General features: G+C 46.1%; 1 protein-coding gene across 1 annotated transcript; it reads left to right on the top strand.

The window, feature by feature from the left end:
• Positions 1-57,815: 57,815 nt before the first annotated feature.
• Positions 57,816-116,650, top strand: GUF1 (GTP binding elongation factor GUF1). Its single transcript, XM_069744517.1, has 18 exons — positions 57,816-57,871; positions 61,431-61,735; positions 62,837-62,948; positions 65,364-65,512; positions 71,768-71,848; positions 79,757-79,834; positions 80,445-80,528; positions 81,372-81,436; positions 82,115-82,318; positions 87,569-87,708; positions 92,369-92,492; positions 94,857-94,989; positions 95,399-95,542; positions 97,095-97,228; positions 100,761-100,862; positions 102,042-102,161; positions 114,390-114,426; positions 116,218-116,650. Exons 2-18 carry the CDS (start codon positions 61,553-61,555, stop codon positions 116,353-116,355), a joined length of 2,028 nt encoding a protein of 675 aa, XP_069600618.1. The 5' UTR covers positions 57,816-57,871; positions 61,431-61,552; the 3' UTR covers positions 116,356-116,650.
• Positions 116,651-136,347: the final 19,697 nt, after the last annotated feature.

The raw sequence follows: 136,347 nt of genomic DNA on the forward strand, positions 1-136,347 counted from the left end.
GCCATAAAAAAAAAAAAAATCCCATACTCACCTCTCTTCTCAGGACGCCGGCGCTTTCAATAATTACCTGCTCCTCTGCGGCTCCGTCTCCAGCACTGACTACGTCACCGCGCCCTCTAACCTGAGCGTCATTGCTAGAGGACGCTGCAGACGGAGCCGGAGCGAGGAGCAGGTAATTATAGCGCTGCGCTCCCCTTACCTGCTCCCAGCGCGGTCCCTGCAGTCCCTGGCTTCTCCGGCGCTGCAGCTTCTTCCTGTAATTGAGCGGTCACATGGCACCGATCATTTACAGCAATGAATATGCGGCTCCTCCCCTATGGGGGTGGAGCTGCCTATTCATTTCTGTAATGAGCGGTGCCATGTGACCGCTCAGTGCAGGAAGAATCTGCAGCGCCGGAGAAGCCAGGGACTGCAGGGACCGCGCTGGGAGCAGGTAAGTATGATTACACAGCCCCCGCTCCCCCTCCCCTGCCGACACCCGGGTATATGACTCGAGTATAAGCCGAGAGGGGGACTTTCAGCCCAAAAAAGTGGGCTGAAAATCTCGGCTTATACTCGAGTATATACGGTAATTAGATTGCAGTGAATGAGTTTTCGACCAACGGATAGCTCATGTGTAGGGTCAGCAATAGTGCTCACGTAGTTGTCAGTGCAAATCAGTCTAAGCACGACCAAAATGCATGGAGTGACCGTGGGTCTACCCACCCGTGCACCACAGCTTCATATATGTCTATAACACGGTGACATTGTGGGGTTGAGAGAAACGCGGACGGTCCATGAATTGCAGTCTGTGCTCTGGCCGATTTGCACAGACGTATACATGAGCTCTAATGCTGACTCTACACATGAGCTAGCCGAAAACTCATTCACTGACAACTACCAGCCCCAACCTACCCATATAAATGCACATTAAGTTCAGCTGAACATACATGTCTTTTCAGAGGGGAAAGCAGAGCAAAGCCATTACCAAGTACCGCTGGTATCAGTTTGTGATCTTAACAGCTTATTTACATATAACAAAAACACAGATTTCTCTGGAATAAGACATTGGATCTCAGATATCGAAGTATCATTTTATTCAGCTTCCTTACATACCCATATAGATAGCTTAGGAGGGTTGATCCCACTGATAGACTCCCTTTGACAGAACATATAAAAAAGTGTAATCCTGGTGATAAAACAATTTTATTATTAAAAAAAATTCTCCTTAGGCTGCATTCAGACATCCGTCGTGTATGTTTACCTGCCTCCCTACTTTGTGAACAGACAAGAGATGGATCCATTGATTCATGGATCCATATGTAAGATGCCCAAGTGAGGTAGTCATAGGCGAGGTTCTGTTCTCTCTCGCATTGGCATCCTACAGACAACTTGTGTGCCAGTCCTAGTGTGCTGCTGTGTGTGAGGTTCATCACACTTACTTTAGGGTTGCAGGCCTCTTCTTCTCTTGAGTTCAGGAATCCCTCTTCTGGAACCAGAGCAGCAATTAATACAGGAAACACAAGGTTCATAAAAAAACAATCAAACTTGTACTTGGTGAATGGCAGTATTTACAGTATATACAGGCAGATATAGAGGATATGGCCCAGCGGGTTGTCATCTTTCCCACGGGTGCCGGATACAACTTCAGCCCTGGTTCTCGGTATAGGTAGAATGTCCCTCTCACTGGCTTCTCCATCACTAGCAGTATATTCGGATTGTAATACCTTCCACCCAATGTAGTCCGAGTCCATCTTTCCCAGTAGATTAACAGGATGAGTGCACCCCAGGCCCCCGACGTCCATATTGAGTATTAGACCTACGCTGTCCCTAGCAGCCTCTGACTTAGGCCTGCTGCTTTACATACTGCTCTCCACACACTAACTGGCTCTGTCACTTCTTGGACTTGCCACTAACTCTCAGCTCCCCCCCAAAGTGGGACAGCCATTACAATTAACCCTGTCTAAGGTAATTGCAGTCCCAGTGGGTATTAATCTTTTATAACATTTATTAACATCAAATACATTTAACCCATTAGACTGGCAGGGATCAAACCATCAGCGCCACCACTGTTACACATATAGTCATGGCCAAAAGTATTGACACCCTTGCAATTCTGTCAGATAATACTCAGTTTCTTCCTGAAAGTGATTGCAAAGACAAATTATTTGGTATTATTATCTTCATTTAATTTGTCTTAAATGAAAAAACACAAAAGAGAATGAAGCAAAACATTGATCATTTCACACAAAACTCCAAAAATGGGCCAGACAAAAGTATTGACACCCTCAGCCTAATACTTGGTTGCACAACCTTTAGCCAAAATAACTGCGACCAACCGCTTCCGGTAACCATCAATGAGTTTCTTACAATGCTCTGCTGGAATTTTAGACAATTCTTCTTTGGCAAACTGCTCCAGATCCCTGATTGTTATGAACTGGCGGTTTAGGAGCAACATGGGACGAGCTCTGAAGGAGGTGGTACCTGTACTGACCGCAGTCCCTAAGCTCAACACAACACTAGAAGTAGCCGTGGGATGCTCCTGTCACTCCCTAGGCACCTCGTCACAGCCTGAGAACTAACTACCCCTAAAGATAGAAACAGGAAAACTATCTTGCCTCAGAGAAAATCCCCAAAGGATAGATGGCCCCTAAAAAGTAATGACTGTGAGTGGAGAGGGAAAAGACATACACAGAATGAAGCCAGGATGTAGCACAGGAGACCAGTCTAGCTAGATAGATAGGACAGGATAGAATACTGTGCGGTCAGTATCAAAAACTACAAAAATCCACACAGAGTTTACAAAAATCTCCACACCTGACTAAAGGTGTGGAGGGTAAATCTGCTTCCCAGAGCTTCCAGCTTAACTGAATTAATCCATACTGACAAGCTGGACAAAACATAGAATGCACAGAACGAATAAGTCCACAACATGTGGACAGTAAAGAGCAAAGCAAGGACTTAACTTTGCTGAACTGGTCAGGATATCAGGGAAATCCAAGAGAGATGTGAATCCAACCAGGAACCATAGACAAGTGGCACTGGCTGAAGGGAAGATCCAGGCATAAATAGCCGAGCAGAAAGACAATCAGTGGAAGCAGCTGCAGACTGCTAAATCCAAGGAGCAGCCATACCACTTAAAACCACCGGAGGGAGCCCAAGAGCGGAATTCACAACACCTGATATTTGAAGGGTGCCTTCTCCAAACTGCCATTTTTAGATCTCTCCACAGGTGATCTATGGGATTCAGGTCTGGACTCATTGCTGGCTACCTTAGAAGTCTCCAGTGCTTTCTCTCAAACCATTTTCTAGTGCTTTTTGAAGTGTGTTTTGGGTCATTGTCCTGCTGGAAGACCCATGACCAGGGAGGCCCAGCTTTCTCACACTGGGCCCTACATTATGCTGCAAAATTTGTTGGTAGTCTTCAGACTTCATAATGCCATGCACATGGTCAAGCAATCCAGTGCCAGAGGCAGCAAAACAACCCCAAAACATCAGGGAACCTCCGCCATGTTTGACTGTAGGGACCATGTTCTTTTCTTTGAATGCCTCTTTTTTCTCCTGTAAACTCTATGTTGATGCCTTTGCCCAAAAAGGTCTACTTTTGTCTCATCTGACCAGAGAACATTCTTCCAAAACATTTTAGGCTTTTTCAGGTAAGTTTTGGCAAACTCCAGCCTGGCTTTTTTATGTCTCGGGGTAAGAAGTGGGGTCTTCCTGGGTCTCCTACCATACAGTCCCTTTTCATTCAGATGCTGACGGATAGTACGGGTTGACACTGTTGTACCCTCGGACTGCAGGGCAGCTTGAATTTGTTTGGATGTTAGTCGAGGTTCTTTATCCAAAATCCGCACAATCTTGCGTTGAAATCTCTTGTCAATTTTTCTTTTCCATCCACATCTAGGGAGGTTAGCCACAGTGCCATGGGCTTTAAACTTCTTGATGACACTGCGCACGGTAGACACAGGAACATTCAGGTCTTTGGAGATGGACTTGTAGCCTTGAGATTGCTCATGCTTCCTCACAATTTGGTTTCTCAAGTCCTCAGACAGTTCTTTGGTCTTCTTTCTTTTCTCCATGCTCAATGTGGTACACACAAGGACACAGGACAGAGGTTGAGTCAAATTTAATCCATGTCAACTGGCTGCAAGTGTAATTTAGTTATTGCCAACACCTGTTAGGTGCCACAGGTAAGTTACAGGTGCTGTTAATTACACAAATTAGAGAAGCATCACATGATTTTTCGAACAGTGCCAATACTTTTGTCCACCCCCTTTTTATGTTTGGTGTGGAATTATATCCAATTTGGCTTTAGGACAATTCTTTTTGTGTTTTTTCATTTAAGACAAATTAAATGAAGATAATACACCAAGGTTACTTACTGGTAGCCGGTTTTTCCAGAACCCATGACGGCACACTTGAGAGAGCGGATCCGCCCAGCCAGGACAGGAAACCCTACTGAAAATAAAAGGGCGGTACCTCTCGGTCGCTTCAGTTGGTTTTCAGAGCATGAGAGGCCCCCCTGGTTAGTACACATGGCAATCTAACACCACATCATATTAACTAAAAAAGCACCCAAAACAATAGTGCACACCGAAAAGGTGATAAAGGGGGGGAATATACGGGTGCCGTCATGGGTTCCGGAAAAACCGGCTACCAGTAAGTAACCTTGGTGTTTTCCCTTCCCCCATGACGGCACACCTGAGAGACTTTTGTAGAATGAAACCTTAGGGAGGGACCACCGCTTGTAGTACTCTTCTACCAAAGGTTAGGTCAGCAGAGGAGGAAAGGTCTAGCCGGTAGTGCTTGAAAAAAGTTGAGGGTGAGGACCAGGTAGCAGCCTTGCAAATTTGATCAATTGATACCTCAGCCTTTTCTGCCCAGGAGGTAGCCACGGCTCTGGTAGAGTGAGCCTTGATGCCTTCAGGAACCGGAGTGCCACCTGCAGAGTAGGATAAACTAATGGCCTCCCTAATCCATCTAGCAATAGTTCTTTTAGCTACCCCACACCCTCTTTTGCTACCCTGAAAGGCTATGAATAGGGTTTGGTCTTTCCTCCACTGACTAGTCATAGATATGTATTGTAACATAGATCTTCTCACATCTAGCATGTGGAACTTTTGTTCCCCTGGATTTTTGGGATTACTACAGAAAGATGGTAAGGTAATCTCTTGACTCCTATGGAACTTTTGAACCACCTTGGGGAGATAAGCCGGGTCTGGTCTTAGAACGATCCTGTCATCAAAAACCTGAGTATAAGGAGGGCATATTGACAGGGCTTGCAAATCACTTACCCTACGTGCCGATGTTAAGGCTACTAGAAGAACTGTTTTAAGGGTAAGAAACTTAGGTGATAACTCCTGTAAGGGCTCAAAAGGGTGTTTAGTTAGAGCTTCTAAGACCAAATTTAGATCCCAAGAAGGGATTTTTGGGATAACGACCGGCCGAGATCTACTGCAAGATTTTATAAATCGTGAAACCCATCTATTTGAGGCAAGATTACAATTATATAGTGCCCCCAAGGCTGAAACCTGAACTTTAAGGGTGCTGGTTGCTAACCCAAGATGTAATCCTGCTTGCAGAAATTCCAGGATAGGACCCACTGGAGCCACCTCCCCCAATGGTTCACCCAGGAAGTCAAGAAATGTTTTCCATGTCATACCATAGATTCTAGAAGTTATGGGTTTTCTGCTTTTCAACAGGGTGGAGATTAAACCTGGTGAGAATCCTTGGCGACTTAGTAACGCCCTCTCAAATTCCAGGCTGCCAGATGGAAGCCCTTCACCTGAGAGTGGGTTACTGGGCCCTGGGTTAGTAGGTCCGGAATTTCTGGCAAAATCCATGTATCTGTTACCGACATCTGCCTTAGAAGGGAGAACCATGGTCTCCTTGGCCAAAATGGAGCTATGAGGATAATTTTTGCCTGATCCTCTCTGCTCTTCCGGATCACAGCTGGGATCATCACTATCGGGGGGAATGCGTAGGCCAGAGAAAACTTCCAAGGTATTAGTAGGGCATCTACTGCGAAGGGATGTTCTCTTGGATTCAAGGAGCAGAATTTTCTGACTTTTTTGTTGTGTGAGTTGGCAAACAAGTCTATTTCTGGTGAGCCCCAGGCTTGGACTATTTGTTGAAATATCTGGGGGTTTAAGGACCATTCCCCCTGTCTTAAGCCTCTGCGACTCAGGAAGTCTGCTTGAGTGTTTTTTATGCCCCTGATGTGTAGTGCCGACAGAGATAACAGGTGTTGTCCTGCTAATTGGAAGAGTGGTTTTGATGCATTCATGAGGCCTTTGGACATCGTCCCCCCTGATGATTGACATACGCCACCACTGCTCGATTGTCTGTCAGGATTCGAGTATGGCGACCCTGGAGTAAAGGAAGAAAATGTCTTAGGGCTTTCTCCACTGCCCATAGCTCTTTTTCGTTTGACCCATAGTTTTTCTCTCGTATGGACCAGGTACCTTGTACAGAGTGAGACCTCAGATGAGCTCCCCAGCCTGTACCGCTTGCGTTGGTCGTGATGATGTCTTTGACCGGATTTTTCCACCGGACCCCCATTGTCAGGTGGTGTTCTACAGTCCACCAAACTAGGGAATCCCTTACGCCCAGGGAGAGACATAGATTTCCTTCTAAATGCCCTCTTAATAGTCTTTGAGCTGAGAGAACTTCCCACTGTAGTTGTCTTAGGTGGAATTGTGCCCATTCTACTGCCGGAATACACGATGTTAACGAGCCTAGAAGGGACATCGCCTTTCTGAGAGTCATTGTGGGTTGACGTATTGCTGTACTGGCCAGGTTTATTATCTTGTCCACTTTGTTTTCTGGAAGGAGGCAGAGCTGATGCTCGGAGTCCAGTATTAACCCCAGGAAGGACTGTATTTTTACTGGCAGTAGTCTGGACTTGGGGATGTTTATTATCCAACCCAGCTCCATTAGAGTTGATGTCACCACTGAAACTTGATGAGTGCAGTGGGACTCTGACCTCCCTATTACCAGGAAATCGTCCAGATATGGGACAATTACTACATCCCGGGAAAGGAGGTATGACATTACTTCCACCATCACTTTGGTGAAAACTCTGGGGGCTGTAGACAAGCCGAATGGAAGGGCTGTATATTGATAATGCTTTACCTGATTCTGAATATAGAGAGCTACTCTCAAGTATTTCTGATATTCCTGATGTATTGGTATATGGTAGTATGCATCCTTTAAGTCTATTACTGCCATGAAGCAGTGTTGGAAGAGAAGTTTTATGGTCGTGTTTATAGACTCCATCTTGAAAGTGTAGTTCTCTATAGATTGGTTGAGCTTCCTTAGATTTATAATAGTTCTCCAAGAACCATCCGGTTTTTGGATCAAGAAGAGGGGGGAGTAAAACCCGTCTCCCTCTTCCTGAACCGGGACTTCCTGAAGAACCTTTTTGTGGATAAGTCCCAAGATCTCGGTTTCTAGGGCAGATTGTTCCTGCTGGGACTTCCGTCGGGGAGTTATTATAAAGTTTTGTCTGGGTGGACAGACGAATTTTATTTTTAGGCCGTTTTTGATGATGTTCATGACCCAGATACTGGGGGAGATATTTACCCAGGCTGGAAAGAAGAGGGAGAGTCTTCCTCCCACTTCTGGCGTAATGTCATTGGGGGGATTTTTTTGCCGATGTGGAGGGCCCTTTAAACATATAGCCCGATCCTCTCTTATCTCTAAAGTCCCAATTTTTTCTTTCCCCTGGGGGGCGACCTGTATTATATCTTCTCCTCCGAAAAAAAGGTTTTTTAGAATCTTTAGGGATGTTGGGAAAAACCTTCTTTTTATCTCCTGCATGTTCCAGGATGTCTTCAAGTTTTTTCCCGAAGAGAAGTTGGCCGTCACATGGAATAGAACACAGTTTGTGTTTAGATGGCAAATCCCCCGGGCAACCTTTGAGCCAAAGGGCTCTTCTTGCCGCGTTGGACAAGCCCGCTGCTCTTGCCGTTAGTCTTGCGGAATCCGCAGAAAAGTCTGCCAAAAAAGCTGCTGCTCCTTGCACTAAAGATATATTTGCAAGGATGTCAGTTCTGGGTACTTTGTTTCTTAGCTGATCCTCTATCTGTTGTAGCCAGACTATTAGAGCACGGGCCGTACATGTTCCAGCAATTGCCGGCTTTAGGCCCCCCGCTGAGGCTTCCCAGATGTGTCTCAGAAAACTATCTGCTTTTTTGTCAAGCGGGTCTTTGAGAACACCAGAGTCTTCTAACGGAAGGGATGATCTTTTTAAACATTTGGCTACTGCCCCGTCAATCTTAGGGATCTTCTCCCAGGACTCAGTCTTTATCCTCAAAAGGACATCTCCTTTTGGATGAAGAGGGCAAAAGAACCCATTTTTTCAGGCTTTTTCCACTCTTTCTCAATTGACGCTTTTATTTTTGCATTAACCGGAAACGTGCGTTTCCTTTTCTCTTCTAGGCCACCAAACATGACATCTTCTAGTGACCTAGGTGTCTTCTCCTCTTTAAGCCCGATTGCAGATCTAACTGCTTTAACCAATTTATCTACATCCTCAGTTGGGAAACATGGACGACCTCCTGAATCACTGTCCGAGGAGGAATCTGAAGACTGGACTGAGGCCGAGGAGGTAGAGGGAGACCGGGATGTTTTATGACTCCCCTGTCTCTGAGAGGCATCTGACTCTGTGGACGCCTTACGGCTTCTCCTTCTTGGTTCGCTAAGGGCCAATTTCAAGGAGTCTTTTATTTCAGCCTGTATTATGGCTTTTAGGCTAGTGGCAAAATTAGGGGTCTCGTCTTGTATAGTTTTACTAATGCAGTCAGCACAGAGATCCTTCTGCCACTGAACTGCAAGCGGGTTTTTACAAAGGGCACACTCTCGGTTCTTTGTTTTAACACCAGCTTTCCTGGACCCCTAGTGATCAAAACAGACAAAAATGGACCCTGTTACCATAAGGGTGACATTCACGTAGATCACTCACCACCTCCGACAATCAAGGGTACCGATTTTGGAGGCTGGACAGATGCACGTGAAGCGTCCCTCCTGGACACCGACGAATCTTGCCGGGCAGAACGACTGCTGTTTCTACCACTTGAGCGGCTGTTCTTGGTATGCTGGTGGCTCGGCAAGGCATCTGGTGAGAGCTCCATTTGCTGCTGCTGCTGCTGCTGTGAAGGCGGCTGCTGCTGCTGCTGCTGTCCTACTTCCATGGTGAAGTTTTTGGACATGAGCGCGTCTTCTGTGGTCCAACCCCCTTTTATGGGGAAACCACTGCACTCCCCGCCTCCTTCGGTGCCCAATAATGACCCCTCCCACTCTCTGCCGCGCCGCCGGGGTTCCCTCTCACCGGCCGGCGTTTTCTTCATGGGCGCCGCCATCTTGGATCCGGCGCCCGCCCCCGACGTCACGCGGGCACGCCCATTCCCAGCGTGCCTTGCGTGTGATGTCAGACGAGCGACCCGGAAGCAGCCACCGCACCTGGACGCCGGCAGAGAGGGGAGGGCGGCGTGGCAGCCATGGAAGGGAACCCGGCCCTCTGACCATGCTGCCCAACGCCCGCTCGGACGCAGAGATCTGGAGGACCCGCGGACGGCGCCTCCAGGACACGAACTCCGACGCACAGGCGCTGCCTGTTCTTCCACGCCGGGACGGGACCTGGGTAAGTGAAACCACCGTGTTCAGCACAAGGGTCCCTGTCAGGACAGGAAACCCAACTGAAGCGACTGAGAGGTACCGCCCTTTTATTTTCAGTAGGGTTTCCTGTCCTGGCTGGGCGGATCCCCTCTCTTAGGTGTGCCGTCATGGGGGAAGGGAAAAATACCAAATAATTTGTGTTTGCAACCATTTTCAGGAAGAAAATGAGCATTATCTGACAGAATTGCAGGGGTGTCAATACTTTTGGCCATGTCTGTACACACGAGTTTTAAAAATAGGTCCACGTTTCCAATCCTTGAGATTGATCATATTGTATTCTGATCTGTTTGTGGCCTTCATAGACCATAGAGTTAGTGTCAAAAACAGATAATATAAAACTGAAGATATAGGCCTCAATTCATCAAGATTATCAGTTTTCTTGCCATTCTTGATGAGCGCGCTCCATGTCACAAATTTTACTCCAGTGATGCTGCCACCATGCACCTGTCCCTCTTTGGCTTTGTCTATATTAACGGAGAAGGGAGAAATTTGCATGAAATCTCCAAAAGTGTCAACATTTTTTAACAACTCAATGTTACACAAAAGATCTGAGACTTTTCAAAGCAATTTATATCAGAAGTCTGGCTCAATTGTTTTGCTGAATAGGGGTCATAGTTTTCAATTCTGCTTTCCATCTGTATTTCATCCATTTTTAATTGATCCATTGCTAAGAATCAATAGGCAAGAGAGTTCAGACAGTCTCTTTGCTTCACATTTTAAAAAAGGATGAGAATACCAGATGCAAAACATATGACACATGAGAGAAAAACAATCCATCCTTGATGGATGTAAAAATGGAAATCAGAGCAGAAAAAAAGAAGTCAGATGACTAATATAACGTTAAGGGGGTTGTTTTGGTTAGTAGAGACTCATGGGTAATAAAAAGCTAGGAATAATCTTCCTGTCTGCTGAGATACACATACACCTTTAGCTGTATTTTTTTGTAGATTGTATTGGTATACACATGTCCAAGAATGTTTGTTACACATACATGGCACAATTAGGACGGCTTCACACACCTGCACTTCACAGACTTACGGACCAGCCCGAGTCTCCTGACCCAAGTAATAACATATGCATAGTTCAGATCAGGAAAGCTGCTACAAGTCCAGAAATCTGTGAAGAATGGACTTGTGAAGCTGGCCTAAATCTGCATCTCTCCAACAGCACTCCACACCCATACACAAGCAAAATTGTTTGAATGCATCACACAATATTACAGGAAAAATTTATCTCTGCACCGTGTAAGGCATTAGATAGAGAAAAGTTGAGAGGGCTCAATACTTTTTACTGTATCTATCTCCTCTGTAGAGTGTAAGCTTTAATGGTCATCGGAGACCTCTCTCTTCCTTGACAGTAAAGAATAAACTTTAATGGTCAGCAGAGTCCTCCCACTTCCTGAACTGTAAAGTGTAAGCTCTTATGGTCAGCAGAGTCCTCGCTCTTCCTAGACTGTAAAGTGTAAGCTTTTATGGTCAGCAGAGTCCTTACTCTCTTCCTCAACTGAAAAGTGTAAGCTCTCATGGTCAGCAGAGTCCTCCTTCTTCCTAGACTGTAAAGTGTAAGCTCTCATGGTCAGCAGAGTCCTCCCTCTTCCTCAACTGTAAAGTGTAAGCTCTTATGGTCAGCAGAGTCCTTGCTCTTCCTAGACTGTAAAGTGTAAGCTTTTATGGTAAGCAGAGTCCTTTCTCTTTTCCTCAACTGTAAAGTGTAAGCTCTCATGGTCAGCAGAGTCCTCCTTCTTCCTAGACTGTAAAGTGTAAGCTCTTATGGTCATTAGAGTCCTCGCTCTTCCTAGATTGTAAAGTGTAAGCTCTCATGGTCAGCAGAGTCCTCCTTCTTCCTAGATTGTAAAGTGTAAGCTTTTATGGTCAGCAGAGTCCTTTCTCTCTTCCTCAACTGTAAAGTGTAAGCTCTCATGGTCAGCAGAGTCCCCCTTCTTCCTAGACTGTAAATTGTAAGCTCTTATGGTCAGCAGAGTCCTCGCTCTTCCTAGACTGTAAAGTGTAAGCTTTTATGGTCAGCAGAGTCCTTTCTCTCTTCCTCAACTGTAAAGTGTAAGCTCTCATGGTCAGCAGAGTCCTCCTTCTTCCTAGAATGTAAAGTGTAAGCTCTTATGGTCAGCAGAGTCCTCCTTCTTCCTAGACTGTAAAGTGTAAGCTCTCATGGTCAGCAGAGTCCTCGCTCTTCCTAGACTATAAATTGTAAGCTCTTATGGTCAGCAGAGTGCTCACTCTTCCTAGACTGTAAAGTGTAAGCTTTTATGGTCAGCAGAGTCCTTTCTCTCTTCATCAACTGTAAAGTGTAAGCTCTCATGGTCAGCAGAGTCCTCCTTCTTCCTAGACTGTAAATTGTAAGCTCTTATGGTCAGCAGAGTCCTTTCTCTCTTCCTGAACTGTAAAGTGTAAGCTCTCATGGTCAGCAGAGTCCTCGCTCTTCCTAGACTGTAAAATGTAAGCTTTTATGGTCAGCAGAGTCCTCGCTCTTCCTAGACTGTAAAGTGTAAGCTTTTATGGTCAGCAGAGTCCTTTCTCTCTTCCTCAACTGTAAAGTGTAAGCTCTCATGGTCAGCAGAGTCCTCCTTCTTCCTAGACTGTAAAGTGTAGGCTCTCATGGTCAGCAGAGTCCTCCTTCTTCCTAGACTGTAAAGTGTAAGCTTTTATGGTCAGCAGAGTCATCGCTTTTCCTAGACTGTAAAGTGTAAGCTTTTATGGTCAGCAGAGTTCTTTCTCTCTTCCTAGACTGTAAAGTGTAAGCTCTCATGGTCAGCAGAGTCCTCCTTCTTCCTCAACTGTAAAGTGTAAGCTCTTATGGTCAGCAGAGTCCTCCTTCTTCCTAGATTGTAAAGTGTAAGCTCTCATGGTCAGCAGAGTCCTCGCTCTTCCTAGACTGTAAAGTGTAAGCTCTTATGGTCAGCAGAGTCCTCGCTCTTCCTAGACTGTAAAGTGTAAGCTTTGATGGTCAGCAGAGTCCATTCTCTCTTCCTCAACTGTAAAGTGTAAGCTCTCATGGTCAGCAGAGTTCGCCTTCTTCCTAGATTGTAAAGTGTAAGCTCTCATGGTCAGCAGAGTCCTCCTTCTTCCTAGACTGTAAATTGTAAGCTCTTATGGTCAGCAGAGTCCTCACTCTTCCTAGACTGTAAAGTGTAAGCTTTTATGGTCAGCAGAGTCCTTTCTCTCTTCCTCAACTGTTAAGTGTAAGCTCTCATGGTCAGCAGAGTCCTCGCTCTTCCTAGACTGTAAAGTGTAAGCTTTTATAGTCAGCAGAGTCCTCGCTTTTCCTAGACTGTAAAGTGTAAGCTTTTATGGTCAGCAGAGTCCTTTCGCTCTTCCTCAACTGTAAAGTGTAGGCTCTCATGGTCAGCAGAGTCCTCCTTCTTCCTAGACTGTAAAGTGTAAGCTCTTATGGTCAGCAGAGTCCTCGCTCTTCCTAGACTGTAAAGTGTAAGCTTTTATGGTCAGCAGAGTCCTTTCTCTCTTCCTCAACTGTAAAGTGTAAGCTCTCATGGTCAGCAGAGTCCTCCTTCTTCCTAGACTGTAAAGTGTAAGCTCTTATGGTCAGCAGAGTCCTCGCTCTTCCTAGACTGTAAAGTGTAAGCTGTTATGGTCAACAGAGTCCTCGCTTTTCCTAGACTGTAAAGTGTAAGCTCTCATGGTCAGCAGAGTCCTCCTTCTTCCTAGACTGTAAAGTGTAAGCTCTCATGGTCAGCAGAGTCCTCCTTCTTCCTAGACTGGAAAGTGTAAGCTCTCATGGTCAGCAGAGTCCTCGCTCTTCCTCAACTGTAAAGTGTAAGCTCTCATCGTCAGCAGAGTCATCTCTCTTCCTTGACAGTAAATTGTAAGTTCTTATAGTCAGCAGAGTTCTATCTCTTCCTCAGCTGTAAATTGTAAGCACTCATGGTCAGCAGAGTTGTTATGAAAGGCAATTCAGTACCACAATGGACATAGCGGTCAGAGCACATACAGTGATCTGACAATAACCCAAAATAATAGAACAAGCTCTGAGACGTGGGAACTCTGCAGACCGCAATCCCTAATCCTCTCCAAACAACACTAGAGGCAGCCGTGGATTGCGCCTAACTCTACCTATGCAACTCGGCACAACCTGAGAAACTAACTAGCCTGAAGATAGAAAATAAGCCTACCTTGCCTCAGAGAAATACCCCAAAGGAAAAGGCAGCCCCCCACATATAATGACTGTGAGTTAAGATGAAAAGACAAACGTAGGGATGAAATAGATTCAGCAAAGTGAGGCCCGACTTTCTTAACAGAGCAAGGATAGGAAAGATAACTTTGCGGTCTACACAAAACCCTAAAGAAAACCACGCAAAGGGGGCAAAAAGACCCTCCGTACCGAACTAATGGCACGGAGGTACACCCTTTGCGTCCCAGAGCTACCAGCAAAACAATTAAACAAGCTGGACAGAAAAAATAGCAAACAAATAGCAATGAAGAACTTAGCTATGCAGAGCAGCAGGCCACAGGAATGATCCAGGGAAAAACAAGTCCAACACTGGAACATTGACAGGAAGCATAGATCAAAGCATCAGGTGGAGTTAAGTAGAGAAGAAGCTAACGAGCTCACCAGATCACCTGAGGGAGGAAACTCAGAAGCTGCAGTACCACTTTCCTCCACAAACGGAAGATCCCAGAGAGAATCAGCCGAAGTACCACTTGTGACCACAGGAGTGAACTCTGCCACAGAATTCACAACAGTACCCCCCCCTTGAGGAGGGGTCACCGAACCCTCACCAGAGCCCCCAGGCCGACCAGGATGAGCCACATGAAAGGCACGAACAAGATCGGGAGCATGGACATCAGAGGCAAAAACCCAGGAATTATCCTCCTGAGCATAACCCTTCCATTTAACCAGATACTGGAGTTTCCGTCTTGAAACACGAGAATCCAAAATCTTCTCCACAATATACTCCAATTCCCCCTCCACCAAAACCGGGGCAGGAGGCTCAACAGATGGAACCATAGGTGCACCTAACGACCTCACCAGATCACCTGAGGGAGGAAACTCAGAAGCCGCAGTACCACTTTCCTCCACAAACGGAAGCTCCCAGAGAGAATCAGCCGAAGTACCACTTGTGACCACAGGAGGGAGCTCTGCCACAGAATTCACAACACAGAGTCCTCAGCCTTCTTTGACTGTAAAGTGTAAGCTCTCAAGGTCAGAAGAGTTCTCTCTTTTACTTGACTGTACAGTGTAAGCTCTCATGGTCAGCAGAGTCCTCTCTCTTCCTTGACTGTAAAGTGTAAGCTCACACGGTCAGCAGAGTTATTTTTCTTCCTTGACTGTAAAGTGTAAGCTCTCATGGTCAGCAGAGTCCTCTCTCTTCCTCAACTGTAAAGTGTAAGCTCTAATGGTCAGCAGAGACCTCTGTCTTCATTGACTGTAAAGTGTAAGATCTCATGGTCAGCAGAGTCCTCTCTCTTCCACAACTGTAAAGTGTAAGCTCACACGGTCAGCACAGTCCTCTCTCTTCCTTGACTATAAAGTGTAAGCTCTCATGGTCAGCAGAGTCTTTCGTCTTTCTTGACTGTAAAGGGCACGCTCTCATGGTCAGCAGAGTCCTCTCTCTTCCTCGACTGTAAAGTGAAAGCTCTCATGGTCAGCAGAGTCTTTTCTCCTCCTTGGCTGTAAAGTGTAAGCTATAATGGTCAGCAAAGTCCTCCTTCTTCCAGGACTGTAAAGTCTAAGCTTTTATGGTCAGCGAAGTCCTCTTTCTTGACTTTAAAGTGTAAGCTCTCAAGGTCAGCAGAGTTATTTCTCTTCCTTGACTGTAAAGTGTAAGCTCTCATGGTCAGCAGAGTCCTCTCTCTTCCTCAAGTGTAAAGTGTAAGATCTAATGGTCAGCACAGTCCTCTCTAATCCTTGACTGTAAAGTGTAAACTCTCATGGTCAGCAGAGTCCTCTCTCTTCCTCAACTGTAAAGTGTAAGTTCTCATGCTCAGCAGAGTCCTACTTCTTCCACAACTGTAAAGTGTAAGCTCACACGGTCAGCAGAGTCCTCTCTCTTCCTTGACTGTAAAGTGTAAGCTCTCATGGCCAGCCGAGTCCTCCTTCTTCCTCGACTGTAAAATCTAAGCTCTTGTGGTCAGCAGAGTCCTCTCTCTTCCTTGACTGTAAAGTGTAAGCTCTAATGTCAGCAGAGTCTCCTCTCTTCCTTGACTGTAATGTGCAAGCTCTCATGGTCAGTAGAGTCCTCCTTCTTCCTCGACTGTAAAGTCTAAACTCTTATGATCCTCAGAGTCTTCTCTATTCCTTGAATGTAAAGTGTAAGCTCTATTGGTCAGCAGAGTCCTCTGTCTTCCATGACTGTAAAGTGTACGCTCTCATGGTCAGCAGTGTCCTCTCTCTTCCTAGACTGTAAAGTGTAAGCTCTCATTTTCAGCAGAGTCCTACTTCTACCACAACTGTAAAGTGAAGGCTCTTATCAGCAGAGTTCTCTCTTCCTTGACTGTAAAGTGTAAGCTCATATGGTCAGCAGAGTTCTCTCTCTTCCTCAACTGTAAAGTATAAGCTCTTAAGGTCAGGAGAGTCCTCTCTATTCTTTGACTGTAAAGTGTTAGCTCTCATGGTCAGCATAGTCCTCTCTCTTCCTCGACTGTAAAGTCTAAACTCCTATGAATTTATACTTCCAAATATATTAAAACTCCCAAAAAACATCAATTGATGTATACACATTTTACCTATCACCACATAATCCTAGATTTGCCATAACATAATAATGTTGCTTAGTGCATCCCTGACTATATAAATTGAAAAAGGAGGCCAAATAATGGTCTATACATATGATATAGAAGGGTTAATAGTTTGCCTTTAAGTGCCTTTTGCCTTTAATTGCTAGAATTACTAGAATTTGTTGATGCAGTAGTCTGATGGTCTCCACTTCAAGGAGACTACCCTTCTTATCATGTATGTTCTCAGTAGTCAGTCACAACATGTTATTTGGCACGTGAGAGAATAAAGGTCAGTATGACCCTGGGTGATGGTGGGGGCTACATGAATTGCATTGAAAGTAACATTTGTTGTAAGGCTACTTTCACACTAGCGTTAACTGCAATCTGTCACAATGCGTCGTTTTGCAGAAAAAACGCATCCTGCAAAAGTGTTTGCAGGATGCGTTTTTTCTCCATTGACTAACATTACGCGACGCATTGCGACGGATTGCCACACGTAACCGTCGCGCGACGGTTGCGCCGTGTTTCGGCCGACCGTCGGCCGCAAAAAACGTTCCATGTAACATTTTTTGCAGCCGACGGACCATCTTTTCCGACCGCGAATGCGCGGCCGGAACTCCTCCCCCACCTCCCCGCACCTCACAATGGGGCAGCGGATGCGCTGAAAAGCAGCATCCGCTGCACCCGTTGTGCGGCGGAGGCAACGCTAGCGTCGGTAACCTCGGCCCGACGCACTGCGACGGGCCGGGCCCGACGCTAGTGTGAAAGAAGCCTAAATGGTATAAAATATTGCTTCTTGCTCTATTACTTCAGATAAAAGTGACTTGCTCACAGAATGTGTGAGGTGTCTTTTTGTCTCCAAGCGCGCTTGTAAAATGACGGGCGTAATGCACAAATTGGTCTCACTGGTGATCTGTCAGCTGACATTGGGTCAGAACGAAAACAGCTACGACACATATATAACGAAATATAGTAAATCTAATATATAAAGCTGAGTGTGTGTGTGTGTGTGTGTGTGTGTGTGTGTGTGTGTGTGTGTGTGTGTGTGTGTGTGTGTGTGTGTGTGTGTGTGTGTGTGTGTGTATGTCCGGGATTGGCATCTGCACCGTCGCAGCTACAGCCACAAAATTTTGCACAGTCATACGTCTGGACCCCGAGAGCGTCATAGGCTATGCTGTGAGGTGAAATTTTAACCCCGCGCTTTCCAATTCACCAAACAATTTTGCTCCTATCTACATAATGCGAAAAAATGAAAGGAAAAGTGTAGGAGGCAAATTGACAGCTGCCAAGGGGGACTTAAAGAGTGAGAGCGATGGCGCCAAAGAGTATATACCGTACAGTTGCTAAGGTGGGGCTCCGACATGGGATACTCACCACACACGGGGATATGAACACACACACAAAATGCGCCACACACTACCACATGCTTGAACACATATTACCCTCAGCACACATTTCACCACAAATACACCAACCTCGTCACATAAAAGTCGAAACACAAAAGTCGCCACTCAAAACTCGCCACGCGCAGAACTCGCCACATGCAAAAAATTGGCTCTTGCAAAACTCGCCACAAGTGCAAATCTCACCTCATGGAAAACTCGCCACACGCAAAACTTGCACACGCGGAAAAATTGTCACATGCACAAAAGTTGCAACACATGCAAAAGTTGCCTCACACAAAACTTTCACATACTCAAAAGGCACCACACAAAACTCGCCACGCGCAAAACTCGCCATGCGCAAAACTTGCTGCACACAACTTGCTACACTAACCTGTCACATGCAACTCGACACACAAAAAGTTGCTACACGCATGTTGCCACACAAAACTCATCTCACAAAAGTCGCTACATGCACGTCGCCATACGCAACTCAACACACACAACTTGACAAACGAAACTCGCCCTAAAACACACACAAGTCTGGTATTATCCTTCAAAAATAAAAATCTAATTAATAAGCAGACAAACTACAACAAATGTACCATATAGGAAATACGGCAGCTGTCAGTCACATGACCGGTCTATTATGTGTATGTGTGAGCTAATATATACTGCCAGGGGGAGGGCTTCCTGTTGGCTGGGGATTTATCAGGCTGCCAATTTAGCTTACAAATACTGAGGTAAAAATACTGAGCAAATAACGTGTGAACGAGGTCTAATACAGGAGGAGATGACACACAGGTATATACTATATACAGGGGAGATGACACACAGATATATACTATATACAGGAGAGATGACACACAGGTATATACTATATAGAGGAGGAGATGACATACAGGTACATATATATATATATACAGGAGGAGATGACATACAGGTATATACTATATACAGGAGGAGATGACATACAGGTATATGCTATATATAGAAGATGACATGCAGGTATATACTATATATAGGAGGAGATGACACACAGATATATACTATATACAGGGGAGATGACACACAGGTATATACTATATACAGGAAGAGATGACATACAGGTATATACTATATATAGAAGGAGATGACATTCAGGTATATACTATATATAGGGGAGATGACACACAGCAGGTATATACTATATACAGGGGAGATGACATACAGGTATATACTATATACAGGAGATGACATACAGATGTATACTATATATAAGGGAGATGAAAAACATGTATATACTGAGGTGATGAGGTGAAAATGAGAGGTGTGAGGTGAAAATGAAAAGGTGTGAGTGCAAAATGAGAGGAGTGAGGAAAAATAGTGGAGTGATCAGAAAATGACAGATGTGAGGTTGAAATGACAAGTGTTAGGGGGGAATGAGAGGTGTGAGGGGGAAAATGAAAGATGTGATTGGGAAAATGAGAGGCGTGATGGGAAAATAAAGACAAGTGAGGTGCTATAACTAACCACAGATATTTACTATGCCCAGGCAACGCCGGGCTCTTCAGCTAGTTTTATTATATATATCAAAATAATGCATAAAATCACGTGGACAAGTCAAATACTGTGAGCAAGTACAAAGAGGGCAATCCAAGACAAAACAACAACATCCACCATAGTGGGACTACTGGGGGTGCTGTTGTGAATTCTGTGGCTGAGTTCACTTCTGTGGTCACAAGTGGTATTGCAGTCTCTGGGCTTCCTCCCTCAGGTGTTTTGGTGAGCTCGTTGGCTGCCTTGCTATTTAGCTCCACCTGAGTCTGTCTTCCTTGCTCCTTGTCAATGTTCCAGTGTTGGATCTGAGCTACTGCATCTTTCCTTGGGCCTGCTGCTCTGCTAGATAAGTGCTTCTAGTTTGTTTTCTGTTTTTTCTGTCCAGCTTGCTATTAACTTTTGCTGGAAGCTCTGAGAAGCAAAGGGGTGCACCGCCGTGCTGTTAGTTCGGCACGGTGGGTCTTTTTGCCCCTTTGCGTGGTTTTCGTTTTAGGGTTTTTTGTAGACTGCATAGTTCTCTTTGCTATCCTCGCTCTGTCTAGAATATCGGGCCTCACTTTGCTGAATCTATTTCATTCCTACGTTTGTCTTTTCATCTTGCTAACAGTCATTATATGTGGGGGGCTGCCTATTCCTTTGGGGTATTTCTCTGAGGTAAGTCAGGCTTGTATTTCTATCTTCAGGCTAGTCAGCTCCTCAGGCAGTGCCGAGTTGCATAGGTAGTGATAGGCGCAATCCACTGCTGCTTATAGTTGTGTGAGGATAGATCAGGTACTGCAGTCTACAGAGATTCCACGTCTCAGAGCTCGTCCTATTGTTTTTGGTTATTGCCAGATCTCTGTATGTGCGCTGATTACTGCACGCTGTGTTGCCTGATTGCCAGCCATAACAGTACAAGGAGCCTCACCAATGATTCCCAATAGAGGGAAAAAAGAAATCCTGACATCATTTTTTTTTCTTAGCTCTGTCTTCAGTCTTTTTTTTCCCCTAGACATTAGAGTGCTTCAGGACACAGCTGTGGACATGGATATTCAGGCTCTGTGCTCCTCAATGGATAATCTCGTTGTAAATGTACAAAAGATTCAAGATGCTATTGATCAGAAATCGATGCTAGAACCAAGAATTCCGATTCCTGATTTGTTTTTTGGTGACAGAACTAAGTTCCTGAGCTTCAGAAATAATTGTAAGCTATTTTTGGCCTTGAAACCTCATTCTTCTGGTAATCCTATTCAACAGGTTTTGATTATTATTTCTTTTTTGCGCGGCGACCCACAGGACTGGGCGTTTTCTCTTGCACCAGGAGATTCTGCATTGAGTAATGTTGATGCATTTTTCCAGGCGCTGGGATTGCTTTACGATGAGACTAATTCAGTGGATCAGGCTGAGAAAAATCTGCTGGCTTTATGCCAGGGTCAGGATGATGTAGAAGTATATTGTCAGAAATTTAGGAAGTGGTCAGTACTCACTCTGTGGAATGAATCTGCACTAGAGGCTTTGTTCAGAAAGGGTCTCTCTGAAGCTCTTAAGGATGTAATGGTGGGATTTCCTATGCCTGCTGGTTTGAATGAGTCTATGTCCTTGGCCATTCAGATCGGTCGTCGCTTGCGCGAGCGTAAATCTGTGCACCATCTGGCGGTATTGTCTGAGAGTAAACCTAAGCCTATGCAGTGCGACAGGACTATGACTAAAGTAGAACGGCAAGAACACAGACGTCTGAACAGACTGTGTTTCTATTGTGGTGATTCTACTCATGCTATTTCTAATTGTCCTAAACGCACTAGGCGGTTCGATAGCTCTGCCGTTATTGGTACTGTACAGTCCAAATTCCTTTTGTCCATTACCTTAATGTGCTCTTTGTCATCGTATTCTGTCATGGCGTTTGTGGATTCAGGCGCTGCCCTGAATCTGATGGATTTGGATTATGCTAAACGTTGTGGATTTTTCTTGGAGCCTTTGCGGTGTCCTATTCCGTTGAGAGGAATTGATGCTACACCTTTGGCCAAGAATAAGCCTCAGTACTGGGCCCAGCTGACCATGTGCATGGCTCCTGCACATCAGGAAGTTATTCGCTTTCTGGTACTGCATAATTTGCATGATGTGGTCGTGTTGGGGTTGCCATGGCTACAAACCCATAATCCAGTATTGGATTGGAACTCTATGTCGGTAACCAGCTGGGATTGTCAGGGAGTACATGGTGATGTTCCATTTTTGTCTATTTCGTCATCCATTCCTTCTGACATCCCAGAGTTCTTGTCTGACTTTCAGGATGTATTTGAAGAGTCCAAGTCTGATGCCCTACCTCCGCATAGGAATTGTGATTGTGCTATCGATTTGATTCCTGGTAGTAATTTCCCTAAGGGTCGTTTATTTAATTTGTCCGTACCTGAACACACCGCTATGCGCAGTTATGTGAAGGAGTCCCTGGAGAAGGGACATATTCGCCCATCGTCGTCACCATTGGGAGCAGGGTTCTTTTTTGTAGCCAAGAAGGATGGTTCGCTAAGACCGTGTATTGATTACCGCCTTCTTAATAAGATCACTGTTAAGTTTCAGTATCCCTTGCCATTGATTTCTGACTTGTTTGCTCGGATTAAGGGGGCTAGTTGGTTTACTAAGATTGATCTTCGTGGTGCGTATAATCTGGTGAGAATCAGGCAGGGAGATGAATGGAAAACGGCATTTAATACGCCCGAGGGTCATTTTGAGTATCTGGTGATGCCGTTCGGACTTGCCAATGCTCCATCTGTTTTTCAGTCTTTTATGCATGACATTTTCCGTGAGTATCTGGATAAATTCTTGATTGTTTACTTGGATGACATTTTGATCTTCTCAGATGATTGGGAGTCTCATGTGAAGCAAGTCAGAATGGTTTTCCAGGTACTGCGTGCTAATTCCTTGTTCGTGAAGGGATCAAAGTGTCTCTTCGGTGTGCAGAAAGTTTCATTTTTGGGGTTCATCTTTTCCCCTTCTACTATCGAGATGGATCCGGTTAAGGTTCAGGCCATCCAGGATTGGACTCAGCCGACATCTCTAAAAAGTCTGCAGAAATTCCTGGGCTTTGCTAATTTTTATCGTCGCTTCATCTGTAATTTTTCTAGCATTGCCAGACCATTGACCGATTTGACCAAGAAGGGTGCTGATTTGGTTAATTGGTCTTCTGCTGCTGTGGAAGCTTTTCAGGAGTTGAAGCGTCGTTTTTGCTGTGCCCCTGTGTTGTGTCAACCTGATGTTTCTCTTCCGTTCCAGGTCGAGGTTGATGCTTCTGAGATTGGTGCAGGGGCGGTTTTGTCACAGAGAGGTTCTGGTTGCTCAGTGTTCAAACCATGTGCTTTCTTTTCCAGGAAATTTTCTGCTGCTGAGCGTAATTATGATGTGGGCAACCGAGAGTTGCTGGCCATGAAGTGGGCATTCGAGGAGTGGCGTCATTGGCTTGAGGGTGCTAAGCATCGCGTGGTGGTATTGACTGATCATAAGAACCTTACTTATCTTGAGTCTGCCAAGCGCTTGAATCCTAGACAGGCCCGTTGGTCGTTATTTTTTGCTCGTTTTGATTTTGTGATTTCATACCTTCCGGGCTCTAAAAATGTGAAGGCGGATGCTCTGTCTAGGAGTTTTGTGCCCGACTCTCCGGGGTTATCTGAGCCGGCGAGTATCCTCAAGGAAGGAGTCATTGTGTCTGCCATCTCCCCTGATTTGCGGAGAGTGTTGCAGAAATTTCAGGCTAATAAACCTGATCGTTGTCCGGCCGAGAAACTGTTCGTCCCTGATAGGTGGACTAGTAAAGTTATCTCTGAAATTCATTGTTCGGTGCTGGCCGGTCATCCAGGAATCTTTGGTACCAGGGAGTTGGTTGCTAGATCCTTCTGGTGGCCATCTCTGTCACGGGATGTGCGTGCTTTTGTGCAGTCCTGTGGAATTTGTGCTAGGGCTAAGCCCTGCTGTTCACGTGCCAGTGGGTTGCTTTTGCCCTTGCCGGTCCCGAAGAGGCCTTGGACACATATTTCGATGGATTTCATTTCTGACCTTCCCGTTTCTCAAAAAATGTCGGTCATTTGGGTGGTCTGTGATCGCTTTTCTAAAATGGTCCATCTGGTGCCCTTGGTTAAATTGCCTTCCTCCTCTGATTTGGTGCCTTTGTTCTTCCAGCATGTGGTTCGTTTACATGGCATTCCTGAGAATATTGTTTCTGACAGAGGTTCCCAGTTTGTCTCGAGGTTCTGGCGAGCCTTTTGTGGTAGGATGGGCATTGACCTATCTTTCTCCTCGGCCTTCCATCCTCAGACTAATGGCCAGACCGAACGAACCAATCAGACCTTGGAAACATATCTGAGATGTTTTGTTTCCGCTGACCAGGATGATTGGGTGTCATTTTTGCCGTTGGCTGAGTTCGCCCTTAATAATCGGGCCAGCTCGGCTACCTTGGTCTCTCCATTTTTCTGCAATTCTGGGTTCCATCCTCGTTTCTCTTCAGGACAGGTTGAGTCTTCGGACTGTCCTGGTGTGGATTCTGTGGTGGACAGGTTGCAGCAGATCTGGACTCAGGTAGTGGACAATTTGACCTTGTCCCAGGAGAAGGCTCAGCTTTTCGCTAATCGCAGACGCCGTGTGGGACCCCGACTTCGTGTTGGGGATCTGGTTTGGTTATCTTCTCGTCATATTCCTATGAAGGTTTCCTCTCCTAAATTTAAACCTCGTTTTATTGGTCCGTATAGGATTTCTGAGATTCTCAATCCGGTGTCTTTTCGTCTGACCCTCCCAGACTCCTTTTCCATACATAATGTATTCCACAGGTCGTTGTTGAGGAGATACGTGGCACCTATGGTTCCATCTGTGGAGCCTCCTGCCCCTGTTTTGGTGGAGGGGGAATTGGAGTATATTGTGGAGAAGATTTTGGATTCTCGTGTCTCTAGACGGAAACTCCAGTATCTGGTCAAATGGAAGGGTTATGCTCAGGAAGATAATTCCTGGGTTTTTGCCTCTGATGTCCATGCCCCAGATCTTGTTCGTGCCTTTCATGTGGCTCATCCTGGTCGGCCTGGGGGTTCTGGTGAGGGTTCGGTGACCCCTCCTCAAGGGGGGGGTACTGTTGTGAATTCTGTGGCTGAGTTCACTTCTGTGGTCACAAGTGGTATTGCAGTCTCTGGGCTTCCTCCCTCAGGTGTTTTGGTGAGCTCGTTGGCTGCCTTGCTATTTAGCTCCACCTGTGTCTGTCTTCCTTGCTCCTTGTCAATGTTCCAGTGTTGGATCTGAGCTACTGCATCTTTCCTTGGGCCTGCTGCTCTGCTAGATAAGTGCTTCTAGTTTATTTTCTGTTTTTTCTGTCCAGCTTGCTATTAACTTTTGCTGGAAGCTCTGAGAAGCAAAGGGGTGCACCGCCGTGCTGTTAGTTCGGCACGGTGGGTCTTTTTGCCCCTTTGCGTGGTTTTCGTTTTAGGGTTTTTTGTAGACTGCATAGTTCTCTTTGCTATCCTCGCTCTGTCTAGAATATCGGGCCTCACTTTGCTGAATCTATTTCATTCCTACGTTTGTCTTTTCATCTTGCTAACAGTCATTATATGTGGGGGGCTGCCTATTCCTTTGGGGTATTTCTCTGAGGTAAGTCAGGCTTGTATTTCTATCTTCAGGCTAGTCAGCTCCTCAGGCAGTGCCGAGTTGCATAGGTAGTGATAGGCGCAATCCACTGCTGCTTATAGTTGTGTGAGGATAGATCAGGTACTGCAGTCTACAGAGATTCCACGTCTCAGAGCTCGTCCTATTGTTTTTGGTTATTGCCAGATCTCTGTATGTGCGCTGATTACTGCACGCTGTGTTGCCTGATTGCCAGCCATAACAGGGTGCCATTAAGTCAATAGTACTAGAGATGGAACACATGAAAAGACCTCAATAAGAGGGAACATAAATAAACCTATGGTAAAGTATATAGATTGCTGAGACCGTGGATATCAAATTATATCTACACAAGTGGAGAAACTGTACCAATATGTACCATCATTAATATAGCATAAGTCCCTTTCATAATGCACAAATAGTGGAGCTTGTATGAGCCTATACCTATGTACAGTCACCAACTTGTGAGAAAAATCTGGTCATAGCATCAACAAATATTCATGTAGCACCTGTGGCCATAGCTAAAGCTGGTGTATCTCCCCTGCTGTCACGCTGGTGGACTCCTCGACGCACGTTTCGCCACTAAGGCTTCGTCAGGAGGCGTAGCTAACATGAAGGAAGGGAGTTCCCTATATAGTGCTGTCTATTACAGTGTATATGGAGCTGGTGTGTAATTAGGGAGTTAGTATGGCTATTGGCCACAGGATCAGCATATTCAAGGCCATAAATTTCCTTAGGATTTACTAAACTTCACTAATTACAAGGCCTTCTAAGATCTCCACCAATAGGAGATCTCAGAAAAGTCACATGATCAGGTCACATGTCCCAATAGAAGTAAATGAGTGCATGAAGGACCTTTGAAAGCTCAACCAATGGCCGTTCTGGATGTGACCACATGTTGGCTGTTTACCAAAATACTGTAGTAAAATAGTGCACCAATCGGCGCGCTTCCTCATGATACCCCGCTCTCATATTCAGAGCCGTAAATTTCCCCAGGATTTACTAAGCTTCACTGGTTGTAAGGACCTTCTAAGATTTCCAACAATAGGAGATCTCAAAAAGGTCACATGATCAGGTCACATGCACCAGAAAGAAGTAAATGAGTGCATGAAGGACCTTTGAAAGCTAAGCCAATGGCTGTTCTGGATATAATCACATGTTGACTATTTACCAAAATAGTATAGTAAAGTAAAATAGTGCACCAATCGGCGCGCCTCCTCATGATTCCCTGCTCTCAAACGGCCAGCTCAGATAACCAGCACGCCGCAGGAATGGAGAGAGGAAGAATATCATCTCCCCAATCCCCAGGGCTGCAGATCACCGGGCTGGACGCTGGACCGCGGCAGTGCACGCTCACGGCGCGTTTGGGTGCAATAGAGTAATTAAAACAAGCCTAATAGTACAAAGAAAAACATTAGATAAACAAATAACATCATAATAGTGATTAACAGATCTGAGGGAATAGTAGTGCTAAATGCTGTACTATACATATTCAAAGAAGGCGTAAATATAACACTATGTATAACGAATAGAGTAATAGTCCTTCTTTGTTTTCTTTTCTTCATTTATCCATGTCCCTCTCGTTGGATTATTCATAGTATATCGCCAAACAGTGCACCGAAAGAATCCACACCACAGAACTTCAAAACAGATACCACACAGGTAAGGAAATTATTAAAGGTGATAACTCCTCTCTTGCTTGACTGTAATGTGTAAGTTCTCATGGTCAGTAGAGTCCTCTCTATTCCTCGACTGTAAAGTGTAAGCTCTTATGGTCAGCAGAGTCCTCTCTCTTCCTCGACTGTAAAGTGTAAGCTCACACGGTCAGCAGAGTCCTCTCTCTTCCTTGACTATAAAGTGCAAGCTCTCATGGTCAGCAGAGTCTTCTCTCTTCCTTGACTGTAAAGTGTAAGCTCTCAAGGTCAGCAGAGTAATTTCTCTTTCTTGACTGTAATGTGAAAGCTGTTATAGTCAGCAGAGTCCTCTCTGTTCTTCTACTGTAATGTCTAAGCCGCTATGGTCAGCAGAGTCCTCTTTTTTCTTGAGTGTAAAGTGTAAGCTGCTATGGTCAGCAGAGTCCTCTCTCTCCCTCCACTGTAAAGTCTAAGCTCTCATGGTCAGCAGAGTCCTTTCTCTTTCTTGACTGTAAAGTGTAAGCTGTTATGGTCAGCATCATTCTCTCTGTTCCTCCACTGTAAAGACTAAGCTGTTATGGTCAGCAGAGTCCTCTCTGTTGCTCCACTATATAGTCTAAGCTATTGTGGTCAGCAGATTCCTCTTTCTTGACTGTAAAGTGTAAGCTGTTATTGTCAGCAGAGTCCTCTCTCTCCTTCCTTTGTAAAGTCTAAGTTCTCATGGTCAGCAGAGTCCTTTCTCTTCATTGACTGTAAAGTTAAAGCTCTTATGATCAGCAGAGTCCTCTCTCTTCCTTGACTGTAAAGTGCAAGCTCTCATGGTCAGCAGAATCCTCCTTCTTGCTTGACTGTAAAGCGTAAGCTCCGATGGTCAGCAGAGTACTCCCTCTTCTTCGACTGTAAAGTTTAAGCTCTTATTGTCAGGAGAGTCCAGATTCTTCCTCAACTGTAAAGTGTAAGCTCTCATGATCAGCAAAGTCCTCCTTCCTCGTCGACTGTAAAGTGTAAGCTCTTATGGTCAGCAGAGTCCTCTCTCTTGCTCGACTGTAAAGTATAAGCTGTTATGGTCAGCAGAGTCCTCTCTCTTCCTTAACTGTAAAGTGTAAGCTCTCATGGTCAGCAGAGCCCTTTCTCTTCCTTGACTGTAAAGTGTAAGCTGTTATGGTCAGCAGAGTCTTCTCACTGTAGAGTCTAAGCTGTTATGGTCAGCAGAGTCCTCTCTCTCACTGTAAAGTCTAAGCTGTTATGGTCAGCAGAGTCCTCTCTCTCACTGTAAAGTCTAAGCTGTTATGGTCAGCAGAGTCCTCTCTCTTCCTTTACTGTAATGTTTAAGCTCTTATAGTCAGCAGAGTCCTCTCTCTTTCTTGACTGTAAAGTGTAAGCTTTTATAGTCAGCAGAGTCCTCTCTCTTCCTCCACTGTAAAGTTTAACCCCTCTGTGACCTTGGACGTACTATCCCGTCGAGGTGCCCTGGGCCTATCTGACCCTTGACGGGATAGTACGTCCTGCCCTTTAATGCGATACCGCGACTTAAGTCGCGGTGATCGCATTAAAATTCCGACGCCATCTCACCTGGGGGGAGATGGCCTCGGCATCCAGGGCATTGTCGCCGCCCACCCACCCTCTCGATCGCTGTGATTGGCTGTTCAATTCTGAACAGCCAATCACAGCCATTCTCATTGTTTCAGCCAATCGGAGCGGCTGAAACAATGAGGTCACAGGCTAGGATCGAGTACCGATGTACTCGATCCTAGGTCCGGTGCCTGGCAACGCCAGGCACCGGCAAGAACACCCCGGATTGGCGCGATCGCCGATCGCATCGATCGCGCCAATCGCAGGGCACCGCGCGGTATTACCGCGCAGTGCCCTGCCGGAACCTGCGTGGATCGGTGCTCTAATAGCACCGATCCTAGGATAGGACACAGTGCAGGCCCAGCAGGGCCTGCAGGAGCCGATTGGCACGATCGATGTCATCGTCGATCGCGCCAATCACAGGGCGCAGCGGCGATCACGCTGTGACCGCTCTGTGCCCTGCAGGTGACCTGGCTGTGACCTGCCTAGGATGGCGCGAACAGATCCGATCCTAGGCAGGTCACAGCCAGGTCACCAGGAAAGCTCTGATTGGTGGGATCGATGTTATGGTCGATCCCACCAATGACAGGTCACAGCAGCAGCATGACCGCTCTGTGACCTGTCTGTGTCACCTGCCTGACCTGTGTATGACCGCTCTGCAGGGTCCTCATTCTAGCTGAGGATTCCTACAGAGCGGTCATACTGCTGGATCTCCTGGCTTGATCTCTCTGCTGAATCTACCTTCTGTGCTGGGTATTGTGGTGCCACAGCAGCCTGTAGCACCACAATCCCTGCTAAAGAAAGAAGACAACTAAACGTAAGTTTTATCCCTGATCCCTGCCCAATCCCCGTTCATCCGTGCCCAATCCCCGTTCATCCACCCCAATCCCCGTTCATCCACCCCAATCCCCGTTCATCCACCCCAATCCCCCCTTCCCCCTCTTTTTACCCCCTCCACCCCCATTTGTGCCGCCTCCGTGCGCACATTTAGTAGCCGCCGAGCGTTGATTGGTGACGCAGTTCACCGATCAACGCTCGCGCTCGCTTTTTTTCCCTCGCCCCCGTTGCGCCAACTCCGTACACACATTCCGCAGCCGCCAAAGTTTGATAAGTGACGCAGTTCACTTATCAGAGTTTGTGCCTGCCGTTTTCCTTTTTTTTTTTTTCACCCCCCTTTTGCGCCACCTGACTACAACCGTACGTTTTGATCACTGATCCCTGCCCAATCCCCACTTCCACCCCCATCTCCCTTCCCCCTCTTTTTACCCCCCTTTGCACCTCCTCCCGTGCGCCCATTTAACAGCCGCCGAACGTTGATTGGTGACGCAGTTCACCGATCAACTCTCGCGCTCGCTTTTTTCCCTTCAGCCTTTTTGCGCAACCTCCGTACACACATCCCGCAGCCGCCAAACTTTGATAAGTGACGCAGTTCTCTTATCAGAGTTTGTGCCTGCCTTTTTTTTTTTTACAGGTTTTTCTTCTCCTTTTAGCATTTTCTTTTCAGATAAGTTTGCACAAATCACTATCCCCCACACATACACATACAGTTATCAATAAAGTGCACCCAATCACCATATTCACACAAAAATGTCCCGCTCGTCCCGTTCGTCCCAACAGCGCTATTCATTGGAGGAGGCATATGCTTTCCTTGCCTCCGACACTGATAGCGAGGGAGAGGATCCCACTTTTCTTCACTTTTCTGATTCTTCATCCTCTTCCTCCTCCTCCTCCTCTTCCTCCTCATCTTCCTCCTCGGGTCCTGCGGAACCACCACGCAGATGCCCCAGGACAGAAGATGAGGCAGCCCCCACCACTCCTGAACCAGCGCTCCCCACTGCGGAACCCACATGGACCTCGCCCCCCGAAAATTACGAGCCACTGATTCCTGATTTTGTGGCAGAATCAGGAATCAAGTTTGACACCACGGGCCTCACAGAAACAGACTTTTTCAAAGTATTTTTCTCTGAGGATTTTATTAACCTCATGGTGGAGCAAACTAATTTGTATGCTCGTCAATTTTTGGAGCAAAACCCCGGTACATCATTTTCCAACTGGTCTCCTGTAGACGCAGTTGAAATGATGCAGTTTTGGGGCCTGGTCCTCCACATGGGGATCGTGAAGAAGCCAGAAATGCGGCAATATTGGAGTGTAGATGTTTTATATAACACTCCAGTATTCCGAATGGCCATGGTTCGGAGACGTTTTGAGGCCATCCATAAATTCCTGCATTATTCCGATAATGCACAGTGTCCCGCACGAGATGACCCCAACTTTGACCGTCTGTTCAAAGTTCGGCCGGTCATCGAACACTTCAACAAAAAGTTTTCTGAAGTGTACGTGCCCAAAAGGGACATCTGCGTGGATGAGTCCTTGGTCCATTTTAAGGCGCGGCTCGGATTCCGTCAATACCTGCCCAACAAAAGGGCCAGGTACGGAATCAAACTCTACAAGCTGTGTGAGAGTGCCTCAGGGTACATCCACAGGTTTAGAGTGTATGAAGGGAAGGACAGCAGGATTGAACCCCCTGAGTGTCCTCCTGTCCTGGGAGTGAGTGGGAAGATCGTGTGGGATTTGGTGCACCCACTGCTGGATAAAGGTTATCACCTCTATACTGATAACTTTTATACCAGCATCCCACTCTACAAATCCCTCTCTGCGCGAGGTACCGCAGCCTGCGGTACTGTGCGCAAAAATCAGAGAGGCCTCCCAAAGACGCTACTTCGGCAGATGCTCAGAAAAGGTGAGAGCAAGGCCCAATGTAGCGACCACCTGCTGGTGGTCAAGTACAAGGACAAGAGGGATGTCCTTCTCTTGACCACCATACATGGTGATGGCAGAGCCCTCAGCACTGTACGGGGTACCTCTACACAGGTCTGCAAACCGGACTGTGTACTGGGCTACAACAAAAGCATGGGGGGGGTTGATCTCTCTGATCAACTCCTCCAACCATACAGTGCTTTGAGAAAGGCCAAGGTGTGGTACAAAAAGTTGGCCGTCCACATCGTACAAATGGCAATGCTCAACGCTTTCCTGCTGTTACGATGTGCACGCCACACCGATACGTCGTACCTTCAGTTCCAGGAGGTAGTGGTTAAGGCCCTGATATTTGGTACTCCGGAAGGAGAGGGCCCCAGTACTTCCGGAACTGAAGGTGCTCGTATCGTACCAGGCCAGCATTTTCCGGGGGTGGTCCCGCCAACCGGCAGAAAAGGTAAGCCGCAAAAAAGGTGCCGAGTGTGTTACAAAAGGGGAATACGCAAGGACACCATTTATCAATGCGACACCTGCCCCGAAAAACCTGGCCTGTGTATGAAGGATTGCTTCAGATTGTACCACACCTCCATGCACTACTAATTTACTTTACAAGAAAGCGTACATTAGTTCCAAAAAGGGGGCACATCTAGATAAGTTCCTTGGGGGGGGGGTCTAGGTTCCAAAATGATGTCACTTGTGGGTTTTTTTTACTGTTTAGGCACATCAGGGGCTCTGCAAACGGAACATGACGACCACAGACAATTTCTGCATTCCAAAACGTCACAACTTCCCTTTCGAGCCCCAACGTGTGCCTAAACAGTTTTTTCCCACATATGGCGTACCAGCGTAATCAGGACAATTTGGACAACAACTTTTGATGTCCAATTTCTCCTGTTACCTTTGGGAAAATTAAAAATTGCGGACTAAAATATCATTTTTGTGGGAAAAAATAGGATTTTTTGTTTTCACGCCTGGGCATTATAAACTTTAGTGAAGCACGTGGGGGTTCAAATTTCTCACCAAACACCTAGATAAGTTCCTTAGGGGGTACAGTTTCCAAAATGGGGTCACTTGTGGGGGGTTTCTACTGTTTAGTCACATCAGGGGCTCTGCAAATGGAACATGATGCCAGCAGAACATTCCATCAAAGTCTGCATTCCAAAACGTCACTACTTCCCTTTCGAGCCCCAACGTGTGCCCAAACAGTAGTTCCTCCCCACATATGGGGTATCAGCGTACTCAGGACAAATTGGACAACAACTTTTGGGGTCCAATTTCTCCTGGTACCCTTGGGAAAATTAAAAATTGGGGACTAAAATATCATTTTTGTAGGAAAAAATAGGATTTTTTATTTTCACGCCTGGGCATTATAAACTTTAGTGAAGCACGTGGGGGTTCAAAATTCTCACCACACAACTAGATAAGTTCCTTAGAGGGTCTAGTTTCCAAAATGGGGTCACTTGTGGGGGGTTTCCACTGTTTAGGCACATCATGGGCTCTCCAAACGCGACATGGCGTCTGATCTCAATTCCAGCCAAATTTAGCTTGAAAAAGTCAAACGGCGCTCCTTTCCTTCTGAGCCCTGCCATGCGCCCAAACAGTGGTTCCCCCCAAATATGGGGTATCAGCGTACTCAGGACAAATTGGACAACAACTTTTGGCGTCCAATTTCTCCTTTTACCCTTGAGAAAATAAAAAATTGGGGACTAAACAATCATGTTTGTGGAAAAAAATAGGAATTTTTTTTTTCACGCCCGGGCGTTATAAACTTTCGTGAAGCACTTGGGGGATAAAAGTGCTCATGACACATCTAGATAAGTTCCTTAGGGGGTCTAGTTTCCAAAATGGGGTCATTTGTGGGGGGTTTCCACTGTTTAGGCACATCAGGGGGTCGCCAAACGCGACATGGCGTCCGATCTCAATTCCAGCCAAATTTAGCTTGAAAAAGTCAAACGGCGCTCCTTTCCTTCTGAGCCCTGCCATGCGCCCAAACAGTGGTTCCCCCCAAATATGGGGTATTAGCGTACTCAGGACAAATTGGACAACAACTTTTGGGGTCCAATTTCTCCTTTTACCCTTGAGAAAATAAAAAATTGGGGACTAAACGATCATGTTTGTGGAAAAAAATAGGAATTTTTTTTTTCACGCCCGGGCGTTATAAACTTTCGTGAAGCACTTGAGGGATAAAAGTGCTCATGACACATCTAGATAAGTTCCTTAGGGGGTCTAGTTTCCAAAATGGGGTCACTTGTGGGGGGTTTCCACTGTTTAGGCACATCAGGGGGTCGCCAAACGCGACATGGCGTCCGATCTCAATTCCAGCCAAAGTTAGCTTGAAAAAGTCAAACGGCGCTCCTTTCCTTCTGAGCCCTGCCATGCGCCCAAACAGTGGTCCCCCCCACATATGGGGTATCAGCGTACTCAGGACAAATTGGACAACAACTTTTGGGGTCCAATTTCTCCTTTTACCCTTGAGAAAATAAAAAATTGGGGACTAAACGATCATGTTTGTGGAAAAAATAGGATTTTTTTTTTTCACGCCCGGGCGTTATAAACTTTCGTGAAGCACTTGGGGGATAAAAGTGCTCATGACACATCTAGATAAGTTCCTTAGGGGGTCTAGTTTCCAAAATGGGGTCATTTGTGGGGGGTTTCCACTGTTTAGGCACATCAGGGGGTCGCCAAACGCGACATGGCGTCCGATCTCAATTCCAGCCAAATTTAGCTTGAAAAAGTCAAACGGCGCTCCTTTCCTTCTGAGCCCTGCCATGCGCCCAAACAGTGGTCCCCCCCACATATGGGGTATCAGCGTACTCAGGACAAATTGGACAACAACTTTTGGGGTCCAATTTCTCCTTTTACCCTTGAGAAAATAAAAAATTGGGGTCCCTAAAAAAAATGGTTTTGTAAATTTGGTTGTAAAAATGAGAAACTGCTGGTCAAATTTTAACCCTTATAACTTCCTTGAAAAAAAAAAGTTTGTTTCAAAACTTGTGCTGATGTAAAGTAGACATGTAGGAAATGTTATTTATTAACTATATTGTGTCACATAACTCTCTGGTTTAACAGAATAAAAATTCAAAGTTGGAAAATTGTGAAATTTTCAAAATTTTCGCCAAATTTCCGTTTTTTTCACAAATAAACGCAAGTTATATCGAAGAAATTTTAGCACTATCATGAAGTACAATATGTTACAAGAAAACAATCTCAGAATCGCTAAGATCCGTTGAAGCGTTTCGGAGTTATAACCTCATAAAGGGACAGTGGTCAGAATTGTAAAAATTGGCCTGGTCATTGACGTGCAAACCACCCTTGGGGGTAAAGGGGTTAAGCTTTTATGGTTTAGGTTCTCTCTCTTTCTCCTCTCCACCACATGTATTTTCAGAGAAATTACAAGCTTTGCAGTTCTGAGATTCACACCAATGTATTTGCCACTAATCAAATGTATTTTTTTTAATTTGGTGGTCGGCGAATTCCAATTTCTTTCTTCTTTTTATGTGGAAAGATATGAACTCTATTTTTCCTGAAACTCATGCCAACCAGGATGTCACATTTACAATAATGGGGACAATTTGTTGGTACTGGTTATGCAGACATCACAGAATATTTACCAAAATTTGTGTGAAAAATACTCATCGCAAACTTACTCTTAGGGCTTTTTTCCATTTGTGAGAAACACGTCCGTGTCTCGCATGTGAAAATCAAGCTCTGGCGCCAACACTCCAGAGCGGAGCGTGCGGCCGCATAGCAACACATGGAGCCGCACGCTCCGCTCCCAAGTGCTGGCGCCAGAGCTGGGTTTTCACATTCGAGACACGGACGTTTATCTCGCAAGTGGAAAGGAGCCCTTAGAGCTTGCCTGCGGTTAAAATAAATGGAACTGAAAGCTGCTGCACTGCGAGAAAATGGTACAGTTCAAGACAATAAGTCCTAGCTTACAGCAGGAATACAACACACATTTACAACATGTGCCATAATGCAGTATACTTTAGAAAGAGTAAATACTGAATCTGAGCAAGACTTTTACTTAAGGCTACGTGGTTGTGTGATATTCTCTGCCTTATTTCTTTCTATTAAGTTTCAGTGATCTAAGACATTACCTAACACCTCGATTTTACTATTTATTTGGTAATTTGCTCAGATTTTAGTTTAGAGTAGAGCAACATTGACATCTACTGGTCCATATCTGCAATCACGTGTGTACTAACATTTCTCTACCCTTCTATGGACAGTATTTTATTTGCATTGCTTTTTCATATGTCTGATACATATGACATAGCCCAGAAGGGCTCACAATCCACAAGGGATGGGTGAAGATGCAGCAGACGAGGGTAGAGCTTGTTGCAGTAGGATGACTTTTAGGCTATGTGCACACGTTGCAGATTATTTGCGGTTTTCTAGCGTTTTTGCGCTATAAAAACGCTATAAAACCGCAAATAATCTGCATACATTAAGCATCCTATCATTTTTAATGAAATCCGCAATTTCTGTGCACATGATGTGCGTTTTTCCGCATGAAAAACGCATTGCGGAAAAATAATGAACCTGCTCATTAATTTTGCGTTTTTTTCGCGGTTTTCCAACTGTCTAATGCATTGGGAAATGTCTGGAAAAAAACGCGCAAAAAACGCGTCAAAAACGCGCAAAAAACGCATGCGGATTTCATGCGGAAATCTGCCAGAAATGTCCGGATTTTCACAGGAATTTTCTGCATGAATTCCTGAACGTGTGCACATAGCCTTACATTTTTTTATCAGAAAAATGTCAGCTAAGTACCCTATGTTATTTACATGTTTTATTACTGTTTACTTACTGTTTTTAGTAAAATATTGAGGGGAGGCATGGCAAGTTGCTGCTTCCACTGGTCTTCATGCAACTGCTCAGTTCAGACAGAAACTTGGCCTTTTACATGGCGATCTTTCTGGTTACTAGTATAGTTGGAGAATACAAGGGAAATCAGAGGGGGACAAACCAAAATGCTGAACAATTAATCTAAATGCTGAAAATAAATACATAAGACATTGTACTTTTTATTATTTTTGGTGCATATGTGACCAAGTGTCCCTCTGAGCTAAGGCTAGTTTGACACTAGCGTTTTGAGGAGCTGCAAAGGGCTGCGGACTTCCTCCATGAAGCCCCGCCCTCGGCCGCACCTCCGCCGCTAGCTCCGCCTACTTCTGCATGCGGCCTGCGTACCATATTAGCAAAAAAGTGAGAGCAGCACCGAAAAGAAAAACAAAAATCAGGGTGCAGGGCCCCTCAAGCATGTACCAAACCTTGTCATAGAAGTCCAAAAATCAGAGGCAGCACACCATTCTGGATAAGGTTATGAAGGTATTCAAATTTAATAGCCCATCATGGCAACGTTTCGGCCCGTGGAGAACCTTGCCCGTGGAGAACCTTTCTCAAGCCTTGAGAAAGGCTCTCCACGGGCCGAAACGTTGCCATGATGGGCTATTAAATTTGAATACCTTCATAACCTTATCCAGAATGGTGTGCTGCCTCTGATTTTTGGACTTCTATCTTTAACATTAGGTACTCAGGTCGTGCGGCTGTATGCAGATGCTTCCGCATGCGTGGTTTTGACGATGTGGGGAAAAATAGAAATCGCAACCAGCTGCGTCCTACGCTGGTCGCCGCATCGTCAAAACGACGCATGCGGAAGCATCTGCATACAGCGGCACGACCTGCGTACCTAATGTTAAAGATAGGTACGCAGGCCGCATGCAGAAGTAGGCGGAGCTAGCGGCAGAGGTGCAGCCGAGGGCGGGGCTTCACGGAGGAAGTCCGCAGCCCTCCGCAGGTCCTCAAAACGCTAATGTGAAACCGGCCTAAGATGCTCTGTGGGCCCCTGACAGGGATATACTCCTCACTGTGTCACCAGATGCTTCTCATCACCCTAAAACGGCTTCTCACAAATTTACTGGCTGCTCCTCGATTATCCGACCAACTATTCTCCCTTCTCTCACCACACCATTACGACTGAGCACAAGCAAGAACGCATTGATAAGTATGGAAACAAACTGAGGGGACACAGACCATTGTCTACACAGATAGCAAGAACACAGAGACATTGTGATTGGCATGGCGAATGCCGCCTTACACTTCCGTCCAGTTATTGAGTGCAGTGTCCTGCATTTACAGTTTGTGAATAAATTCCAGCCCAAGTGCCCATTAGTTTGGTCATTGGTGGTGGAATCGCCAGTTCATGCTCCTGTTGAGACAACTAATGCAAGGACAGTGAGAATGTTTTGATTCCATTTTTCCACTTCATAGTCCTTTTGATGCCAACCATTTGTAGATCTGCTAGTCCTAATGCAAAATCCTGTTTTCTGGCTGAGATACAATACTAAGCTGTATCACTCTTCATTGCATGGCTAACAGCTAAGGAAGGAAACGTCGGTGGCTGCTGAATGATGTCTGGCCCAGCTACCGTACACTCTCAAGCAAAATGTCCTAGCCAGAAGTGTAGTTGGGGTTCATCTGAGTGGGCCTCTAACCTAAGTAACCATGTTTAAAACTATTGTGGCACATCCCAATAATACTAGGCATATGGAAAACCTCAGCAGATGACCATACTGATTCTGGGGAGAAAAACTATACAAAGACCAAGATCGATATTACTGCCATACGGTGACCATATAGTGGCAGATACCAGTACAGTACAGTTATAGATACTGACTTACAGGTGACGATCACTTTTCCATCTGGCTCTCGCCATCATAACAACTTCTTCCAGACATGACTTTTTTACAACACAGGCATATTTGACTTCTCACATTTCTAGCACCATCCCCATCTATTTCTAACCTGCACAGACTCCTTACCCTGCTGATACCCCAATACTGAGCCGCTGCTGCCGTATGTTCCCCTATTACTGAACCTGCTGTGTGGCATGGTAACAATGCTCCTCTTAGTTCCACACATAATAGCCAACAACAGTGTCCATTAAAAAGTCAAATGCACCATTTGTGCCCTCTAGATAATACAATTACCCCCTACAAAATATGAATGCCTTCTCTGAGTGCCCCAGAAAGTAATAATGCCTCCTGTGTGCCCCTTGAATGGTTACAATACACCTATAAAGTCATATGACTCTTAAGTAGTGATGAGCGAATATACTCGTTACTTGAGATTTCTCAAGCACGCTCGGGGGTCCTCCGAGTATTTTTTTGTGCTCGGAGATTTAGTTTTTTTTGCAGTAGCTGAATGATTTACATCTGTTAGCCAGCATAAATATATGTGGGGGTTCCCTAGCAACCAGGCAACCCCCACATGTGCTTATGCTGGCTAACAGATGTAAATCATTCAGCTACTGCAAGAAAAACTAAATCTCCGAGCACAAAAAAATACTCGGAGGACCCCCGAGCGTGCTCGAGAAATCTCAAGTAACGAGTATATTCGCTCATCACTACTCTTAAGTGCCCACTTATCATTAATGTCGCTTGAGCTGTCACTGGGTTACCTCAACAGACTGGAGCCAGAGGACCACAGCGTCTGATTGCATACACTAATATGAGCCCAAATCCTCCCACATACAGTAATAATGGTCCCTGAGTCCCCCCATAGTCATAAAGGCTCCTGAGTTCCTCCACAAAAACAAAGTAATACTATGACAAAATTAAAGAAAGTACACCTCCCACACAGTATTATCCCCCACAGACCCAGTATGAACCCCTAGAGTATGATCAGCACACACACTATTATCTCAGTCCGCCACACATATTATAAAGCCCCCACAGCTCCCCACACAGGATAATCCCACATAGCTCCTGGAATATACTATGACATCCCACAACTCCCATGGTGTAATGCCCCCCACAGCTCCCCACACAATATGATCCTCCACACGCAGTATAATCCCCCACAGACCCCCACACATAGTATAAGGCTATGTAATCTGAGAGCAGGATGACATATATCACTTACTGGGCTGTGTCTTGTTATTTCACTGGAGGAGGAGGAGGTATAAACCTGTAGTCCTGAATTCATGAGCTCTGTGCAACCCCGCCCCCACCACTGATTGGCAGCTTTCTGCCTATGCACCGTGTACACAGAAAGCTGCCAATCAATGTTTTGGGTGGGATTATGCACAGCTGAACATTCTGAAAACTGGCAGATCTGCAGCAAATCAAACAAAATGGATCAAAAGGGCAGCACGAAGCCCAGTAAGTGACACATTGATGGAATCCGGGTCTATGCCCCTATATTATGCTGCTTTCAGATAAAAATAATCTGTTTGAAGATTTTAGCTGTTAAGACAGACAGAAGACACACAAGAACAATGACAGACAGGGAAACTGATGAGGCACCAACCATTGACCTGTATCACCCCAGACAGCAGGTTTACAAGGGGAAATTGGGGACTACCCCCTTACAGGCGCACTTTAATTATAATGGGAACCTCAGCAAATGCCAATACTGTTACTGAATAAAAATCACTATACAAAGACCAAGACCAATATTACTGCCTTATGATGACCCTACAGGGTGTGAGGCAGTGACCGGTGTCATATGCGAGGGTCGCTATGTGTCCCCCAGGATGTGCTTAGAAGCATATTAGATCCGCTGGAGTGCCCTGTGCTCACAGCAGGTTGCCTGTGAGACACAGGGAAGAATAAAAGTAAGTGTGAACTGGGTCAAGTTATTTGTCCCAGAATTTATTCAGGAAAACCTGGTATGGGCTTTTATTTTGAAACGGACTGCAGGATGGTAGTGGGGCCGGTCCGTTTCCTCCAGCCCAGATCTTATAGTGGCCCATGGCCATAGAATCTGGAGGATAGAAAAAAAAAACCCCAGCAAGAGAGTTTGGGTGTGTCAGTCTGGTCTGGGATTCAGACCTAGGAGGAGGCTTGTGCAGAGCTCCTTCCGTGTGGAGAAACACGGGCCAGGCAGAGCCTGAAAAGCCAGACACCCCAGCGTACACGGGGGGTGTAATACGCTCACGGCAGCAGACTGTGGACTGTTGTTATTTTTCCCGGCTGCATACCGCAGAACTTGTTTGCTGTCTTTTCCGGTTTGTGAGTATGCTGTGAAATAAACAAAACTTTGAACTTTATATGGGTCACTGCCTATTCACTGCACAGCAAGGACATCGCTACATCACAATTGGTTGGAGAATGCGGGCAGTGTGAATTAAGGCATACCCCAACGCCATTTGCATGTCTGTTATTAAGCCTGCTACATTGCAATTCAGGCCTACAGATAAAATGGAGGAGATCCTGAGGCAGCTAGTCCTCACACAGCAACAACAGCAACAAACGAATAACCTGTTGCTGCAGCAAATTACAGCCCTGCGAGAGGCACCTCCAGCACCGACCCCGGAACGTCGCGATGCCCGTGACAAGGTCCGCTCCGCTTTGAGGAAATTGAGTCCGGAAGATGACGTGGAAGCTTTCCTCACCGTCTATGAGCGCACGGCAGAACGGGAGAATCTGCCAGCAGCACAGTGGGCTGAAGTTGTGGCTCCGTTCTTGAGGGGTGATGCGCTAAATGCCTACTTTGACCTCAGTCGGGAGGATGCCCAGGACTATTCCAAGTTAAAAGGTGAGATCCTTGCCCGACTGGGGGTTAATACTTATGTGAGAGCTCAACGGTGTTTTCTTGGACTTTTGTGGAAGCCCAGCCTGCCCGGTCTCAGATTTTTGACTTATTGCAGCTTGTGAAATGGTGGCTCCAACCTGAGACTTTAACCACAAGTCAGATAGTGGAGAGGGTGGTGGTCGACCGACTGGTGAGGGCTCTGCCAGCGGCCATTCAGCGTTGGGTGGGTCAAGGGGACCCGGGTACCCTAGACCAGGTTGTAAGCCTGGTAGAGCGATATAAGGCCACCCAGGACTTTATACGGGACACTGCTCCGCTTCGGCTGTCACGTAAGGCTCCGCCAGCTCAGGAGTCTGAGAAAAGTCCACGGCCCTCCACTGGGACAAGACCGGACCGAGTCCGTGCTGAGGGGTTGTCTCGGAAAGAGAGTGACCACAGACCTGTGTCCCCTAAACTGGCTCCAAGGTTACCTCGTGCCACAGTCGTTACGTGTTGGCGGTGCCAAGAACCTGGACATGTGGTTGCTAATTGTCCCCTAACAACAGAACCCATGGACTGCGGGTATACCCGCCGCTTGTCTATGTATGCCCAGCCAGTCTGCATTGCCACTACAGACCCTGCCGGTACCGAACCTCAGCTATGCAGAGTGCTCGTTAACGGGTACCAAACGGATGCTCTCTTGGACTCGGGGAGCTTGGTGACCCTGGTACAGGGGTCCTTGGTTGCTGGGGACAGTCCTATTGGACGAAAGGTGGGGGTAGTGTGCATACATGGGGACCTCCGAGAGTACCCGACTGCGGAGGTCACGTTCTCCACCCCATGTGGAGAGATAAAACATGTGGTGGGAGTGGTAAAAACTCTTCCGTATGGGACTGTGTTGGGTAGAGACTTACCGTTGTTCTGGTCCCTCTGGGAGACCAGAGTTAACCCTCTCAGGGTAAAAAGCATTCCGGGTGCAGAACCCGAAGATCCCGAGTCAGGGATACCTGCCATAGGGGTCGCCACGATAGGGACAGTGTGTAATCCCGATAGGTTTCCCCTAGAGGTATTGGCAGGGGAAGTGGAAGAGAATCCACCAATTCATGAGCTGGAGGTGTCACCTGGTAAGTTTGGGACTGCCCAGCTCCAGGATCCCACTCTGACCCGGGCAAGGGAAAGAGTAATCGAGGTAAATGGGGTGGCACAACAACCTGGTGCAGAAAAGGAGTTTCCCCGGATGGCGGTCATCCAGGAGTTACTGTACAGGGTTGATAAAATCCGGGATGAGGTGGTGGAACAACTGGTAGTGCCCCAACCCTATCGTCGGGCGGTGCTCGACATGGCTCACACTCACATGTTGGGGGGGCACTTGGGGGCCAAAAAGACGTTAGAGCGCATATTACAGAGGTTCTTTTGGCCTGGTGTCTACGCTGAGGTTACAAAGTACTGTGACACTTGTCCTGAGTGTCAACTAACCTCACCCACAACAAACTACCGGAGTCCGTTAGTACCTCTGCCCATCATAGAAGTATCCTTTGAGCGGATAGCGATGGATCTGGTGGGACCAATAGTAAAATCCGCCCGGGGCCATCAGCACATATTAGTAGTCGTAGACTACGCCACCTGGTATCCAGAGGCGATACCGCTCCGGCACACTTCGGCTAAACTAATAGCCCGTGAACTGTTTGCCATGTTTTGTCGTCTTGGGCTCCCCAAGGAGATCCTTACAGATTAGGGAACCCCTTTTATGTCTAAAGTGACTAGGGAGCTATGTAAATTGCTCCAAATTAAACAGTTGCGTACGTCAGTGTACCATCCACAAACCGATGGGTTGGTCGAGAGGTTTAATAAGACCCTCAAGGCCATGCTCAAAAAGGTGGTCGCCAAGGATGGGAAGGATTGGGATATGTTATTGCCATATTTAATGTTCGCCATACGCGAGGTACCGCAGGCGTCCACGGGGTTCTCCCCATTTGAGCTATTGTATGGCAGGCACCCGAGGGGGCTGCTGGATGTAGCCAAAGAGACATGGGAACAGGAGCCCACTCCACATAAGAGTGTTATCGAGTATGTGGCAAGTATGCAGGATCGGATTGCAGTCGTGCAACCCATCGTAAAGGAGCATCTGTTGGATGCCCAGGCCGCTCAGAGCCGTACCTATAATAAAAGGGCCACGGTCAGGTCCTTTAAAGAAGGAGACCGGGTGTTGGTACTAGTGCCCACCCCAGAGAGTAAACTCATGGCCAAGTGGCAAGGGCCGTATGAGATACGGGGAAAGGTGGGGGAAGTGAATTACAAAGTGTACCAACCCGGGAAAAGAAAACCCGAGCAGTTGTACCATGTAAACCTGCTAAAGGCCTGGAAGGACCGAGAATGTTTGGTCACAGATGCAACTACGGTCATACAATCGGAGGTCCCTCTGGCCCTGGCCAAGGACACAGCCAGGTGTGAGGTAAAAGTCAATGATGCCCTCACAAAACAGCAGCAGCGGGAGGCTCGAGCTTTGGTACAGCAGAATATGGATGTATTCTCAGAGCTGCCGGGGCGAACCTCAGTGATTCAGCATGACATTGTCACTGAGCCCCGGGTAAAGGTGCGGATGAAACCGTACCGAGTGCCAGAAGCCCGAAGGCAAGCCATCGCGGCCGAGGTAAAGCAAATGCTTCAGTTGGGAGTCATTGAGGAGTCCCGAAGTGAGTGGGCTAGCCCCATTGTACTTATACCAAAACCTGATGGGTCATTACGCTTCTGTAATGACCTTAGGAAGTTAAATGAAGTGTCAAAATTTGACCTGTATCCCATGCCACGGGTGGACGAGCTAATTGAGAGACTGGGGAAGGCCCAGTACTTCACCACGCTGGATCTCACGAAAGGTTACTGGCAGGTTCCCTTAACAGAGTCAGCGAAGGAAAAGACTGCTTTTATAACCCCAGAGGGTCTCTTTCAATACATTGTCTTACCTTTTGGGTTACATGGGGCTCCGGCCACATTCCAGAGGCTGATGGACATTGTGTTAGCACCACATAGAGATTACGCATCGGCCTATTTGGATGACATAGTCATCTTTAGTACCGACTGGGATACCCATCTGTCCCAGGTACAAGCAGTGCTAGAGTCTCTTAGAGCCGCAGGGTTAACAGCAAACCCAAAGAAATGTGCGATAGGTCTCACGGAAGCCCGGTACTTGGGATACGTGATCGGCCGGGGGGTTATCAAACCTCAAGTGAACAAAATTGAGGCCATTCAAAACTGGCCCAAGCCCTTAAGTTCCAAACAAGTGAGGGCATTCCTTGGCATCATTGGGTATTACCGTCGGTTTATACCCAATTTTGCTGGTAAATCGGCTTCCCTAACGGACCTGTTAAAAGGGAAGAAAACGGTGATGGTCAAGTGGAATCCTCAAGCAGAGGAAGCGTTCCAGTCTCTGAAGTCGGCGTTGTGTGGACAGCCGGTCCTCATCAGCCCCGACTTCAAGAAAACCTTTATTGTGCAAACCGATGCCTCAGAGGTAGGCTTAGGAGCGGTGCTGTCGCAAGAGGTGAACGGGGATGAGCATCCAGTCACCTATTTAAGCAGGAAACTGACCCCGGCAGAGAAAAATTATAGCATAGTGGAGAAGGAGTGCTTGGCGATTAAATGGGCCTTGGAGTCCCTACGCTACTATTTGCTCGGGCGTCAATTTCGGTTGGTAACAGATCATTCACCCCTTGTCTGGATGAGAAATGCAAAGGAAAGGAATGCCTGAGTCACCAGATGGTTCTTGTCCCTACAAAATTTCAGCTTCTCTGTGGAACATCGGGCTGGGAAATCACAGGGAAATGCAGATGCCCTGTCACGGGCACCATGTATGCTGACAAATGTTCAACCCCACAAGTCTGAACAGAGGGGGGGGGGTATGTGAGGCATTGACCGGTGTCATATGCGAGGGTCGCTATGTGTCCCCCAGGATGTGCTTAGAAGCATATTAGATCCGCTGGAGTGCCCTGTGCTCACAGCAGGTTGCCTGTGAGACACAGGGAAGAATAAAAGTAAGTGTGAACTGGGTCAAGTTATTTGTCCCAGAATTTATTCAGGAAAACCTGGTATGGGCTTTTATTTTGAAACGGACTGCAGGATGGTAGTGGGGCCGGTCCGTTTCCTCCAGCCCAGATCTTATAGTGGCCCATGGCCATAGAATCTGGAGGATAGAAAAAAAAAACCCCAGCAAGAGAGTTTGGGTGTGTCAGTCTGGTCTGGGATTCAGACCTAGCAGGAGGCTTGTGCAGAGCTCCTTCCGTGTGGAGAAACACGGGCCAGGCAGAGCCTGAAAAGCCAGACACCCCAGCGTACACTGGGGTGTAATACGCTCACGGCAGCGGACTGTGGACTGTTGTTATTTTTCCCGGCTGCATACCGCAGGACTTGTTTGCTTTCTTTTCCGGTTTGTGAGTATGCTGTGAAATAAACAAAACTTTGAACTTTATATGGGTCACTGCCTATTCACTGCACAGCAAGGACATCGCTACATCACAATGGGAAGATACCAGATGTATACATGCCCCATAAAAATACAACAGCAGCTTTCATGCCAAAATAAACCCCATTTATTATGAAATACATTCTGGAATGCTGAAATACAAAATTCTAAAGGGGTCTTGAAGCCCCCAAATAGTTTGTTTTTATACAAGTATCCTACATGCACTATAATAGGTGCAGGGGTTGGACTCGTACCCGGGTCCTGTTAACTAAAGGGGGCCCCAAATGTCCCTTTGCCCCATATGAAAAGACTATTACTATTAAAGAACTGTGCTAGTTGACGGCCCTATGGAAGATTTTTCATCAGTGCCCACAAGCTACAAGTTATGCCGCTGCCTGCATGCTAACCTTATGCTGCGTATATTCCCTTCCTGTGCCTTTTGCTGGAAGATCAGAAAGCGTTCAGTGTGACAAACGATGGGGGACAAGAGACGATCAGCACGGAGCGCAGGTGAAGCAGACACATCGCATCAAAAGCAGGTTTCGTCAATAGCTATATCTGGGAACTGGCGTATGTAGGTTGAGGTATGGTACGCTTAACCCTTTGCTGTCCACCCATGCTTTTCCGTGACAAGTGTTAGCGGCAGGAGACTTTCCAGGTTGCTTTGTATGGGTACTGCGCACTGCTTTCTTGGGAAGGATGCCAACGTACTGTATAGATAAATATATTTTTTGGTGGGGACTCTTATGTATTTAGGCAAAAAAATAATTGTGTCATTATATAATATCAGAAGCACGTGGAAAGAAAAAAAAAAAGCCACACGCACGTCTTAGCAAACAATGCAGGTGGGATACACTAGTGAGGGGTCGCTGGTGAGCAAAATACGTATAAAGAGCAGGCTCCATTATATGGAGATGAGAGCCGAGACACTGATACGTTCAATCTACTCGGGATCCATAAGCACCAAATGATCGAGTTCAACAAGAAGTCAAACTGCCCATAATACATCCACATGTATGCGGCATAAATTATATAATAAAAACCTACACTGTAATTTCACACTGGTATGTGACCTGATTCCGTGCTTTCTCTCCTACCATAGAGCCACGTCTCGGCATGTGAGCAATGGTTATTTTTCTTCCCGGGAATCCTGTTTGCTTTTGTTCATGTAATTAGTGTGATTTACTCCACATAATAATATCTGCACCGCCATACGATGGTCTGCTGAGCTTTACAGTGAATCGGTCAAACTGCTGGAAAACAATTTCTTGCGGCTCTCTGGGGATTTTGCAGAACAGTAACTGAGAAAAATAGCCCTGAAGCCCAACGGGGAAATCATTGACATTTTACTCTATTTTTTTTTTAAATAACAGCAATATTTAGAAAGAAAGGTGTTAGAGCATGTAGTGCGTCCTGCTGGGCTTATTCTAGCAAAGTATTGATTTGCACCATCAGACCGTCTGTCTTTAATTTAAGCCGTTGTCATTTTACAGGTACAAGTTTCCTCTGGATAAAGGATAATTATACCTGAAAGTGAAGCAGAGTTTTAGATAAATCATCGTTAAAGGGGCTGTCTGGGACTTCAACAGTGATGACCTATCCTTACAAAAGGTCATCAATATCTGATTGGTGCGACACCCTACACCGGCACTGATCATCTGTTCCAGGTATCGGCTAGGGAGGAGATGTGCAGTACGCGACAGCGACCACTGTACTGATGATGATGATGTCAAAAGAATACAGTGGGGAAATATAGTATTTAGTCAGCCACCGATTGTGCAAGTTCTCCCACTTAAAAAGATGAGAGAGGCCTGTAATTGGCATCATAGGTAGACCACAACTATGAGAGTCAAAATGAGAAAACTAATCCAGAAAATCACCTTGTCTGATTTGGCAGGATTTATTTTTCAAATTATGGTGGAAAATAAGTATTTGGTTATTAACAAAAGTTCATCTCAATATTTTCTTATATATCCTTTGTTGGCAATGACAGAGGTCAAACGTTTTCTGTAGGTCTTCATAAGGTTGGCACACACTGTTGTTGGTATGTTGGCCCATTCCTTCATGCAGATCTCCTCTAGAGCAGTGATATTTTGGTCCTGTCGCTGAGTAACACAGACTTTCAACTCCCTCCAAAGGTTTTCTATGGGGTTGAGATCTGGAGACTGGATAGGCCACTCCAGGACCTTCATATGCTTCTTATTATGAAGCCACTCCTTCGTTGCCCTGGCGGTGTGCTTGGAATCATTATCATGCTGAAAGACTCATCCATGTTTCAGCTTCAATGCCCTTGGTGATGGAAGGAGGCTTGCACTCAAAATCTCACAATACATGGCCCCATTCATTCTTTTATGTACATGGATCAGTCGTCCTGGTCCCTTTAGAGAGAAACAGCCCCAAAGCATGATGTTGCCACCCCCATGCTTCACAGTAGATATGGTGTTCTTTGGATGCAACTTAGCATTCTGTCTCCTCCAAACACGAAGAGTTTTGTTTCTACCTAACAGTTTTACTTTGGTTTCATCAGACCATATGACATTCTCCCAATACTCTTCTGGATAATCCAAATGCTCTCTAGCAAACTTCAGATGGGCCCAGACATGTACTGCCTTAAGCAGAGGGACACGTCTGGCACTGCAGGATCTGAGTCCCTGGCGGCATAGTGTGTTACTGATGGTAGCCTTTGTTATGGTGGTCCCAGCTCTATGCAGGTCATTTACTAGGTCCCCTCGTGTGGTTCTGGGATTTTTGCTCACCGTTGTTTTGATCATTTTGACACCACAGGGTGAGATCTTGGGTGGAACTCCAGATCGAGGGAGATTATCAGTGGTCTTGTATGTCTAACATTTTCTTATTATTGCTCCCACAGTTGATTTCATCACACCAAGCTGCTTGCCTATTGCAAATTTAGTCTTCCCAGCCTGGTGCAGGGCTACAATTTGGTTTTTAGTGTCCTTTGACAGCTTTTTGGTCTTCATCATAGTAGAGTTTGGAGTTTGACTGATGAGGTTGTGGACAGGTGTTTTTGTACTGATATCAAGTTCAAACAGGTGCCATTACTACAGGTAATGAGTGGAGGACAGAGGAGCCTCTTAAAGAAGAAGTTACAGGTCTATGAAAGCCATAATATGCAAAATAAATATTGCCAAATAAGACAAGGTTTCTGGATTTGTTTTTCTCAATTTTGACAGTGCCTTTTCCCACCGTCAAGAGTTCATCGCAGTTCAGGCTGTGAGGGAGCGCAGCTTCAGTGACGTCACCGCCAATCACTGAAGATCCGCTCTCAGTAGCTCATTCACCAGTGGATTTCAGCCGGGGCGATCGCATCTTGGCACCATCCTGGTGGAAAACTGTATATTCCCCAGAAAAGGATTACTGCATGGGACACAAGGACAGACAGGTATGGGTATATTGTTGGTTTATTATTTTACTTTTATTACAGGAGATCGGGGAATTAGGTCTGGCGGTAAGTATCGTTTACAACATTAAAGGAGTGTGTGTCTTTATTTCAATTAAAGGATTTTTTACTGGGTGTCTGTGTTTTCTTAACAATTTGAATATGGGGTTAATAATGGGAGTGTCTTATTGACGCCTCTCCATTACTATCTTCGGAGCTTGATGTCACAAAGGTGACATCAACCCCCACAACTATTACCCCACTTGCCACGGCTACAGGGCAAGTGGGAAGAGCGAGGCTAAGTGCCAGAATTGGCACATCTTAAAGATGCGCCTTTTCTGGGGTGTCTGAGTGCTGATGTTTTTAGCCGGGGATGAGGGGGGCAATATCCATGGCCCCTTCCTAGGCTATTAATATCAGCCTGCAGCTGTCTGCATAGCCTTTGCTGGTTATTAATTCTAGGGGCACCCCACATCATTTTTGGGGGGCTTCCCTATTTTAATAGCCAGTAAAGGCTAAGTAACAGCTGTGAGATGATATTAATAGCCTGGGAAGCTCCATGGGTATTACCCCCCTTCACAGGCTATAAACATCTGCCCAAAGTCACTGGCTTTCCCTCTAATGGTTGAAAAAAGTGCGCGGGAGCCCACGCCATTTTTTTCCAAAAAATAATCTTTTATTAATTAACTAGATGGTGGCCCGATTCTAACGCATCGGGTATTCTAGAATTTGCATGTCCACGTAGTATATTGCCCAGCCACGTAGTATATTGCCCAGTCACATAGTATATTGCCCAGTCACATAGTATATTGCACAGCCACGTAGTATATTGCCCAGTCACGTAGTATATTGCACAGTTACGTAGTATATTGCCCAGCCACGTAGTATATTGCCCAGTCACGTAGTATATTGCTCAGCGACATAGTATTCAGCACAGAGCCACGTAGTATATTGCTCAGTCACATAGTATATTGCCCAGTCACGTAGTATATTGGCCAGCCACGTGGTATATTGCCCAGTCACGTAGTATATTGCCCAGCGACGTAGTATATTGTCGAGCGACATAGTATTCAGCACAGAGACACGTAGTATATTGCCCAGTCACATAGTATATTGCCCTGCCACGTAGTATATTGCCCAGTCATGTAGTATATTGCCCAGTCATGTAGTATATTGCCCAGTCACATAGTATATTGCCCAGCCACGTAGTATGTTGCCCAGTCACGTAGTATATTGCCCAGTCACGTAGTATATTGCCCAGTCACATAGTATATTGCCCAGTCACGTAGTATATTGGCCAGCCACGTAGTATATTGCCCAGTCACGTAGTATGTTGCCCAGTCACGTAGTATATTGCCCAGTCACGTAGTATATTGCCCAGTCACGTAGTATATTGGCCAGCCACGTAGTATATTGCCCAGTCACGTAGTATATTGGGCAGTCACGTAGTATATTGCCCCGTCACGTAGTATATTGCCCAGTCACATAGTATATTGCCCAGCCACGTAGTATTTTTCCCAGCCACGTAGTATTTTGCCCAGCCACGTAGTATATTGCCCAGTCACGTAGTAAATTGTCCAGCGACGTAGTATATTGCCCAGCCACGTAGTATATTGCCCAGCCACGTAGTATATTGCCCAGCCACGTAGTATATTGCCCAGTCACGTAGTATATTGGCCAGCCACGTAGTATATTGCACAGCCACGTAGTATATTACCCAGCCACGTAGTATATTTCCCAGTCACGTAGTATATTGGCCAGCCACGTAGTATATTGCACAGCCAAGTAGTATATTGCCCAGTCACGTAGTACAATGGCCAGCCACATAGTATATTGCCCAGACACGTAGTATATTGCCCAGCGACGTAGTATATTGCACAGCCACATAGTATATTGCCCAGTCACGTAGTATATTGCCCAGTCAGGTAGTATATTGCCCAGTCATGTAGTATATTGCCCAGCGACGTAGTATATTGCACAGCCACGTAGCATATTGCCCAGTCACCTAGTATATTGCCCAGTCACGTAGTATATTGGCCAGCCATGTAGTATATTGCCCAGTCAGGTAGTATATTGCCCAGTGACGTAGTATGTTGCACAGCCACGTAGTATATTGCCCAGTCACCTAGTATATTGCCCAGTCACGTAGTATATTGCCCAGCCACGTAGTATATTGCCCAGTCACGTAATATATTGCCCAGTCACGTCGTATATTGCCCAGTCACGTCGTATATTGCCCAGTCACGTCGTATATTGCCCAGTCACGTAGTATATTGCCCAGCCACGTAGTATATTGTCCAGCGACGTAGTATATTGCCCAGCCACGTAGTATATTGCCCAGCCACGTAGTATATTGCCCAGCCACGTAGTATATTGCCCAGTCACGTAGTATATTGGCCAGCCACGTAGTATATTGCACAGCCACGTAGTATATTACCCAGCCACGTAGTATATTTCCCAGTCACGTAGTATATTGGCCAGCCACGTAGTATATTGCACAGCCAAGTAGTATATTACCCAGTCACGTAGTATATTGCCCAGTCACGTAGTATAATGGCCAGCCACATAGTATATTGCCCAGACACGTAGTATATTGCCCAGCGACGTAGTATATTGCACAGCCACATAGTATATTGCCCAGTCACGTAGTATATTGGCCAGCCACGTAGTATATTGGCCAGCCACATAGTATATTGCCCAGTCAGGTAGTATATTGCCCAGTCATGTAGTATATTGCCCAGCGACGTAGTATATTGCACAGCCACGTAGCATATTGCCCAGTCACCTAGTATATTGCCCAGTCACGTAGTATATTGGCCAGCCATGTAGTATATTGCCCAGTCAGGTAGTATATTGCCCAGTCACGTAATATATTGCCCAGCGACGTAGTATGTTGCACAGCCACGTAGTATATTGCCCAGTCACCTAGTATATTGCCCAGTCACGTAGTATATTGCCCAGCCATGTAGTATATTGCCCAGTCACGTAGTATATTGCCCAGTCACGTAGTATATTGCCCAGCCATGTAGTATATTGCCCAGTCACGTAGTATATTGCCCAGCCACGTAGTATATTGCCCAGTCACGTAATATATTGCCCAGTCACGTAGTATATTGCCCAGTCACGTAGTATATTGCCCAGCAATGTAGTATATTGCCCAGCGACGTAGTATATTGCCCAGTGACGTAGTATATTGCCCAGTCACGTAAGTATATAACACTGCGCACGCAGTATTTAGCAGTGTGTGCACCATATCCCTGTTAAAAAAAATAATTAAAATAAAAAATAGTTATATACTCACCCCTGGGATCCAGCGAAGCTGTGCGATGCGGCCGCCATCTTCCATTCACTGGATGCATTGCGAAATTACCCAGATGACTTAAAGGGACACTGTCACCTGAATTTGGAGGGAACAATCTTCAGCCATGGAGGCGGGGTTTTGGGTGTTTGATTCACCCTTTGCTTACCCGCTGGCTGCATGCTGGCTGCAATATTGGATTGAAGTTCATTCTCTGTCCTCCGTAGTACATGCCTGCACAAGGCAAGATTGCACCTTGTGCAGGCATGTATTACGGAAGGCAGAGAATGAACTTCAATCCAATATTGCAGCCAGCATGCAGCCAGCGGGTAAGCAAAGGGTGAATCAAACACCCAAAAACCCCGCCTCCATGGCTGAAGATTGTTCCCTCCAAATTCAGGTGACAGTGTCCCTTTAACAGTCTCGCGAGACCCCTAAGTCTTCTGGGTAAGTTCGCAATGCATCTCTGGGAATGGAAGATGGCGGCCGGCACGAGCGCATCGTCCGACAACGGAAGGTGAGTGTAGCAGGTTTTTTTTTTTATTATTATTTTTAACATTACATCTTGTTACTATTGATGCTGCATAGGCAGCATCAATAGTAAAAACTTGGTCACATAGGGTTAATAGCAGCGGTTACGGAGTGCTTTACCCACGGCATAACGCGGTCCGTTACCGCTGGCATTAACCCTGTGTGAGCGGTGACCGGAGGGGAGTATGGAGCGGGGAGTATGGAGCGGGCACCGGGGACACTGACTGAGGGGAATATGGAGCGGCGCCGGGGACACTGACTGCGCCACGGGGAATATGGAGCGGCGCCGGGGACACTGACTGCGCCGCGGGGAGTATGGAGCGGGGAGTATGGAGCGGCGAAAGGGGACACTGACTGCGGGGAGTATGGAGCGGCCATTTTTTTCTGGTCTGTGCCCGTCGCTGATTGGTCGTGGCTGTTTTGCCACGACTCATCAGCGACTTGGATTTCCAGGACAGACAGACGCCACGACCAACGAATATCCGTGACAGAAAGACAGACAGAAGGACAGATGGAAGTGACCCTTAGACATTTTATATAGTAGAATATATGTCCAGTAACTTGCACACACACTGTACTAATTGTATTTGTCACTGATATCTGTATATCTACCTATTCTATATGTATTTACTGTGTGTAATCCATCTCTTCTATCCTGTCGGCTCCTGCAGTGATTTTACAGAAGCCGGCAAATGTATTACGGCTTTTCTTCTACCTTTCTGTGCAATATAAATACATATATATACAGTACAGACCAAAAGTTTGGACACACCTTGTCATTTAAAGATTTTTATGTATTTTCATGACCATGAAAATTGTACATTCACACTGAATGCATCAAAACTATGAATTAACACAAGTGGAATTATATACTTAACAAAAAAGTGTGAAACAACTGAAATTATGTCTTATATTCTAGGTTCTTCAAAGGAGCCACCTTTTGCTTTGATGATTGCTTTGCACACTCATGGCATTCTCTTGATGAGCTTCAAGAGGTTGTCACTAGGAATGGTCTTCCAACAATCTTGAAGGAGTTCCCAGAGATGCTTATCACTTGTTGGCCCTTTTGCCTTCACTCTGCGGTCCAGCTGACCCCAAACCATCTCGATTGGGTTCAGGTCTGGTGACTGTGGAGGCCACGTCATCTGGCGTAGCACCCCATCACTTTCCTTCTTGGTGAAATAGCCCTTACACAGCCTGGAGGTGTGTTTGGGGTCAGTGTCCTGCTGAAAAATAAATGATGGTCCAACTAAACGCAAACCGGATGGAATAGCATGCCGCTGCAAGATGCTGTAGTAGCCATGCTGGTTCAGTATGCCTTCAATTTTGAATAAATCCCCAACAGTGTCACCAGCAAAGCACCCCCACACCATCACACCTCCTCCTCCATGCTTCACGGTGGGAACCAGGCATGTAGAGTCCATTCGTTCACCTTTTCTGCGTCGCATAAAGACACGGTGGTTGGAACCAAAGATCTCAAACTTGGACTCATCAGACCAAAGCACAGATTTCCACTGGTCTAATGTCCATTCCTTGTGTTCTTTAGCCCAAACAAGTCTCTTCTGCTTGTTGCCTGTCCTTAGCAGTGGTTTCCTAGCAGCTATTTTACCATGAAGGCCTGCTGCACAAAGTCTCCTCTTAACAGTTGTTGTAGAGATGTTTCGGACTGACTGACCTTCATTTCTTACAGTAATGATGGCCACTCGTTTTTCTTTACTTAGCTGCTTTTTTCTTGCCATAATACAAATTCTAACAGTCTGTCTATTCAGTAGGACTATCAGCTGTGTATCCACCAGACTTCTGCACAACACAACTGATGGTCCCAACACCATTTATAAGGCAAGAAATCCCACTTATTAAACCTGACAGGGCACACCTGTGAATTGAAAACCATTCCCGGTGACTACCTCTTGAAGCACATCAAGAAAATACCAAGAGTGTCCAAAGCAGTCATCAAGCAAAAGGTGGCTACTTTGAAGAACCTAGAATATAAGACATAATTTCAGTTGTTTCACACTTTTTTGTTAAGTATATACGGTAATTCCACATGTGTTAATTTATAGTTTTGATGCCTTCAGTGTGAATTTACAATCTTCATAGTCCTGAAATTACAGAAAAAATTTTAAATGAGGAGGTGTGTCCAAACTTTTGGTCTGTACTGTATATATATACTGAAGAATATTTCGTCTTAAATCGATGTGTAAATGACAGAGGACTGCTGTATGTAAAGCTCGTGTTAAAATCACATTGCATATGGATTACATACGGATATATACATGCGAGGAAATCACATCATCGCATTGCAAACAGATTACACACGGATGACCATGCGGAGAACACTCGTGCAACTCTCGGCCGAGAGAATTGAACCGATTTTTAATATGTTAAGTGTGACGCCGGCCAAAGGAAAATAGTCGGACTTGCACTCAGCCTCATAGAATAACATTGGTCTGGGTGCAACGACCCTTATATGTCAGATACCAGTCATCAGTGACAAAAAGATATAGAGTACTCCATCAAGTAATAGAGATCCTCTCAGCACAAGCACTTTATGATTGTTGCAATATTACTACATTTGCACTAGGAGAGTATATGTTTACATGCTCTTCCAATACTGTATACTTATGTAATTGGTGGAACTGCCTCTCACCCCAACCCCGTATTCCCAGGGCTTCTATTGTGGATCCTATCTTTTCCTTCCTCAATAATTTTTGTTTACAAGATTATGTATATAACTTATCATTGTATCAATAATATCATGTTTAATTATTGAAGTCAGCACTCCAATTATCTTTATTTACACATGGGGCATCGTTATACTCAGGAGAAATTGCACAACAAATTGTATGGTCCATTTTTTTTCCTGTTACCTTTGTGAAAATAAAAAAATAGGTCTAATGTGAAATATTTTTGTGAAAAAAAACATTCTTAAAATTCCTGTGAAGCACCTGAAGGGTTAATAAACTTCTTGAGTGTGATTTTGAGCCTCTTGAGGGGTGCGGTTTTTAGATTGGTGTCACTTTGGGGTATTTTCTGCCATACAGACGCCTCAAAGTCTCTTCAAATGTGATGTGGTCTCTAAAAACAATGGTGTAAAAATGAGAAATCGCTGGTCAAGTTTTAACCCTTATAACTTATTAACAAAAAAAAATTGCTTAAAAAATTGTGCTGATGTAAAGTAGACATGTGGGAAATGTTATTTATTGAGTATTTTGTGTTACATGACTCTCTGGTTTAAGGGCATAAAAATGAAAAGTTTGAAAATTGCTACATTTTAAAAAATTTTGCCAAATTTTCAGTTTTTTTCACAAATAAACACAAGTCATATCGAAGAAATTTTACCACTATCATAAAGTACAATATGTCTTGAGAAAACAATCTCAGAATCTGCGGGATCCGTTGAAGCGTTCCAGAGTTATAACCTCATAAAGTGACAGTGGACAGAAGTGTAAAATTTGGCCTGGTCAGGAAGGTGCAAACAGGCTTGGGGGGTAAAGGGTTAGTCCACTACTAGGACATCCCCTTCTTGATCAAAGTGATTGGCCCCCATAAAATTATAAAGCCTGTACTCACCTCCTGTGCTTTAGCTGTTCCCGCGGTGTCGGCACTCGCTCTCCCAGGGTTCTCGTGCAGTGTTGGGACACGTGATGCCGACGCCCAGTCAGGGCTGGCGTCACTGTGACCGCTTTCGGATGGGCATCTTCTTGACGACTTCTTGGCTACTTCGGGGTATCTTCTGGGCGACTTCTGGGCATTTTCTAGGAGTCTTTTTGGCGACTTCTGGGCATCTTTTTGGCATTTTCTAGGCGACTTCTGTGCGTCTTCTGAGTGACTTCTGGGTGCTTTCTTGACATCTTCTAGACCAGGGGTCCGCAACTCCAGTCCTCAAGGCCCACCAACAGGTCATGTTTTCAGGATTTCACAGGTGATGCAATTATTACCTGGGCAAGACTAAGGAAATCCTGGAAACATGACATGTTGGTGGGCCTTGAGGACTGGAGTTGGGGACCCCTGTTCTAGGCGACTTCTGTGCGTCTTCTGGGTGACTTCTAGGAGACTTCTGTGCATCTTCTGGGTGACTTCTGGGCGTCTTCTGGGTGACTTCTGGGCATCTTCTTGGCATCTTCTGGGCGTCTTCTGGGCATCTTCTGGGCGACTTCTGGGCGACTTCTGGGTGAATTCTGGGCGACTTTTGGATATTTTCTGGACATCTTCTGGGATTCTTCCTGGCATCTTCTGGGTGTCTTCCTGGGGTCTTCTGGGCATGTTCTAGGAGACTTCTGTGCATCTTCTGGGTGACTTCTGGGCGTCTTCTTGGCATCTTCTGGGCGACTTCTGGGCATCTTCTGGGTGTCTTCTGGGTGACTTCTGGACATCATCTGGGTGTCTTCCTGGCGTCTTCTGCGAGTGTTCTGGGCATCTTCTGAGCATCTTCTGGGCAACGTCTGGGTAACTTCTGGGCATTATCTGGGCAACTTTTGCACATCTTCTGGGAGTCTTCCTGGCATCTTCTGGGTGTCTTCCTGGGGTCTTCTGGGCAACTTCTGAGCATGTTCTGGGCGTCTTCCCACTGACTCGCAGTATAAGTCTTGCGTGTCTTCCTGAAGAACGGTCCGGTCACTTCTTTTAACGGCATCTTTGGAAACCTGAAGCGATTAGAAGTCTCTCACAATATGTGAGCAGCGGGTCTCTTTTACAAAGCAATGCTTATTTCAGTCTTTTGAGTGCTTTGTGGGGGCTTTTTCAAGGACAAAATAGAAGAGAAAATCCAGCTTCCAAAAATATCCAATTTATTAAAGTTAAAATCCAAGGTCCAAAAACATGGTTCACAGGAGAGGAGATAGCAGCATGCTACTATAATATGCTGCTATCTCCTCTCCTGTGAACCATGTTTTTGGACCTTGGATTTTAACTTTAATAAATTGGATATTTTTGGAAGCTGGATTTTCTCTTCTATTTTGTTCTATTGTTTCACGTGAAGACTGCACGGCATCCGGGCTTCCCCCACAACAAATGCCTAGTAGGTGAGCTGGTTTCTCTCCATTTTTTTTTTCCTTTTGCTTTTTCAAGGAGACCCTGCACCAAATCAACTTGAAAACAAAAAACCTGATGTGAACAAAACCCTTAGGCCGGCGTCACACTGGCGTTTTAAACGGCCGAGTGCAATGCGATAAAGCGAGCAGGATCCGAGTGTCATTAGCATATCGCATCCGATGCAATACGCCAGTGTGACGCCGGCCTTAGGGTATGTGCACACATTGCGGATCTGCAGCAGTTTTACATGCGTTGTACAGTACCATGTAAACCTATGGAAAACAAAATCCGCAGTGTACGTGCTGCAGAACATACCGCGCGGAAATGTAGCGTTGTTTATTCCGCAGCATGTCAATTCTTTGTGCGGATTCCGCAGCGGTTTACACCTGCTCCATAATAGGAATCCGAAGGTGGTAAAACGCAGGCGAAATCCTCACAAAAAGCGCTGGAAATCCACGGTGAATCCGTAGGTAATTTTCAGGATTTTTCAAAAAACGAGCGGCAAAATCCACTCAGAAATCCGCAGCGTGGGCACAGAGCCTTATTTTCCCACCAGATGTTTATCAGGACATCTCCAGAAACAAAGGTTGTAGGTGACATGCTTTCGGACTGGATTCGTAAAAAAAAAACTGATCCAAAAAACTATGTGCGCACAGTGTTCCAATAAACGAGACAAAAAAAAATCATTTCTAAGATCTCTTGTGGCATTGCCGCTTTAAGGGCAGCAGAGAAGCGGTGCATGCCGGGAGGCCGGCTGTCACATGGACCCAGGACTGGAGGACGCGCTGCAGGCAGGAAGGTGAGTGCAGCTGCCGGTGACACATGGCCGCCACTGACTCCCGGGGCCCCGCCGGGTGCTGCACTGCCCTGCACCGCACGCAGGGGGCGCTGTGTCACCGCCGCTGTATTAACCCTCTCAGTGTCCGGACACGGGAACGCTCCGCACACACTTTGTGGTTATGTAAATAATGTCGCACGTCTCCTGATGTCCCCACAGAATGGCGCAGACCCATGGTTGGCGTCTCAGTGACCCTGACCCTCCTTCTCCCCATAGTAACTTGTAGCGAGCTCCCCTTCTTTCTTGGAGATCCGAATCCCCCCATCAGGAGGCACCATCAGCGTTCTGCCACTAGAGGGAGCCCTGTGCCTGGCGTTTACACTGCACCCACCATAGTGGTGACCTGAGACCCCAGGAAGTCACAGTGCGACCCCCGAACATCACCACTGAGGGCACAGAGCTTCAGGCAGCGGCTCTTAACCCCTTCCTGACTGGGAGCTTTTTTCTGTTCATATTCATATGTGTCAGAATAATTATTATTTATTTTTTCCTATGAATGAGCTCCGCGGGGGATTGGGTTTTTTTTTTGAATGCACGAGCTGCAGTTTTTATTGATTCCAGTTGTGTCAGATGTGTCAGGAGGGTGAGTGCGCGATATTCACCTGTCCCCGTCCCACCGCTGGGCTCCGTCTTCCACATCCTCTGGCTGTGACGTTCAGGTGAATGGGCGCGATGACGTGTTTAGTGCGCGCCCTCTGCCTGAACAGTCACAACCAGAGGACCCAGAAGACAGAGCGGCGCGAGGCGGTGGAACATGGACAGGTCAATATCGCAAGTGCCGAGGGCCTGAGCCAGCAGCGACTCCGGCACCTGACCCCCATAGCGCGCCAGTGTCCCCTTCTGCTCAGGCCCCCGGCACTCGGCGCCCAGCGACGAGAGGAGAGTATGTCATTTTATTTTTTTTAATCGCAGCAGCAGCAGCATACGGGGCATATTATGCTATGGAGCATCTTATGGGGCCATCAACCTTTATGGAGCAGCAGGGGCATATGGATGGGAGCAGCACATGACAGGATGGGGCACAGGATGGGAGCAGCACATGACAGCATGGGGCACAGGATGAGAGCAGCACATGACAGGATGGGGGCACAGGATGAGAGCAGCACATGACAGGATGGGGGCACAGGATGGGAGCAGCACATGACAAGATGGGTCACAGGATGGGAGCAGCACATGACAGGATGGGGGCACAGGATGAGAGCAGCACATGACAGGATGGGGGTGCAGGATGGGAGCAGCACATGACAGGATGGGGGCACAGGATGGGAGCAGCACATGACAAGATGGCGGTGCAGGATGAGAGCAGCACATGACAGGATGGGGGTGCAGGATGGGAGCAGCACATGACAGGATGGGGGCACAGGATGAGAGCAGCACATGACAGGATGGGGGTGCAGGATGGGAGCAGCACATGACAGGATGGGGGCACAGGATGGGAGCAGCACATGACAAGATGGCGGTGCAGGATGAGAGCAGCACATGACAGGATGGGGGTGCAGGATGGGAGCAGCACATGACAGGATGGGGGCACAGGATGGGAGCAGCACATGACAGGATGGGGGCACAGGATGGGAGCAGCACATGACAGGATGGGGGCACAGGATGAGAGCAGCACATGACAGGATGGCGGTGCAGGATGAGAGCAGCACATGACAGGATGGGGGCACAGGATGGGAGCAGCACATGACAGGATGGGGGCACAGGATGGGAGCAGCACATGACAAGATGGGTCACAGGATGGGAGCAGCACATGACAGAATGGGGGCACAGGATGGGAGCAGCACATGACAGGATGGGGGTGCAGGATGGAAGCAGCAGATGACAGGATGGGGCACAGGATGAGAGCAGCACATACCAGAATGGGGCGCAGGATGGAAGCAGCACATTACAGGATGGGACGCAGTATGGGGGCGCAGGATGGGAGCAGCATGACAGGATGGGGCGCAGGATGGATGCAGCACATGACAGAATGGGGGCTCAGGATGGGAGCAGCACATGACAGGGTGGAGACTATATACCAATATAAATGCTCGCCACCCGGGCGTAGAACGGGTTCAATAGCTAGTAGATTATAATGAGGGTGTGTGTGTGTCTGTCTGTGTAAGGGTCTCACCACACGTACTGGAAACACTGATGTGGGGGCCTAACACAGCTACCACAACCATGTGCATCCTACATTACACATGGGTCAAAGGGGTCGTCTCCTCAGACAGTCTGTGGTGATCAGCCAATTTGTCTACTTCCAGCAAGCCTTGACCAACTGATTGCTGCAAGGGAATTTTATTATATGGCGGTTTTGCCTTAAAGGGATCCTGTCACCCCCAAAATCGACGATGAGCTAAGCCCACCGGCATCGGGGTCTTATCTACAGCATTCTGGAATGCTGTAGATAAGCCCCCGATGTATTCTAAAAGATGAAAAAAAGAGGTTAGATTATACTCACCCAGGGGCGGTCCCGGTACGCTGGGTGTCGCCGTCCGGTCCAGCGTCTCCCATTGTCTTCGCGCTCCGGTGCAGGCGTACTTTGTCTGTCCTGTTGAGGGCAGAGCAAAGTACTGTAGTGCGCAGGCGCCAAGGAAGGTCAGAGAGGTCTGGCGCCTGCGCACTGCAGTACTTTGCTCTGCCCTCAACAGGACAGACAAAGTACGCCTGCACCTGAGCGTGAAGACAAGAAGAGGACGTCATCTGATGAAGATAGGAGGCGCCGGACCACGACACCCATCAGACGGGACCGCCCCTGAGTGAGTATAATCTAACCTCTTTTTCTCATCTTTCAGGTAACATCGGGAACTTATCTGCAGCATTACAGAGTGCTGTAGATAAGCCCATGATGCTGGTGGGCTTAGCTCACCTACGATTTTGGGGGTGACAGGCTCCCTTTAATACGAGGAGTGGTGAAGACCACCAGAACGCTCCTCGTTCAGAATGACCATAGAGTGGGGACACGAGCAAGGGTTCCCACCTGCGTGATGTCCATGTGCTCTAAGGAGGCATATTGGTTGGTGCAATATGGCAACTTTGGCCTCCACACAGATCACTGCTGCACCACGGCATAATGCAGGTGAAAGGGGGTCTCATAGTGACCACCATGGTACTGTGGCTACAACAAGGTAGTTGCAAAAGAATCCAGCTGATTTCACCTTTTTGCAGCTTCCTTGTGTTTCTCTACTGGTTGCAACGTACCCTAATTCCCCTGCATGAAGGAGCAACACACAGCAGTGATATTTGGCCTCTGTGGCCTAAGCCTCTTGGTCGCGGCTGCTCAGGCGGGGTCGCGGCTGCTCAGGCGGGGTCACCGCTGCTCAGGCGGGGTCACGGCTGCTCATGCGGGGTCGCGGCTGCTCATGCGGGGTCGCGGCTGCTCAGGCGGGGTCGCGGCTTCCAATTTTCCTAATCTATTCTGGATGCATGTTTGAGTTACTCATGATGGATTCGTCCCATTTCCTTTAACTTCCATTACTGATCTTTTTTTTTTTTTTTTCTTTTTTTTAACCCTTACATATTTTTCTTGTTCTTCCAGTCTGTCCTGCATGAGAAGTATGGAGCACACGTGTAATAAAATGGTCGTACACCGGGCTGCACTGTACGTATGAGGACTGACTCTGAACCTGCTGGAAGAGTCGTCGGGCTGATCGAGGAGAAATGTTTGCTGTGAATCCTCATCACACCGCAAGGTGTCTGCATCTCTGGAAGTGGAAACCTCACGTTTGTGCCCTGCGCAGACACCTGTGGGGGCAGCCCGTGACCGTCTGGGGAGGAGACCACGTATTGCCAACATTTCATCCTACAAACCTACGTCCGGCGGCATCGTACAGTACAAAAAAGGTGAATTCTGAATTCTAGTTCATTCCTAAGTTCTTCCTTCTACTATGACGCTGCGTGGTTTTCTAGTCTTCACCAGAAAAGAATCTCACTACGAACAGCAATATGGATTTCCCATTGAAATAGATTTGAAGCAGGTTTTGATGTACGGTATATTTTGTCATAGAATTAACCTAAGGGTATGTGTCCACGTTCAGGATTGCATCAGGATTTGGTCAGGATTTTTCATCAGTATTTGTAGCCAAAACCAGGAGTGGGTGATAAATACAGAAGTGGTGCATATGTTTCTATTATACTTTTCCGCTAATTGTTCCACTCCTGGTTTTGGCTTACAAATACTGATGAAAAATCCTGACCAAATACTAATGCAATCCTGAACGTGGACACATACCCTAAGGGTTTGTTCACACAACATTTTTATTTTTTTTTTTTTAATAAATCCACTCTAAGAAGTATCTTACAAAATGGTATCAATAAAAACGTCAGCTCGGCGCGCAAAAAATAAGCCCTCACCCGGCCCCAGATCACGAAAAATGGATACTCTACAGGTCTCAGAAAATGGTGCCATTTTTTTAAACACATTTTAGATTTTTTTTTCACCACTTAAATAGAAAAGAACCTAGACATGTTTGGTGTCTGTGAATTCGTAATGACCTGGAGAATCTTAATGGCAGGCCAGTTTTAGCAATTTAGTGAAAATCGTAAAAGAAAAAAAAACTGGAATGACACTTTTTTTTTGCAATTTTACCGTACTTGGAATATCTTTCTCGTTTTCCAGTACACGATATGTTAAAACCAATGGTGTCGTTCAAAAGTGCAACTCGTCCCGCAAAAAACAAGCTTTCACATGGCCATATTGATGGATAAATGTAAAAAAAAGTTATGGCTCTGAGAAGAAGGGGAGCAAAAAAAGAAAACACAAAATTGGAAAGTGGCCCTGGGTTATTGGTGCCCTTGGGAGACTTGACGCTGCGATCATCTGCCACCTGTGCTGTGCATGGCAGGGCTTCAGACATGGGTACATTAGGGCTCAGGGGGATCGCGAGATGGATCTCTTGGAGCATTATATGTATGAATGGAAATGTCCTTCTCACTTTGTTTCAGGAAAGAATTGACATGTCTGAATACGATGTTGAATATATTAGAAATTTTAGTATAATTGCACATGTGGACCATGGGAAAAGTACGCTGGCAGACCGGCTCCTGGAAATCACAGGTATGATTATGTGTTAGTCATTGATACAAACCGTACAGAGTGAGATGGCGACTGACCGATCCCATGTGCAGTCTGTTGGGCTTTGTCCGCACTGCGTTCACGCCTACTCTACTGTGCGGAAGAGTTCCTGATGTGTGCGTCCTGCAGACGGCTCCGACGGGCACCGCTGCCTACACTTACGATGGTGGATGTGACCTGTGACTCAAATGGTGAAAAATGTAGTTACTTCCTATGCAAATACTATGCAAATTGCCTCTTCTGAGAAAAAGAGGACTTAAACTCTATAGCGCCACCTGTTGGAAGTAGCGATCCTACAAGTCACAACCCTTTAACGAGTCGTGCAATATGACTTAGGATAAAAGCCAAATCAGTATCTCAATTCGTAGACACGGTGTTTCGGGCTGTTGGCCCTCATCAGTGTGAAGCATGAGAACTGATTTGGCTAGGTGAGAGGCTCTGGATTTGGGTCTAAGGGGTATCGTTTCTCCTTATGGAGGGTGACATACCATCTCTGGCTTGTCAAGGTAAGGAGGCTTATTCGCCGTGCAATGCTCCTCTGGGAAATAGAATATGCAAATTGCCTCTAATAATAATAATATACAAATATGCAAATACTAGTAATGTATAACATTGTATTGTATGCCAGCTCAGGTGAATAGAGCGTATAAGGTTAATGTTGGGCGCAATTCCCAGCGTAATCTCCAAACATAGGGCTCTTACGCAATGTGCATGAGCCTTCTGCAGTTTAGTATTTTAACCAAATGAGTATCAAGAATTGCTGAAAGAAAACCCATCGTCATGTACCCCCAAAACGGTAACACTAAAAACTGTCAAACCATTTGTTTGCAAAGTTATGAGGTTTTTATTATAGCATTTCACCTTACTTGGAATTTGTTGCCCTTTTTGTTTCTGGACCTTGCTGTATTGAATAGCGTCCATTATTTACTAATGTACTTTTTTTTTGGGGGGGAGAGGAGGGGAGGAGGGGGGGGGGGGAGGTTACCATTGTACAGTGACGCGACGCCTCTATAACCCCTCTAAGGAAACTTTTTTTTGTCCTCTGTTTTACTAGGGCTTGACATGCAACTTTTTGTGGATCTAATGATTAAATAGTATGCAACTATGTGAATTGCAACGGCCATTTAATAATTTTAGGGAATCCATCAGATATACCCCCCCCCCCCACACTTCCCATTCATGATCATGCAGGTTTTAAAACATTAGATCCATCGTTATCTCTATAACTTTTATCTCCTGCTGCGTTCCTGAGTGCTCTGGGCGTAACAGAGCACTTCCCAAGCCTCTGCCTGTGGAGGTTATTTCCCGCCCAGCACCAGTCTCTTTAGCTTGATTGATAGCTCACTGTTTTATTCCTTCCCTGGTTCCTCACGTCACACAGGCTGTGAGCTATCAATGACACTAAGGTTGCGTTCCCACCATGAGTTTTTGATGCTGCAGAATTCCGGAGAAAAAAAACGCAAGTAACCTATTTTACCTACTGGGTGCAGGAATACTGCAGAAATTCTGCAACATCTAAAATTCATGAAAAGCCCATTCTGGGAACTTAGCCTAAAGAGACTGGTGCTTGAAGGGGGAGACTGCCTCAGGAGACAGAGACTTAACTCCTCATTTACATGTGAGCGAAAATGCTAATTACTTAGGAATGCAGCAACAGATAGAAAATATAAAGGTGTCAATTGGTTTACATTTCAAGTCTGCATGCCCATATCTGAGGTTTGGTAGGAGATTTCCTTTTATTAAAATCAGTGTATTGCTTTGGCCTGGAGCTATTGCTCAATCAGTAGACAACATAGTCACAAGGTATCTCTAGCCTAATGGAGCACCATAGACCTGGTAGCACTGATAGCCTTACCTCCGTACAAGCAAAACAAGAACAGAAAACAACAATTTGGCATATTACCTGTTTATGCAGACTTATAGAATGAAATGATGGAACTCATATGAGCTCTGTCCTTGTTTTTTCACAGATAGAACTCGGATCTATTGTAGTCTAGGGTTGCACACGTAATTTTTGCGGACATTGTATTTTTCACCAAAACGTGGAGACTTGTCGAATTTTGATCCAAATCCAGGCTCAAAACTTCTCGTATGAAAAACAAAGCTGATGAAACTTGAGAAAAATTGGCACAATAACCAAAACTGTTGAAAATCGGTCCATTTTTTTGCCTGCGAGAGAAATCACTGAAGTCTGAATGAGGCTTTTTTTTTCTCTACTAATATTTATTTTTTAAGCACCATTTGTTCCAGGCTGCTGTACACATGAAGAGGGTCTACATACACAAAATACATACATAAAACCCAGCCACCAAGCTAACATTGACAAACCGGTATGGAGGGGCAGACTACCCTGTCCTCACGGGCTTACAGTGTGGATTATCTCGCTCCTTCCCACAGGGTGTATTCCAAAAGCTGCCTCCAATAAGCAAGTTCTCGACAAGCTGCAGGTGGAGAGGGAGCGCGGGATTACGGTGAAGGCGCAGACTGCCTCTCTGTTTTACACTTATGAGGCAAAGAAGTATCTCCTGAACCTGATTGACACTCCGGTGAGTTACTGCGACGTTTCCTTTACGTTGTTCCTTTGTTGTCATGCTTTCTATGTGCGGATGCAAAATGAGTTAAATAGTAATATTCGATAGCACCGTTTTTCTATAGACCCCCCATAAGAGCTCTCCAATATTTAAAAGTTGCTTCCACATTAAAATGTAACACTTGCTAATTGCTGGGGGACCCATCTCTGGGACTCCCAATCACAGGAAATCGGGTGCACAAGTCATTACGCGAATAGATTGGCGGATGAGCATGTGGCTGCACTGCTAATCCATTCAAGGTCTACTGTAACAAGGTGGCACGGGGTGGTAGTAATAGCCGAGTCCACTTGGTCACAGTCAGTGAGCACCCCAGCCCCTTGCACATGAAATGACAGTTCTAGTCCCAGCCCCAGGTCACAGTGGGTTAACTCAGTCCTGCATCTGTTCTCCACAATGGGACGACGTCCTCCAGATGAACCACACTTCACACTGTATGGGACCCAACAGTGGCAACTTGTGTTTTAATAATAAAGGTGTAAAACTAAACAAGAGATGAATGCTTCCTATTCTGTCCCTAGACACTGGAATGGCTGCAGCAGCAAAGTCCATGACTCTCAGCAAGCTCTCTGGAGCCTAAGTCTCTGGTTGGGCACCAACATAGTCCTTGTGCACTGTTCCACTGCCTGGCAGTCCTTGGTAGCTTAAAGTCCCCAGCCGGGGATTCCTTTTGTCCAAGACGGGGATCCATATATACCCCAGACAGGGGTCCTCACTGTTCCAGACAGGAACACATTTCTGTCCCAGACGGGCACACACATATGCCCCAGACGTGGGCCTCTTCTGTCCCAAGTGGGGACACACCTGGGCCCCAGACCGGGACACACACCCTGCCTCAGGCAGCCAATCCTGGGCTCTGAGTAGGAAGCAGAAGCTTCCTTCTCTATTGAGGCTGAGGCAGCCCCCTGAATTAACCCCTTTTGTCCCTGCCTCTAGCATGTGCATAACAAACACAGCACAACAATCATACATGGCAGACACATCACATTTGACAGTGAATAACATTAACCCCTTTACCCCCAAGGGTGGTTTGCACGTTAATGACCAGGCCAATTTTTACAATTCTGACCACTGTCCCTTTATGAGGTTATAACTCCGAAACGCTTCAACGGATCCTGGTGATTCTGACATTGTTTTCTCGTGACATATTGTACTTCATGATAGTGGTAAAATTTCTTTGATAGTACCTGCGTTTATTTGTGAAAAAAACGGAAATTTGGCGAAAATTTTGAAAATTTCGCAATTTTCAAACTTTGAATTTTTATGCAATTAAATCACAGAGATATGTCACACAAAATACTTAATAAGTAACATTTCCCACAGGTCTCCTTTACATCAGCATAATTTTGGAACCAATTTTTTTTTTTGTTAGGGAGTTATAAGGGTTAAAAGTTGACCAGCAATTTCTCATTTTTACAACACCATTTTTTTTTAGGGACCACGTCTCATTTGAAGTCATTTTGAGGGGTCTATATGATAGAAAATGCCCAAGTGTGACACCATTCTAAAAACTGCACCCCTCAAGGTGCTCAAAACCACATTCAAGAAGTTTATTAACCCTTCAGGTGTTTAATAGGAATTTTTGGAATGTTTAAATAAAAATGAACATTTAACTTTTTTACACAAAAAATTTACTTCAGCTCCAATTTGTTTTATTTTACCAAGGGTAACAGGAGAAATTGGACCCAAAAAGTTGTTGTCCAATTTGTCCTGAGTACGCTGATACCCCATATGTGGCAGTAAACCACTGTTTGGGCGCATGGGAGAGCTCTGAAGGGAAGGAGCGCTATTTGACTTTTCAATGCAAAATTGACAGGAATTGAGATGGGACGCCATGTTGCGTTTGGAGAGCCACTGATGTGCCTAAACATTGAAACCCCCCACAAGTGACACCATTTTGGAAAGTAGACCCCCTAAGGAACTTATCTAGAGGTGTGGTGAGCACTTTGACCCACCAAGTGCTTCACAGAAGTTTATAATGCAGAACCGTAAAAATAAAAAATCATATTTTTTCACAAAAATTATATTTTTGCCCCCAATTTTTTATTTTTCCAAGGGTAAGAGAAGAAATTGGACCTCAAAAGTTGTTGTCCAATTTGTCCTGAGTACGCTGATACCCCATATGTGGCAGTAAACCACTGTTTGGGCGCATGGGAGAGCTCGGAAGGGAAGGAGCGCAGTTTGACTTTTCAATGCAAAATTGACAGAAATTGAGATGGGACGCCATGTTGCGTTTGGAGAGCCACTGATGTGCCTAAACATTGAAACCCCCCACAAGTGACACCATTTTGGAAAGTAGACCCCCTAAGGAACTTATCTAGAGGTGTGGTGAGCACTTTGACCCACCAAGTGCTTCACAGAAGTTTATAATGCAGAACCGTAAAAATAAAAAATCATATTTTTTCACAAAAATTATATTTTTGCCCCCAATTTTTTATTTTTCCAAGGGTAAGAGAAGAAATTGGACCTCAAAAGTTGTTGTCCAATTTGTCCCGAGTACGCTGATACCCCATATGTGGCAGTAAACCACTGTTTGGGCGCATGGGAGAGCTCGGAAGGGAAGGAGCGCCGTTTGACTTTTCAATGCAAAATTGACAGGAATTGAGATGGGACGCCATGTTGCGTTTGGAGAGCCCCTGATGTGCCGAAACAGTGGAAACCCCCCAATTATAACTGAAACCCTAATCTAAACACACCCCTAACCCTAATTCCAACGGTAACCCTAACCACACCTCTAACCCTGACACACCCCTAACCCTAATCCCAACCCTATTCCCAACTGTAAATGTAATCTAAACCCTAACCCTAACTTTAGCCCCAACCCTAACTGTAGCCCCAACCCTAACCCTAGCCCTAACCCTAGCCCTAACCCTAGCCCTAACCCTAGCCCTAGCCCTAACCCTAACCCTAGCCCTAACCCTAGCCCTAACCCTAGCCCTAACCCTAGCCCTAACCCTAGCCCTAACCCTAGCCCTAACCCTAGCCCTAATCCTAACCCTAGCCCTAACCCTAGCCCTAACCCTAGCCCTAGCCCTAACCCTAGCCCTAATGGGAAAATGGAAATAAATACATTTTTTTTTATTTTTCCCTAACTAAGGGGGTGATGAAGGGGGGTTTGATTTACTTTTATAGCGAGTTTTTTAGCGGATTTTTATGATTGGCAGCCGTCACACACTGAAAGACCCTTTTTATTGCAAAAAATATTTTTTGCAATACCACATTTTGAGAGCTATAATTTTTCCATATTTTGGTCCACAGAGTCATGTGAGGTCTTGTTTTTTGCGGGACGAGTTGACGTTTTTATTGAAAACATTTTTGGGCACGTGACATTTTTTTATCGCTTTTTATTCCGATTTTTGTGAGGAAGAATGACCAAAAGCCAGCTATTCATGAATTTCTATTGGGGGAGGCGTTTATACCGTTCCGCGTTTGGTAAAATTGATAAATCAGTTTTATTCTTCGGGTCAGTACGATTACAGCGATACCTCATTTATATCATTTTTTTATGGTTTGGTGCTTTTATACGATAAAAACTATTTTACAGAAAAAATAATTATTTTTGCATCGCTTTATTCTCAGGACTATAACTTTTTTATTTTTTTGCTGATGATGCTGTATGGCGGCTCTTTTTTTGCGGGACAATATGACGCTTTCAGCGGTACCATGGTTATTTATATCTGTCCTTTTGATCGCGTGTTATTCCGCTTTTTGTTCGGCGGTATGATAATAAAGCGTTGTTTTTTGCCTCGTTTTTTTTTTTTTTTTTCTTACGGTGTTTACTGAAGGGGTTAACTAGTGGGACAGTTTTATAGGTCGGGTCGTTACGGACGCGGCGATACTAAATATGTGTACTTTTATTGGTTTTTTTTTTTTTATTTAGATGAAGAAATGTATTTATGGGAATAATATTTTTTTTTTTTCATTATTTTGGAATATTTTTTTTTATTTTTTTTACTTTTTTACTTTGTCCCAGGGGGGGACATCACAGATCAGTGATCTGACAGTTTGCACAGCACTCTGTCAGATCACTGATCTGACATGCAGCGCTGCAGCCTTCACAGTGCCTGCTCTAAGCAGGCTCTGTGAAGCCACCTCCCTCCCTGCAGGACCCGGATCCGCGGCCATCTTGGATCCGGGGCTCGAGCAGGGAGGGAGGTGAGGAGACCCTCGCAGCAACGCGATCACATCGCGTTGCTGCGGGGGGCTCAGGGAAGCCCGCAGGGAGCCCCCTCCCTGCGCGGTGCTTCCCTGCACCGCCGGCACATCGCGATCATCTTTGATCGCGGTGTGCCAGGGGTTAATGTGCCGGGGGCGGTCCGTGACCGCTCCTGGCACATAGTGCCGGATGTCAGCTGCGATAAGCAGCTGACACCCGGCCGCGATCGGCCGCGCTCCCCCCGTGAGCGCGGCCGATCGGCTATGACGTACTATCCCGTCCAGGGTCAGATAAGCCCAGGGCACCTCGACGGGATAGTACGTCTAAGGTCACAGAGGGGTTAAGGCATGAGTGGTACATAGCAATACACATTATTGAGCAACAGCGAAACATTAGCATGTTAACATCCAGGTACACCATCCAAGTACTGTATAAAGTGCACGGGACCAGCATGAATGAGAGAGGGCGCACCGAGGGTATCTGCCACCTCCTTATACCCCTCCCTCCTAAAATATGGTCATCGCTGACCATAATTGCTCCTGAAACAAACGGGCAACATAGTCCATAAAAACTTACTTAGTCTCTTGAAGTGGGTCTTTCTGACCCTGGTCACCTTGCTCCTGGGAACTGTAAAACAAGTAACTTGGCCCGATGGCCACTTAACACAGTTCTCATATTCCTGACCAGGCTCGGTTCTCGAGTCCTCCTGATCGAGCTGTCCCCCTCCCTCCTTTTAGTGGACCATGGGCTTTTGACGGCGGTGGGCTGCATATAACATGGGGCCAGTCCAGGGGTAACACAATCCAGTTCTGAAGCAGCCACCAACGGGCGCAAACAAACTGGGAGGAGGGGAAAAACAATACACCGTCCTTTACACCGTGACCGTGATGGCCACTCCTGACACCTAAGTCCCGGTGTTGCACAGGGCTCTTTGCCCTTAAGAGACGCAGAACAGTCTCGTCACATTTTCCTTAGGTGCAACCGGCACAACACACATTTTTACTTCTCCGGCTTCTTTCCTTCGGCAACGACTGACTCAGCAAACTTGAACCCTCCCGGAGCAAAACAGCTGCGGAGACTGGGGTGAGAGTAAGCGTCACATTCTATGTGACTGCATCCGGTTGTGACGGTCCACCAGTGCGGCCACACTAACGGCTGCGGCGGTCCTTCTTTCTACCGCTTCCGCTTTCTCAACTGCTCCTTCTGGCTTAGGGTTCTCTGCAGCCGGGCACTCTGGCTCCCAATGATGTTCCTCACCGGCTGCTGCACAAGGACAGGTGACTCAGCAATGGCGTCTCTATTCCTGTCACGCCATCTTGCTCTTCTGGGCTCCACCCGTTCGTGGGCGGGGTCACTTCCTGCTGCTCCACCTGTTTCTTCTGATCAGGTTGGAAGGGCGGCAGCTTCTTCTTCGCCCGCACCCATTTAGGGTGGACATTCTTCAAAGGGGGTCGCAACCCCCTGCCTTTTGGTACAAAGTCTTCTCCATGACTCTCCAAAAGGCGGCAACGGGTCTCATTTTCACGCCAATGGCCACCATCTTCTCGGTAGCGGTCGGCGCCATCTTTAAATCTTCATCAACCACCATCTTTGTCTCTTTCACCCCGGTCAACATCTTAACATTACTGTCATGTGCATGACAAACACAGCACAACAATCATACATGGCAGACACAGCACATTTGACAGTGTATAACATTAAGGCATAAATGGTACATAGCATTACACGTTATTGAACAACAGAGAAATATTAACATGTTAACATCCAGGTACACTATCCGGGCACCGCATAAAGTGCACGGGACCAGCATGAAGGAGAGAGGGAGCACTGAGGGTATCCTCCATCTCCTTACACCACCACTACTCCATTCAAATAGGGGATGTGAGACACCTGTTCTTGTGATCATTGGAGGTCCCGGTTGTCAGACCCCCACAGAATAGCCGATATTCTGTGCCAAGATCGCAATTTATTTAAGAATGCACCTTGTATTCATGAATCCATATTTATCCAACATATTTTTCCTTTTAACGGTTTTGTACATTTTTGTACTTTTGTAGGGTCATGTCGATTTTAGCTACGAAGTTTCAAGGTCCCTTTCTGCTTGCCAAGGTGTATTATTGGTGGTCGACGCAAATGAGGTACTTATTTATTTTTCTTAGTGACTGCTGTATAATTATAATGCATAGACTACCTATAATGTAGATATATAATTTCTGATATACTGATTACTACCTTGTTCTTCCAGATTTATTGTATACTTGTTTCTATACTCTTATTATGCTCTGATTATGACAGAGACTCTGGTTCCAGCCATGTGTCGCTTACTGGGCTGCATGTTGTAGTTTTATCATCAGAAGTTTCACTTTGGGACTAGTAAACTCTGCTGCCATCTAGTCCTCCACATTCATGAGTCCTGTATAACCCCACCCACACCACTGGTTGGCAGCTTTCTGTGTACCCTGTGCATAGGCAGAAAGCTGTCAATCCGTGATGTGGACGGGGTAAGGCTTGGTTCACATTGCGTTAATGGCTATGCGCTGACGGCATCCATTACATAGCGGCACTAACGCTATGTAACGGATGCGTTAGCGCACCCATTAACTGCCATTATGTAGCGCATCGCTAACGCATGTAATAATCGGCATGCGTTAGCGATGTTCCGTCATTCTGTGACGGACCCTCGGACGCATGTAAAGAAGCTGCGGAGACACCATCACGTGTTTCTCGACGCAAGCAGTGAATAGCCAGGCCTTTCCCCGGGAAGGAACAACCACGGGAAGGGCAGCATCCTATGAAGGAAAGCCACCTATGCCAAGCATGGTATCCATCCACAGACAGCTGTTTCGGAGTTTTTTGCCCCTCATCAGTGTGGAGTAGGAATCTGGCTATTAGGAGCAGTGCCTAGTAAAAAGGCTATAAAGGCACAGATGATTGGCCTCGGGGACGCAGGCTGCAGCGTTTTCGGGTCCGTCACCGCTAGCACAGATAGAGCCGCGGAGATCAGTGAGGAAAGAAGGGCGTGTTCTTTTCTCCCTTGCATGATGCCTCCTGCTTATTATTGGTCAATCACATGCAGGAGAAGAAGTACACACCCCCAGGGACAAATCTCTGGTAACTTCCAGTGAAACTATAAAATATATTATGACCTAAACTTAACAAGCTAATCTATTTTCAATGGAGAGGAGAAATGAAACAATAAACAACTACACTTTACTCAGCTCTGCAGGTAAAATATCCTCTATAAAGGTACATTTGTGAGCTCGGTGGGTAGCCTAAGTGAACAAGCCACATTTTTCAAATGTCACATGTGGTAGTAACTTTCGAATGTTTCAACATTTCCCTGTGATTGAGTGATTTATTTTTTGTCACATATTGTACTTTATTTTAATGGCATATTTGAGTCAATATGTTTTCCTTTATTTATAGAAATATTTTGCCAAATTAGAGAAATTTTCAGTATTGAATCTTTCAATGTTTGTATCCTTAAACCAGATAGTTATACTACATAAAAAAAAAAAATCATAATATTTCCCATATCTACTTTACATCAACATCATTTTTCAAAAATCATTTTATTTTGTCATGATGTTGGCAGGGTTAAAAGTTTTTAGCAGCAGTCTTCTATATAATTATTGTTTTAATTATCAGACTGTGCAGGGACAGTTGCTAATTGGTTAATTTAATACAAATATTATTGCTTTATGTGAAATGTAGTACGGTAATTTGTTTTGGTTTCTTTTTAAGTACCAGATATACTCGAGTATAAGCCGAGATTTTCAGCCCATTTTTTGGGGGGGCTGAAAGTCCCCCTCTCAGCTTATACTCGAGTTATACCCAGGGGTCGGCAGGAGAGGGGGAGCGGGGGCTGTCTAATTATACTCACTTGCTCCTGGCGCGGTCCCTGCATGTCGCTGGCTTCCCCTGCGCCGGCAGCTTCTTTATGTACTGAGCGATCACATGGTACCGCTCATTACAGTAATGAATATGCGGCTCCATCTCCCATAGGGGTGGAGCCACATATTCATTACTGTAATGAGTGGTAACGGTGACCGCTCAGTACAGGAAGAAGCTGCCGGCGCCGGGGAAACAGGGACTGCACTGCCCCAGGACCAGGTGAGTATATGGGGAGGGGAGCACTGTGCGATATTCACCTGCTCCCCATTCCAGTGCCGATCCATCTTCAGCAGTGATGCTCAGGTCAGAGGGCGCGGTGACGTGGTTAGTGCGCGCCCTCTGCCTGAACATCAGTGCAGAAGACGCTGAAGATGGAGCGGCGCCAGAACGAAGTCGGGTGAATATTGAAAGTGCCGGGGGCCTGAGCGACGGAGAGGTGAGTATGTGATTTTTTTTTTTTTTTTTTTTTTTTTTTTTTATGGCAGCAACAGCAAATAGGGCAAGTGTCTGTATGGAGCATCTTATGGGGCAATGACGTTTGTGCAGCATTATATGGGGCAAATGTCTGTATGGGGCCATAATCAACGTTTGTGCAGCACTATATGGGGCAAATATCTTTATGGAGCATCTTATGGGGCCATAATCAACGTTTGTGCAGTACTATATGGGGCAAGTGTCTGTTGGGTGCATATGGTGCAAGTGTCTGTATGGGGCCATAATCAACGTTTGTGCAGCATTATATGGGGCAAATGTCTGTATGGAGCATCTTATGGGGCCATAACGTTTGTGCAGCATTGTATGGGGCAAATATCTTTATGGAGCATCTTATGGGGCCATAATTAACGTTTGTGCAGCACTATATGGGGCAGGTGTCTGTATGGAGCATCTTATGGGGCCATAATCAAGGTTTGTGCAGCACTATATGGGGCAAATATCTTTTATGGAGCATCTTATGGGGCCATAATCCACATTTGTGCAGCATTATATTGGGCAAATGTGTCTATGGAGCATCTTATGGGGCCATAATTAACGTTTGTGCAGCACTATATGGGGCAGGTGTCTGTATGGAGCATCTTATGGGGCCATAATCAAGGTTTGTGCAGCACTATATGGGGCAAATATCTTTTATGGAGCATCTTATGGGGCCATAATCCACATTTGTGCAGCATTATATTGGGCAAATGTGTCTATGGAGCATCTTATGGGGCCATCATAAACTGTATGGAGCATTATATGGGGCTCCTGATTCAATATGGATATTCAAAAACACTTAACCTACTGATGTCTCAATTAATTTTACTTTTATTGGTATCTATTTTTACTTTTGACATTTACCGGTAGCTGCTGCATTTCCCACCCAAGGCTTATACTCGAGTCATTAAGTTTTCCCAGTTTTTTGTGGCAAAATTAGGGGGGGGTCGGCTTATTCTCGGGTCGGCTTATACTCGAGTATATGCGGTAAATTAAATGGTTTTTATACATGCAACGTGTAGCAGCATGTCCACACTGGCCATTAGATAGACAAAACCAGAGATAGAAACAGTGTGAATATATAGCTTGCTGTAAGTGTAAAAAGAAATAGTGCATATAAATACCATAGGATACTTGGTAAATACTTTTTGATTAATAAAAAAAAAAAAAAGCATGAAAACAATCCTCCCACTACCCAAAAATTGTACTCAGTCGGGACCGTTCTAGCCTTTAGTATTTAAAACCTTACCATGTGTCAAAAATTACCTCAATGTGAATAAGGGCAGACCGGGGGCCTACTATGGACACCCATCAATAGAAAGCTATATATAGTGGTTTGCGAAAGTATGCACACCCCATGGCATTTTCCGTGTTTTGCTACCTCACAACCTGGAACTTCACTTTTTTTTTTTGAGGGTTTGCATTGGTTAATGGAAAGAACATGCCTACAACTGTGAACATTTGGTTTTCTTTTTATTATGGAGCAAACAACAAATAGGACAAAATAACTTAAAGGGCCTCTGTCACCCCCTCCAGCCGTTATAAACTAAAAGAGCCACCTTGTGCAGCAGTAATGCTGCATTCTAACAAGGTGGCTCCGCGCTGTTTTCCTATGAAATCCGGCGCCTGCGCTGTTTAGTGATGGCTGGGGCAGGCACAGTGAGCTCTGCCCGTCTGACCTCACATGCAGTCTTGCAGACTGCGCCTGTGCGGCCACCCAGCTACTGAATCCCAGCCCCGCAGTGTGTTATGCATTATGCAGAGTGCGGGGCTGGGATTCACATGCAGGGCGGCCGCACAGGCGCAGTCTGCAAGACTGCATGTGAGGTCAGACGGGCAGAGCTCACTGTGCCTGCCCCAGCCATCACTAAACAGCGCAGGCGCCGGATTTCATAGGAAAACAGCGCGGAGGGGGCGGCGCCCAGCGTCCCAGAAGATATGAGTGACGGCAGTGTGGCGTTTCCAGCAGGGGGGTTAAGACCTGCCTCCCTGTCTAAAGAAAGGTATTTTGTCAAAATTATAAAACAATTTATTTTGGCAATAACGGCACCAAAAACTAAAAGAGCCACCTTGTTAGAATGCAGCATTACTGCAGCACAAGGTGGCTCTTTTAGTTTATAACGGCTGGAGGGGGTGACAGTGTCCCTTTAAAACTTCAGTGTGCATAGCTATTTACACCCCTATGGTTAGTACTTTGTAGAGCCTCCTTTTGCGACAATTACAGCTGCAAGTTGGTTTGGATAAGTGTATGAGCTTTCCTCATTTTGTCACTGGGATCTTTGCACATTCCTCGAGGCAAAACTGCTCCAGCTCCTTCAACTTAGACGGTTTCCTCTGGTTTACAGCAATCTTCAAGTCTGACCACAGATTCTCAGTTGGATTAAGGTCTGGGTTTTGAGTAGGCCTCATTTACACGTTTTCCCTTAAACAACTCAAGTGTTAATTTAGCAGTATGGTTTGGGTCATTGTCCTATTGAAAAGTGAACCTCCGTTCCAGTCTCAAATCGCTGATAGACTGTAACAGGTTTTGCTCAAGAATATCCTTGTATTTCGCACTATCCATCTTTCCCTCGACTTGGAACATTTTTCCTGTCCCTACTGCCAAAAAACATGATGCTGCCACCACGTTTCACTGTGGGTATGATGTTCTTGGGGTGATGAGCTGTGTTGGTTTGGCGCCAGACACAGCGTTTACATTGATGGCCAAAAGGTTGAATTTTGTGCTCGTCTGACCACAGCACCTTCCTCCATTCATTTTGAAGAGTCTCCCACATGTCTTTTGGTAAACTCAAAACAAGCCTTACAATTTTTGTGTGTAACTGAAGGCTTTTTTTCTGCCAACTCTTCCATAAAGGCCACCTTTATGGAGTGTACGGCTTATTGTGGTCATATGGACAGATTCTCCAGTCACTGCTTGGGAAGATCCTTTTGATCTTTGTGCTGCCCCTCTGATTAATGCCCTTCTTGCCCAGGCTGAGAGTTTCGGTAGGAGGCCCTCTCTTAGCAGGTTAGTTGTGGTACCATGTTTTTTTCCATTTGATTATGTATTTTCTGGTACTCTGGGGGATCATTAAAGATTTAGATTTTTTTTATATATATAACTCAACCCTGACCTGTATTTCTCAACAACCTCCAGCAGACATCTTCTTCCCAATCCTCCTCTCCGTAGTCAGCTGTGGCGTTTTCGGATGTCATGTCTGAGGATTACCTGGACCTGGATTCTGAACGGGCCTCTAACGTGAGAAATCTGGTCCAGAGCCTCATTGTGGTTGTCAACCAGACCTTTAACATTAAGGATGCAGCTTCAGAACTCGCAGAACAGGCAGTTTCATTTAGAGGGTCAAGACCAGCTCCTAAGGTCTTTGCCCCTCATAGGGAACTTGAGGAGGCTCTTTTCAGGGAACGGGAAAACCCGACCAGCTGCTTCCAAAGAGGGAAGTGCCACGGCATCCTATATCCCTTTTCTAAGCTCACTGCGAACAGGTCCACTTCTCCGACCGTGGACCCTCCAGTTTCCAGACTGTCCATCAACACTTCCTCTTACGAATGGAGCATCCCTCAAGGACACCAACAATAGGCTCATAGTCTTTTGCAAAGTCAGCCTTTGAAGCGATTGCTTCTGCATTGTGCCCTGCCATTGAATCCATTTTGGTGGCAAAGTCTATAGCCGCATGTGCTAAGCAGCTCCATCTGGGCATTCTTTCTTGGGTCCGACCAGAGGAATTGGCCAAACTCGTGGACCAAGTTTCTCATGCAGGGAAGTACATGGTATCCGCCTCCCTGGTCACTGCTTTATGTGCTGCATGGGCATCCAGAAATAAAGTGGCCATCCGAAGGACCATTTGACATAAGGTGGCAGGAAGACTTATCCTCAAAGAAGTCCCTTTAAAACTTGCCTTTCCAGGGTTCCTGTCTATTTGGCTCCAAGCTGGGCCAAATTATTAAGGAAGCCACCAGAGAGACAAGCTCTCTCCTTCTCAGGCCAAACCCCGCCATCCTCTTTTGAAGCAGAAGTTTCTGCACTTTCGGCCCCTTCAGTGTTTCTCTTCTGAGGATTTCTCCCACCAAGAGAGGCCAAGATAGGGAAAAGGGTTTAATTCAAATCCTCCTCCCGGCGCTCCCGTACCACGCAGGGTAGATTGGAGGAGAACTTGCCACCTCACGTGACAGCCTGTTCCACTCATTGATCACCCTCACTGTCAAAAAGTTGTTTTTTTTAATATTTAATCTGTATCTTCTCCCTTTCAGTTTCATCCCATTTGCTTCTCATGTTTCCATGTGCAAATGAGAGTTCAGCTGATCCCTCTAGACTGTGACATCTCTTCAGATATTTGTAGACAGCTATTAAGTCTCCTCTCAGTATTCTCTTTCGCAAGCTAAACATTCCCAAATCCTTTAAAGGGAACCTGTCACCCTGAAATTCGCTTGTGAGGTAATCCCACCGGCATCCTAAAAGATGAGAAAAAGACGTTAGATTATACTCACCCAGGTGCGTTCCTGCTGCTGGTCCGGGTGCGGCGCCTCCCATCTTCATTCCATGACGTCCTCTTCTGGTCTTCACGCTGCAGCTCCAGCGCAGGTGTACTCTGTCTGCCCTGTTGAGGGCAGAGCAAAGTACTGCAGTGCGCAGGCGCCGGGAAAGGTCAGAGAGGCCCTGCGCACTGCAGTTCTTTGCTCTGCCATCAACAGGGCAGACAAAGTACGCCTGCGCTGGAGCCGCAGCATGAAGCCAAGAAGAGGACGTCATTTGATGAAGATGGGAGGCGCCGGACCCGGACCAACAGCGGGACCGCCCCTGGGTGAGTATAATCTAACGTCTTTTTCTCATCTTTTAGGATACATCGGGGGCTTATCTACAGCATTACAGAATGCTGTAGATAAGCCCCTGATGCCGGTGGGCTTACCTCACCCGCGATTTTCGGGGTGACAGGTTCCCTTTAACCGTTCCTCATAGGACATTGCTTGCAGGCCGGTCACCATTCAAAGATCTTTCTTGTTATAGAAGTAAGGTTCACTGGCCTATAGTTCCCTAGGTCCACATTCTTTCCCTTTTTTTGAAGATCAGGACAACATTTGCTCTTCTCCAGTCTTATTGAACTTCTACACCTTCTGACACTTCTACACCTGGGTACACCGTGACGCTGGTGGGATGACTTTTATGCTTTTTTTTCTCATCTTTCAGGATACATCGGGGGCTTATCTACAGCATTCCAGAATGCTGTAGATAAGCCCCTGGTGTTGGTGGGCTTAGCTCACCTTCGATTTTGGGGGTGACAGGTTCCCTTTAAGATATTCGCCCTGGTACTAATGGTGTGGTAGAATTTGCTAGTGACCCCATTGAGGTCATGGACTGATATTGGGGATTGCAGAGATGCACAAGGTGTTGGTGCTATGTAGCAGGAAATGAACGCTATGATGCATACATAGTAAATCAGTCATGTTATTCTACAGAAATCCTGTTCTATAAAACATGAAATGTCGGCAAAGAGTTGTGTTGTATTTTCTTCATTTACATTCTAGCGTGATGATCACATAAAATGTAAAGTTCCTATTAAATAATTAGTGAATGACAGTCGCCTGTGTCCCTGGAGAACAAGTCATTTACAGGTTCACCAGGTTTGATGTTCTAATGCATTTAGATGTTTCCGTATTTGTATGTAATTTTTTTTTCCCTCCTTAAGGGTATTCAAGCACAGACGGTGGCAAACTTCTTCCTCGCCTTTGAAGCGCAGCTTTCAATTATTCCCATCATAAACAAGGTAAAAAGCTTCCAGAGCTGAATGCGATCAGACTCCTGCTGTTCCTAGTACACGTCACTCCATGCGCCGGCTGTGCAGTCATTTCCAGTTCTGGTAATAAGTTACACTAAGTTATGTGTATATCCAGTGATCAACTCCAAACCTATGTATGAACGATGAATTGACTGCTGAGTGCGGAGCGTTGGCTTCTCTCACCGGCAGGATGCGCACTATTCATTTCAATGCGGAGTAGGGGGAGACTTTCATTACTGTGGCCCTTTAATTCCTCCCTGCCGATGAAGTCTTATCCCAGTAGGACATGCCATGCTGTCTGCTTGTGTCCTGTGATTACAGCAGCCGCAAACAGTTCAAGCTCAATAGATCAAGCGATGAGCAGTAAACTACAAAATTTAAAGTTCCTCCGTTCTTGAGAGAATAAGATTTTTAATAAGCGTTAAATTGCAAGTTGCCATTTTTACCAGTTTTGTATGATTAGATAACGCCTTTTAAAGGCCAGTGTCAGTTGTACGTCGCTTCCCAAACTCTTGTTCAGCGCGATATTTTATGATCTAGTTTATAGATGTTGCCGAGCTTCGATAAATCATTTGTAATTCTACTTTTTGTTTTTTAGATAGACTTGAAGAATGCAGATCCGGAGAGAGTGGAGAAACAAATCGAGAAGATGTTTGACATTCCCGCTAGTGACTGTATCCGGGTACGATGTGCTCCAGATCAAAATCATTCAACTCCGCTCTCAGTGCCTTGTCTGATTTTATTGCCTTCTACAAAATTGGGCTGGAAAAGGGACAAAGGGGCATTTTCACCAGTATTTCCACCGTTAGCTCATCACTATTTGACTATTCACCAAGAACGCTGCCACACTTGATCACAGGTTGAATGTGGTATTGCAGCTAAATTCAGAGGGTGCAGTTTTTGGAAGGAGGCAGCAAGGTTTTTGTAATCTTGTACATATCTTCAAGCACGGCGATGTTAGGATGAATTGGACTTTATATAGTCTCCTTGTGCAGTTTTCATTCTCACACTACCCCCTGGGTAAAACTCTGGGTGGACTCCGAGTCTGGACAGCATGCTATAGGGAAGGAGAAGCCCAGCAGAATGATATATAGGTTTGTGGGAAAAGATGCAGTAAAACTTGTAATTTATTCATTGAAATCCTGCTGTTTGTATAGACGAGTGTGGTGGGCAGTCCTACTAGTGATTGACAGTTATCTCTGCATGCACAGTCATACAGGGAACTGTCAATTACTGGGTAGGACCGCCCACTGGACTTATGTTTACAAACAGCAGGACTTTCACTGACTTTTCCCACAGATCTGTCTATCAGTCTGATCAGCTCCTCTCCTCTAACACCCCGCCTGCAGATCTTATACCATTTTCAACATGACAGGTTCCTCTAATCACCAGCAGACAACATAATTAACCGTGTTCGGGCTTACGGAGGGGCTGCATTGCTTGTCCTCTTCAAACGGGTTTAATTTCTTCTGATTTGTTGGAGTTGTAAACTGTATTAAGAAATCCATTTCTGTGTTTCTATTAGATCTCGGCGAAGCTTGGAACAAATGTGGAAACCGTTCTTCAAGAAGTTGTCAGGAGGCTTCCACCGTGAGTACGGACTATTGCAGCTGTATCAGATCTTCTCTTTATTAAAGGGAACCTGTCACCTTGGAAAATGCAGAAATAGGGTTAATCTGCAGGTAAATAGCTTTACAGTGGTACCCGACCGCCTTATTGATAGTGCAGGTACCGGGAGGAAAAAAACTTCTTTCCTCCCTGCAGCCGCTGGCCATCAGTCATTATGGTGCACGGAGCGACTACAGTCATAGATCACTGCTCACTATATAGAGAGCCATGGCTGTAAGCGCGCCCTGGTATTTTGATGGACAGCTCGCTCTGCACAAATGCGCTGCAGAGCCACTTACAATCTGAATGAAGGAGTAGTAGGTTCACAGATTACTTTTGGAAAAGATGGTGAATCTGCACCCAGAGAATAGTGCTCGTCCACGTGTGGATCTGCTCCACGTCAGTATGCATATTAGTGGTAGAAATCTAAGTGGCAGCCTCATATCTTTGACATGGATCCTCTAGTACTATTTTTTGTGAAATTGCGGCTCCCACCATGATCTGTCGAGAGACTTTTGTCATACCCTTGACTGTACGTTTGCTGAACCCTAAGCAGATTGTATTGTTCCTACAGTTTCCGTTTCGGACCATTTAGAGGGAGTTGAAAGGACTCTGGCTACTGATCCCCCTATAACAGGATGTCTTATTTCTGTGTTTTAGTCCCAAGATTGAAAAGGGCAGCCCGCTTAAAGCCCTGCTGTTTGACTCCACGTTTGATCACTACAGAGGCGTTGTGGCCAGCATCGCCCTGTGTGGAGGCGACGTGTGTAAGGGCAATAAAATCGTGTCTGCCCACTCCGGCAAGTGCTATGAAGTAAATGAGGTTGGCATACTGACCCCAGAGGAAGTGCCAGCCGAAAAACTGTAAGTTTTATTCATTTTCTTAGCCTTTACCTCTGTCTTGGCAAACATATAAAATATATTATACATACGTGTGGGTATAGAAATATATATGATGCATGCATGTATGTGTATGTATGTAAATCTATATATATAAGAGGCATCGTGATTACTCGCTAATCCCGCCCCCTGCACAGTAGCTCCGCCTCGCACCCAATCACCACACATAATCCCGCCCCCCACCCCATTACCACACACAAACCCGCCCCCATCATATCACCACACACAATCCCGCCCCCCACCCCATTACCACACACAAACCCGCCCCCATCATATCACCACACATAATCCCGCCCCCCACCACATTACCACACATAATCCCACCCCCCCACATTACCACACGAGGCTCCGTCCCCACACATTACCACACGAGGCTCCGTCCCCACACATTTCCACACGAGGCTCCATCCTCACACATTACCACACGAGGCTCCGTCCCCACTCATTACCACACGAGGCTCCCATTACCACACGAGGCTCCGTCCCCACACATTACCACACGAGGCTCCATCCTCACACATTACCACACGAGGCTCCGTCCCCACTCATTACCACACGAGGCTCCCATTACCACACGAGGCTCCGTCCCCACACATTACCACACGAGGCTCCGTCCCCACACATTACCACACGAGGCTCCGTCCCCACACATTACCACACGAGGCTCTGTCCCCACACATTACCACACGAGGCTCCGTTCCCACACATTACCACACGAGGCTCCGTCCCCACACATTACCACACGAGGCTCCATCCTCACACATTACCACACGAGGCTCCGTCCCCACTCATTACCACACGAGGCTCCCATTACCACACGAGGCTCCGTCCCCACACATTACCACACGAGGCTCCGTCCCCACACATTACCACACGAGGCTCTGTCCCCACACATTACCACACGAGGCTCCGTTCCCACACATTACCACACGAGGCTCCGTCCCCACACATTACCACACGAGGCTCCATCCTCACACATTACCACACGAGGCTCCGTCCCCACTCATTACCACACGAGGCTCCCATTACCACACGAGGCTCCGTTCCCACACATTACCACACGAGGCCCCGTCCCCACACATTACCACACGAGGCTCTGTCCCCACACATTACCACACGAGGCTCCGTTCCCACACATTACCACACGAGGCTCCGTCCCCACACATTACCACACGAGGCTCCATCCTCACACATTACCACACGAGGCTCCGTCCCCACTCATTACCACACGAGGCTCCCATTACCACACGAGGCTCCGTCCCCACACATTACCACACGAGGCTCCGTCCCCACACATTACCACACGAGGCTCCGTCCCCACACATTACCACACGAGGCTCTGTCCCCACACATTACCACACGAGGCTCCGTTCCCACACATTACCACACGAGGCTCCGTCCCCACACATTACCACACGAGGCTCCGTCCCCACACATTACCACACGAGGCTCCGTTCCCACACATTACCACACGAGGCTCCGTCCTCACACATTACCACACGAGGCTCCGTCCTCACATATTACCACACGAGGCTCCGTTCCCACACATTACCACACGAGGCTCCGTCCCCACACATTACCACACGAGGCTCCGTCCCCACACATTACCACACGAGGCTTCGTCCCCACACATTACCACACGAGGCTCCGTTCCCACACATTACCACACGAGGCTCCGTCCCCACACCTTACCACACGAGGCTCCGTCCCCACACCTTACCACACGTTAATTTACCACCTGCGTAAGTGCTATTGAATGTTGTCATTATTTACTTTAGTTTAATCACCAGCAGCGTTAATTAGATAGCAATGAGCATGCCGAGCGTTAGCTGGCTGGAAACACCTAGTTTATATATATATATATATATATATATATATTATACACACGTGCCTCTCACTAAATTATAATATCAAGAAAAGTTAATTTATTTCAGTTCTTGAAATTGATCACTCCGTAGTGACTATATAATGAGTTTCACTTTTAGTATTGAAGAACTGAAATAAATTAACTTTTTGATGATATTCTAACTTTGAGAAGAAGCACGTGTGTGTATGTATGTCTGTGTGTATGTGTGTCTATGTATATTGCCCAGCCACGTAGTATACGTGTCTGTGCTGTAGTATATTGCCCAGGCACATAGTATATTGCCCAGTTACGTAGTATATTGCCCAGTCACGTTGTATATTGCCCAGTGATGTAGTATACAGCACAGAGCCACGTAGTATATTGCCCAGCCACGTATGTCACAGGTTAAAAAATAAACATATACTCACCTTCCCGAGGGCCCCTTGTAGTTCGGTCACATGACCGTGACATCATGGCAGGTCCTTCTCCCATACACGGCACCGAAACCTGCCGCTTGCATGGAGCGTTCACCAGAGCATCGCGAAAGGTGAGTATATAATGATTTTTTATTTTTTTTTATTATTTTTAACATTAGATGTTTTTACTATTGACGCTGCATAGGCAGCATCAATAGTAAAAATTTGGTCACACAGGGTTAATAGCGGCAGTAACTGAGTGCGTTACCCGTGGCATAACGCGGTCCGTTACCGCTGGCATTAACCCTGTGTGAGCGGTGACTGCGGGGAGTATGGAGCGGGCGCTGACTGCAGAGGAAGGACTAATCGGACTGTGGCCGTCGCTGATTGGTCGCGGCAGCCATGACAGGCAGCTGGCGAGATTAATCAGCGACTTGGATTCCATAACAGACAGAGGCCTTAAATGATCGCGTTTCAGAAAGTACCGTACATAGAAAAAGAATAAGATCATTCTTGGCATAACTGCATGTGTTACTGCTAAAACTAATAAAGTATCTTAATATATGTCCCATATAGTGAATGGCAAAATGAAGAAAGAAAAAAAAGAAAAAATTTAAACGGCAGAATCCTTTTCTTTTTTTCTTTTTGTTTTTACTTTTTAACACTTTGTCTCTCCAAAAATGTTTTAATGAAAAGACATCACAAAATACTAATGATAGAAACTACAGCTTTTACTGCAAAAAAAAAAACAGGCCCCGATACAGCTCCATCGACGAAGAATACAAAAAAGTTATATCTTTTAGAAGGCGAGGATAAAAAAAAAACTTTTAAGCGAAGATTGGCCCACATGGACTCTGTCACCCAAGGGTCTACGTAGATTGAGGCTGGTCCAGGAGGCAAGCATCATTTATTTTGTTTGTTTTTTTATAGCGTTCTGAGCCTTAAAAAAAAAATAAATAAATAAAGATGTAAAAACCCTTTTTAAAGTCTATTTGCTCAACATCCAATGCATTTAACATTGTGTACAGCCCTGTGCAGGATATACTGTAGTAGATCGATACTTTAGCACATGATGAATATTCCATTAATGCCACCAGATGGCACTCTGATCCTGCAGCCAGTAATGACGCTCCTGTCGGTGCCGATTTTGTGCTCCAATGCGTGCATGTGTGATGCCCAGCGTTTATGCCACAGCACTATGAGCAGAACTAAAGGAGAATTCTGTTTTTAAAGCAAATAAAATGTTGTAATTATGTAATGAAATGTTCTGCAAATTTCTACACCATTTTTTTTATATATTTTTTTTAATGGCATTCAATCAAACTCTGTTGTGGCTGTGTGATGGTCAGTTAATACAAAATGCAGTTTTTAATGAAGCTCTCTATTTTTTAAGGAAAAAAGAAATCCAAACCTACAGGGCCCTGTGTTTTAAAAGTGATTTCTCCATCTTAATTTATCCTTAATTTATGTTTTAATTGTGGTTTATCATGTCTTTGGAAAGCTGAGTTCAAATTCCCAGGCCTGAATATTGCCACACCCATTCTCAATCAAGAAATCACTTAAAGAGGATTTGCATGACAACGTGAAGTAGATCAAAAGATTCCTTAAAAGCTAGACATCATGCCATGATCCTAAGAAATTCTGGAACAAAGAGAGAAGCAAAGTAATTGAGATCAATCAGTGTGGAAAAGGTTATAAGGCCATTCTAAAGCTTTGGGACCCCACAAATGGTGAAAACATGGAACAGTGGTGAGTGAACCTTCCCATGAGTGGCTGGCTGACCAAAATTGCACCAAGAGCACAGCAACGACTCATCCAAGAGGTCACAAAAAGACCCCTCAAAACATACAAAGAAGTGCAGGCCTTGCTTGCCTCAGTTAAGGTCGGTTTTCAGGACTCTACCATGAGATGGAGACTGGGCAAAAATGACCTGCATAGCAGGGTTCCAAGTCAAACACCACTGCTGAGCAATAAGAACATTAAGGCTCATCTCAGTTTTGCCAGAAAACATCATGGTGATCCCAAAGACTTTTGGGAGAATACTCTGTGGACTAACAAGACAAAAGTTGAACTTTTTGGAAGGTGTATGTCCCATTACATCTGGCAAATAACACAGCATTTCAGAAAAGGAACATTATACCAACCATAAAATACGGTGGTGGTAGTGTGATGGTCTTGGGCTGTTTTGCTGCTTCAGGACCTGGAAGACTTGCTGGGCAAATGGGACCATTAATTCTGCTGTCTACCAAAAAAATCCTGAAGGAGAATGTTGGGCCATCTGTTTAAGACCTCAAGCGGAAGTGTACTTGTGTTTTGGATCATTGTCCTGTTGCATAACCCACCAGCCAGTCCACCTCTGAATGGCTTAAGAAACACAAAATTAAGGCTTTGGAGTGGCCTAGTCAAAGTACTGGCCTTTTTATGTGATTGAGATGCTGTGGCCTTAAAAAAGGCGGTTCATGCTCGGAAATACAATAATTCTGCAAAGATGAGTGGGCCAAAATTCCTCCAGAGTGTTGCAAAACCAGTTATCACGAACACTTGATTGCAGTTGTTGCTGCTAAGGGTGGCCCAACAAGTTATTAGGTTTAATGGGCAATAACCTTTTCACGCAGGGACCTGTAGGTTTGGATTTCTTTATCCCTTAATAATCAAGAGCTTCATTTAAAAACTACATTTTGTCTCTGCTTGTGTTATCTTTGTCTAATATATTTACACTTTTTTGGTGATCTGAAACATTTAAGTGTGAGAAACATGCAGAAGACTAGGAAGATCAGGAAGGAGCAAACACTAATTGACACAACTGTAGCTGTAGTGAACTCCTGCAGTGCTTTCTCTCTGAGCGTTTGTTACCTGCTTTTATGGAACACATGAACCTGATATCCAATGTACAATTTGTTGAATCTGCACCAATTGTGATAACATATTCTAATTACACTCATTGTTTCCAAGATACGCTGGGCAAGTAGGTTACCTAATCGCCGGGATGAAAGACGTACAGGAAGCACAAATAGGAGACACTCTGCATCTACTGAAGCAGCCAGTGGAGCCTCTGCCTGGCTTTAAGCCTGCGAAACCCATGGTGTTTGCTGGTGAGTGGAGCCCAAATACATATAATTAAATGGTCCCTGTACTTGATCTCTTTTGATAGATAATGTGCAAAATGCCTTTACATAGTTTAATTAATAAAGTTATGTTATCTCACCCCTGAAAAGTCACTCCAAAAGTATTGGCCTACTAGTGTCTCCCTCCTGTATTAAGTGTAATTCATCTTTTTAGCAGCAAGATTGATTACCGGAAGTGGGGCCCAATCTTTTTCTCTCCGATCCTGGCTGTCAACCAGTGTTCAGGCATAGCAGATGCAGAAATGCAATATTTTATTAAGCAGTGGCAGAAGCGGTGCACGCTGAGCAATGAGAGGGTGTCCTAGGACCTATAGTACTGACAGAATGCGGATAATGAAGAATCTACCATTCAAAAAGGGTAGATGGCACGTTGCAGAGCATGTGAATTGGGTCTGTTCCTGGACATGCTAGATTACATACAAACTATTTTCAAATTATAACTCTCATACCTAATAGTGTACTTACTGTACATGACACAGATATGTGTCATAGTTGCCTTAGTATAATACTCAAAGTCAAAATCTAAGTCCAATCACACCTATACCCCCTCAGGCTAACAAAAAATGCCATATGTAGCTTTAGCAACTTCACTACTTCTAATTATCAAAAATGGGAGAATATAGGGTCATAAAGCTGTTGTCAAATATACAGTATATATGTATATACTTTACATAATATATTAAAGGGAACCTGTCACCCCGTTTTTTTCAGTAGGAGATAAAAATACTGTTAAATAGGGCCTGAGCTGTGCTTTACAATAGGGTATTTTATGTCCCCTGATTCCCTACCTATGCTGCCGAAATACCTTCCAAAAGTGGCCTTTTTCGCCTGTCAATCAGGCTGGTCAGGTCGGATGGGCGTGGTCACAGCGCTGTTTCTCCCCCACATCTTGCTTATGTTCCCGTTGGTGGCGTAGTGCTTCTCGCATGCGCAAGTGCCGAATGCACTGCGCAGCTGTAGAAAAAGAGCGTGCTCGCCGCTATTCAGCGGTTTCTCGGTGGGCGCGGCCATCTTCCTGAGGCCGCGCGTGCGCAGATCAAGTCTCCTGCTTCCCGGGGCTTCAGGAAAATGGCCGCGGGATGCCGCGCGTGCGCAGATGGACATCGCGGCGGCCATTTTCCTGAAGCCGACATTCGAACTCGGCTTCAGGAAAATGGCCGCCGCGATGTCCATCTGCGCACGCGCGGCATCCCGCGGCCATTTTCCTGAAGCCCTGGGAAGCAGGACATCTGCGCACGCACGGCCTCAGGAAGATGGCCGCGCCCACCGAGAAACCGCTGAATAGTGGCGAGCGCGCTCTTTTTCTACAGCTGTGCAGTGCATTCGGCACTTGCGCATGCGAGAAGCACTACGCCACCAACGGGAACATAAGCAAGATGTGGGGGAGAAACAGTGCTGTGACCACGCCCATCTGACCTGACCAGCCTGATTGACAGGCGAAAAAGGCCACTTTTGTAAGGTATTTCGGCAGCATAGGTAGGGAATCGGGGGACAAAAAATACCCTATTGTAAAGCACAGCTCAGGCCCTATTTAACGGTATTTTTATCTCCTACTGAAAAAAACGGGGTGACAGGTTCCCTTTAAAAAAAACATTACACATTACAAGAGCACTTACTTCAAGATTCAACCTCCCGATGGAGTGACATGCGGGATTAGACAAATACAACAATATATATATGTTCAGTCACATGGCCGAAACATGTAACATACCAGTACAACAGCGTAGGAAGTGTAGTGTGACTTCTACATACATCGTGCCCGAGTACCAGTGTTAAGCCTTACCCATGATGTGCCTGTACTCAACGCGCGTTTCACATGTGTAGCTTCTTCAAGGGGACACCGTATACCAAACAGTGCTCCCTCAGGTGCCAGGCGTAATACTGTATCAATTCCTTTAAGACTAAAGGCTAACGTGGCAAACACAAAAGCTACAGCTATAAAATGAATTGACAATGCCAGTTCTTTGTTGTATGAAGTATATGCACCTCCCATCCATTTCAGTGGAGAGCGACCATTCACAGCCACCTATTGAGAATCCATGATTGGCACAGCCACTGTACCCTTGTGTATGATTTCTTGTAACGGCCATGTACGCCTCCACGACTGGATCAGGAACGATGGTCACACAGTATATAAATGGCAGAGAACCTTTATTCTGCAGCCGCACTCATCATCTCCTAGACACGGCCTATTTTACAGGAGCGCAGATCATTTAGGAGAGATGTAAGGAAGGAACCTCCCCAGACAACAGGACTTGTCAGCTCCCCCGTGATATAGTTTTTGCCAGGTTGTCAGGAATGTAGGGAGCGCTGCAGCAAGGGGATTGGTAATGACACGGCACCACTATACATAATGCATGGACTGCCTCGTCTGCTTTGCTCTTTGAAGTTTGTTTTCCTCGTGAGTGATGCTCGGCGCATCAGAAAAGCCCAAACAATTAACATCAGAGGGGTTTTCTGTGATCTGGAGAAAAAAAATACAGCAGAGGGATGGGAATCTAGGAATGATTACATATGAAATACAAAATAAAAAAAAGGTTCTTCTCACTCTCCGCCCTATGATGAGAATCGCGGCACCCATGGTCCGCGCTAATATCCTGCAGTGACCACTAGGGTTGAGCGACCTTGACTTCTTTAGGGTCGAGCCGGGTTTCGCGAAACCCGACTATCGAGTGAAATCGGCCGATTATGGCGAAAAGTCGAGGATCGACCGAAACCCAATGCAAAGCCAATGGTTTTTTTTTTTTTTCTCTCTCTCTTTCTCTCTCTCTCTCTCTTTCTCTTTCTCTCTCTCCTCCGTCCGTCCCTGAACTGAAAAGCTGGTGTTACACAGTGCAAATCGCTACAGCGCACAAGCGACAACATGGCGATAGGCGTCCACGCCCCTAAGACCTATGTCATCACTCTGCCCACGCCCCTTCATTGGCTGAAAAAAATGGCGCCAAGCGCGTCATACGAAACGCGACTTTGGCGCGAAAGTCGCGTACCGCATGGCCGACCCCACACAGGGATCGGGTCGGGTTTCATGAAACCCGACTTTGCCAAAAGTCGGCGACTTTTGAAAATGAACGATCCGTTTCGCTCAACCCTAGTGACCACATCCAGTACATCATTCATGTGGACACTCCAGCCAATCGATGGCCTTAGAAGCCACGTGCTGGAGATGTCGGCTTCACTGCTGAGGCCCGTACCTCAGTCACATCAATGATGTACATAAAGCCTGGAGGAAGTAAGCCGAGACCGTTGTGGACTGCCGGAGCAATAGTGATGGTAGTCCACAATAGTGGGGGGAACAAAGAGGTGAGAATAGGGGATTGTGAATTTAACACATTCCCCGCTGCTTCACGAGTTTTTGGAAAACCACTCTAAGGCTATGTGCACACAGACTTTTAGACGTCAGCACAGCCACAGCGTTTTTCCCTGCAAAGCCGAATCAGGCAAACGGTCGTTTTCGTGAGATGGTTTCGCCGCCGCTTTTAGTCTATACTGTTAAGTATAGAGAGTGGGCGGCTTCTGCTAGGAAGGCGCTCCAAGAATGAACCTGTTCCTTTTAAGTGGTGAAGCCGTTAGAAGTGACAAGACACGACCTGCGCACAGCAATGTGGTTTTGGTATTGCTGTGAATTGCACTCATTCCATGGGGCGTTTTTGTGCTTGTTTTTCATGTGGATTCCGACCAGAATCCACCTGAAACACACAATGCGCACATACCTTCAAGGTAAGTTCACACGCAATATTTTGATGCGGATTTTTCAGGTTAAATGAAAAGAATAGTTTTTCGGCATGGATTTGAACTCCTTTTTTGTGTATTGAGAGCTTTTTCTGCTGTTTACCTTTCAGTGGTTGAATTTGGAGCTTTTTCAGATAGAATTCTCATATTTCTTTATTTCTATGTGTTTTGTTTTCAGTGTGAGGGGAAAAAGAGCATTATAGATGTGTTTTCCCATTAAAATCAATAGGAAGCCTTTCCAGTAGTATTTACAGAACCTTTTAGGGTATATTCACAAAAGTTTTGTTTTCTAGACTTTGCTTTAAAAAACTACGGTACTTAAGATTATTTTTTTTAAAAGCTTCCTAATTATTTCAGTACATGGTTCTGTTTTTTCCACATGGAAATGGAAGCAGCATGTTAATTCTTGAAGTGTTTCTGCTTGGAAAAAAAAATGCCCCCTACACACAAACTGTGGCAAACACTTAGGGGCTTATTCATCAGGACTGGTGTTTTGTACCCCATTCTTTATGAAGCACGCGCTAGAGGGAATATTTTAGTTCCGTGTACCAAGCAAGAAATGTACTGCTGTCACACATTTCTGTATCCTGATGAATTTGTTGGGCGCACCTGGCCATGTCCACTCCTGACCCAAGTTCTACCCGTTTTTTGAAAAGTTGGCAAAGCTTACCCAGATGGGGGGGAAAAAAAGTCCAAATTTTTTAGCCTTTAATCTTTTTTACACCAGTAAACTGACACAAACTACTTGATGAATCAGCCCCTTAGCTTTTCTGAAATGGTCAAAAAATTCAGTGTCGTCATAACCTAAATGTGGTTTTTGGGACAGAATCCACTCCGAAATCCACTTCAGAAAATTGCATAACCATACCCTAACGGTTTCATTAACTTTTTGTTTCAGGAATGTTTCCAGTTGACCAATCAGAATACAGCAATTTGAAGAGTGCGCTGGAAAAGCTGACCTTGAATGATTCAAGTGTGTCTGTTAGTCGGGACAGCAGCGCAGCCCTGGGTGCTGGCTGGAGGTACATCTACTGCCGCCATGATCTAAATGATGTAATTCTTTAGTATACTGTAATTTATTTCCGCCATTTCTTATTCTTATGATGAACATATAGGCCATGTTCACACCATCCTTTTTTCATGCGGAATCGCCGCGATTTTCCCGCTGCGGGTCCGCAGCTGTTTTCCATGCAGGGTACATTACAATGTACCCTATGGAAAACAGGAACTGCTGTGCCCACATTGCGGAAAATCGCGGAAAAAGCCGCGCTGAATAGCCGTGGTAAAAAAGAAGTACCATGTCACTTCTTTTTGCGGAACTGCAACGGTTCTGCACCCATTGACCTCCATTGTGAGGTCAAACCCGCAGTAAAACCCATAGATGAAAAAAATATCTGCGGGTTTTACTGCGGTTTGTGGTGCAGAACCGCTGCAGTGTGGCTGCCCCCCGTGCCCCGATGCCACCCCCCGTGCTCCGACGCCCCCCCCGTGCCCTCATCTCCCCCCCTTATACTTACCCGGCCTCCCGGTGTCCGGCCGGCCGTCTTCTCCCTGGGCGCCGCCATCTTGCAAAATGGCGGGCGCATGCGCAGTGCGCCCGCCGAATCTGCCGGCCGGCAGATTCGTTCCAAAGTGCATTTTGATCACTGAGATGTAACCTATCTCAGTGATCAAAATAAAAAAAATAGTAAATGACCCCCCCCCCCCTTTGTCACCCCCATAGGTAGGGACTATAAAAAAAATTAAGAATGTTTTTTTTTTTTTTCCACTAAGGTTAGAATAGGGTTAGGGGTAGGGTTAGGGTATTTTCAGCCATTTTAACCCTAAAAAACTTCCTAGAAAACACACAGACTCTGCATAGAAAACTGCATCAAAAAACGCATCAAAAAACGCACCAAAAAAAGGACCTGCGTTTTCTGCCAAGAGCTGCGGTTTTTAGTCCTGAAAAAAAAGGAGGGAAATCAGGAACGTGTGAACATAGCCTTACAGTGCGAGCAGAAATGTGTCACTGCACGGTGTCACACAATGATCACACGGGCGCAGCAGTTGTGCCTAAATGATCACCTGCAGGACCATTACTGGAGCGCAAGATAGACGTTTCAATAACTTTTAGTTTCTGAAAAGAGGTAATTTGTGCAAAATTTAGGTGATGTAGTGTCTGAGGCGGAGTGTTTTTCTGCAACACTGATCTGGAGGAAAGCAAAAAGAAACGGATAATTCAGTGACAAAGAACTTCTAATAGATGGAGAAAGGCAGGCCTTGATGGACCTTGGTCTTTTCTCAACCTATGTGAAAGTATATAACGTTACAAGGCAGATGCAAATTTCTTTGGCAGAACAAACCACTGGCTCAGGAACTCATCTCTGTAATATATTAACCATGTGTATATTACACTTATCTCCTAGTGAAAGTAGCATAGCATCAGGCCGAGATCTGCATAGTCTTACTGCTCTTTCAGGAAAGAATCCTGGTCTTGGCCACGTTGTATGAAATACAGTATTGAATATATTACAGTAGGTCACTCCTTAGCGTTTCTTTTACTCTTTCCTTGTAATCCATCTTTTACTTTGATTTTCCCACCTTGAACCTGCTAGATCTCAGCTTTGACTTTCTTGCGCCATGTGCCGTCTGACTAGTGAAGATGCATTTTTCAGTGTTCAATCTCATTTCTCAAGATTTCTTCCCAAACCTCCAGCTTATCCAGATATGTTTGTAACCTAACACCATCCTGTAATTCTGTATCCCGGATTGTCACCAGTCCAGTATTGTGTAGAGCTAAATGTTCATATCCTCATCAACACACGTACATGTATACATGAGCCTGTGGACTTCCCATGGAGAAGTCAGAAATGGTTTATTACCATCTCTGCCTCCCTGATCTGTTTCTTAAACGAATGTTGTGCGTACGGATTAGGAAGCAATCACGGTGATCATGTGATTACCGGTGGCTGGCAGCATGCGATGCTACGTTAGTCAAAGATCGACTCAGCAGCTGCATGAGGCTGAATTTGCCCTGTAACTAGGGCTTATATGCCAGGCCCAGTTACCAGGAAATTCAGTAATAATAGAACCAAATACAAAGTAGAGGCAAAAGTTGTTTGGATGACTGGACCAGAATTTTATTTAGCGATCTTAAAATTGCATATACGCAAAAAAAAATGTGTGGTGGGAGTTGGATGGAAATGGTCTGGTCCTGATCTAGTTTGTAATTCAGTCTACACCCTGCAGTACAAATAGCGTGGACTTAGTGGTTTTTCCCACGTTACTTGTATTTTCCAGACCAATTTCTATTCGAGCATTAAGTAGTTGCCCATTTTATTAACACATCCATGTTTTTCTGTATATTTGTAGTTCTATATAAACTCTAACATTAATGTCCCGCACAGGTTGGGCTTCCTGGGCCTTTTACACATGGAGGTGTTTAACCAGAGACTGGAGCAGGAATACAATGCATCCGTCATAATGACGTCCCCTACAGTCCCATACAAGGCTGTGCTGTCGTCTCCAAAGCTGATTAAGGTACTTACTGTCTACGGCCTTTCTTCCATCATACAGTCATGCTTCATACAAGGATCTGGTGGATCATAGACTGCGAAACCTAACCACGCGGCGCTATATTGTAGGCCAAAAAATCTGTAAAATTGGACTTTGATGTTAAGATGTTGACATTTTTTGGCTTAAATATTTGTAGTTAAAGGGATTTTCCACCACTTTGACATTAATGGCCTAATCCCAGGACCGGTCATCAATATCAGATCGGTGGAAGTCCCAACAACTGGCATCACCAACGATCTGCTGTTTGTAGCGGTGGCCAGATGTAAACGTTGCGGAGAAGATCCACACAGCTCCCGCACACTGGTCACTGCCGGGTTCTGCAAATCAGCTCGAATTGTAAGATCCCATTTAATTTTCCGAATTATTTCTACAGGAATATGGAGAATCGGAGATCACCATTGTAAATCCATCTGCATTTCCTGACAAATCTGTAGTAAAGGAATATCTTGAACCTATGATTTTGGGCACAATTATTTCACCAGATGACTATCTTGGAAAGATCATGTCGCTGTGTCAGGTCAGTGACCATTGGATCGCAAAGATTTGAGATATTATTAGGAAATGACATCATGAACAGTAATTTTGTAAACACATTGTGTTATCTTGTGTACTCCATCTATATTAAAGGGGTTGTCCATGACTTATTCTTTGAATACGTGGCGGTCGGCAGCACCTTCCCCGGGCAGCTGGGTGTACACAGTATACAGAAGTGGAACATCTGAGCAACTGTACAATGTGTAGAGACCATTACCAGATACTCAAAAATTAGGAGAATTAGGAGACACACGAGTCAAAACTGGCCACAATATATAATCAAAAAAAATAATCAGACTTACAAATATATAGTAATCAAAAAAGGGAACTATAAAGTGCATAGCAACTAAATCTGAGGGTACATCCAAGTCACCCATTAATCCAGGACAGGGCCCTAATGAGTATAGAACAATAATATATTCGATAATAAATATCAACCTACAAATGCTGCTCACATAAGGGCTGTCTGGCCAAAAACCCCCTGAAGAAGCGGTAACCATAGGACGCGAAACGCGCGTTGGGGAACGTCACCCAGGACCCAGGCAGGACCCCTTAATCACACATGGGTAACTTAACCATTTGATTCTTTTGTGTGACTATTTGTACGCTTGAAGCATGTGGTGTTCCATGTAATGTGAATGTGGCCACTGTGAATATACTCTTTCCTATTGGGATCACCACAGGCTTTTGGCCAGACAGCCCTTATGTGAGCAGCATTTGTAGGTTGATATTTATTATCGAATATATTATTGTTCTATACTCATTAGGGCCCTGTCCTGGATTAATGGGTGACTTGGATGTACCCTCAGATTTAGTTGCTATGCACTTTATAGTTCCCTTTTTTGATTACTATATATTTGTAAGTCTGATTATTTAATAAAAACTATTTTTTGATTATATATTGTGGCCAGTTTTGACTCGTGTGTCTCCTAATTTTTGATTATTGGATTTTTGAGTCGCCATATATGTGCGCATTGTATTCTGCACTGACGCTTTTCCTATTCATTACCAGATACTGCAGCACAGATCTTATTTACTTCAATGGGAGCTGAGCTGTACTACACAAGAATGGCCACTACGTGGTGTACATAGCTGTGGTGTCCTGAATCCATACACTGTTCACTGCTAGGTGCCATGTGAGCTGCAAACAGTGGATCAGTGGGGGACTGAGTGTAAGAACCCCCTGATCTATCATTGATGACCTATCGAAGTCCTAGATAACCCCGTATAATAAAAGGACGGCAGATTATAGGAAATGTCACCCTATTTTGGGGCATATGTAGCAAAACTAATGTAGGAGCCAAGTGGAGCAGAGGCACAGAGCAGCCAATTTGGTTTCCACCTCCTTTTAATCTAGTGGTAATGTATGTAGGAATAACAAAGACATGACATACCATATATAAGTCAATGGAATCCACAAGGATCCATTTTGTTTCATTAGAAGCTGGATCCCTTGGTCATGGCTCCATGAGGAATGGCAGTCGTGATGCCAATGTGAACTACGGTCTAACAAAGGAAATTGCTTGTTTCCACAGACCCGAAGAGCAGAGCAGAAGAGCTTTCTTTACATAGATGAACACCGAATAATGATGAAGTATTTGTTCCCATTGAACGAAATTGTGGTTGATTTTTATGACAATTTAAAATCCTTATCTTCAGGATATGCAAGGTGAGACCTGTAAGACCCTACAAGACCCTCACCCCCTGTACCCGGCCCTTGCTCTTCTTCAACCAAATATATCTAGGTAGTAGAAACATGGTATGATTTCCAGTCTCTTGAAGATGGGTATGAAGAAAATGTAGAACATATATTATTAAGGCCAATCTAAGGCACATTATGACAAATAAATCAGAATATCCCCTAAGAGAATCTTATAGGGTCATCAGTAGGGGTCTCATACTCTTCGTTGAATGCTTATGAGATTTACCTGATCCGGCAGCAACAATAGAACATACATAAAATCTGTACATAATCTGGAAATGAGAGCAAGAAACCAAATCAATCTCAGTCTTGACTAAGGACTAGTGATGAGCGAGTATACTCGTCACTCGGGTGGTCTCCTAATATTTATGACTGTTCGGAGATTTAGTTTTCCTTGCCGCAGCTGGATGATTTGCGGCTACAAGACAGCTTGATTACATGTGGCAAGTCCCTAGCAACCAGGAAACCTCCACATGTACTCAGGCTGTCTAGCAGCCGTAAATCATCCAGATGCGGCAAGGAAAACAATCTCCGAGCAGTCATAAATACTCGGAGACCACCCGAGCGTGCTAGGGAAGACCCAAGCAACGAGTATACTCGCTTTTCACTACTAAGGACTAGTGATTGAGTGAATATACTCGTTACTCGAGACTTCCCAAGCACACTTGGGTGACCTGCGAGTATTTTTTAGTGCTCGGAGATTTAGTTTTTCTTGCCGCAGCTGAATGATTTACATCTGTTAGCCAGCATAAGTACATGTGGGGATTCCCTAGCAACCAGGCAACCCCCACATGTACTTATGCTGGCTAACAGATGTAAATCATTCAGCTGAGGCAATAAAAACAAAATCTCCGAGCACTAAAAAATACTCTGAGGACACCCGAGCGTGCTCGGGAAATCTCGAGTAACAAGTATATTCGCTCATCACTACTAAGGAACAGTGGTTAAGCAACGTAAACCTTATCAATCTCGGCGCTAGACCAGAAGTATTGAGCCAAGGAGAACCCTCTCCCTGATTTCTCAACTTGTCCACTCTGAAAAAAAAATAGCTCAAATTCAACTCGCTCAGAAAAGGCAGACAGCAGGCTCAATGTGGTGTTGTGACACTGCCTATTATACTCTATGGAAAAAGGAGAGCGGACTCCGAAGAAGACGTGGGGAAAAAAAATAGAGGGAGAGATGGAGATCATGCTGAGCTTTCTATCAAGTGTTTTACCTTACTTCAGAGCTGGATTCACAGCTACACAGCTCCATACTGCTGTATAATGTTCCCTAATAATAGAATCCTAGTTGGAAGAGACCTCCACGGTCATCGTGCCAAACCCTCTTCTCAGTGCAGGTTCACTAAACCATCTCAGACGGATGTCTGTCCAGCCTCTGTTTGAAAACTTCCATTGAAGGAAAATTCATCTCGTGGCAGCCTGTTCCACTCATTGATCACACTCAAAAAGGTTTTCTAATATCTAATCTGTATCTTCTCCCTTTCAGTTTCATTCGATTTGCTTCTTATGTTTCCATGTGCAAATGAGAATAAGTATGATCCCTCTACACTGTGACATGCCTTCATATTTTTTAGACACCTACTAAGTCTACTCTTAGCCTTTTTTTTTTGCAAACTAAACATTCCCAGATCTTTTAACCGTTCCTCATAGCACATAGTTTGCAGTCCGCTCACCATCCTAGTAGCTATTCTCTGAACTTGCTCCAGTTTTTTATTGTCTTTTTTTAAAATGTGGTGCCCAGAACTGGACACAGTATTCCATATGGGGCCTCACCAATGATGAGTAATTAATTCACAATCTAGACTCTATGCTTCTCTTAATATATCCTAGAACTGTTTGCCTTTTTTTGCTGCTACATCACATTATTGACTCATATGCAGTCTGTGATCTATTAGTATACTAAGTGTTTTTCAAACATGCTCTTACTTAGTTTTATTCCTCCCATTCTGCAGATGTAATTTTAGTTTTTCTTGCCCAGATGTAGAATCTTGCATTTCTCCGTGTTAAACAGAGTCCTATTAGTCGCTGCTAGTGATGAGCGAGCACGCTCATGTCCTAATCGAGTATTTTCAGGGTGCTCGAAAAAAAAAAAATGCTCACATCACTGTGGCTGCCTGTTTTGCAGGTGTTCAACAGCTGCAACACATGAAGGGATTGCCTAACAAACAGGCAATCCCTACATGTGTTGCAGCTGTCGGAACAGCTGCGAGTCATGCAGCCGCGGTGACTCAAGCACTTTTTTTGAGCATGCAGAAATACTCGATTAGGACAAGAACCTGCTCGGGAAAACACCTTATCCGAGCACGCTTGCTCATCACTAGTCGCTGCACATTGTTCAAGTTTATCTAGATCCTTCTGAATCCTTTCTCTTTTCTCTAGTGTTAGCTATCCCTCTGTCACGGGTTTACTGTGACAGATAGGAGCCAGAAGACCGCAGTGTCTGATTTCGTCTACTCCTGCACTGTTTAGAAGCACTTCATATTAAAAATTGCAGGTTTCTTTGAGCGCTCCTGGAAGCTTTCCTGCATTAAGGCTGACAACTGTTCACTGTTAACCACTCCCATCTATATAATCTGGGCCCTGGCTAGCACTCCTTTCCAGAGTTAGCTTATTCTGCATGGTTAATAGATGGTGGTTGTTGTTTGAGACGGCGTTTGGTGGATTTATCTGAGACTGTTGCTAGATTTTGGGTGTATGCTAATTACTCTCCTTCTCCTACTTTGGTTTTACCCTATCTTCTACTCCCCGATGCATTCCTCTGTTGTTTGTGTAAGTATATTTGTATGATTGGTATTTTCATTTATCCCTCTTCGTATTACCTTGTTAGTCTGGTTGATGTATTACTACTCCCCTAGTCCCTGGGTGGGGGAAGGGTACAGACTGAGGGCGGATTCAGGAGATAAGGCCCGGTGCGTGGCCCCGGCTTATTCACAATCAGAAGTATTCTGGGGAACAGAGTAGGGTAGGGCGCCCCTAGCGTTAGGGACAAGGAAGGAGCCCCTGGTTCTGGGACACCTGAATGCTAATGGACCTATGTTTACTCCCACCATCCCACATCTAGTTTTCTGCACAGTGATCCTCTGTTAACTGTAGAGCAACCAATAGGAACAGTTTTCTGGCTGTGGGACGAGTGACTGAGCATGTTTGTCCTCTGGCACTTAGCTCAGTAGATGGACCTGCATATTGTTATACACATTGAACACCAGGTGGCCCAATACTACGTAAATGTAAGAACTCTTTACTAGACTGTTTTTGTTTTTTTAACATCATGTAAATGGCAATTATATCTTTTAATTTTCATGATCTGCACAGTGAATGTAATGGCAGCACTGTCCCTTTTAAATCTCCATTTCAAGATTAATATATCCGTTTGGGTCTACCTACTTTCTTTGGACTTTTTTTTTTTTTTTATTGATTTATTAGAACTTCTTTCTGCACCTTTTTGATTTGTGTAAGAACATTTCTAATGGATGAATACAAATGTTATTATGATATAGCTTTGACTATGAAGACGCGGGATACCTGCCTGCTGATCTGGTGAAAATGGATATTTTATTGAATGGTCGTCCGGTGGAAGAACTAGTGACTATTGCACATAGGTAAGTGCTGTGGTCATGAAACCTGATGAATAGCATATTATTCTAAGGGGAAAATTACATATGTAATAATAATTGTCTGTAGCCTCTAGAGGAGGAATTAAAGAGGGAAGATGACAGATTGGGATCCTTAGAAAGGTTCTCCGTTGGTTTTGAGGGATGATCTATGATAACATATTGGGAGACATGAGACTTAAGGTACCGTCACACTTAACGATATCGTTAATGATATCGTTGCTTTTTGTGACGTAGCAACGATATCGTTAATGAAATCGTTATGTTTGACAGCGCCCAAGATCAGGCCCCTGCTGGGAGATCGTTGGTCTCTGGGGAAAGTCCAGAACTTTATTTCGTCGCTGGATCTCCCGCTGACATCGCTGGATCAGCGTGTGTGACGCCGATTCAGCGATGTCTTCACTGGTAACCAGGGTAAACATCGGGTTACTAAGCGCAGGGCCACGCTTAGTAACCCGATGTTTACCCTGGTTACCAGTGTAAATGTAAAAAAAAACAAACACTACATACCTACATTCCCGTGTCTGGTCACATCCCTCGCCGTCAGCTTCCCGCACTGACGGGCCGGCCGTAAAGCAAGAGCACAGCGGTGACGTCACCGCTGTGCTTTACGGCCGGCGCTCAGTCAGTGCGGGAAGCTGAAGGCGAGGGACGTGACCAGACACTGGAATGTAAGTATGTAGTGTTTGTTTTTTTTACATTTACAATGGTAACCAGGGTAAACATCGGGTCACTAAGCGCGGCCCTGTGCTTAGTAACCCGATGTTTACCCTGGTTACCCGTGGACTTCGGGATCGTTGGTCGCTGGAGAGCTGTCTGTGTGACAGCTCTCCAGCGACCAAACAGCGACGCTGCAGCGATCGACATCGTTGTCTAGATCTCTGCAGCGTCGCTAAATGTGACGGTACCTTTACTTCTGTCCTGAATGTGAATGTTTGAGGGAATCTGGGTAATATCATCTATGGCAGGTTGATGGGAGTCAATATCAGTTGGTAGCTGCTATATAGAAATTCTTGGTACTTGGTAGAGGAGGCCTTAAGAGCTTCTTTATCCTGGTGATTGTGGGGGATTAGCTCTTCATTAGTGATGGGCTTTACAAAGGTGACTAAACCCCAATTAATAAGAAATTGTGTTGCATGTGATTAATGAGCTCAGTCTTTAATTTAGGGAAAAGGCGTATGAAGTGGGTAAAGCAATATGCGAGCGGTTACGTGACGCCATACCAAGACAGCTGTTCGAGATAGCCGTTCAGGCGTCCATCGGTAGCAAGATAATTGCTCGAGAAACGTAAGTATTAATTACTGCGTCTGGTGTGTCCAATGTAGTGAATAAAAGAGGCTCTAGGCCAGGAAACCTGGATGTTTGCCTCCCTCCACAAAAATGAAATTGAAGTAGAAATGCGTGGCATTCTTTAAAAAAGAAAAAAAGGGTTGTTTCACAATGATTTTTATGTGATTTTTCACACTATAATTCTTTTTTTTTATTGTATAAAATCCTATTCTACTGGTACGTGAAAGGGGTATCTCAATAAGAGACGTAGTCTATAGATAATGTCATGTATGACACTTTGAGAAATCGATGTTAAAGGATATTAAACCGGTCATGTCCTCTCAGGCCCCCAAGCGCCTACTATTATAATAGTACATATAAGGGCTCGCTCACACTTGGTAAGTGCAATCCGATAAAAAAAAATTTAAAAAAAATCGCATAGCACTCGGCCCAGTGTTACTCTATGGTGGAGCTCACATCTGTGATTAATTTCTCATGCCAATGCGTCATGCGAAAGCAAATGCAGCATGCTGCGGGTGCATGTAAGCCTATGGGTGCGTGTGAAACATCACACTGCACTCAGATATCACCCAAGTGCAGTGTGATTCCCACCAGCAGTAGAGGAGATGGAGAAATTAATTTATCCATCTCCTGCACTGAGAGAGTGTAATTACCATATTGCATCGGATGTGATACGCTAATGTGACTTTGGGCTAATAGAATATTCTTCAGAGTCCTATTTCTGCATCGTAATGAAGTCTCGGCTGCTCCCAAACTCAATTGTTATGTGCAGTAAAAAATTTTTTACATCGCTGCCTATAATATGCAGATTAATCAGGACTAGTCCGGCCTCAGGTGCTATAATCACACTCCCTCTGTCATTCATATCTTCTTCAATGTGCGTCATAATTTTAATGTAGGACTTTTCATGCTTCCCAAAATCTCATGCACAGACGCTGTGATGGGGACAATAAAGAAACATTTGATTCTAGTCACCTGACCGCTGCAGCTACAGTTGTGGCCAAAAGTATTGACACCCCTGCAATTCTGTCAGATTATACTCAGTTTCTTTCAGAAAATGGTTGCAATCACAAATTCTTTGGTATCATTATCTTCAGTTAATTTGTCTTAAATGAAAAAACACAAAAGAGAATGAAGCAAAAAGCAAAACATTGATCATTTCACACAAAACTCCAAAAATGGGCCAGACAAAAGTATTGGCACCCTCAGCCTAATACTTGGTTGCACAACCTTTAGCCAAAATAACTGCGACCAACCACTTCCGGTAGCCATCAATGAGTTTCTTACAATGCTCTGCTGGAATTTTAGACCATTCTTCTTTGGCAAACTGCTCCAGGTCCCTGATATTTGAAGGGTGCCTTCTCCAAACTGCCATTTTTAGATCTCTCCACAGGTGTTCTAAGGGATTCAGGTCTGGACTCATTGCTGGCCACCTTAGAAGTCTCCAGTGCTTTCTATCAAACCATTTTCTAGTGCTTTTTGAAGTGTGTTTTGGTCATTGTCCTGCTGGAAGACCCATGACCTCTGAGGGAGACCCAGCTTTCTCACACTGGGCACTACATTATGTTGCAAAATTTGTTCGTAGTCTTCAGACTTCATAATGCCATGCACACGGTCAAGCAGTCCAGTGTTTGAGGCAGCAAAGCAACCCAAAAACATCAGGGAACCTCCACCATGTTTGACTGTAGGGACTGTGTTCTTTTCTTTGAATGTCTCTTTTTTTCTCCTGTAAACTCTATGTTGATGCCCTTGCCCAAAAAGCTCTACTTTTGTCTCATCTGACCAGAGAACATTCTTCCAAAACGTTTTAGGCTTTCTCAGGTAAGTTTTGGCAAACTCCAGCCTGACTTTTTTATGTCTCGGGATAAGAAGTGGGGCCTTCCTGGGTCTCCTACCATACAGTCCCTTTTCATTCAGACGCCGACGGATAGTACAGGTTGACACTGTTGTACCCTCGGACTGCAGGGCAGCTTGAACTTGTTCGGATGTTAGTCGAGGTTCTTTATCCAACATCCGCACAATCTCGCGTTGAAATCGCTTGTCAATTTTTCTTTTCCGTCCACATCTAGGGAGGTTAGCCACAGTGCCATGGGCTTTAAACTTCTTGATGACACTGCGCACGGTAGACACAGGAACATTCAGGTCTTTGGAGATGGACTTTTAGCCTTGAGATTGCTCATGCTTCCTCACAACTTGGTTTCTCAAGTCCTCGGACAGTTCTTTGGTCTTCTTTCTTTTCTCCATGCTCAATGTGGTACACACAAGGACACAGGACAGAGGTTGAGTCGACTTTAATCCATGTCAACTTGCTGCAAGTGTGATTTAGTTATTGCCAACACCTGTTAGGTGCCACAGGTAAGTTACAGGTGTTGTTAATTACACAAATTAGAGAAGCATCACATGTTTTTTCTAACAGTGCCAATACTTTTGGCCACGCCCTTTTTTATGTTTGGTGTGGAATTATATCCAATTTGGCTTTAGTAAAATAATATAAGATAGCGGCGCTGTTGCGTGTGGTAGGTACGGACTGCAGCTGGTGGAACCCTCTATCACAACTAGGGTATAAAAAACTAAGAGTAAAAAAAATATATATATATATATATATATACACACACAATATTTGTGTATGCACCCGCGCTACGTTCTAAGTTGCAGTAAGCAAAAACACCATTAATGTAGGATTTACCTGCTTAAATGAGGTGAAGTGCTCAAGTTGTTCTAATAGAAGCGTGAGTCAGGCCAGGGGAAATGTAAAATATGCTAACTGAAAAGGAGACAGAGGTAAATGTTAATTATGTATTCAGATGTTCTACCTAGGGACGTATGTATATACACACATTGATAGCGTTATCTTATGATAAACAGTTGATTGGCTCGTTTCAAGATGTCTCTTGCGTGGAAGTATGCACTCAGGGTGTAAGCCTGAAAAGAGGAGTCTCTATATAGATCTCATAAATATGTGTACGGTACATAAAATATTAATAACAGAACCCTTAGAAGCAACCGGGCTATATGTTACTTAGTACCTGTTCCCCAAGGACGTGTAGGTATAAGCGAACCCCACGGATCATGAGCTACTTTTGTACTTAGTCCAGAGAACACTCGCCACGGTGGAGTAATAGCGTATTAGTTTGTAAAACGAGACTACTTAGCTGTTATATTCCTGCTCAAGTCTTGATAGCTGTAGGTTCCAATCTTCTGCTCGCGCCGTCCTGCGCGTGATTGAGGATCTATGCCGGAAGTTGAGAAGGACCTTCAGGAGGACCTTCGGTCTTCAGGTCACGTGACCAGCAGTCACGTGATACTGCTCGAGAGGTACGGATCGTGATGGGAGCCAAAACCAACGCGTTTTGGAATTCCTGCAGATTCCTTCATCAGGGTTGGCTCCCCCTCCGATAGTTATGCTTAAATACATGCAGCTCATTTCGCATAATTTATTCAAATGCGAATAGCTCCACCTCATTATTCAGACCTCTCGGTCTTAGGCCTGTCCCACTCGTCCAGATAATTCCGGTACCGGAAAAATCGGTACCGGAGTTATCCGTGTCCGTGTGCTAACGTGGCACATCAGTGTGGCACACGTGCGGCATCCGTGTGCCGCCTGAGGACCACACGGACCGTGCAGGAGAGATAGCGCTACACTAAGCACTGTTTCCCCTGCGTGGTGCTGAAGCCGGCATTCATCTCTTCTCCCCCGCAGGAGAGAAGAGATGAAAGATCAAGTTTTTGTTATTTTTTGTTAAAAATAAAGTTTGCTGGTGAGCACCCGCCTCCCATCCCCCGTGCGCCGCCCAGCCCCTTGCATGGAAATACTCACCTAGCTCCCGCGATGTCTCCTCTCAGCGCTCTCAGCTTCTCCTGTATGAGCAGTCACGTGGTGCCGCTTATTACAGTGATGAATATGCGGCTCTACCCCTATGGGAGGTGGAGCCGCATATTCATCACTGTAATGTGCGGCACCACGTGAAAACACGCTGATATGTGCAGAGACACATTGATTTTAATGTGTCTACGTGAGTCAGTGTCTCCGGTACGTGAGGAAACTGTCACCTCACGTACCGGAGCCACTGACGTGTGAAACCGGTCTTAGAGTGTCTAGTTCAAAAATCATGCGGGTCTCCTCACGTGACATAAGTTTGAAGTCCCCATTCCTCCAATCTTTTTAGACCAATTTAATGCCCGTTATTTTTACTCCAAGAACTGAACCCTTATGGTACTTTGCAAAATGTTTAGATAAGGGATGTAGGTCATATTTATTGCGAATATTTCGTAGGTGCTCATTGATTCTTTTACACAAGGGCCGTTTAGTACGCCCCACGTACTGTTTTTTACACGGACACCGAATCACAAATTGCTCCTTGTGTTGTGCATGCTTGCTTAACGCTCAGGTAGGACGTAGCGCGGGTGCATACACAAATATTGTATTTTTTTTTTTTTTACACTCAATTTGGCTTTAGGACAATTCTTTTTGTGTGTTTTTTTCATTGAAGACAAATTAAATGAAGATAATAATACCAAAGAATTTGTGTTTGCAATCATTTTCAGGAAGAAACCGAGTATTTTCTGACAGAATTGCAGGGGTGTCAATACTTTTGGCCACAACTGTAATCACAGGCTTTAGCAATCCTGGGACTTCCAAAAGTCAAATCCATAGCTGAACGGACCTCAGCATAACCTGCCCCTGATCTATGGGACTGCTCGTTAGTCAACTATGCCTCCATTTTTTTTTTAATTTTAGTTGTAACCCCTCTGTGACCTTGGACGTACTATCCCGTCGAGGTGCCCTGGGCCTATCTGACCCTTGACGGGATAGTACGTCCTGCCCTTTAATGCGATACCGCGACTTAAGTCGCGGTGATCGCATTAAAATTCCGACGCCATCTCACCTGGGGGGAGATGGCCTCGGCATCCAGGGCATTGTTGCCGCCCACCCGCCCTCTCGATCGCTGTGATTGGCTGTTCAATTCTGAACAGCCAATCACAGCCATTCTCATTGTTTCAGCCAATCGGAGCGGCTGAAACAATGAGGTCACAGGCTAGGATCGAGTACCGATGTACTCGATCCTAGGTCCGGTGCCTGGCAACGCCAGGCACCGGCAAGAACACCCCGGATTGGCGCGATCGCCGATCGCATCAATCGCAGGGCACCGCGCGGTATTGCCGCGCTGTGCCCTGCCGGAACCTGCGTGGATCGGTGCTCTAATAGCACCGATCCTAGGATAGGACACAGTGCAGGCCCAGCAGGGCCTGCAGGAGCCGATTGGCGCGATCGATGTCATCGTCGATCGCGCCAATCACAGGGCGCAGCGGCGATCACGCTGTGACCGCTCTGTGCCCTGCAGGTGACCTGGCTGTGACCTGCCTAGGATGGCGCGAACAGATCCGATCCTAGGCAGGTCACAGCCAGGTCACCAGGAAAGCTCTGATTGGTGGGATCGATGTTATGGTCGATCCCACCAATGACAGGTCACAGCAGCAGCATGACCGCTCTGTGACCTGTCTGTGTCACCTGCCTGACCTGTGTATGACCGCTCTGCAGGGTCCTCATTCTAGCTGAGGATTCCTACAGAGCGGTCATACTGCTGGATCTCCCTGCTGGATTTTGTGCCTGGATCTCCCTGCCGTGCTGGGTATTGTGGTGCCACAGCAGCCTGTAGCACCACAATCCCTGCTAAAGAAAGAAGACAACTAAACGTAAGTTTTATCCCTGATCCCTGCCCAATCCCCGTTCATCCACCCCAATCCCCGTTCATCCACCCCAATCCCCGTTCATCCACCCCAATCCCCCTTCCCCCTCTTTTTACCCCCTCCACCCCCATTTGTGCCGCCTCCGTGCGCACATTTAGTAGCCGCCGAGCGTTGATTGGTGATGCAGTTCACCGATCAACGCTCGCGCTCGCTTTTTTTCCCTCGCCCCCGTTGCGCCAACTCCGTACACACATTCCGCAGCCGCCAAAGTTTGATAAGTGACGCAGTTCACTTATCAGAGTTTGTGCCTGCCGTTTTCCTTTTTTTTTTTTTTCACCCCCCTTTTGCGCCACCTGACTACAACCGTACGTTTTGATCACTGATCCCTGCCCAATCCCCACTTCCACCCCCATCTCCCTTCCCCCTCTTTTTACCCCCCTTTGCACCTCCTTCCGTGCGCCCATTTAACAGCCGCCGAACGTTGATTGGTGACGCAGTTCACCGATCAACGCTCGCGCTCGCTTTTTTTCCCTCACCCCCGTTGCGCCAACTCCGTACACACATTCCGCAGCCGCCAAAGTTTGATAAGTGACGCAGTTCACTTATCAGAGTTTGTGCCTGCCGTTTTCCTCTTTTTTTTTTCACACCCCCCTTTTGCGCCACCTGACTACAACCGTACGTTTTGATCACTGATCCCTGCCCAATCTCCCTTCCCCCTCTTTTTACCCCCCTTTGCACCTCCTTTCGTGCGCCCATTTAACAGCCGCCGAGCGTTGATTGGTGACGCAGTTCACCGATCAACTCTCGCGCTCGCTTTTTTCCCTTCAGCTTTTTTGCGCAACCTCCGTACACACATCCCGCAGCCGCCAAACTTTGATAAGTGACGCAGTTCTCTTATCAGAGTTTGTGCCTGCCTTTTTTTTTTTTTTTTTTACAGGTTTTTCTTCTCCTTTTAGCATTATCTTTTCAGATAAGTTTGCACAAATCACTATCCCCCCACACATACACATACAGTTATCAATAAAGTGCACCCAATCACCATATTCACACAAAAATGTCCCGATCGTCCCGTTCGTCCCAACAGCGCTATTCATTGGAGGAGGCATATGCTTTCCTTGCCTCCGACACTGATAGCGAGGGAGAGGATCCCACTTTTCTTCACTTTTCTGATTCTTCATCCTCTTCCTCCTCCTCCTCCTCTTCCTCCTCATCTTCCTCCTTGGGTCCTGCGGAACCACCACGCAGACGCCCCAGGACAGAAGATGAGGCAGCCCCCACCACTCCTGAACCAGCGCTCCCCACTGCGGAACCCACATGGACCTCGCCCCCCGAAAATTACGAGCCACTGATTCCTGATTTTGTGGCAGAATCAGGAATCAAGTTTGACACCACGGGCCTCACAGAAACAGACTTTTTCAAAGTCTTTTTCTCTGAGGATTTTATTAACCTCATGGTGGAGCAAACTAATTTGTATGCTCGTCAATTTTTGGAGCAAAACCCCGGTACATCATTTTCCAACTGGTCTCCTGTAGACGCAGTTGAAATGATGCAGTTTTGGGGCCTGGTCCTCCACATGGGGATCGTGAAGAAGCCAGAAATGCGGCAATATTGGAGTGTAGATGTTTTATATAACACTCCAGTATTCTGAATGGCCATGGTTCGGAGACGTTTTGAGGCCATCCATAAATTCCTGCATTATTCCGATAATGCACAGTGTCCCGCACGAGATGACCCCAACTTTGACCGTCTGTTCAAAGTTCGGCCGGTCATCGAACACTTCAACAAAAAGTTTTCTGAAGTGTACGTGCCCAAAAGGGACATCTGCGTGGATGAGTCCTTGGTCCATTTTAAGGGGCGGCTCGGATTCCGTCAATACCTGCCCAACAAAAGGGCCAGGTACGGAATCAAACTCTACAAGCTGTGTGAGAGTGCCTCAGGGTACATCCACAGGTTTAGAGTGTATGAAGGGAAGGACAGCAGGATTGAACCCCCTGAGTGTCCTCCTGTCCTGGGAGTGAGTGGGAAGATCGTGTGGGATTTGGTGCACCCACTGCTGGATAAAGGTTATCACCTCTATACTGATAACTTTTATACCAGCATCCCACTCTACAAATCCCTCTCTGCGCGAGGTACCGCAGCCTGCGGTACTGTGCGCAAAAATCAGAGAGGCCTCCCAAAGACGCTACTTCGGCAGATGCTCAGAAAAGGTGAGAGCAAGGCCCAATGTAGCGACCACCTGCTGGTGGTCAAGTACAAGGACAAGAGGGATGTCCTTCTCTTGACCACCATACATGGTGATGGCAGAGCCCTCAGCACTGTACGGGGTACCTCTACACAGGTCTGCAAACCGGACTGTGTACTGGGCTACAACAAAAGCATGGGGGGGGTTGATCTCTCTGATCAACTCCTCCAACCATACAGTGCTTTGAGAAAGGCCAAGGTGTGGTACAAAAAGTTGGCCGTCCACATCGTACAAATGGCAATGCTCAACGCTTTCCTGCTGTTACGATGTGCACGCCACACCGATACGTCATACCTTCAGTTCCAGGAGGTAGTGGTTAAGGCCCTGATATTTGGTACTCCGGAAGGAGAGGGCCCCAGTACTTCCGGAACTGAAGGTGCTCGTATCGTACCAGGCCAGCATTTTCCGGGGGTGGTCCCGCCAACCGGCAGAAAAGGTAAGCCGCAAAAAAGGTGCCGAGTGTGTTACAAAAGGGGAATACGCAAGGACACCATTTATCAATGCGACACCTGCCCCGAAAAACCTGGCCTGTGTATGAAGGATTGCTTCAGATTGTACCACACCTCCATGCACTACTAATTTACTTTACAAGAAAGCGTACATTAGTTCCAAAATGGGGGCACATCTAGATAAGTTCCTTGGGGGGGGTCTAGGTTCCAAAATGATGTCACTTGTGGTTTTTTTTTACTGTTTAGGCACATCAGGGGCTCTGCAAACGGAACATGACGACCGCAGACAATTTCTGCATTCCAAAACGTCACAACTTCCCTTTTGAGCCCCAACGTGTGCCTAAACAGTTTTTTCCCACATATGGCGTACCAGCGTAATCAGGACAATTTGGACAACAACTTTTGATGTCCAATTTCTCCTGTTACCTTTGGGAAAATTAAAAATTGGGGACTAAAATATCATTTTTGTGGGAAAAAATAGGATTTTTTATTTTCACGCCTGGGCATTATAAACTTTAGTGAAGCACGTGGGGGTTCAAATTTCTCACCAAACACCTAGATAAGTTCCTTAGGGGGTACAGTTTCCAAAATGGGGTCACTTGTGGGGGGTTTCTACTGTTTAGTCACATCAGGGGCTCTGCAAATGGAACATGATGCCAGCAGAACATTCCATCAAAGTCTGCATTCCAAAACGTCACTACTTCCCTTTCGAGCCCCAACGTGTGCCCAAACAGTAGTTCCTCCCCACATATGGGGTATCAGCGTACTCAGGACAAATTGGACAACAACTTTTGGGGTCCAATTTCTCCTGGTACCCTTGGGAAAATTAAAAATTGGGGACTAAAATATCATTTTTGTAGGGAAAAAATAGGATTTTTTATTTTCACGCCTGGGCATTATATACTTTAGTGAAGCACGTGGGGGTTCAAAATTCTCACCACACAACTAGATAAGTTCCTTAGAGGGTCTAGTTTCCAAAATGGGGTCACTTGTGGGGGGTTTCCACTGTTTAGGCACATCATGGGCTCTCCAAACGCGACATGGCGTCCGATCTCAATTCCAGCCTAATTTAGCTTGAAAAAGTCAAACGGCGCTCCTTTCCTTCTGAGCCCTGCCATGCGCCCAAACAGTGGTCCCCCCCACATATGGGGTATCAGCGTACTCAGGACAAATTGGACAACAACTTTTGGGGTCCAATTTCTCCTTTTACCCTTGAGAAAATAAAAAATTGGGGACAAAACGATCATGTTTGTGGAAAAAATAGGATTTTTTTTTTTCACGCCCGGGCGTTATAAACTTTCGTGAAGCACTTGGGGGATAAAAGTGCTCATGACACATCTAGATAAGTTCCTTAGGGGGTCTAGTTTCCAAAATGGGGTCATTTGTGGGGGGTTTCCACTGTTTAGGCACATCAGGGGGTCGCCAAACGCGACATGGCGTCCAATCTCAATTCCAGCCAAATTTAGCTTGAAAAAGTCAAACGGCGCTCCTTTCCTTCTGAGCCCTGCCATGCGCCCAAACAGTGGTCCCCCCCACATATGGGGTATCAGCGTACTCAGGACAAATTGGACAACAACTTTTGGGGTCCAATTTCTCCTTTTACCCTTGAGAAAATAAAAAATTGGGGACTAAACGATCATGTTTGTGGAAAAAATAGGATTTTTTTTTTTCACGCCCGGGCGTTATAAACTTTCGTGAAGCACTTGGGGGATAAAAGTGCTCATGACACATCTAGATAAGTTCCTTAGGGGGTCTAGTTTCCAAAATAGGGTCACTTGTGGGGGGTTTCCACTGTTTAGGCACATCAGGGGGTCGCCAAACGCGACATGGCGTCCGATCTCAATTCCAGCCAAATTTAGCTTGAAAAAGTCAAACGGCGCTCCTTTCCTTCTGAGCCCTGCCATGCGCCCAAAAAGTGGTTCCCCCTCACATGTGGGGTATCAGCGTACTCAGGATAAATTGGACAACAACTTTTGAGGTCCATTTTCTCTTTTTACCCTTGGGAAATTAAAAAGATTATTGCTGAAAGATCATTTTTGTGACTAAAAAGTAAAATGTTAATTTTTTCCTTCCATGTTGCTTCTGCTGCTGTGAATCACCTGAAGGGTTAATAAACTTCTTGAATGTGGTTTTGAGCACCTTGAGGGGTGCAGTTTTTAGAATGGTGTCGCTTTTGGGTATTTTCTGCCATATAGACCCTTCAAAATGACTTCAAATGTGAGGTGGTCCCTAAAAAAAATGGTTTTGTAAATTTGGTTGTAAAAATGAGAAATTGCTGGTCAAATTTTAACCCTTATAACTTCCTTGAAAAAAAAAAGTTTGTTTCAAAAATTGTGCTGATGTAAAGTAGACATGTGGGAAATGTTATTTATTAACTATATTGTGTCACATAACTCTCTGGTTTAACAGAATAAAAATTCAAAGTTGGAAAATTGTGAAATTTTCAAAATTTTCGCCAAATTTCCGTTTTTTTCACAAATAAACGCAAGTTATATCGAAGAAATTTTAGCACTATCATGAAGTACAATATGTTACAAGAAAACAATCTCAGAATCGCTAAGATCCGTTGAAGCGTTTCGGAGTTATAACCTCATAAAGGGACAGTGGTCAGAATTGTAAAAATTGGCCTGGTCATTGACGTGCAAACCACCCTTGGGGGTAAAGGTGTTAAGAGCAACCATGCATTAAAAACACTCAAATTTGCACAGATTTTTTTTTCTCAGTTTGTGTGGGATTTTATAAACCCAAATTCCATACTGAACTTTATTTCAGAATATGACGGTGAATCATCAATAAACCCGCCACATGTAAACATTGTAGTGTAACCATAGTGAGAGCATTAACTGACGCTGGAGCGAGTGACTGTTCTTTGTGTTTATTACCTTTAGGCTATGTGCACACATTCAGGATTTCTTGCAGAAATTTCCTGACAAAAACCGGACATTTCTGCCAGAAATCCGCATGCGTTTTTTTGCGCGTTTTTTTTTTTTTTTTCCCGGAGCTTTCCCAATGCATTAAATAGCAGAAAAAACGGCAAAAAATCCACAAAATTAATGAACATGCTGTTTTTTTTTTTTACCGCGATGCGTTTTTTTGCGGAAAAAAATGCATCGTGTGCATAAAAATTGCGGAATGCATTCTAAATGATAGGATTCATATGTATGCATTTTTCATGCGTTTTCATCGCGAAAAAAACGTGAAAAATCTTGAACGTGTGCACATACCCTTAAAGGGAACCTGTCACCCCGAAAATCGCGGGTGAGGTAAGCCCACCGGCATCAGGGGCTTATCTACAGCATTCTGTAATGCTGTAGATAAGCCCCCGATGTTACCTAAAAGAGGAGAAAAAGATGTTAGATTATACTCACCCAGGGGCGGTCCCGCTGCTGGTCCGGTCGGATGGGCGTCTCTGGTCCGCTGCGGCGCCTCCCATCTTCATTCCAAGACGTCCTCTTCTGATTTTCAGCCACGGCTCCGGCGCAGGCGTACTTTGTCTGCCCTGTTGAGGGCAGAACAAAGTACTGCAGTGCGCAGGCGCCGGGCCTCTCTGACCTTTCCGGCGCCTGCGCACTGCAGTTTTTTGCTCTGCCCTCAACAGGGCAGATCAAGTACACCTGTGCCGGAGCTGTAGATAAGCCCCTGATGCCGGTGGGCTTACCTCACCCGCGATTTTCGGGGTGACAGGTTCCCTTTAAGATCCTTCAGTAAGGAATAGAATATTAAGTCTTTACACTAGACGGCAACCAGGGCTAATATTTCCAGGACATAACCCAATTCATTGGGTTACACTGTACCAGCGTGCTTTTCATCTGTATGTGCCGTTATATTCTACCTCCTCTTTTTCAGAATTAAAGCCTACAGAAAGAATGTCTTGGCAAAATGTGTATGTATCCCATATTATGCCTAATTTATACAGTGCCATTACTGCTTTGACATATAATGTATTTTTTTAAACACCCATTTGGAGATTAGGATTTTCGCAGTGTACAACTCGGTCAGAAGATAAAGCAATGTCTCTAAGGTTATAAAATATTAAAGCCTTGTGTGGCAGGGTCATAGAATACATTAACTTGTCAAACACTTCCCTATTTAAACAAAGTTTTAGATTTAACACCTTTTGTGTTAAAGTCTAGTTAAAAGAAAAAAAATTAAAACGCATGTATTGTTTATTAATCCATCTTTTTATTTTTCAACTAATCTAAAGTAAAACTCTGAAAAGAGCTATTTTTTTCTGGCATTTGCTAATTGGCCACTTTAGAAAAGGCAGCACACGGATACAGCACCTATGCCAGTGATGGGGTGCCAGAACAATATAATCCAATATAATGGCTCATCCTATTTGACTTTATCGCATGAATCAGCCACCTTTCCTACGGTTCTTCATGGATGGCTCCTTTCTGTCTTGCTCTCCTCGAGGTCTCTTTGGTTTATAGATTGTAAATCCCATCACCAAGTTTAAAAAAAAAAAAATGGACTAAGAAAACTGCTAATTAGAAAGTTGGTGGAACTAATGTCCCTTTTAATACAGGTGCTTCTCACAAAATTAGAATATCATCAAAAAATTAATTTTTCACTTCTTCAATACAAAAAGTGAAACTCTTATATAGAGTGATCTATTTCAACTGTTTATTTCTGTTAATGTTGAGGATTATGGCTTACAGCCAACGGAAGCCCAAAAGTCATTATCTCTGTAAATTAGAATACTTATAACACCAGCTTGAAAATATGATTTTAAAATCCAAAATGTTGTCCTTCTGAAACGTATGTTCAGTAAATGCACTCAATACTTGGTCGGGGCTCCTTTAGCATCAATTACTGCATCAATGCGGCGTGGCATGGAGGAGATCAGCCTGTGGTGCTGCTGAGGTGTTATGGAAGCCCAGGTTGCTTTGATAGCAGTCTTCAGCTCATCTGCATTGTTGGGTCTGGTGTCTTTCATCTTCCTCTTGACAATACTCCATAGATTCACTATGAGATTAAGGTCAGGGGAGTTTGCTGCCAATCAAGCACAGTGATACTGTTGTTTTTAAACCAGATATTGGTACTTTCGGCAGTGTGGACAGGGGCCACGTCCTGCTGGAGAATGACATTTCCATCACCAATAAGCTTGTCGGCAGAGGGAGGCATGAAGTGCTCTAAAATTTCCTGGTAGACGGCTGCGCTGACTTTGGTCTAAACACAGTGGACCTAAACCACAATTCTCTCCCTATACATGATTCCAGGGAGAAGCTTTGAAAAGCTGTGGCGTTTTAGAAAATTTAAGAGTCAAAATTGTATGGCTAAATTTATAGTCAGCGCCTGATTCTTGCTGCCCGGTTCCCTTTAGGCCTTCATCACACGTCCATGTTCGCATGTGAAAGAATGGTACCGGTGTTATCAGTGTGTTGGGTCAGTGTGTTAGCCGTGTGTCTGTTTTTATTATCCGTAATTTTTACGGATGAATAAATTGCAATGTTATATAAAAACAGCACACAGACACCATCCGTGTGCTGTATGTGTTTTCGTGAACAGCACTGTAACCATAGGATATATCGGGTACATGTTCTTTCCATGAAAAAAAAAAGTTGTACATGCTATATGGACGTCCGAATGAGGCTTAATACAGTATTTAGTCATTTATTTCCACTCATGTACTATGCATTTACTACATCATATCTTGTATCGCTTTTGGCAGTATGGTGGCGATATCACAAGGAAGATGAAGCTGCTGAAAAGACAAGCTGAAGGCAAGAAAAAAATGAGGAAAATCGGCAATGTCGATGTGCCCAAAGATGCATTTATTAGTGTACTAAAAAGACAATTGGACAAGTGACACCAGAGAACTACCGCTACCTCCTCCGCAGGTTCTATGGAGGCAGAAATGCAAGTCTGGTTGGAACAAAGATTTTCCAACTTGCTGCAATACCTCAGGTTAGGAAACCTAATAAAACCCAGATCGTTAAGGGATTTTGAGATTGTTACAAAGCATAATAAATACCAATATAGACAAGCGAACATGTAACCAGGGCCTTATTTGTGGCGGGAGGATTTGTGCCTTTGTCTTCCATAGTGTAATATATGTAATGTATTGATGCTGTTTCATGCGAGATAACTGCGTTTAACTTTCTAAAAAAAATTAAAAAAAATTCAATAATCATTGGTATCATGTGTTATTGAAAAGTAAAATTTTCTTGGAATGTGTGGGGGTTGGGTAATGATTGCACAAAGCTATTAAAGGGAACCTGTCACCCCGTTTTTTGAGATTGAGCTATAAATACTGTTAAATAGGGCCTGCGCTGTGCGTTACTATAGTGTATGTAGTGTACCCTGATTCCCCATGTATGCTGAGAAATACATTACCAAAGTCGCCGTTTTCGCCTGTCAATCAGGCTGGTCTGGTCAGGTGGGCGTGTTCACAGCGCTCTTTTCTTCCCCAGCTTTCCGTTGGTGGCGTAGTGGTGTGCGCATGTCCAGAGTTCCGACTTCCCTGCGCCCACGTGAAGACACAGCGCGCGATCTGCGCTGTAATCCCTTGCATCGGTGGGGGCGGCCATCTTCCTGGGGCCGCGCGTGCGCAGATGGAGTGCTCTGCTGCACGGGGCTTCAGGAAAATGGCCGCGGGCAGCCGCGCGTGCGCATTAGAGATCGCGGCGGCCATTTTCCCAAAGCCGAGTTTGCATCTCAGCATCGCGGCGGCCATTTTCCCAAAGCCGAGTTTGCATCTCGGCTTTGGGAAAATGGCCGCCGCGATCTCTAATGCGCACGCGCGGCTGCCCGCGGCCATTTTCCTGAAGCCCCGTGCAGCAGAGCACTCCATCTGCGCACGCGCGGCCCCAGGAAGATGGCCGCCCCCACCGATGCAAGGGATTACAGCGCAGATCGCGCGCTGTGTCTTCACGTGGGCGCAGGGAAGTCGGAACTCTGGACATGCGCACACCACTACGCCACCAACGGAAAGCTGGGGAAGAAAAGAGCGCTGTGAACACGCCCACCTGACCAGACCAGCCTGATTGACAGGCGAAAACGGCGACTTTGGTAATGTATTTCTCAGCATACATGGGGAATCAGGGTACACTACATACACTATAGTAACACACAGCGCAGGCCCTATTTAACAGTATTTATAGCTCAATCTCAAAAAACGGGGTGACAGGTTCCCTTTAATTACACTATACATTTTTTTCATACAAAATAAAACCTAACTGTATACAGTCATGAGAATTTAAGTACACCCCTTTGCATTCTATACATCTACATATCTGTCCTTTAATACAGTCTTTAAGATTAGGTAAATACAAGGTGAACCACACAAGTTACACTGTCACATGTAACAAAAAGGCAAATGCAGACCCTGAAAAATTAAGTACACCTTTACTTCTTCAGTCTGTAGTAATTAAAGGGAACCTGTCACCCCCAAATTCGACGATGAGCTAAGCCCACCGGCTTCAGGGGCTTATGTTCAGCATTCTGTAATGCTGTAGATAAGCCCCCAATATATCCTGAAAGATGAGAAAAAGAGGTTAGATTATACTCACCCAGGGGCGGTCCCGGTCCGGGGCCTCCCATCCTTCTTACGATGACGTCCTCTTCTTGTCTTCACGCTCCGGCACAGGCATACTTTGCTCTGCCCTCAACAGGGCAGACAAAGTACTGCAGTGCGCAGGCGCCGGGCCTCTCTGACCTTTCTCGGTGCCTGCGCACTGCAGTTTTTTGCTCTGCCCTCAACAGGGCAGACAAAGTACTATGCTGTAGATAAGCACCTGATGCTGGTGGGCTTAGCTCATTGTTGATTTTGGAGGTGACAGGTACCCTTTAACTGTTTAACGACCTGAGACAAACTTTCCTTAGTGTGATATGACAAATGTAACACTGGTGCAGCATTGTATGCGGCAGATGCAAAGTGGTGTTACATACAGCAGCCGGTAACTGCAGCAACCCCTGCTTGCTCCGATCAATGCAGTTTAACCATATAAGTGCCTGAAGGGGGGAAAAAACTAAAGCCATGCTTACCAATCCCTGGTCATAGAACTAATGTATTGCAGTATGAAGCATCCACCATGGTAAAAGGCGGCAGCAGCAGTGCAGGTGCAAAATACTGAAGTCAGTCACACGCCGGCCGTCCATGGGGAGGAGGAGGTAGCATCAGTGCACACAGATCAGACCTGTATGAGGTGTGTGGAAAAAGTAACTATTGTCTGTCCTTAATTTTAATATCACCTTGGTACAAAGCAGAAATTAAATAACTGCTTAGTAGGAAAATGCTTTTATTACTTTTGTATGAACATTTGGTAAAGAAGAACTGAGCCAAGCTGAAGGATGAGAATGGTCTTCATCTGGTGACCTCACGGATATTCTTCACGTTGCCACCATAGGAACAGTTTGCTTTTTAGCTGGGGCAAAGAGTGCTGTGCTCACTACTGTCACTTAATGTATTACAATAACTTTTTTCTTTTGTAGCAGCTGTCATCACTTCGGTTTTATTATCCACAATAGGTGGCAGTCCCACACATACAGGTAAGCGCACAGTGTCTGGCGTACAGCCCAGGTGCCAGTCACACATATACAGGTAGCGCACAGCATCCAGCGAAGGTGCCAGTCCCACATATACAGATAGCGCACAGAGTCTGGCCTGCAGCCAAGGTGCCAGTCACACACAGGTAGCCCACAGTGTCTGGCCTACAGCCAAGGTGCCAGTCACACACATACAGGTAGCGCACAGTGTCTGGCCTACAGCCAAGGTGCCAGTCACACACAGGTAGCGCACAGTGTCTGGCCTACAGCCAAGGTGCCAGTCACACACATACAGGTAGCGCACAGTGTCTGGCGTACAGCCCAGGTGCCAGTCACACACAGGTAGCGCACAGTGTCTGGCCTACAGCCAAGATGCCAGTCGGCCTACAGCCAAGGTGCCAGTCACACACATACAGGTAGCGCACAGTGTCTGGCGTACAGCCAAGGTGCCAGTCACACATACACAGGTAGCGCACAGTGTCTGGCCTACAGCCAAGGTGCCAGTCACACACAGGTAGCGCACAGTGTCTGGCCTACAGCCAAGGTGCCAGTCACACACAGGTAGCGCACAGTGTCTGGCCTACAGCCAAGGTGCCAGTCACACACAGGTAGCGCACAGTGTCTGGCCTACAGCCAAGGTGCCAGTCACACATATACAGGTAGCGCACAGTGTCTGGCGTACAGCCAAGGTGCCAGTCACACATATACAGGTAGCGCACAGTGTCTGGCCTACAGCCAAGGTGCCAGTCACACACATACAGGTTGCACACAGTGTCCGGCTTACAGTCTAGAGGTGACACCTATACTGTTAGATCAGATGGGCTACCAGAGCACTATAGAAGTGCATACCAGAGAAAACTCAATTGCCCCACCAAAACTACAGCACCTGGCTCCAATTTGTAAAGATGAAAACAAATATCTGTGTATTTTAATAATCTAAGCCAAGTATGCAACACATCAATGGTCCTTGTTTTCTTGCAAATTTCTACATTAAAATTAAAAGCAATTTCCTGTAAACGGCCGCCTGCAGTACATTCGTGTCGTGGCCAGGTATTGGTAAGTATGGCTGCTTTTTTTCTGTGATGTTTTGTGGATTTGATATCCTTTTCAGTGAATTACTCTTTTAGTGAATGGACTGTAGCACCTTGGGTGTCACAGTACGGCCTCATCTAATTGTGCAACTCAATCATATAGCAGCGGCATACAATGATCTGTCAGCCAATCTGTGTTTCACACATCAGTTTTTTGCCGTCAGTCACAATCCGTTGGCTCGACGGATCAGTCACAGAATATTATTATTTATTATTATAGCACCATTTATTCCATGGCGCTTTACATGTTAGGAGGGGTATACATAATAAAAACAGGTACAATAATCTTGAACAATACAAGTCACAACTGGTAAAGGAGGAGAGAGGACCCTGCCCGCGAAGGCTCAATCTACAAGGGATGGGTGAGAATACAGTAGGTGAGGGTAGAGCTGGTCGTGCAGTGGTTTGGTCGATCGGTGGTTACTGCAGGTTGTAGGCTTGTCGGAAGAGGTGGGTCTTAAGGTTCTTTTTGAAGATTTCAATGGTAGGTGAGAGTCTGATATGTTGTGGTAGAGAGTTCCAGAGTAGGGGTGATGCGCGAGAGAAATCTTGTATGCAAGTGTGGGAAGAGGAGATAAGAGGGGAGTAGAGAAGGAGATCTTGTTAGGATCGGGGGTTGCGTGCAGGAAAGTACCGAGAGACGAGGTCACAGATGTATGGAGGAGACAGGTTGTGGATGGCTTTGTATGTCATGGTTAGGGTTTTGTACTGGAGTCTCTGGGTAATGGGGAACCAGTGAAGGGATTGACAGAGGGGAGAGGCCAGGGAATAGCCGGGGGGACAGGTGGATTAGTCGGGCAGCCGAGTTTCAAATAGATTGGAGGGGTGCGAGAGTGTTTGAGGGGAGGCCACAGAGCAGGAGGTTACAGTAGTTGAGGCGGGAGATGAGGGCATGGAATAGGGTTTTTGCAGATTCTTGGTTTAGGAATGTACGGATCCGTGAAATATTTTTGAGTTGAAGGCGGCAGGAAGTGGAAAGGGCTTGGATATGCGGTTTGAAGGAGAGATCAGTGTCAAGGATTACCCCGAGACAGCAAGCTTGTGGGGCTGGGGAGAGTGGTCAGCCGTTTACTGTAATGGATAGGTTCGTTGGGGGAGTCGTGTGAGATGGGGGAGAGACAATGAATTCTGTTTTGTCCATGTTAAGTTTTAGAAATCTAGCGGAGAAGAAGGATAAAATAGCAGATAGACATTGAGGGATTCTGGTTAGTAGGGTCGTGATATCTGGTCCAGAGATGCAGATCTGTGTGTCGTCAGCATAGGGATGATACTGAAAACCGTGAGATTCTATGAGCTGTCCCAGGCCAAAAGTGTAAAAGGAGAAGAGCAGGGGCCCTAGAACTGAACCTTGCGCGACTCCGACAGATAGGGGGCGAGGTGAGGAGGTGGTGTGTGAATGGAAAACGCTGAATGTTCGGTCAGTTAGGTATGACAAGATCCAGGATAGGACCAAGTCTGTGATGCCAAGGGATGAGAGGGTCTGTAGTAATAGGGAATGGTCCACTGTGTCAAAGGCAGAGGACAGGTCCAGGAGGAGGAGGATAGAGTAGTGTCACTTGATCTTGGCGGTTAATAGGTCATTGGTGACCTTAGTTAGGGCAGGTTCAGTGGAGTGGTGTGACCAGAAGCCTGACTGTAAGCGGTCAAAAAGGGAGCAGGAAAATAGATGGGAGGACAGTTCAAGATGGACGTGTTGTTCCAGTAGTTTTGAGGCATAGGGGAGAAGTGATATAGGGCGATAGCTAGATACAGAGGATGGGTCAAGTGAGGGCTTTTTGAGAATAGGTGTAATTGAGGCATGTTTAAAGTATGAGGGGAAAACACCAGTTGTTAGTAATAGGTTGAAGAGATGGGTTAGAGTTGGGATGAAGACTGTGGCGAGGTTTGGGACGAAGTGGGAGGGGATCGGGTCAAGTGCACAGGTGGGGAGATGCGATGTTGAGAGTAGAGTGGAGAGTCGATCTTCTGTAACAGTGGAGAAGTTGGTTTTGGAGGTGGAGGGCTGGGTAGTTGGGAGGAAGCGCTCTGGGGGTTGTCGACTAAAACAGTCTCTGATGTTCTCAATCTTCTGCTTGAAAAATGAGGCAAAGTCTTCAGCTGAGATAAGTGGGGAGGGAGGAGAGAGTTAAAGGTGTTGAATAACGGTTTAGGTTTGTTAGACAGGGAGGATATGAGACATGAGAAGTAGGTTTGTTTAGCTGTGGTGAGTGTGGTCTTGAAAGTAGTGAGGGACTGTTTGAATGCGATAAAGTGCTCGTTGGAGTGGGATCTTTTCCATCTCCGCTCTGCAGCCCTGGAAGCTCACCTCCGTTCTTTGGTCAGGCTGGTGTGCCAGGGCTGTCTGTTGATTTTGCGAGCTTTGGTATGTGTGAGAGGGGCAAGAGATTCCAAAGCTGCAGCTATTGTGGTATTATATAGAGCGGCAGCGTCATCCGCATTGTGCAGGGAACTTATGTCTGTGAGAGGGAGGAGGGATTCAGAGAGTGGATGTAGATCAAGGTGTTTAATATTTCTGCAAGGGTGTGCAAGTTTGTGGGGTGGGGATTGTAGACAACAAATGGAGAGGAAAGAGAATGTGAGTAGATTGTGGTCAGAAAGAGGAAGAGGTGAGTTAGAGAGGGAGCAGAGGCAGGTAAAGATGAGGTCCAGTGTGTGACCATCTTTGTGAGTGGCTGCAGAAGACCATTGAGTGATGCCAAAGGAGGAAGTGAGAGATAAGTTTAGTGGCAGCTGAGAGGGAAGTGTCAATCGGTATGTTGAAGTCGCCCATGTTGATAGTGGGGATGTCCGCAGAAAGGAAATGAAGTAGCCAGGTGGTGAAGTGGTGAAAGAAGTTGGTGGCTGGCCCTGGGGGGGCGGTAAATGACAGCCAGTTGGAGGTTGGTGGGGGCATAGATGCGAACAGAGTGCACATCAAAAGGAAGGAAGGGTAACAGAGGGTGGCAGTGGGATTGGAGTGAAGGAGCAGGTACCTGACAGGAAAAAACCAACTCCTCTGCCATGCTTGCTGCTGGGGCAGGGTGTGTGAGAAAGGTGGAAGCCACCATACGAGAGTGCAGCAGGAGAGGCTGGTGTCAGAAGGGGTGAGCCAGGTTTCGGTGATGGCGAGGAAGGAAAGTTTGTTAGTAACAAAAAGATCGTGGCTGTAGGAAAGCTTGTTGAAGACAGAGCGAGCATTCCACAGAGCTCCTGTTAGTGGGACTGGGCGAATGGGTATAAGATTACAGAGGTTACGGAAATTTGTGATAGAGCGTGTATGGGAGGTAGAACTGACTGTGGGGATGTGGTGAGGAAGACCAGGATTTGGAGAGATATCACCAGCAGTGAGAAGAAGCAGAGAAAGTGTTAGCAGGTGGGAGCAGGAGAGGGCATGAGGGGGCTGTCTGTGCTTGGAGACAGAGGATTGTATGTTGAGGAACAGTTCAGAGAAGGAGGTGAGATGGATGGGGAAGATTGAAGAAGAGATGAACAGTTCTTTACTAGGAGTAGGGATTAGGGGCGTTTGCAGAAAGTGAAAGATTATAGGGGTGAAAGTGAAAACAAACAAACATTGTTTACAGCGACTGTGTCCAGTTACCTTCAGTTGCCTTTTGGCTCAATTCTGGTTTTAATTCTAAATTAATCTTCACACTTCTAGGACACCCTTATAGGATACACATAGCAGACTAAAGTCATTGCAGACTTGTACTATACAATATATGTCCAACTAAGTGCATTCAGGTGTGAAGCAGAGAGCAGTGGTCTCTGCTCATCTTGGTCAGAGAATTAAGGGTGGAACAGATGCATACAATCAAGCCAGAGTAAACAACCTCATAAATAACACAGGGTAAGCTGGGGTTAGCTGAAAGGCATACCATGTGAATGCTAGGAGCAGAGGAAAGTCTGTGTGGAAAGTTGGGTGATGTACCCAAAGATTGTTAAACTAATGCGACGGATCAGACTAGTGGATCTGGCTAATTGTATCGGAGCATGCTCAATTAAAAAAAAAAACGGAATCAGTCGTCGGATTCTGTCATTTGACGGATCCAGCGCCATAGACTTCCCTTCTAGCAAATGATGGACGGCGACGGATCCGTCTGTCCGTTTTTTCGACATACACAAAAAAGTTACTTTGTCTGTTGTCTCCGGCCGCCGGACAAACAATTTGATGGATCCAGCGAACGACAGATGAAACGTGAGGCAATCCGCCGCTGATACAAGTCTGAGAAAAAACAGATCCGGCGGCATCAGTCGCCGGATCCGTTTTTTTCAAAATTCGATGGATTGCGACTGATGGTAAAAAAAAAAATGTGTGAAGGGGGCCTTATACAGCCAAAGTTTAAATGCAGCCTCAGCCTGACAATAGTACAGTTGTATTATTTTTTTTTATTGGGAGTTTTGCATTTTTTTAAAGTCTGTTTCTCCAACTGTATCCCCTGCTCTTAGACAGTGTAGGTGGTTTTGAGTAAAAAGTAGTGATGAGCAAACGTGCTGGGATAAGGAGTTATCTTGGGTGGTAACCAAATGACATCGGCCTGTGCAAAAAATATGTTTGCATCCCTGTGGCTGCATGTCTCGCAATTGTTAGACTGTTGCAACAGATGCAGGGATTGTCTGTCAGCTGTAAGACAAGCAGCCGCAGGGACTAGAACATTTTTTGAGCGCGCCGAAGACACTTTTAGCACTCGAGCATGGTCACTCATCACTAGGAAAAATGCGTAAGCTACTTACCGGTAGCGGTGTTTTTCAGGAGCCCATGACAGCACCACGAGAGAGGGGATCCGCCCTTCAGGGACAGGAAACCTACAGCCATAAAAGGGCGGCACCTCTCTCCCGCATCAGTTGGTTTACAGAGCATGAGAGGACCTCCCTGGTTAGTAGCACATACTCAATTTAAAATATGGTACAATTCACCATGTGAATAAACTTAGCACTTAAAAGGAAAATAAAGTGTTGACCCATACGATAAAATAGGGTAGGGAATTTAAGGGTGCTGTCATGGGCTCCTGAAAAACACCGCTACCGGTAAGTAGCTTGCGTATTTATTCAGTCGCCATGACAGCACCACGTGGGACTTTCAGAGAAGTTAAAAGGACTAGGGAGGGATAACTGTTTTAAGCACCCTTCTCCCAAAGGTGAGATCAGAGGACCTACCGATATCTAGTCTATAGTCTAAAGAAAGTAGATGGAGAAGACCATGTGGCCGCCTTACAAAGGTCTTCAATCGACACTTAAGATCTCTCCGCCCAGGATGTGGCCACGGATGGAGTGGAATGAGCTTTAACACCTTCTGGGATCTCCATGCCACCTGCTGTATAAGGCTACTGTCACACTGGCGTCGTACGCCGCACGCCGCAATGTGTCGTTTTGGAGAAAAAAAAATGCATCCTGCAAAGTTGTCTGCAGGATGCGTTTTTTTCCCCATAGACTAACATTAGCGACGTGTTTTTGCAGTCCGTCGGGACAAAAAAACGTTGCTTGCAACTTTTGTCTGTCAGGTCCGCTTTTTCCGACCACGCATGCGCGGCCGGAACTCCGCTCCCTCCTCCCCAGACCTTACAATGGGGCAGCGGATGCGTTGTAAAACTGGCCCCGTTGTGATTTTATTTCACAGCATGCATCGGTACGTCGGCCCGACGCACTGCGACGGGCCCGTACCGACGCTAGTGTGAATGTAGCCTAAGCCAGAGATATTGCCTCCCTGATCCATCTAGCTAGTGTGTTTTTAGATACTTTAAGTCCCTTTCTAACTCCCTGGAAGGATATAAATAAGAAATTATCTTTTTTCCAAGCGTTTGTAGCTGAAATATATTTAAGACGACATCTTTTTAACATCCTAAGTATGAAATTTATGTTCCTTATCATTAGTGGGATTAGGACAAAATGAGGAAAGAACAACCTCTTGTAACCTATGAAATTTTGAAGCTACCTTTGGAAGATAAAGAGGATCAGGTCTCATAACAACTCTATCTTCCCTAAACTGCATGTACGGAGGCTGTCTGGACAAGGCTTGTATATCACTAATCCTTCTCGCGGATATAAGTGCAACTAAGAGAGCGGTTTTCAAGGATAGGATTTTAATCGGGGCATCATCAATAGGCTTAAATGGAGCTTGCGTTAAAGCTGAGAGATCAAGATTTAGGTCCCATGGAACTACTTTTAGTTTAATGATTGGTCTAGATCTCGTAACCGCCTTGAAGAACCCGACTATCCAATGATTGCTGGCCAAATTTCTATTGAATAGAGCCCCTAGAGCTGATGCTTGACCTTAAGCGTACTTGTGGCTAGGCCCATATCTAACCCTTTTTGCAGGAATTCTAAAATTTGGTTAATACAGGGTTCCTGACCAATCCGTGTTTCTGAAACAGATAAGAATTTCTTCCAAATCCTGACGTAAATGTTTGTTGTAGAGTCTTTTCTACTTTTAAGTAATGTATTTACCAGGTCCCGTGAAAAACCCCTCCCCCTTAGTAACGATTTTTCAAATTCCACTCCGCTAGATGTAAATTGGCTACTCGTCGATGGAGGATTGGCTCCTGGGAGAGGAGACTTGGTATTTCTGGAAGAATCCATTGCTGCGAAATAGAAGATCATGGTTTCCTTGGCTGAGGAAGATGTCTGAGCCAGAACGGGGCCATTAAGATTATTCGGGCCCAGTCTTCCCGTATTTTCATCAGAACTAAATTACTAAATAACTTTTATGCGATATTTAATGCAAGTCCAGGATTAATATCCTAACAATTAAAGATGTTTAATATTGCTCAGGAAGGAAGTGTCCTAAACGTTAATAAATATAGAACGTTATTTATCATCCATGTAACAGATTGTACTTGCAGTTATTAACAAGGACTTACCGTAGTTAATATATAAGGAGTTCTTTCCTGTCTCCACCCGCTACTCCATCCACAGGAACGCCCGCCCCTGTGACAGAGTTCTTCATGGAGATAAGTGGCTAACAGCTGCATTCTTCTCTCCCCCAGTATCTTTTGTTAGGGGAGTCAGGAGACACCCCCAATATACATTACACTGCGGGTTCACGTGACTTTAGTCTGTATATGGGTCCTTAACCCATGTGTGTTGCCCACTGAACTCCGTAGTCCCTATAAAGCCAAACTTTGCAGCTTTAGGCTGTGTGCACACGTTGCTGTTTTTTCCCCGATTTTTCCCGATAAAAACGCTATAAAACCGCAAAAAACAGCATACAATAAGCATCCCATCATTTAGAATGAATTCCGATTGTTTTGTGCACATGATGCGCTTTTTTCAGCAAAAAAAATGCATCGCGGTAAAAAACGCAGCATGTTCATTAATTTTGCGTTTTTTTGCGGATTTCCCACTACAAAATGCATTGGGAAATGTCCGGAAAAAACACATAAAAAAACGCAGCAAAATTGCATGCAGATTTCTTGCAGAAAATGTCAGGTTTTTCTCAGGAATTTTCTGTGAGAAATCCTGAACGCGTGCACATAGCCTTAGGGTATGTGCACACGCTGCGGATCCATAGCAGATTAGCGGATTCACAGCAGTTTTCCATGAGTTTACAGTACCATGTAAACCTATCGAAAACAAAATCCGCAGTGCACATGCTGTGGAAAAAAAATGCGCAGAGACGCTGCGTTGTTTATTCCGCAGCATTTCAATTCTTTGTGCGGATTCCGCAGCGGTTTACACCTGCTCCTCAATAGGAATCTGTAGTTGTAAAACCGCAGGTGGAATGCACGGAAAAAACGTGGTAATTCCACAGGGCGGTTTTCCTGCGGATTTACCAAAATCAGTGCGGAAAATTCTGCACACCTTTACGCAATGTGTGCACATACCCTTAGGTCAGTTTCTAGTTTGTGTAGTTCTCACAACTGGTTGAAGTAGCTTTCTCCATTAGGCTGGATTCGCACATCTGCGGTTTGCAATCTGTGATTGGGCTCCTGACCAGAACTCAATAGCTTCACAGGATCAATTAAAGGGAGAAAGTGAAGGGAGTGACTATATAGTCACATTAACAAAGTGAAAAGAAAGAAAAGCAGCTAGTTAAGGTAATACTAACTAAATGCGTTTATATACACACTGCAAAAGTTTTAGGCAGGTTTGGAAAAAAATGCTGCAAAGAATGCTTTAAAAAATGTCACCAGCCTTTCCCTTCAAAAGAGGATCAATTCTTCTCTGTACACAGTTTTTGAAGGAACTGAGCAGGGAGATTGATCCAAACATCTTGGAGAACTAACCACAGATCTTCTGTGGATGTATTGTTTTGCAAATCCTTCTCTCTCATGTAATCTCAGGCAAAATGAATGATGTTGTGATCCTGGCTCCGTAGGGGTCATATCCTCACATCCGGGGCTCCTTGTTCTTTCATCACAGATCATACACCATGGCAAGAGTATATAACCTACAGAGTCACCCATCCCAATAGAGATAGTTTGGGACCATAGAGTAAAGCAGCAACAAGTGCTCAGCACCTCTGGGTACTCAAGACTGTTGGAAGCCATTCCCAGTGGCAACCTGATGAAGCTGCTTGAGAGAATGGCTAGGGTGCGTAAATCTGTCATGTTACCTAAGGTTTTACAACTTCTGGTTTGTTCAGTTGTTGTATTGCTGCAATGTGCACATTCTAATCACAATAAAGAAAACCACTGTATCAACATGTGTCTTAACTTTTCTCCAGTACTGTGTAATATATTTAACCCTGGGTCAGCCACATCTCTGGCACTCCCGAAATCAGGCACAGGTTAGAAAACAACCTGTGATAGCCAATTATCTCAATTTCTGAGCTGTAAAAGTAATCAGTGACCTTCATACGGATTAATCAGATGCAAAAACAAACATTTAACCATAAATGTACTAAAACAAGAAGTACCCAAATTTCACAACTACCGTAAAATAGCCTCCAGTTTTAAAGGCCATAACCAGTAGCGTAGCTACTGGGGGAACAGAGGGTGCGATGCAGAATCGATCTCCCTGCTCTGCCACTATGGGGCCCCTGAGCAGCCGGGGGGGAAGTCCCGGTGCCAGCAGTGTGCCCTCCCCGCCGTCATCGGAATATCAGCTGTTCCGGCATTTAGCTGATACAGCTGATCGCATTGATGGGAGAAGGAGCGCAGCGCTCCTCCCATCATCCCCATCAGTATCGGCGTCTGATGTCGCCGACACTGACAGCGGGCACGATGACGTCACTGCCCGGTGCCCGCTGTCAGGAGATCAGCAGGAGCAGCGCAGGAACCAGGAAGAAGAGAGGTATTTCTTTTTAATGGGTGCAGCTGCCTTATTACAGGGTCTGACTATGGGGGGCGGCTGCCTCATTACAGGGTCTGACTGTAGGGGGGCTGCCTCATTACAGGGTCTGACTGTGGGGGGGCTGCCTCATTACAGGGTCTGACTGTGGGGGGGCTGCCTCATTACAGGGTCTGACTGTGGGGGGTGCTGCCTCATTACAGGGTCTGACTATGGGGGGTGCTGCCTCAATACAGGGTCTGACTAGGGGGGGTGCTGCCTCATTACAGGGTCTGACTATGGGGGGTGCTGCCTCATTACAGGGTCTGACTATGGGGGGTGCTGCCTCATTACAGGGTCTGACAATGGGGGGTGCTGCCTCATTACAGGGTCTGACTATGGGGGGTGCTGCCTCATTACAGGGTCTGACTATGGGGGGTGCTGCCTTATTACAGGGTCTGACTATGGGGGGCTGCCGCCTTATTACAGGGTCTGACTATGGGGGGCTGCCGCCTTATTACAGGGTCTGACTATGGGGGTGCTGCCTTTTCTCTATCGCCTTTCATTGGGGGACACAGGAACCATGGGTGTATGCTGCTGCCACTAGGAGGCTGACACTATGCAAATAAAAAAGTTAGCTCCTCCTCTGCAGTGTACACCCTACCGACAGGAAGTAGGATATTCAGTTTAGCTTAGTGTCAGTAGGAGGTGGACACAGGTCTTTCATTAGACCCTTATCTACCTCAATGTGCGTCGTTTCCTTTCAGGTTTTTCCGGAGGGATACAGGGTGAACAGTCACACCTGTAGTCCCACTATGCGGACTATGAGTACGGCGTGTACTGCCACCCCGTATCCTCATAGATCCCTCTCCAGGACCAAGATCCTAGTACACCAGCGTGCTTAGAAGTCCGGTCCTGGCTCCGTCCCCCACCCACTCGCCCACCAGAGCCTGTCGGTTGGAGGAGACGAGGACGTCCAGCTCCACGGACGTCTGATATCTTCACGAGGTTAGTAACGGACGGCGTGGGATGTTTAGGTGAGTATTCCCTTCCCACCAATCCCCCTAACCTTCGGTCTCTCTTCAAAGACAGTCATGGGGGGTCCCTGATTCCTTGGGCGATCGTTGGACGTCTCTTTATTGGAAAGTTTTCCACACTGCGGCACATTTTGCTCTGTGCGGCGCCCTGTAGGCAACCGCGCTGCCTTTTCTGCGGCTGCACTTTCCCCCTGACCTGGCGGTTTGCGCTGCAGCTGCGCCGCTTCTCCATGCTTGGCGGCCGCACCTTTACAGGCAGCGGCACTGCCTTGTCTGCGGCCGTACCTTTGTCCCATGCAGCGCAGCCCCTACAGGCAGCCGTGCCGTTTTTCCTCTGGCGGCCGCACAGTGTTCTCCGGTGGCCGTACAGGGTTCTCCGGCGGCCGCACAGAGTTCTCCGGCGGCCGCACAGCGTTCTCCGGCGGCCGCACCGTTTTCCGGTCCCGTGGCCCTCTCCGGCGCCCACCAGCTTCTAATTTAGGTCCCGGCTTCTCCCGGGGCCTACTCTCGGCCGTGACTCCGCCCACTACCTGAGTTCTCGGGCGGGCTTTTTTCCCGCCCGTCTGTCTCAACAAGCTCAGCCCCCCGGCACCATCTTGGTGCTCCTGGCCAGGCAATTAACCCTGCCCACCACCTCCATATTCTCGATCCAGGAACGCCTTATTCCCCCCAAAAGTACGTGAATACCGGCGTCCTCCTCACTTGCGGTCGCCTCAGCCCCACAGCTGGTCCCGGACAGGAGAGTTCCAGAGGTCTGCTCCTTCTGCCTGCACCCCTGCCTTTAAGGACCACTGAAGCGCATCACCTGCCGTGAGTAGCTCTGCTCTGCAGTCTGACACTCTCCTCCGCCCTTCTGTCCCCTAACCTTCTGGTCTCCGCTATGTCAGTCCTTCAGCAACCCGATTGTTCCCACCGCCCAGGATCCCCCGGCCGATCCGCCCGAGAGTGATACCCCATCCCAGGCTGGGCCTCCTCTCTGTCTCAATCGGTGGTCAATTTAACACGGGTGTCTCAAACCCTGGTGTCCGTGCTGGATCGGTTACCCCTGCAGACCCCCGCAGTAGCCACCGGGTCGCAGGAAGCTCCGTCTGAGCCCTCCAAGGCTAGCTGCAAAGGTCCAGACAGGAATGCCAGTCTGAGTCCTCTTCTCGCTCCATCTCGCCACTCGGTCCTCCTCTGCGGTCGGCGTCCTCCCGATCCTCCTCCCCTGAGTCAGGCGAGGCTTTCTCTGATGCGCCTTCGGAGGATTATTTGGGGCCGGATTCGAACCAAATCGCTAACATGAGGGATATGGTTCAAAGCCTCATTGGAGCGACCAATCAGACCTGTGGCATCAAAGATTCCTCTACGAAACCCGCAGATCAGGCGGTTTCGTTTAGACGGTCTAAACTACCTCCCAAGGTATTTGCTCCTCATCCTGAATTCAAGGAGCCTCTGTCCAGAGAGAGAGCGAATTCGACCAGACGTTCTCAAAGAGACAAGCGTCTTGGAGTCTCATATCTCTTTCCTCCGGATCTCATTGCCAACCGGAATGAGAGGCGTTAGAGAACGACCTCTCCCCCTGTGGATCCGTCGGCTGCTAGACTTGCCACCACCACAGTCCTTACGCTGTTCAGTGGGCGGCTCTGAAAGATTCCATCGATGGGATCATGGAATCCTTCGTGAAGTCGGCTTTCAAAACTGCCGCATCATCCCAATGCCCGGCTTTGGCTTCCACTTGGATTTCGAAGTCTTTATCCGAGGGGCTAAACAACTCCGTTGGGGCATTCAAGCTGGAGCTCCATCAGCCCGGCTGGCGGAACTTGCCTCCCAGATTATTCGCGCCGGGGAATAATTTGTTCCCTGGACGTCGCGTCTTCTGCCGCACAGGCGCCCAGTAATGTTGTTGCCAGCCGTCGCACTGTTTGGCTCAAGAGTCATCGAAGAAGTCCCTTACGAGCCTGCCTTTTCAAGGTTCACGTCCTTTCGGTTCCAAGCTGGACCAAATTATTAAGGACGCCACTGGCGGCACCAGTCCCCTTCTCCAGACCTCGCCTACTTCCCCTTAGGCGGCTACTTCGGTCTTTTAGACCTTTTTCGTAGTTTCGCGGCATTAGATTCCTCTTCGCAACAGCAGAGGCCACAGGCACGTTAAGAGCAGGTATTCTTCGACTCACTCTTTCCTGGCGTGCCCGCTACTCCTAAGGTGGATTCTCCAGGTCCAGGACTGGAAGTTCCACCTAGGCACGACCCACGACTAGACCCCAGCCCGTTTCTCAGGCTGGGCAACCGTCTCCTGTTCCTCAGGGACGTCTGGGTCTCCTCAGTAGAGGACGCATGGGCCAGGGCACTTGTATCCTCTAGATACAAAATCTTCATTTCACGGTCCTGGGATCGTTTTCTTTACAGCCATTGTTTCCCTCCTTAAATCCGGGGTAATCGTTCCCGTCCCAGAACAGGAACGGTTCAACGGTTCACAGGCTTCTCTTCGAATCTTTCTGTACTGACAGAGGACAACAAGGTTCGTTCCAGTCCGGATCTCAATTTGCTGAACAGGAAGTTTCGTCGGAGACACTTCAGGATGATATTCCCTCGTTCAGTAATCACTTCCATGGAGGCTCAGGAATTTCGGTTTCAGGCTCCCGAAAGTCTATCCATCTTTCCCAACATTCTAACCGTTGCGGGTGGCTCGTCAACAGGAAGAAGTTCCGTCTTGTTCAGCGCCTCGTATCTCCGGGCATGTTCTTCGACACTTGTTGGACCAGAGTCTTCCTTCCCGAAGACAGGATATCCCTCCTTTGTCAGGAAGTTCGCTTGCTCCAGGGTTCTCAGCTCCCCTTTTTTCCGATGGGCCTTAAAGGCCCTAAGGAGGTTGGTTGCAACATCGGAAGCAATTTTCCCTTCGCCAGTTTCATTCGAGACTTCTTCAGCAGGCTATTCTATCACAGGGGGCAGGTCTGTCTTCTCCCTGCATCGTCCGATCCGGCTTTCTCCCGGGTCAAATGGTTCCTCGACTGATGGCCGAGGTCACTTCTCTTATCCCAGAGCAGATCCTTCACAGCATATCCTTCCTTCCAGTTCCCTGGCAGGTGGTGACGACGGACGCCAGTCCGCTCGGCGGAGGCGCGGGGCTTTGTCTCCTGTTCTTTCAGGGTTGTTGGTCGGCGCAGGAGCCCTCTTTGCCGATCAATGTCCTCGAGTTCCGGATCATCTCTCTGTCTTTCATTGGGTAAGGATTCTCAGCAGCCTGCCAATTCGAATCCAGACAGACAATGACACAGCAGTGGCATATGTCTACCACCAGGGGTGGACTCGGCATTCGCTGGCCTCGGCCGAGATTCCAGGATCCTCCTTTGGACAGAGGCACAACGGTCCTGGTGAGCTCCGCAGTGCATGTCCCCGGCGTGGACATTTAGGCCGCCGACTTCCTCGGCCGCGAGAGCCTCGCGGCACGGGAATGGTGCTTCAGGAGGTTTCCTATCGGATTGCTCTTCGATGGGGGACTCCAGAGGTGGACCTCATGGCGTCCCGATTGAACAGGAGGGTCCCTCGGGTCGGCCCAGGGTCCCGTGATCCTCTCACAGTGGTGTTGTCACTCTGGCCATTCCCCGGTCGCAGTTCGGGCTCCCCTATCGGTTCCCACGCCTTCCCTTGCTTTCCAAGCTGTTGAAAAAGATCAAGGCTGGATGGGTGTCGGTCATTCTGATCGTCCCGGATTGGCCCAGGAGGTCTCAGTTTGCAGACATCGTCAATCTTCTCGCGGACACCCCTGGTGTCTTCCAGGCGGACCCGATCTGCTGTCTCAGGGTCCGATCTGCCACCCGAATTATCGGTCGCTCAGTTTAACGGCGTGGCTGTGGACTCCACAGTTCTAAGAGCGTCCGGCCTTTCGGCCCAGATGAGTCACTCTATAATCCACGCTGGGAAGCCTTCGTCTTCTTCCAGGATCTACTATCGTACCTGGAAGGCTTACTTTCGTTGATGCGAGTCCAACCACTTTTCACCTATGTCATTTTTCCCTGCCTTCCATTTGGTTTTCCTTCAGGCAGGACTGGATTCGGGCTTCACTCTCAGTTCCCTATAGGGCCAGGTTCCTGCGCTCTTCTTCCCTTTAAGAAGACTTTCTTCTCAGCCACAGGTTAAGACCTCCCTCCAAGTAGTCCACGCTGTCCCTCCGTACAGGGCCTCTGTGGATTCATGGGATTTAAAGGTTGGGTTGGTTGTGCTTAGGGGTTCCCCCCCCTTATAGCCTCTCAGGGAGTTTTCCCTGTCAGTTCTATCTCGGAAGGTGGCTTTTCTCAGGTCCATCTCTTCGATCCGCCGCGTTTTTGAGTTGGCGGCCATTTCTTGCCGACCTCCTTTCTTAATTTTAATCCAGGACAAGGTGGTCCCAGGCCTCTGCCTTCCTTCCTTTCTCGAGGTGGTTTTCATCTTTCCAACTCAACGAGGACATCGTTATACCTTTCCTTTTGTCCAGCTCCGACTCATTCTCTGGAGTGATCGTTGAACAGGCTGGGCCTCGTCAGGGCAGTGAGGATCTCCCTAGCTAGCACAGCCGCTTTCCGAAAGATGGATTCTCTTTTCGCCATCCCTGATGGCGTGCGTAGAGGCCTGCCGGCTTCCAAGGCGACTATTGCTCGCTCTATCAGAACGGCAATTTTGGAAGCTTACCGGGTCAAGAACAAGAGTGCCCCCTCCTGAGATAAAGGCTCACTCTACCCGGGCAGTCGGCGCTTCCAGTGCGGTACGTCACGGGGCTTTTGCCGACGACTTTGTAAAGCGGCAACCTGGTCTTCCATCCACACGTTTCGCCGAACTACGGCGGACTCCAGCCTGGGCAGAAGGATCCTGCAGGCAGCAGTGGTGAGTCCTCGGACCTGATGGAAGTCTGTTTTTCCTACCCCAGGGACTGCTTTGGGACGTCCCATGGTTCCTGTGTCCCCCAATGAAAGGCGATAGAGAAAACAGGATTTTTGGTTGCTTACCGTAAAATCTGTTTCTCGGAGCCTTCATTGGGGGACACAGCACCCTCCCAAGTTGAACAGTACTGTTTACGTTTGAGTTCTTTGAACACTCTGAGTGTTTGAAACTGTTAATCTATGGAGCGCCGTGGAATTTGTTGGCGCTATGTAGATAAAGTTTATTATTATTATATTATTCTTTCTCTTTTACACGTTGCTTCTCCTACTGCTTTCTCACTAACTGAATATCCTACTTCCTGTCGGTAGGGTGTACACTGCAGAGGAGGAGCTAACTTTTTTATTTGCATAGTGTCAGCCTCCTAGTGGCAGCAGCATACACCCATGGTTCCTGTGTCCCCCAATGAAGGCTCCGAGAAACAGATTTTACGGTAAGCAACCAAAAATCCTGTTATTACAGGGTCTGCCGCCTTATTACAGGGTCTGCCTATGGGGGTACTGCCTTATTACAGGGTCTGCCTATGGGGACTGCCGTATGCTATAGAGTCTGCCTATGGGGAGTGCATTATACTATATTGTGGACTATTTGGTGCATTATGCTACTGTATATGGAGGCTATCGAGGGGGCCATCATACAGTATGGAGATTACAGTGTGGGGGTCATTATACATTGTTGGAGCCATCAAACAGTTTGGGGGCTACTACGGAGTCAGTATACTGTGTGGGTGCATTATACTGTGTATAAGAGAGCATCATGCTGTGTATAAGGGAGCTGTACAGGGGGAGACTCGGGACTTTAGTTAATGTAAAGTGGGCACTTATTGTTATAGGGGAACTCAGGTTACTGTGGCTATCAAAGGGGCACACGGCATTATTACTTTCTAGGGGCAAAATATGGGCACTGTTTTCTAGGGCACTTGCACCTGGCATTACTATATTATAGAGGGTTGTTTTAGAATTTAGAGGGCACAGAGAACCACACAGCAGGTGCAGTAATAGGGACACATAGGGCAGCAGCAGCTCAGTATTGGGGTATCAGGAGCAGTAATAGGGACACATACAGCAGCAGCGGCTCAGTATTGGGGTATCAGGTGCAGTAATGGGG

The sequence above is a fragment of the Ranitomeya imitator genome, chromosome 1, assembly GCF_032444005.1.
Source record: "Ranitomeya imitator isolate aRanImi1 chromosome 1, aRanImi1.pri, whole genome shotgun sequence".
Lineage (NCBI taxonomy): Eukaryota > Metazoa > Chordata > Amphibia > Anura > Dendrobatidae > Ranitomeya > Ranitomeya imitator.

Excerpts from the sequence above, each read along its gene's own strand:
- GUF1 (XM_069744517.1), top strand. The coding sequence starts at position 61,553 with ATGTTTGCTGTGAATCCTCATCACACCGCAAGGTGTCTGCATCTCTGG. Across the intron at positions 87,709-92,368 it reads GAAACCCATGGTGTTTGCTG|GAATGTTTCCAGTTGACCAA; the intron begins GTGAGTGGAGCC and ends TTTTTGTTTCAG. Across the intron at positions 102,162-114,389 it reads AAGATAATTGCTCGAGAAAC|AATTAAAGCCTACAGAAAGA; the intron begins GTAAGTATTAAT and ends CCTCTTTTTCAG.